Raw genomic sequence first — 144,179 nt, forward strand, 5'->3', positions numbered from 1 at the left:
AAACTTGCAAGCTGCTAATTGTGTTAGTACATTCTAAGACAGAGTCTGTTCTCAAAGCAATTCACAGAGAGAGAGACTCAAAGCAATACTCTAACAACAGAAACAGCACCCAGAAACTCCCCGCCCTTTTGTTGTATTAACAATTGTGATTAAAATAGAGATAGAGGATGTATGTGGATGGATGCTTGGTGTGGATAATAACTGAATGATCAGGGAGGTGCCAGCCTAAGAATCCAGTGTCCATTGGCTGAAGAAGTCATCAAGTGGAAATAACCAGAGGACCCCCAGAAAGCAGACTGGAATCCACCCAACAGCCTCAAGAATGGGAGAACCAAAGAACAAGGTAACATCTAGCAGCACGGAGCCATCAGGAATGTGCTATCTGATGATTGATTCAGCAACAGCATGATGAAGCAATTCCCATAGACTGGCATAGGAAGAAATTCCTATAAAAAGAGACTCTAAAAAGTGAGAACTTTGGGGTCTGATTCTGCAAACCAACTTCCAGGAGCATCAGATGAGCATCTGACAAGGCCCTGCTCCCTCCTCATGTCCAGGCCACCTGACCAGTGGCTTGGCATGAGCAACTCTAAGGCTGGTAACTATGATAACAACCTTGCAGAACCTGTGTGTGTGTGTGTTTGTATGAATGAATGTGTGAATAAATATGAGATTGAATGGAATGTTATAGCTATAATTAACTGCTTACTATGATTCTTTCTGTATTCACAATAAATGTGGTATTTTGCCTTTTTCCCTTTAAGATCCTGCTGGTTTTTATTTTATTGGTATAACATTAAAAGCAAATCTTTATTTTGAAGCTGCTGGGAACACACAAAATTTGTCTACATTTGGAAAAAATGATCCACTGGTGAAAATGGGCATCACCAATATGCTGAACACAATTTAGCTGCATGTTCAGACACGGACAAACTGTATTCAGCACTATTTCAGATCACTCAGAACCGTGTAACAAGGTGTCTGGGTTCAGATGCCCATATGTGCTTATTTTCTACTGATTGTTTCAGTGCATACAAAATCAAGTAACCATTCAGTATATGTGAATATGATCCTATGTACTGTACATACATACTGTATTTGGATGTGCAATTGCACAAACATTCTCTGGGTTTAACTGAATCTCAAATATTCAAATATTTTCACTTTAAATGTGCACTCGTGGCTCCTTATCAATTAAGGATATAAATGAAAAATAAGTTAATGAAATATTGTAGTGGAAATTTTAAATATACAGAAGTTATGAAATTTATTCATAGTGCCAGCAGCAGATTCATAGATTCTAAGGTCAAAAGGGAACCACTGTGATCATCTACTCTGACCTCCCGTACAGTACATAGACCTTTCCCAGAATAAAAGATGTAATTAAGCTACATTGAACATAGACAGTAAAGTGTAAAAGAAACTTAACAGCATATTAAGTGAGCTACCTATGTTCAAAGAAGCCAGTTATTGTTGGCATGGGAATTGTAAACAGAAAAGGCATATAGTGGTCTCCACAGAGGTAAATAAATCAGCATCACTTAAAATCAAGACTGAATGTCCTTCTAAAAAAGATACATTCTAATTCAACCACAAGTTACTGAACTTGCTGCAGGATTTACTAGGGGAAATTCTATGGTTTGTGCAATACAGGAGGGCAGACTAGATAATCACAATGGTTCCTTCTGGTCTTAGAATCTCTGAGTTTTAAAACCTTGATTTTCTGTGTGCAGGAGATTTTCTGTGTGCAGGAGACTGAAGTAGAGATTCATGTACAGGAGTGGTAGCACTGGATTATGAATTGACTGAACTGTGTATTTGGTTTTGTAATTTTAAATAACTGGTGGGGTGCTCAGAGCCTGAGTGTGGGTGCTCTTTATTGTTTTATGTCAAAACAAAACAAATACATTTGAAAAAGACCTAGCACTACTGGCACTATGCCAATAATAACAACAAAACAAAACAGTAACAGGCGTAACTGTGACAGATTCCTAGAATAAAGTACAAAGCACTGACCCATCTAATTCACGAAGAGGCCACGTGTTCCACAGGGCTCGGAACAGGCACCTGCGAAGCGTGCGAGCGCAGCTGCTGCCCCCTTGGTGGGGAGCCCGCTCCTGCCCTGGAGGCGCGTGTTCAACGGGAGGGCCCCGAGAGGCCGGGCAGGGGGGCTGGGTTCCCCAACGGGACCCAGGAGCCCGCAGCTCCCGCCTAGCTCCGCGGCTGGGCCGGGGACCCTGGAGCCCGCCACCGCCAGGCTGCCCGCGCAGGCCGGGGTGGGGCGGCTGGGGTCGCCCGCGGCGGCAGGGGGAGGCTGTTCCCGTGGCTGGGTGGGAGCGGCGCGGGAGGCCCTGGCCCGAGAAGCCCGCCCAGCGACGGCAGGAGGAGGCGGAGCTCGCCCGCTCAGCCCAGGAGGTACCGAGCCGCTGCTGACGTTGTTGGGGCGGGGGGGGGAGCGCTCCGGCCCAGCCGCAGCCGTTGTCACTGCGCTTCCCCCAGCGCTGTCGCCTCACCTGGCGGTCTCGGACCAGCGAGTGCTGCCGCCGTTAGCGGAGCATCGCACGGGCGTGGCCCGCGTCCTCGGTGGCCCGCCCTCTCCACCTTTGCCTTCTCTTCATTGGTCGAGCAGAACTCTCGTCTCCGCAATTGGTCTAGGTGCGCTGCCAATCTAGGCGAAGTGACGTTCCCCGGCTCCCTGCTCGGGGCGGCCATTTTGGTTGCGGGCGGGAGAGGCCCTGGGCGAAATGGTGCCAGTTAGGGGGTGGTGTGTGGAGTGCCCGGAACGGATCGGGGCTAGGCTGCCTCGGGGGTGCAGCGAGCCCACGACCTGCACTTGTGTCACCCTAGCCCCGTGGCCTGTCCCTGTACACTCGCACCCCGCCTTCACCGTAACTCCCTCCGGCCGGCGCCCGGGGCAGGCAGGGCGGCTCAGCGCTGGATGCAGCAGGTGTGGGCAGTGCCCTGTGCGGAGCCGTCCCTGCTGGTCCCGGCTCCTCCCCGCCGGGCTCTGGAGCTGGCGACGGGGGCCTTTGAGGGCTGCAGCAGTGGCTGGTGCTTACAACGAATTAGCTGCCTCTCTGCCAACGAGCCCCTTTGAGGAGTCACTTCACTTCCCCAAAACGTGCTAGGCCCTACGGGGCGGGAGGAGTTTGTTCCCAAAAGACGCTCCTTGGCAGACGCTGGGGTTGGCATGATTGCTTTTGATCTCGAATCAGCCCAATTTACCCTCCTAGGAGGACGTGGTTTGTGCCTACGTGGAGCTCTCAGAGATATAACACCGCCCCAGGTCAGTATCTTAAACATGAACACAAGGAAGATGAAGAACAAGGCTCGCTTTGGCAACTGATCATTCTGCTGGGAGTTATTCTGCATTTCTGGGAAATGGCCATTGTTCCCCTCTATCCTTGTTCCTTACCAAATATTCTCTTAGCATTTTGATTTATTAATGTGAGCCTGCTCAGTCGAAACAAGACCACTCAAAATTAGACTTTAAATAGTCTTAAATGACTATTTCGTTGCTGAAAACAGAAAACTTCAAAAATTTAAAGTGCTTTAAGGATATAGTGCTTTGAGACAGATTGTTTTTATTTAAATGGAGAATACTACTGAACCTGGTAATATATCTCCCAGTGAAAGTAAGTTTGTTTATTTTCATGGAGTTCAATATTAAATACTACTATCCATGAACTGCTTGTGATGGGAGCAGCCCAGGTGTCAAATCATGAATTCATTTATCACGTTTAATTTATTGTTTTTTAGCTGCTCCACAGCTCTGGTTGCAATACTGATGGTGGCAAATTGTAACTTGAAGCCAGATATATATCTTTATACAAAATCCTGAGTGAGTTTAGTGCTTATTGAAAATAAGGGACTAATAACATTAACTTGAGCTAGGATTGGGGCATGCATCATGCAAATTCCCAAATACTCCTCTGACAAATTATTTATATTCTGAACTGAAGCTCTTCGTCTTTCATTCTGGAGCTTCTCAAGCACAACATGCCAGATTGTTAGCTTTGTGATATGGAGGAGAAAGAGAGAATCAAAGTAATTGTTGATCCAAAGTAATTGTTGACACCCCCCCCCAAGTTTACACTGAATTGTGGTTAAAATCTTCCCTCTTCCCCAGAAAAGGAATTAGGAAGTTTTTTGGTTGTTTGTCTGGGATATCTTTTCATATTAACCACTCAAAAATATTTTACTATGCAACAGAAGTTCCTAATTATAGAGAATACGCTTTTTATAATAGGATATCTTGCAGTGCCTTTATGAACTATCCTCGAAGTTAGGATGGTGAATGTTTCAAAGAGTATTTCTAGGGAAAGTCTGATTATAATGGCGAGTACCATAGTGGACAGCCTTGGTTCCCTATTCTATCACAGATAAAATATCTGAATAAGTCATATAAAGAAAGTGGTGTGCAAATAGTGTAGGTCTCACCCATGCTGGCTATCTCTACTTCCCTTGCCCCCCCAAATCCTCCAGCAACCAACACAACAACAAAAACCAACGTACATAAACCACAGTACATATGTACTTCTGAGAAACAAGATTGTGTTTTCTGCTGGGAGACTACAGAAATGTATATGTTCTGGCACAATCCCTGTCTGAAAATGTTTTGGGTATTCTCTTGTAAATAATGTTTCATTTGCTAACTGGTTCCCTATTTTTACTAAATAAAAAAAATGAAGAGAATTATATAAAGGATACACGACCGATCATTTTTTAAAATAAAAAGTGCTTTTTAGTGCTATGGATACCTTCATTTCAAATGAAGTCTGCAATGATTAAATATTAAAATGATCAATGCTTTAAATTAATATAAAAAACTTTTCAGGAGATTATTACAAAGATTAACTTTTTTAATGTTTTAATACCTCCACACTTTATCAATCACAGACACTGAAACTATTTTCACATCACCATACTGATGATCTCATAAATCATTGCAGTATTATGCACTAACTGTATAAACAGCATGGTAATGTTGGTAGAGAAGATGAAGAAACACAGTTCATGTTATTGCTCTTTAATATGCAGTTTTGGTGTTGAAATATTCTTTGACATGTGAATGAGTGAGTAGTTATTTTTCTAATGCTGAAGATGAGACAGAAACCCAGTCTAAGGAATGAAATTAAATGTCATTTGCCATTCATAAAGGAACTTTGTTTCATGTAATGACAAACCTAGGTGGTCTGTGGCAAAGGCTGAAAGAAGAAGAAAAAGCCCTAGTATGTGTTTTCTTAGGAAGGACACACATGAATGCAGCCTTAGTATCCTAAAATTGTCTGCAACTGCCTATGATTAGAGATACATTTTTACTCTTTCAGTTTGAATTATGTTTGCAGGTCATGAGAAAATGTCATGGCACCCCAGGTGCTTTTGTTACACTAGCTGCATGTAGCCCTACCACTATAATTCAGAGGATTGACTAAACATTTACCCCAGGCGTTCTTAAAATAGAGGATGCTAATTTCTTTGTTTTACATTTCTTCTGGATTTCCTTAAGCAATAGGTTTAGCAATCAACTTTAGTATTATTTTGCTTGATTTCACCTAGCTAACCATCTATTCCAGTTGTACTGTGCAACTTTATTTTGTATAGCTTATATATCCCAGGACACTTTGCAGAGCTACATGCAGAACAGTATGTGAATAAATTTTTATTTATTTGAGTGTCAAAACTGTGCTTGGTACTATACAAAACAAAGAAGACGTGATCCCTGCTGTATTGTGCTTGCAATCTCAAACATAGAACAGTGATAGTATTATTAATTCATCACCATGCAGTGTCTAAGTCCAATAAAAGAGGTAAAGAGGAATAAGGACGCATAGTCAGAAAAGAAGTGATAACATTAAATTAGAAAATAGATGAAGAGCTGGCAAATTGAATAGATACAGTAAGATTGTTCCAGATGGCAGAAGCTACATCAGAGAAAGTTCTTGCACCAGAAGTGAAAAGTTTGAGAGAAGGGACAGATTAAAGGTGGATGCTAGATAAATATAGAGAATGGCAGTGGGAAGAGGAGGTCCATAAGGTAGACCAGAAAGGACAATATCTTAAACAAGGAAGACATTGTTATTCATATAGGCCAATTTGTTATCTGCTGTAGGGAGTGCTGTCTGTGGGTTAGTGTCTTCTAACTAATGGGCAAAATCCTGGTGTAATTCCATTGGAATCTATTTAAAAAAAACCTTTTACATTCTGAATTATACAAACATTGCTCTGTTAGTTCAATTTTTAATATAGTGGGAATACTGATCAGATGGAAAGTGTAAAATATTTCCAAGTTTCAATCATTATTTTCTCTCGGGTTGTGCTATTTGGTATAAATAAGGAAAAAAAGATAACTGGGCCCATGATAATTGCTTCTCACAGTTAACTTCCTGTATTGATTAGTCCCATTGACTTCACTCTGTCTCCACTACAATTTCAAGTGATTTTGTTATTCTTCACTTCCTGTTTTAAGTGCTGTTTGTTTTTAAACCGCTGCTGCATTTCTGTGTTCAGTATACCACATATCTACAGCTCTGTTCAAGTCTCACCTTAAAGTGCAGCTCTACTCTGAGAGGTGACTATGCAACAATGGTACCTACTTAGAAAACAGCATTGTTTCTTTCTTGCAATATGTATGACAGAAATTGGAAATCATATGCCCAGTATGCCCAACAGGCATATTTAATTTTCTGACTTTTGAAATCTCAACTTTAACATTAAATTCGTTATAGGTTGAATTGCTACTGCCACCTGTCATTAAGGTTGCCTGACTCTTTCCATTGGCAAAACCCTGTTTTCAGTTGCTTATAACTTTGCTAAACTTTACCTGTTTGGACTGAAATTTTCCATGTGTGATGTCTACTTCAGGCTGATTATTATTATTATTTTTTTTTTGTAAGACTTCAACATAAGGTTGAGCCATTTCTGAGAACAAAATTAGAGGAAAATATGTTGCTTTGCCCATGTTAAAAAAATTCTTATATCTGTTGTGATGAGAATCTCTAATGTCTCCATGCTTTGAACCCCACTGGCAAAGTGTGTCTCTCATCCCCCCTAGTGGCTGGTCTACATAGAGACTGACAATTTACTACTCCTGTCCGTTACGCTGTCTCAAGAGTTAGAGGTGCATACTGGATCTAAAAGTTCCAGCCCTGCTGATGATCCATGTGTGTATGAATATGATGCTACCTGATAGAATTTCTGTTTTTGAAGTTTGCTTCTTTAAAAACTTAGGAAATTACATCCAAAAGGCTGCATTAAAAGAATGTTAAGGTTGTAAAGTCAAGCACTCACAAAATTAGGAAATGTGAATTTTGACTAGTTATTCAACTATACTGACTTACACCAAGTGAGGACCTGCCTTCTAGAGAGTGGGTTTTGGTTGTGGTGCTGTGGTTGGACTGAAGTGGGGAAGAGAAGAGGGAGGCATAATCAGGGAGTGAGTAAAGAGGGGGAGATAGAATGGGAAAAGAAGTGGGTGAGGGGAAGGAGAAGGAGGGTAACACACATAATAAGCAGGGAGAGTAAGGTTGGGCAGATGGAGGTTTGCATAGTTAAGAGGGGGTGAAATGAAGAGGGTGTCAAGAGCCTATGGCAATTGAGGGGAAAAATAGACCTCTCAAGATTCAGAGTAGAGAGAATTACAAAGTCAGTGAACTGTGAAGCCTCTTCTGGGAGGGTAGGCTTAGAATTTGCTGGCTGTAAGGCCCTGATTTACTGTCTCTGCCTTCAGTTGCTGCTCTTGGGAGGGGGCCTGAGGGTCTTGGCATGTCCATATTCTACCCCATGAACTTGTTATGCCTGTTCGTGTGGTTCCCAATTGAACCGGATGAGAAGGCTGCCAGGCTGGTGGTTTCTTTCTAATGCTGTAGAGGCGCATGCATAGCAGGTCTCCTTACATTGTCTGTGAATGTGTAATGGAAGTTGCTGCTATAATGTGTATGTGCACTCTCCAACTTTTGTTTGATTAAAATCTGAGAGTCAGATCCTTGGCTGGTGTGAATTGGTGTGACTTCAACAGAGCTACTCAGATTTTCACCATCTGAGGGTCTGGCCCCCAGTTTTAATGTTGTATTCATATGGGTTTTTTTGCATATACTATTCAAATGTAACTATTATGAACATTATAAACAGATCTTTCTGTAATTTGCAGAGGGAAGAGTGAACACTGCACCCTCTGACTACTGTAATTAACTTACTTGTCACCTATTTATTGAGAAAGATAGGACAAGATGATTTGATATCTAATTAGGAAAGCAATGCAGAAAACCACCAGGCCAGATAGGTATAGGAATATCTGGAAAATCAGCATGTAGCTATTAGTTAAAGATGAAAATTTAATTTAAATTGGAAGTAGCTTTTTTTAAGTATTCCATGAGATTAAATAATATTAGTAGCCTCTTAAAATAACAAAGCATAATAATTTCGTACAAAAGGTCCCAGTGACTTGCTAATATCCTTTATGGCTTTAATAGAATAGACCTGAAATGATTTACAAAGCAAAACTGTTGGATGAATTCTTCCAGTTCTACATGTAAAGAGAAACTGTTTGTCTTTCTCTGAGTTTATATATATCCATGGAAATTATGATGTAAATGTGGGTAGAGTACTAAAACATAACCATATATGCAGAACAAAATAATAGTCAAGAATTCAGAGCACTTGCATTCTGCCACTTACTGTACACAGAAAATGTGTATTGTACAGACTGTTAAATTCTATGTCTTGACCATAGAAGGACTTTATAGAATTTGCACCATTTCCCTAAGTAATTTTCAAGGCTAAGGAACAGTATGTTTCTGTACTCCTACAGGAAAGAGCTCAGTGCATCCACAGTCTGCAGCAAATCTATCAGTCTGTTGTCAAGAGCTCAGACACCATCACTGCCATGAAATAGTTGGTAGCTAGAAGAACATTCTGTGTATTGACATACTGGTACAAATGAGCTCACTACTTTGCTTCACAGTTTTTCAAAAAAATTAGACTATCATTTGCATCTTACCTCTTCAGCCATTCCCTGGGCACCTGACTAGTGACTTTCCTCCCCCCTCCTTCCTCCCATTCTTTTAGTTCCTCACAGTCCTCTGTTCTAGCTGCTTTGTCTCTGAAGACCTCATGTCATTGTATAGCTTCAACTCCTGCTATATGTTGGTAATTCACAGGTCTACTTCTTCACTTTTGACTTACCCTCTCATAAAATTTGCATCTCCGACTCTCTCTCCAACACCTGGATTTTTCATGATAAACTTGCACTCAAAGTTGGCAACAGTGGAATGCCTCTTTCCTCCTATTACATTGATAACACCATCATTCTTCCTGTCTCTCAGTTTTATAATCACCTAGTCGTTTTGAATCTATTACCCACATAAATTCTGTCACTAAATCCTGCTGTTCATTTTTATATAACAGGTGAAAAGTCAATCATTACGTCCTGTCCCTACTGCCAAAATCCTTAACAAGCTTTGATTTTATTTTGCCTCATCTGTGGCAATCTCCTTTCTGGTTTTCTTGACAAGCCTTGCCCCTTTCAATCCATCCGAAATGTATAGACAATGTTGGCGAAATGTGGCCAGGGAGCAAAGTTGTTGATAGTTGTTGAGATCCCAGAGTATGAGGTGATCTTTAAGATATCCCTGGCCCAGCCCATTTACACCTTGACACAAAGGACCAAGGCCTTGAACTTGATGTCGTGTTCTCTGGGAAGTCAGTTGTTGGTGTTCTGGTTTCTTTTCTGTTTTCTTTGCAAAGAATAATTTTGGAAGGCTTTTCCACTTTTAGCTTGAGCACCTTCATTGTGTTTCTGAGCTGACAAAGTTTCATTTTAAAGATTTCCACTGTAGTATCTTAGTACAGTAACTCCTCACTTAATGACCTCTCGCTTAACGTTGTTTCGATGTTACGTCCCTGCTCCATTACAGAACATGCTCGTTTAAAGTTGTGCAATGCTCCCCTAAAATGTCATTTGGCTGCCTGCTTTGTCCACGGCTGGCAGCCCCGCATGAGCTCCCCTATGCCCTCCCACCAGCGCCTCCCGCCCGCCAGCGGATCAGCTCCCCCTGCCTCCTGCCTGTGGCAATCAGCTGTCTTGCGGCATTCAGGAGACTGGGGGGAGGAGCGAGATCCAGCGCACAGCCTTCCCCCTGTTCCCCCCACCTCCTGCCCACGGCAATCAGCTGTCTTGCAGCATTCAGGAGGCTGGAGGGAGGAGGGAAGAGCGAGGACACAGCATGCGGAGTAAAGGGGGAGGAGGTGGAGCGGGGAGGAGAGGAGGCAAGTTAAGAACACTCAGAAAAACCTGAGTGTCTCTGGATTAAGTTTAGAAGTGTGAGTAATAAGAGTGATGTAGTGGTGGGAGTCTGCTATAGACCACCGGACCAGGGGGATGAGGTGGATGAGGCTTTCTTCCGGCAACTCGCAGAAGCTACTAGATCGCACGCCCTGGTTCTCATGGGTGACTTTAATTTTCCTGATATTTGCTGGGAGAGCAATACAGCGGTGCATAGACAATCCAGGAAGTTTTTGGAAAGCGTAGGGGACAATTTCCTGGTGCAAGTGCTAGACGAGCCAACTAGGGGGGGAGCTTTTCTTGACCTGCTGCTCACAAACAGGGAAGAATTAGTGGGGGAAGCAAAAGTGGATGGGAATCTGGGAGGCAGTGACCATGAGATGGTCGAGTTCAGGATCCTGACACAGGGAAGAAAGGTAAGCAGCAGGATACGGACCCTGGACTTCAGGAAAGCAGACTTCGACTCCCTCAGGGAGCGGATGGGTAGGATCCCCTGGGGGACTAACATGAAGGGGAAAGGAGTCCAGGAGAGCTGGCTGTATTTCAAGGAATCCCTGTTGAGGTTACAGGGACAAACCATCCCGATGAGTCGAAAGAATAGTAAATATGGCAGGCGACCAGCTTGGCTTAATGGTGAAATCCTAGCGGATCTTAAACGTAAAAAAGAAGCTCACAAGAAGTGGAAGGTTGGACATATGACCAGGGAAGAGTATAAAAATATTGCTCGGGCATGTAGGAATGAAATCAGGAGGGCCAAATCGCACCTGGAGCTGCAGCTAGCAAGAGATGTCAAGAGTAACAAGAAGGGTTTCTTCAGGTATGTTGGCAACAAGAAGAAAGCCAAGGAAAGTGTGGGCCCCTTACTGAATGAGGGAGGCAACCTAGTGACAGAGGATGTGGAAAAAGCTAATGTGCTCAATGCTTTTTTTGCCTCTGTCTTCACTAACAAGGACAGCTCCCAGACTGCTGCGCTGGGCATCGCAACATGGGGAGTAGATGGCCAGCCCTCTGTGGAGAAAGAGGTGGTTAGGGACTATTTAGAAAAGCTGGACGTGCGCAAGTCCATGGGGCCGGACGAGTTGCATCCGAGAGTGCTAAAGGAATTGGCGGATGTGATTGCAGAGCCATTGGCCATTATCTTTGAAAACTCGTGGCGAACGGGGGAAGTCCCAGATGACTGGAAAAAGGCTAATGTAGTGCCAATCTTTAAAAAAGGGAAGAAGGAGGATCCTGGGAACTACAGGCCAGTCAGCCTCACCTCAGTCCCCGGAAAAATCATGGAGCAGGTCCTCAAGGAATCAATCCTGAAGCACTTACACGAGAGTAAAGTGATCAGGAACAGTCAGCATGGATTCACCAAGGGAAGGTCATGCCTGACTAATCTAATCGCCTTCTATGATGAGATTACTGATTCTGTGGATGAAGGGAAAGCAGTAGATGTATTGTTTCTTGACTTTAGCAAAGCTTTTGACACAGTCTCCCACAGTATTCTTGTCAGCAAGTTAAAGAAGTATGGGCTGGATGAATGTACTATAAGGTGGGTAGAAAGTTGGCTAGATTGTAGGGCTCAACGGGTAGTGATCAATTGCTCCATGTCTAGTTGGCAGCCGGTGTCAAGTGGAGTGCCCCAGGGGTCGGTCCTCGGGCCGGTTTTGTTCAATATCTTCATAAATGATCTGGAGGATGGTGTGGATTGCACTCTCAGCAAATTTGCGGATGATACTAAACTGGGAGGAGTGGTAGATACGTTGGAGGGCAGAGATAGGATACAGAGGGACCTAGACAAATTGGAGGATTGGGCCAAAAGAAACCTGATGAGGTTCAATAAGGATAAGTGCAGGGTCCTGCACTTAGGACGGAAGAACCCAATGCACGGCTACAGACTAGGGACCGAATGGCTAGGCAGCAGTTCTGCGGAAAAGGACCTAGGGGTGACAGTGGACGAGAAGCTGGATATGAGTCAGCAGTGTGCCCTTGTTGCCAAGAAGGCCAATGGCATTTTGGGATATATAAGTAGGGGCATAGCGAGCAGATCGAGGGACGTGATCGTTCCCCTCTATTCGACATTGGTGAGGCCTCATCTGGAGTACTGTGTCCAGTTTTGGGCCCCACACTACAAGAAGGATGTGGATAAATTGGAGAGAGTCCAGCGAAGGGCAACAAAAATGATTAGGGGTCTGGAACACATGACTTATGAGGAGAGGCTGAGGGAACTGGGATTGTTTAGTCTGCAGAAGAGAAGAATGAGGGGCTGAGCGGCAGCGAACCAGCTGAGCAGCGGGGACAGCAGAGCAGCTCACAGCAGGAGTTTGCCTGGGAGTTCGCCTGGAGTGAGCCCAGTGAGGCTTACATCTTGCAAACGTCTCTGAGGAAGCTCATAGTAGGTAGGTGATATGGAAGGGGGGGGTTCAGCTGTTGTGACCTGCACTGGATGTGCCATGTTTGTCTTTCTTCCACAGGACAGAAGCGGCTTTGTCTGTACAAAGTGCAAGCTGGTCTCCATATTGGAAGAGAAGATTGAAGGTCTGGAACAACAGATAACGACCCTGCGTTGCATACGAGAAACTGAGGATTTTCTGGACAAAACACAGGATAGGCTTCTAGGGGCACAAAGCTCTAAAGATATAGAGCAGGTTGCACAGAGGAGCCAAGAGGCCAGTGAAGAAGCTTGGCAACATGTGACCTCCAGAAGAGGTAAGCGGAATGTCCGGGTTCCAGTAACACAGACACAGGTAACTAACCGCTTTCATGTTCTCTCCACAGGTACCATTGCGGAGAGTGGACCAGATGATATGTCTGGGGGGAGAAAGCAGAAGGAGACTCCGCTGGTTGGAAGGCATGAGATGCGATGTCCTGAGGTTGGGGGTTCCACGACCACCACTCCCAAGAGGAGAAGGCGGGTGGTGGTGGTCGGGGACTCTCTCCTCCGGGGGACTGAGTCATCTATCTGCCGCCCTGACCGGGAAAACCGAGAAGTCTGCTGCTTGCCAGGGGCTAAGATTCGCGATGTGACAGAGAGACTGCCGAGACTCATCAAGCCCTCGGATCGCTACCCCTTCCTGCTTCTCCACGTGGGCACCAATGATACTGCCAAGAATGACCTTGAGCGGATCACCGCGGACTACGTGGCTCTGGGAAGAAGGATAAAGGAGTTGGAGGCGCAAGTGGTGTTCTCGTCCATCCTCCCCGTGGAAGGAAAAGGCCTGGGTAGGGACCGTCGAATCGTGGAAGTCAACGAATGGCTACGCAGGTGGTGTCGGAGAGAAGGCTTTGGATTCTTTGACCATGGGATGGTGTTCCATGAAGGAGGAGTGCTGGGCAGAGACGGGCTCCATCTTACGAAGAGAGGGAAGAGCATCTTTGCCAGCAGGCTGGCTAACCTAGTGAGGAGGGCTTTAAACTAGGTTCACCGGGGGAAGGAGACCAAAGCCCTGAGGTAAGTGGGAAAGCGGGATACCGGGAGGAAGCACAGGCAGGAATGTCTGTGAGGGGAGGGCTCCTGCCTCATACTGGGAATGAGGGGCGATCAACAGGTTATCTCAAGTGCTTATATACAAATGCACAAAGCCTTGGAAACAAGCAGGGAGAACTGGAGGTCCTGGTGATGTCAAGGAACTATGACGTGATTGGAATAACAGAGACTTGGTGGGATAACTCACATGACTGGAGTACAGTCATGGATGGTTATAAACTGTTCAGGAAGGACAGGCAGGGCAGAAAAGGTGGGGGAGTAGCACTGTATGTAAGGGAGCAGTATGACTGCTCAGAGCTCCGGTACGAAACTGTGGAAAAACCTGAGTGTCTCTGGATTAAGTTTAGAAGTGTGTGCAACAAGAGTGATGTAGTGGTGGGAGTCTGCTATAGACCACCGGACCAGGGGGATGAGGTGGATGAGGCTTTCTTCCGGCAACTCACGGAAGCTACTAGATCGCATGCCCTGATTCTCATGGGTGACTTTAATTTTCCTGATATCTGCTGGGAGAGCAATACAGCGGTGCATAGACAATCCAGGAAGTTTTTGGAAAGCGTAGGGGACAATTTCCTGGCGCAAGTGCTAGGGGAGCCAACTAGGGGGGGCGCTTTTCTTGACCTGCTGCTCACAAACCGGGTAGAATTAGTGGGGGAAGCAAAAGTGGATGGGAATCTGGGAGGCAGTGACCATGAGTTGGTTGAGTTCAGGATCCTGACGCAGGGAAGAAAGGTAAGCAGCAGGATACGGACCCTGGACTTCAGGAAAGCAGACTTCGACTCCCTCAGGGAACGGATGGGTAGGATCCCCTGGGGGACTATCATGAAGGGGAAGGGAGTCCAGGAGAGCTGGCTGTATTTCAAGGAATCCCTGTTGAGGTTACAGGGACAAACCATCCCGATGAGTCGAAAGAATAGTAAACATGGCAAGCGACCAGCTTGGCTTAATGGTGAAATCCTAGCGGATCTTAAACATAAAAAAGAAGCTTACAAGAAGTGGAAGGTTGGACATATGACCAGGGAAGAGTATAAAAATATTGCTCGGGCATGTAGGAAAGATATAAGGAGGGCCAAATCGCACCTGGAGCTGCAGCTAGCAAGAGATGTCAAGAGTAACAAGAAGGGTTTCTTCAGGTATGTTGGCAACAAGAAGAAAGCCAAGGAAAGTGTGGGCACCTTACTGAATGAGGGAGGCAACCTAGTGACAGAGGATGTGGAAAAAGCTAATGTACTCAATGCTTTTTTTGCCTCTGTTTTCACTAACAAGGTCAGCTCCCAGACTGCTGCGCTGGGCATCGCAACATGGGGAAGAGATGGCCAGCCCTCTGTGGAGATAGAGGTGGTTAGGGACTATTTAGAAAAGCTGGACGTGCACAAGTCCATGGGGCCGGACGAGTTACATCCGAGAGTGCTGAAGGAATTGGCGGCTGTGATTGCAGAGCCCTTGGCCATTATCTTTGAAAACTCGTGGCGAACGGGGGAAGTCCCGGATGACTGGAAAAAGGCTAATGTAGTGCCAATCTTTAAAAAAGGGAAGAAGGAGGATCCTGGGAACTACAGGCCAGTCAGCCTCACCTCAGTCCCTGGAAAAATCATGGAGCAGGTCCTCAAAGAATCAATCCTGAAGCACTTACATGAGAGGAAAGTGATCAGGAACAGTCAGCATGGATTCACCAAGGGAAGGTCATGCCTGACTAATCTAATCGCCTTTTATGATGAGATTACTGGTTCTGTGGATGAAGGGAAAGCAGTGGATGTATTGTTTCTTGACTTTAGCAAAGCTTTTGACACGGTCTCCCACAGTATTCTTGTCAGCAAGTTAAGGAAGTATGGGCTAGATGAATGCACTATAAGGTGGGTAGAAAGCTGGCTAGATTGTCGGGCTCAACGGGTAGTGATAAATGGCTCCATGTCTAGTTGGCAGCCGGTGTCAAGTGGAGTGCCCCAGGGGTCGGTCCTCGGGCCGGTTTTGTTCAATATCTTCATAAATGATCTGGAGGATGGTGTGGATTGCACTCTCAGCAAATTTGCAGATGATACTAAACTGGGAGGAGTGGTAGATACGCTGGAGGGGAGGGATAGGATACAGAAGGACCTAGACAAATTGGAGGATTGGGCCAAAAGAAATCTGATGAGGTTCAATAAGGATAAGTGCAGGGTCCTGCACTTAGGATGGAAGAATCCAATGCACGGCTACAGACTAGGGACCGAATGGCTAGGCAGCAGTTCTGCGGAAAAGGACCTAGGGGTGACAGTGGACGAGAAGCTGGATATGAGTCAACAGTGTGCCCTTGTTGCCAAGAAGGCCAATGGCATTTTGGGATATATAAGTAGGGGCATAGCGAGCAGATCGAGGGATGTGATCGTTCCCCTCTATTCGACACTGGTGAGGCCTCATCTGGAGTACTGTGTCCAGTTTTGGGCCCCACACTACAAGAAGGATGTGGATAAATTGGAGAGAGTCCAGCGAAGGGCAACAAAAATGATTAGGGGTCTAGAGCACATGACTTATGAAGAGAGGCTGAGGGAGCTGGGATTGTTTAGTCTGCAGAAGAGAAGAATGAGGGGGGATTTGATAGCTGCTTTCAACTACCTGAAAGGGGGTTCCAAAGAGGATGGCTCTAGACTGTTCTCAATGGTAGCAGATGACAGAACGAGGAGTAATGGTCTCAAGTTGCAATGGGGGAGGTTTAGATTGGATATTAGGAAAAACTTTTTCACTAAGAGGGTGGTGAAACACTGGAATGCGTTACCTAGGGAGGTGGTAGAATCTCCTTCCTTAGAGGTTTTTAAGGTCAGGCTTGACAAAGCCCTGGCTGGGATGATTTAACTGGGAATTCGTCCTGCTTCGAGCAGGGGGTTGGACTAGATGACCTTCTGGGGTCCCTTCCAACCCTGATATTCTATGATTCTATGATTCTATGATTTGATAGCTGCTTTCAACTACCTGAGAGGTGGTTCCAAAGAGGATGGCTCTAGACTCTTCTCAGTGATAGCAGATGACAGAACGAGGAGTAACGGTCTCAAGTTGCAGTGGGGGAGGTTTAGGTTGGATACTAGGAAAAACTTTTTCACTAGGAGGATTGGTGAAACACTGGAATGCGTTACCTAGGGAGGTGGTGGAATCTCCTTCCTTAGAAGTTTTTAAGGTCAGGCTTGACAAAGCCCTGGCTGGGATGATTTAGTTGGGGATTGGTCCTGCTTTGAGTAGGGGGTTGGACTAGATGACCTCCTGAGGTCCCTTCCAACCCTGATATTCTATGATTCTAAGTGTCGGGGCTTGGGGGAAGTGGCGGAGTGGGTGGGCCGATGGTTGAGACCCCCAGCCCCTGGCAAAGTTGGTGCCTGTGCTTGGGAAGCTGCTGCTACTGCTGCGCAAGGTGCTTCTGCTAGCCTACGGCACCTTCAGTCTCCTTGGCTGCCTCATTGCCTGCAGTGCCAGTAGGCTATGCCTGTGTGGGGTAAGGTGGGGGCACCTCCCAACTATAGTAGAGTACCTGTATTAAATTGCTTGTTTAAAATGTATATAATGCCTTTTGTCTGGCAAAAAACAATTTTCCCTGGAACCTAACCCCACCTATTTACATTAATTCTTCTGGGGAAATTGGATTCGCTTAACATCATTTTGCTTAAAGTCACATTTTTCAGGAACTTAACTACAACGTTAAGTGAGGAGTTACTGTATCAATTTTCATTAACACAGCCTGTATGAAAGCCCATCAGAGTAGTAAAGCTAAGGTCTCAGCAGAGGGGTGTGTGTGATTGTGGAGGGGTAGCATTACACACCCATAATCCTGCAATAAAATGGAAACAACTGTAATTAAACTCCTACACAAAATTGATATAGCTCTTCTCTGCTCTTCAAGCCTGCTTACAGGGTAATAGGACGTAGGGTGTAGTAGTGATGGAACAAAATGATAGTACTAGGAAGAGAGTAGCCTTTGTTAGATTTCTCATATTGGTATTGTATTTTATCTGTTCATTTATTTGCTCTGATGCAAGCTGGCCTAGATTTATATTATTGAATACCCTGGTATTCTTTGTTTTATGTAGAAACTGTAAGGATATATTTTGGACACTGTATTTTTCCCCCTCTCATAAAACTTTATGGTAATATTGAAGCACATGTTCTCCTTTTGACGCCAGCCAAGGGTGTGAGCTAACTTCTAATGTTTAGAGACGTGCACCCAGGATGTTAAAGTGGACTATTTTATTTTGGGCTATGGCTTCTGAAAAGATCTTCCTGTCCCTATAGCACCTCATTAAATGCTCGCATCGTAGAGACTGAAGGTTTCGCTTTCACAAATGTCCCAACTTTCCCACTGCTAACTGGTCTGAGGTCCAGAAATCAAATACAGAACTGCGTATTGGGTTGTGACTAGGGTCCTACCAATTTCACGGCCATGAAAAATGCGTCACAGATGGTGAAATCTGGTCTCCCCCTGTGAAATCTGGTATTTTGTGTGCTTTTACCCTATACTATACAGATTTCACAGTTTCTCAAATTGAGGGTCCTGACCAAAACGGGAGTTGCAGGGGGGTTGCAAGCTTATTTTAGGGGGGTCACAGCATTGCCACCATTCTGTGCTGCCTTCAGAGCTGGGCAGCCAGAGAGTGGCAGCTGTTGGCCAGGTGCCAAGCTCTGAAGGCAGCGCCCTGCCATCAGCAGCACAGAAGTAAGGGTAGCAATACCATACCATGCCATCCTTACTTCTGCACTGCTGCTGGCAGCAGCTCTGCCAGCAGCCGCTGCTCTCCAGCTGCCCAGCTCTGAAGGCAGCACAGCCGCCAGCGGCAGCGCAGAAGTAAGAGTAGCAGTAGCGCAACCCCCGCGTACAATAACTTTGTGACCACGCCACAATTCCTTTTTGGGTCAGGATTCCTACAATTACAATAATGTGACATTTCAGGTTTAAATAGCTGAAATCATGAAATCTATGATTTTTTAAATCCATGACCGTGAAATTGACCAAAATGTACTGTGAATTTGGTAGGACCCTAGTCATGACCCCAGCTATTATGCCTACAGAGTATTCTAATATATTTTAATTATTATAGCATTGACTAAAATGTTGGTGGAAGTTGGATATATATAACTGGGAAGGTAATACATGGTCATGGTTTTAAAAACAGAGTTAGACAGACCTTAATCCAGTTAGGAGATAGTCATGTTATACCAAATTTAGCTAAAAATTTCCTAGCTACATCTCGAAAACTTTGAAGTCCTGTCTCTCTGATCCATGGCACGAGGCAGTCCCCAGAGGGTGTACAGCTAAGATAGGTGACTCCTATGCTGCACCTCCCACTTTTTGACCTATTCAAAAATATCAGAAATACGTAGCATGACAGTTCAAACTAACAATGGTAAAGTTTAGCAATGTCTAGACCAATAGGCCGATAGTAAGTGCATGCACAGCTGCAATGCAGGATATAAGCAAAAAGCCTCCAGAATGCCACCTTTTTCTGCTGTTGGTTTTGAGCAAATGCAGTTGAAATTGTGCAGCACAAAATAGTGAAAACATGCAGCACTAAAGTGAGGCCAGGGCTTTTGTTGTTATAAAGTAAGCAGGTTGCTACTTTTTCTGCTAGTTACCAGCATTTGTATCTTCAGTGGACCATTGGTCCATGCAAAGGATTTGGTCCAATTTTGATATGTAACTTTAATTGAATTATCCTGGGATTATGACTGGAGCTTTGAGTGGAGGACCTAAGATCAGCTGAACATTTTAATTTTACATCTGGGAGGAGAATCCAGTAGAATTACAACTTCATTTTTCATAGCCAAAGTTAAAGAAAAAATTACAGAAGAATGTTGAATTAGGATATGTATGTTCATTTTGTCTTCTGATCTCCATTTGAGAACATTAAGGGTATGTCTACACAGCAGCTAGACACTTGTGGCTGGCCTGTGCCAGCCTACTCGAGCTCTTGGGGCTTGGGTTGTTTCATTGCTGAGTAGACTTCTGGGCTTGGGCTGGAGCCTGAGCTCTGGGATCCTGCGAGGTGGACTCTGCCTAGTTGCTGTATTGACATACCCTAACAGGTTATGGTGTTTTTAATCAGTTTTTTTTAAAAAAATCCAAATTAAAACTATTCGTGCACTTATTATTTCTTTTACTCTGACTAAAATATTTGTATAAGCTAATTCACTTTCCTGAATATCAAATACAACATGAGGCGCAACAAAGGAGCATGAAACATTTTTTCATTCATAAATCAAATTTAAATGATTCCCTAGTTCATCAAAGGAAATGAAAGGTGAAGGATCAAAGAGGGAATCAAAGTGCCTATATTCAACCATACTGCAGACTGTTTGCTGTTGATATTTTGAATCACTGAGGCAGAAGAAATAATTGATTCTAGTCATTCCTCTTGACTCAAGAAGCTTTCAACTTGCACAGTAAAAGGTGCATGCTTTATTTTCATGTTGTAGAAGAGTGACAAGTGCCTTTGCTCTCCTTATCTACCTTCAAATCACAATCAACATGGTACAGCTTCTGTGTTTGCTTTTAATGCTGCTTATATATATCACATACCGTATATAATAGGTCCCATTATTTTAAAAAAAAAAGTTAGCATTAAATATCACATGTACTCATATATATCATATAATTTTTCTTTCAGAGAGAACCCCCCACCAGTTCTTCATTTTTGTGTTGTGTGATGATGAAAACCATATATAATATTATCTGATTTTATATATTTTAATGGAAAACTACAGAATTTAAGGTAAATTTAAAATAAAGATCTTGAAAATGAGTAATATTAATATGTTAGCCATGTTGTCTTCATTCATTGGCATTCTTTCCATCTTCCAGTTCTGAGAGATGCTTCTGATCTGTATTCAAGTAGATAATTGCCCCTCTAGAGCAGGTATAAAAACAGTGTTTTGTTTGTAGTTTGTACATCGACAAGGCTAACTGCCACACAATGGGAGGCATTAAAACCCTCTGCAGTATGTTTACCTGAGAGAGTTTTCTTCTTTTAGTGTCAGAAGGGTAGAGACTCTTTTTTGATTGCAGACATTCAGTATTTTTAAGTGAATATAGTATATTACATTGAACAGAAGTCTGAATTTTTAAGACATAGGACAGCTTGTATTGAGAGCCCCAGCAGACCATATACTGAGAGCCCAGTAAGAGAAAGAATGTTGCTGTTGCTTTCTCTATCATATCAGACTTAGGCCCACATGCAGCAAAGCATTTAGATACATACTTAACTCGGGTAATGCTACTAACTCCAGCGGGACTACTGACATGCTTAAATTAAACACATGTTGAAGTTCTTTGCTGGATCTGGGGTATGTGTCTGACAATAACAAGCACTGGAACTTTATTCATGTAAGCTCAAATTCAAATGTTTATACATATAAATGAGATGGGATAGAATTCTCCTTTGTGTGATTGCAGAGTCCATATGTTTTGTGGGGCTTTGTGAGAAGAGATACAGAAACCCAGGTAGACTTCCCTTCTTCCACATGGAACCAAAGTCTATGACTACTTATATGCAAATGCCATGAAGTAACATATTTTTATTGGATATATTAAAGAATTACTATGAAAAAGGCATTTTAATATGCTACAATCAATACATTAATAAAACATTATATACACCCACACACACACATACATATATGGATAGGTAGATAGATATGATATATAATATACTATTACTCATGAAACAGATATGTCCTTTCTACATGGACTACATGAGTAGCTATTTCCCCACACCTAAAAATGGGTTATATTTTCTAGTGAAGGCATTAATATTTTCACAGTCTTGAATCTTAAAATTTTGTTCAGATGAAAGTCCATCTTTACATCAAAATATATGTAAATGCCAGAAAAAACAAAGCTTAATGAGGCCTTGATGTGGGTTGCAGCTCCCGGGTGCTATTAAATGGATGCACAGGGGCTCTGTGAGGGTTCTGGGTTCAGGAGGAATGGGATTCTGCAGGGGGATCCAGGTGAAGGTCGTTGGGGCTCATCGGTGGGGGGAGGTGTAGGTGTGGGAGGATGGGGCTTGGCAGGGAGGGTCTGGGTGTTGGGAGAGTGGGCCTTGATGGAGTTGGGGTCTGGGTGCAGCTGGTTGGGGCTCGGTGGGGTGAAGGTCCAGGTGTGGGAGGCTCATCAGGGTGGTCTGGGTGCAGGGGGGTAGGACTCATCCAGTTGGGGGTTCAATTGCGAGGGCTTAGCGGGGGATTATCTGAGTGGAGAGGCAGGGGTCCGAATGCAGGGGAGAGCAGCTAGGTGGGGTGGGGGGCTGCATGCAGGTTGTTGGGGCTTGGCAAGTGGGTCTGGGGAGGGTCCGGATGCACAGGGGTTGGGCGGACGGGGGAGCAGCTCCCTGTGCAGTGACCCCTCCCCCTGCGGCTGAGGAGCGATGTGGGCAGGAAGCGGCAGGGTGTGTGTGTGCAGAGCTTCCTGTAGCTGGGGGAGATTTCTGGGAGTGAGTCTGACCTGGCCCTGGCTGCTCCTTGCAGGGGAAGAGGAAGTCCTGTCCTTCCCCACCCCCATCCCAGCTGGGACTAGCAACTGAGCCCGGGTAAGAGCTACCAGCTGGGGCATCCCCAGCCCCTCTTTCCACGGTGATTTATCTCTCTGCTGGCTGCTCCAGGTGCATGAAACGATGTGGCTGGGGAGGGTCATCTGGCTGCTCTTGCAGTTTTCCTTTCCTTCTCCATCAGCAGTAATTTTTCTGTGGGGGACATGAATTCTGAATAAGCACAGTGGCGCAGAATTCCCCCTGGAGTAACGACTTGAGTGAGAGTGGAAACAAGCCATTTATTTTTGTACAGATGTCCCCTTTTTTATCAAATTTGACTGATGTGAATATCTTGATTTAAATCCTACCAGAACTGTATTTTAATTAAAATAATATTTTTTCTCACATGATCAAAATCAATCGTTATATTTTTAATCCTTATCTTTAGTATTCGGTGTCTAATAAAATATTTTAAACTCTTTTTGAAGAAGATACTTAATTTGTTTTTCATTTGTTGTGGATTTTGAAATGAACTAAGGAATATAGAATATTGAGTTAGGGTGCTGTGTATTTTTGCCATTCCTATTAGGTAAAATCAGAATTGCTCTATTGTGTGCCATAGGCACAATATTACTAACAGATAATGGAGTTTCTCCTTTGCCTAAAGTGGTAGGTGTCTGTCTGAAAGCAATAGGGTATGAGTTCTAGTTCTGTTGCTGCCAGGAAGTTCTGAGTTATCATGCACCATAGTGACGGCAGCTGTGACTTCTAGTTGGCCATGAGGTTTGTTTTAGCCCTTCGTTCTGTTGTCCTTATTTAATGTATTAGATTTTTTTGTCACTAGCAATGTTTTCCCACTGCACTTATGGATCATTATGGTCTCCCTCCTTTGGCTAATTTAACTCTATTAAAAAACTGTGTTTATTCAACTGACTATGCAACTTATTGACAAAAGACCTATTTAAAGTCCATTGAAGTCAGTGGAACTCTTTCTATTGACTTCTATAGATTTTTAAATCAGACTCGGAGTTATAGACTGAGTTAAGACTCAGCTGCCTTTATAGTTTGAAAACATAGGCCAACATTGAATAAATAAAAAAAGTGTGTTTGCCTGTTTGTGGCATCCATTTGTAGTACATGCAGATGGATAGCTACATGTATAGATATTCGGTTACTCATTATGAGTATATCCATATTGATGCGTGTGTAAATTAGACTTAGATGCTAGTGTCTGAAAATTTGGCCCATAACATTGGCATTCTGCAGGGAGTCCTTTCAGTCACAAATTCTTAATTTCTCTTCTGTCAAATTAATAATTACATTCCAAAATTAATTATCTTTAATGTTCAAAAATACTATATACTAATATTTAAAAAACTTTTATAGTTGAAGAATCAAAACACATTATTCAACACCAAGTCTCATTTTCATGGAATTTTGCATTCATGCAGCTCTTGGTATGTACAGTGGAACCTACTTAAGATTTTATTATTGTTATTAATCATTTATATAGCATCATAAATGTACAAAGCACAGTGCCATGTGCTTTATAGTCCCTATATTTATTTTTTATTAATTTTTTTTTAGTCATTCACAATATGTTTCTATTCCATTAATGAAAGGGACTGTATGATCCCTTAGATGGCCAGAATAATATTCTTTGAAATTCCCATGAACAGTAAAACAGAAGTGAATTTCAACAGTAGTGAGTTAAATTCTCCCATAGTCAGATCTTGAATGGACATTCAAACAGTTCTTTGTCTATAGCTCTCATTAATTGTCAAAATCAGAAATATATTATTGACAACGGAGTGTGATATCGGCAACTTCTTCATCTCAGATAGTGATCAAGATGTGATAGAACAGGAGAGAAAAAGATAAAGCACTCCTCTTGTGGTGCAAGGAAAGAGAAGGGAAAAAAAGACCAAAGAAAAAATTCCCCTTTAAAAACCTGAAAACAAACTAAAAAACAAAATATCATTCAAATCACTTGTACGTGATTTTTTAAAAAAAAGCATTTTTGTAGAAGCTGAGAGCTGGGAGAAAGCTCACATTGATTTCTAATGACCTGAAACTACTCCTTAAGTCTTTTTTAGCAATATCTGAAAGAACAGTGACAAACTCCTTTAGATGGTTTTTAAATGGTATGTAGTCATTAAAATTCCAGGAACCTGCACAGAGTTTAGAGTTTGTACAGCACTTTATGATTGTGTAGAATTCAGGTTAAATAAAGAAACACAAGAAAGGGGGCTCGATCCTGCACCAACTGACATTAATGAAATTTTGCTATTGAGTACAGTGGAAGCAGGACTGAGCCCATACTTTGTTAAATGGTGTGAATTATTTTGGGAAATAATAGATATATTTATGAGTGAAATATTTCTGTTTTAAACAGGGGTGACAATTTTCGCTTCAAAGTATTTCGTGAGTCAGAAAGGTTCCAGATCTTTTCTTTTTAGAAATCTGATCTGATGGTTACGTTTGAAACCATTCCTGCAGCAAGATTCATAAATAATAAATATTATCTCTTATTAATCCATATTTTAGCTTAACTCTGGCTCATAGCAAGCTACTTCCTCAGGGAATGCAGAATTCTTTACAAGGGAAGGTGATGAGCCACAGCTCCCAAGGAATTAAATTGTGAAAACAATCTTGGTTTCGTACATGCTAATATAGATCTGTTATTCCCCTTCCACATTTATCACAACACATTTTAAATTGTGGCTGATCTTTTATGCAAATAGCTGTCTTATTAGACATTGCGGCTGTATGTGCTAATGTCTCTATGGGTTTCTCGGGAGTTTGCTATCTAACCATCAAAGCTGTAGAAATGAATGATGATTACTGCATGGCTTTGAAGAACAAAGAAAAGTCACAGCATTTTAGAGGTTCTAGATGCCTGAGTCAGTGACAGCTTGAACCACACAGATGAACAGGAATGTCTCTGTGGCTCATATTAAGTAGGCCAAATATATATTTTAACTAATGGGAAGTAATTTTTCTGCACTCTTGTATTTTATTGGCAGTACAGTACTAAAACTGCAAGCATCTTTCACAGCTAACATTTTGTTACAAAACATTCCTAGGCTATTGAAAGTGCAAAAGGCAAGTCAAAGTTGTTTCTAACAGTGGAATAAAGTAAGCAAAAAACTAGATTTTGATGTATAAAATTTTGTATTATCTACTTTATTAGTTGAAATATTAACTTTATTTTCCATTACCGTTTCCATGGTATAAGCATTATGTGGGAATCAGTTGCCTTTCTTCCCAGCTGGGTTATGATTTTATGGGCAATGGGGGCGAGGGACTGAAAAAAACCAAATGCAATTCTTTTTCCTTAGTTTCATTCAGCTTAGTATATGCTATAGATACCTAAATGTGGGTTATTTACTGAGTTAAATGTACTTAGTGTATGAAAATCTTTAGTTAATGTTAATGGAGTTACTGTGTATTTGCACTGATATAATGGGTGCTGATTTCTGGCCAGTACTGTCAGCAAAAAGCAGAATTGGGCCCTAAATGACCAAATGGACAAACAGTGAAAATAACTGCTACATTGTTTGATGCATGAATAAGCCCTGGGGATAATTCCTGGGACTGTGCTTTGAACCTGGCTTGAAAACAGTTATGCCATTGACAATAGCTCATTTGACAAACTTGTCTTGGTGGTTTAATATGTATTTTTTGCACATGGATTTAAAGCCAGATTTTGGCGATTGGAATAGAGGGTGAAATTAATCCATTTCCAGCATCCCACTGCACCAGGTAAACCACGTGTTGTTACTTGGCGGGGAGAGAAACATACAGAGGGAGCAGCTGTATACAGCGTCTTAGTACCTCTTATATAACACTCAGCTGGTGTGTTTGGGGTCGGCTGGAAGGGTTATTGGAACCATGATTGTGTGGATCTAGTAGAAAAAAGTGATACCAAAGTGTGAAGAAGCTGTGATTATTAGTGGGAATAGCAGTCTCAGAGGGACTGTGTGCAGGTCCCTAGCCTGCCTGCAAGTTGGGAGGTAGATTCCAAACTGCTCTAGTCTATTTGGAGTTCTCTATACAAAAGGTTGATTAATTAGATTTTGGAAGGTGATGGGTAAATTTTATCCTTGCTGTTTTAATTTTAGAACATCTGTACGTTTTGATATATTACTCTGAAGGTTTTCAAAATAATGTTAATAGAGAGATAGTGGATTTAGACTCTGGAGACCTGAGTTAGGTTGTAAATTTGTAGTCCCCATTTGTACAATCCCAATTACTACACATGTATAATATAATCTGATTTGTCATCTCTGGTCAAGAGAAATCTGGAATTGGAATAGCAAGTGTGAGGACTAAGGTACCTCAGTTCTGTACTGAGCTGCAATCCAGTAAAATCCATGCGGTTCCCTTTTCAGAATTTTCTCTGAATTCATCTGTTTATTCCCTACAGTGGAAGAAAATGAGTCAGACCCACACTTCTTGCTGATTCCCAAACATGTGCATGGATCTTGGGTATCATCCTGGGATAGGGGGCCATCCATGTGGAGTCCCTGCATTTCTGCAGCAGCTCTGCATCCCCTGGTGCTGCCCTGTGGCTCTCTGACAGCATGGCACTGTCAAGGCTCCCCAGTTACTGTTCTTGAGACTCCCCTTTAAGAGCAAGGAGGGTTAATATAAGAAATAGAGGAAAGTTAATACAGGCTCTGACAGTATTTATTCTCCTCTGGTTTTGCTGCTAGGTGAGGTTGGAGGACAATCAAAGTGGCTCCACCTACTATCTACTCTTTCCTCACTTGGCGATATCTAAAACTATGGACAGGCTTCCCTGGGTGGCAGGAGAATGGGGCACTGCTGCTGTGAAGGCAAGCAGACTCCCCCTTCTACTTTGGATGGGGGAGGTAAGTGCATGGGAGGCCTCTTCATGTGGATCTCACAAGCACAGTCTGGCCCTATATCTGTATGAGCCTGCACATTGCATTCTCTCTTACTAGCTCATATTCTTGGGCACCCAGATTCTGTGGGGATGGGCATAGTAGAAGTCTGAATAATAGCAGACTTTAAGTTCAGTCAGTGATTTATCGAAGAAAAATAGTTATACTAAAAGTGATTTCAACTATACCAAGGTTCATATTGGATGGCAGCTTGTTTTGTTCAAAATTCTTAAGCTACGTTTATTGTTCAAACTAATGAATTCTATAATATTAATAAACCAAATTATAGAAAAAGAGTACTTTTAGAAATCATCTTATATTGTTTGTAATATAGATGATTAGTTCCAGTATTTCGTTGTTCTTCTTTGAACGACTGTACAAGAGCGTCGCGTGGTGCCCAAGGTACCAACACTCATTCCTTCACCTCTGCACCATCTGGGAACATGGGATGCAGCAGTTAGTGTTCCTTTCAAAATGGTACCTTCGAGGGGAAAGCAGCAAATGATCTCGGCAGCACCCCCTTCACAACAGAGTGGTAGGTTTTTAACATGGTGCAAGCGCAGTAATCCCTTCCCTGTCCCTTTTCAGGGACCTCTCATAAAGCCATGTTGATTTATAAAGCGAGACATTTTTCGGCCCATGTTAGATGAGCTTGGCTTGCTGATCAACATGGAGAAGTCCATCCTGTCTCAGGTTCAAAAAACAGATTTGTTGGAGCTACGTTTGAGAGAGCTATGGGGCTGGTTGTGCAGAGTGTATTTCATTGAGGAAGCATCATGGACATGATAGTTCACATTCCAAATTGAGTCTTATCCTCCCTAGATTGGTGGATAGGTCCCTGCTAACGTTTTCAAGGGAGTTCCCTTTGCCTGGCCTCAACAATCTCTCATCTTAGTCATGGATGCCTCGGACCAGCTTACTAGTTGAGGAGGGGTGGGACTCATTTGGGTCTGCTACAGTCACAAGAGCTCTGGTCTTCCCAAGATCTCAGTCTGCATATAAATGTCAGGGAGTTGCAAGCTATCTGGTTAGCTTGCATGGCATTTCTTCCACAAATCAAAGGAAGGGGTTTGTTGGTTATGACCAATGATACAGTGGCCATGTTTTATAAAAAAAACAAAACCAAGAGGAGCCTGGTCTTCACTGCTGTGTCATTTTAGCAGTTCTACTTTGGGCCTTCTGCATTGCCAATTTCATAATCCTGAAAGCAGCTTACCTTCCAGGGATCCACAGTACATTGGCAGATTGCCTAAGCAGGTTGTTCATCAACCACTGCAAGTGGCCCCTTCACTCAGATGTAGCAAGGTCCATTTTCCAGCTCTGGGGAACTCCCCAAGTGGATCAGTTTGCAACAAAAGACACGAGTTTTGCTCCACAGTGGGCTACAGTCCAGGTTCGTTGACTGATGTGTTCTACTGCCATGGTCAGATGAACTCCTGTATGCTTTTCTTCCCATTCCTCTCCTGCCCAAAGTTCTGTGCAAAGTTAAGCAGAACAAGGCTCATCTTATGCTGAGGGATGGCCCTGTCAGCACTGGTTTTTGGAGCTAGTAAACCTGTCAGTCCCCCATTGTCATTCCTACTACACATGAACTTGATTTCACAGAATCAGGGTCACCTCCTCCATCCCAATCTGCAGAACCTTCTCCTGATGACTCGGAGGCTTTGTGGCTAATGTCTGCAGAAAAGTCATGTTCTAGGGTTGTTCAGGAAGTGCTGCTAAATAGTAGAAAACCATCAACTAGGAGTATTTATTTGGCTAAATGGAAGAAGTTCTCTGTCTGGGTCAGAGTGAAGAGAACTTCCCTGGTCTTAGTCCTGTATGTGCTGAACAGAAACAATCTTCTGTTCCTAAAACACTAAGCATTGGCGATTAGTTCAATCAGAGTGCATTTATTGGCTATCTTAACCTTCCACCCACTTGTTGAAAACCATTCTCTTTTTTCAGCCTTATGTCTGTAAGATTTTTAAAGGGCCTGGATAGACTGTTTTCACAGGTGCAAAATCCTGTTCCCCCACGGAGCTTGAATCTAGTCTTAGAAAAACTGATGGGTCACCCCCTTTGAACCTCTAGCGACCTGCTCCCTGTTGCACCTTTCTATAAAGGTGGCATTTTTAGTGGCTATTATGTCAGCCGGGGGAATTGAGGGCATTGGTATTAGGTCCTCCGTATACAATTTTCTATACAGACAAAGTTTGCATTCGTCTCCACCCAAGGTTTCTTCTCAGGGTGGTTTCTAGTTTTCAGATTAACCAAGCAGTCTTCTTACCAACCTTCTTTCCAAAGCCTCATGATCATAAAGGTGAGGAGAGGCTTCATACTCTAAATATTAGAAAAGCTTTAGTTTTTTTTTTAAATCTAGAACGGACTAAACCTTTTAGATCTTCGACACAACTGTTCACAGCATGTGTGGACAGAATGAAGGTCTGTCCTGTATCCACCCAAAGGATCACATTTTGGATATCTATGTATGTTACCAGATGGCGAATGTGAAGCTTCTGGATAGAGTTTTGGGTCAGTTGACTAGATCCCAAATAGCTTCTGCGGCCTGTCTGGCCCATGTTCCCATATTAGACATTTGCAAAGTGACAACCTGGTCATCATGGCATATGTTTTCCTCTCACTGTGCTATGTCTTGATAGTCTAGAGACATTGCTAAGTTTGGACAAATTGTCCTGCAGTCTCTGTTCAAATAGGCTCTGAGCCACCACCAGATTGGAATGCTTTTGAGTCATCTGTGATATCACTTGAAGAAGAAGAAATGGTTACTAACTTTTCCATAATTGTTGTTCTTCAAGATGTGTAGCACATGTCCATTCCACGACCTGCCCTTCTTCCCCTCTCCATTGGAGTCTTTCCGATAGGAAGAAGCTGAGGGGGGTCAGTGGTGGCTCCGCGCTTTATGCCTGCATGAGGCAGCAGAGGGTGATCGTGCTGCCCCAATGGGTACTGCTAAGGGGAAAATTCTGACAACTGTGCATTGGGGTGGGGTACACATACATGTACAGCAGAGTGGACGTGTGCAACACATCTCAAAGAAAAACAGGTACAGAAGGGTTAGTAACCATTTCTACCATGTATAGGTTTATTCCTTTTGTATGGAATTTAGATAACTATTTTACTCGTTAAAGACTTTCTGTGATATGCATAGAATTCATTGGTTTGTTTAGATAATTCATTATTTTAAAATATGTGATTTTTCCCCCCCCCCCCCTTCCTTACTTAGTGGTTTTGGACTCAAAAAGGATGGGTAGAAAGGATGCCTCTGCCACAAGAACTCCTGTTGAGCAATACAGGAAACAAATAGGTAAGAAATACAGATTAATGTCTCCTTTTGGGATGCATCTTGTGTACAGTGTTAAGGGCCAGCGCATTCAGCAAAGACTTTAGACAGAAGAAAAAATGCATGATTTTAAAAGAAAACAACATTGTGATGTTTCACTCCATATTCTTTATGAAAATATGCTTGTGATATGAATATGACATAACTGAGATGTACTTTATGCAAGATGGGTTTTGTAAGATATCATTGGAAAGGTTATAATTTAATGGATGTGATTATCCAATTTGTATGTCTGTATCTGAAATTAGAAATATTGACTATGTATCTGTATTTCAACTATGCTATTTTGGGTGATGCCCACTGCTAGCACTTTAGGTACAACAGTGGAAAAGCCAGCCAGGGTTGATGACCCATCAACGAGGACAATGGACTATAAAAAGGCTTGGCCTTCTTGCAGACACTCCATACTGCCACTGACTCCTGGACGCTGTGATACTACAGAGTCAGGTGGTCTTGTCACCTGATACTAAACATTACCTGTAACTTTCCACTGGAAGGGAAAGGGGGGTCAAGTTTGGGAAACAAAGGATTCCCACCATATGTAAATCCTATTTAAGGGTGGGGAGGAAGGTATTGTCTCCTCTCCATGGTCTGTCTGCCCAAGAAGAAAGACTGCTAAAGCCACCTGAAGTGAAGGCGGGGAGGGGGAATCCAGACTGATGCAGGGGTCCAGTCTGAAAAGGAATATAACTGGGAACTCTGAACCACAGAAACTTTGCAACCTGCCTAAAATAACATTTAGGGTGAGAATTTACATTTGGTAATCTGTTTTTTTAATATATTGAGCTTAGCTTGCCTATTTTGCTTTATTTGGTCAGTAATCTGCTTTGTTCTGTCTGTTTATATCTTATATTCACTTAAAATTCACCTTTTATAGTTAAACTTATTTCTTCTTTATAATATAACCCAGTTTATGTAATTTCTAAATGGGGAGGGGGGAGGCAAGAAGTTGTGCATATCTCCGTCCACATTGAGGGAGAAGGCAAATTTCATAAAACCTTTGGGTATGTACCCCTTAAAAGGAGTGGGCATCAGAGTGTTGGGGCAAGCCCCTAAGGCTGAATCTTTCCAGAGCTGATCTCTGTCTCTCTGTGCAGCTGGGTGTGGCCCTGCCTGTGTGGTCAGCTGGAAGAGGCTTGTGAGCCTAACCCAGCAAGGCCAAGTTAAGGGAACCCAGGTTGGCAGAATGGGTGACTCAGTGGCATCCCACCACATCGGGTGACTCAGTGGCATCCCACCACATCAGATGACACCCCAACGGGCCCAAACCCATCACAAACATATTTTATGCTTGCAGATGCCAGTAAAATATTAAAAAGAAATAGTTAGATGATACTCCTTAACAGGTGAAGCTTTGTCTTATTCCATCTCTGTATGAATATATATGCCTGGCAAATTTAAATTTAAATGTGGTGGTCCAGGGCTATTTTTTAATATATATTGGGTGGTGTAAGACTTTATATGATATTACCAAATTCAATCAATAATTACTGAACACTTTAAAATAAAAACAGTAAATATAATATTTTCCCTTAACTTTTTTTTATGATGACTCATTTCCTATGTAGAGGTAGAAAATATGCAGATTACACCCCCCCCATATAACTGGTTCCCTAAATATGAATTTAGGTGCTTACCATTTGTACCCACTCTTAAAAATTCTCTACTTCTGAAATATTATATAATATTATAAGAGACAGACCCACATTTTCAAAAGTGGTTGCCTAACGTTAAATACATTTTATCCATAGTTAGTCATTTAAGTAAATAGCCTTATTTTACAGTTGCTGGGCAACCACAGCTGCCATTTAAATCTGCAGGAAAGATTGTATGTGATCGTATAAAAATATTGGGGCTTACTGGGGTGGGGGGTGTGACGTTCCCCTCTGGTGTTATCCTGACCGGTGATCTGCTTGGTCACGCCAATCCTTGACTCTGGGAGTCAGCTTTACCCTGCTCAGCTGTGAGAACCCCCAATAGCCAATATCTCCAGTCTCAGACACTAGCCAATATCTCCGTTCCCAGACACAACCCTAGGAACCTCTGTCTTGCAGTGTCCAGTTATGCCTGTTGGATGCTGCAAGCTTATATGAGTTTGTCAATTTAACAAATTGATATGTACCAGGCTTGTTATCCCAAGGGGAGCCTCTGACACGCTTCAAACCAAATGCAGTGTTTCAGGAAGAATAAACAAGCACATTTATTAACTATGAAAGATAGATTTTTAAGTGATTATAAGTCAAAGCATAACAAGTCAGATTTGGTCAAATGAAATAAAAGCAAAACACATTCTAAGCTGATCTTAACACTTTCAGTGCTCTTTCAAACTTAGATGCTTCTCACCACAGGCTGGCTGGTTGCTCTTTAGCCAGGCTCTCCCCTTCGATCAGCGCTTCAGTTGCCTGGTGTGGTGACTGTAGATATAGGTGGAAGAAAGCGGAAGAGCATGGCAAATGTCTCTCCCTTTTATCATGTTCTTTCTTCCCTCTTAGCTTTGCCCCCCCGACTCCCCCTTCAGATTCAGGTGAGCATTACCTCATCGCAGTCCCAAACTGGCCAAAGGAAGGGGGGTGACTCACTCGAGAGTCCAACAGATCCTTTTGTTGCTGTCTAGGCCAGTGTCCTTTGTTCCTGTGAGGCTGGGCTGGGTTTGTCCCATACCTGCCCTGATGAGGTGTGAACTGCCTCTCTGCTCTTGGAGAGTTTTTGCTTGGGCTTATTTTAAGCCATAAGGATACATTTTCAGCCTCATAACTGCATCATGAGCCTTCCGAAGACACCCGACATGACAAACTTTGCATTAGATTCCACACAATCATTTTACAAGGATGAACATGGGGGTGCTGGGGGTTCCCCAGAGGTACAGAGCATCACAGGGGGTGTGGGTGCAGGGGGCTCAGAGGGGTGGTCCAGGTACAGAGGTGGGGGACTTTGGTGGGGGAGTCTGGATGCAGGGGGTGGGCCTCATGGGTGGGAGGTCTGGTTGTGGGGGTGCGGAGCTTCTTGCAGCCAGGGGAGGTTCCTGGGGGTGGATCTGACCCAGCCCCAGCCTGTGCAGGGGAAGAGGAAGTCCTGCAGCCCAGCCCAGCCAGAACTAGCAGCTGGAGCCCGACACATGATAGGAGCCACTGGCCGGGGCATCCCCATCCCTGACCTTACCTAGTCCCACTCCACCCCCTCAGATGGTGATTTATGTCTCTGCCAGGTGCTCCCGACACCTGAACAAGATGTGCCCGCTCGAGACCGCTGCCTGGGAGGGCCGCGTGAATCAATTATTCTGTGGGGAAAGAGTAAAATCTGCGGGGGACATTAAATTCTGCGCTTATGCAGTGGTGCAGAATTCCCACAGGAGTAAACACTGAACTGTTGGAAATTACTGGTTAAGTACCTGAGAGCAGAGTTTGTTGAAGTGCTAAATCAGCTTTTGATAGCAGTAGCCTGTTTAGCAGGTGCAATGTATGTGTTTTCTTCATTTCAGCTAGTTCAGTTCAATGACCAGTTAATTCAAAATTAAGAAACCACTTGGGAGTTGAAAAAGCAGGGAAGCTTGTTTTACTTTTCCAATCTATGAATAAAAGCTAGGTGTGAAAGAATGAGTTCTTGTAGTTCTAAAATCTGGAAGGACAAGGTGACCATAAACAATTAGTTCAACTACAGATAATACTTTCTATGTTTATTAGACAGGTTTGCATTAAAAATTGATTTATTAAACTTTTTTTCTTATGGATCCAGCACAGTTAAGGCTTAGGAAAATAATGAAAAAGCAAAAACTCAAAACACAATTAAAGTAGATTTAAATCAAGGTTTCCTGCTTCTTGATTTAAATCATGATTAAAATCTGCTATTTAAATTGCATTGATTTAAATCAGTCCACCCTGAGCATTATGAAGTGAGGTTTGTGCATTCATTTCCCAGCGGAGAGGTGTTGAAAAACACCATTACTTGTTGGCAGTTGAATCAGAGAAGCCAGATTATAAACTGGCATGTGCAGCCAAACTGTCTCACCAGGGGGCATGGGACTTTCAATCAGGGTTTTGGCATGTTGGTGAGACAATGAGGCAGATTCACTGAAGCTGAAGAAGCGATGTGTAAGTTAATCCCCTCATAGTCAGATTCCTTCAGAATTTTGCACACATACACTACCTATGTCTAAGGGAGTTGGTGTGATTTATACATGGAGGAGCTGGAAAATTATGTAAATTAAAGTATTGTGGGGGCTAATTTGATTTACACATTCTTCTAGCTTCTCAGCAGGTAAATTATGTTTACATAGACTCCCTTGAGCATTGGTAGACCACATGTTAGTAGCTCTACAGGTGTCTGTTAGTGTGGAGGAATTCTAATTTAGGCAACACCTCTGAATTTGTAAATATGAGTCAAAGAGAATCTAAGTAACCCTAAAAGAAGTTCAAATTTGGCATAACAGACATATTGAAGGAAGAATGTGTAAGCAACACCAAGGTAGATTCCCACTTTTTCATACTCACTGAGGGTATGTCTGCATCGGGATGATAAACCCGCAACTGTCCTAGGTCACATGACTCGGGCTCATGGGGCTCTGTGTAGACGTTTGGGCTCGTGCTGGAGCCCATTTTTATCCCCATAGCCTGAGCCCCACAAGCACAAGTCAGCTGATCTGGGCCAGCTGTGGCTGCATCTCTGGTCTTTTATCCCTGCGTAGATATACCCTGAGACTCACCTGTGCTTTGGGCCATGAGTACTTGTAGATAAGGTCAGCTCTCTTTGTGGGGTGAAAGTAAAAACAGCAAGTATGATCATTTAAATCAGCACTTTTCAGAAGTATTTTATGCTATCCCCAGGCAATAGTATTTTGTTCCATATGTCTAACACGCACTACCAGACCAGAATGGGGTTCTTTTAACCCACAGCCTTTTTCATCTCCTCACTGAGAAGAAGAGTGTAACAGATGAGCAAGATAATATCAGAAGAAATCTTTTTCTAAAAAGAATGAACTACTATAATTTTTGCCCTCCCTGGAGTTGATAGAAACACTTAATGCTGGAGTGAATGCCACAGGGGGGAAAAGCTAGCAAGGTTGAATAAATTTCAAATCTAATAGAACTGGAGGTACAACCCTTAACATACTTTATCAGCAAACCAAGCTATTATTAAAAACAGTAACATATGGGAACGGTGAGTAGAGTTACTAGAAAATCAGACTTTTGTCTGCAATGTATGAGTTCAAGTTATCTTGGAAGGCAGGATGGGAAACTACAGACCCCATAGCATATACTTTATGGAAAGGTACTGCCGAAATGGCTTAATGGGAATACCAAATATAACCTGCTGAGTGGATAGAGAAAAGCTATTGAATTCCTATGAGGAATCAGGATGAAAGGAACAACTTGAAAGGTACTATTTTAGTACTCTACATGGAGAGAGACTGATCTTGGCTGTAGCAAAAAATAATAAAGGAGAAAAGACATTTATCTTCCCTGGCCTTAACTCTGCCACTGGGGTGGGGGAAAAATGGAGAGAAATTAAGGAGAATTTCATGGCATACCATATTAAGCACCTCTGCTTTTCCTAGGTAAGCTCAGGTAATTTTCAGTAAGAGTGGGTATGCTTCATAGGACTAGGAGAACTTGAGCTGACTACTGGAAAGAATTTATCTGAGAGGCCTGATTTTGCTCTCATGCTAGTTTGATGCTAGTGTAATTCCATTGGTTTCAGTGGTGTTTCTACAGATGTGCACTAGTGTAATTGAAAGAATCAGGCCTTACACATAAGGATTAAGAGTGAGGATGAATTACGTTCAGATACTTAAAAGCCTAATTATGTTGTTTTAGGTTTTGTTGATTGTTTTTCATGCCATGTTAGTAGTAGAAAGCTGTGTTCACTGATGTCTTTTTTTGTACTGGAGTTGGAGAATTAATTTCGGAAATGCAACCAGTACTAATACAGAATTGTAACAGTATAAAGTGACTGCAAATGGACAGGACACAAATAGATCTAAATATTGTGGGTCAAGTCCTGAGGCCATTTCTGTGGGCGCAAACGGCCCTAAAATAGAAGATACAATGCACTTCCATTATTTGGGAGGACAAAGCAGCAGTGTACTGGCACAAGAGATATCTGCACCTCCTTTTATGCCATTGATGTCACATCAGTGACGAGTCTTCACACAGGAATGCAGAAGTGATGGGAGTCAATACCTTACCCACAAAACCAAGGTATGGCATATGGTTCCACTCCGAGGACTGATCCATGAGGAGAAAATTCTATCGAGGGGAGCAGCTTTTGGAGAGACTTATATCAATAAAATATATTTAGAAGGCTTTCAAGAAATTACCTCACTGTAGTTGTACTTGAGAAAGCAGAACAATTTTGTTTCATAGTTGGATATTTGCACCAAAGCCAAGTATGGATTTCAAAATAATTGAAGAACATAATCATGAATTCAACAGGCTGTTTCCTTTTGCTGAAGTGAATAGGAAATTCATGCTGAGAGACTGGGAGGGAAAAAAGACAAATTCCTGTGCTAACTGTTAACCTTTGTCACTCAACCTTTATGCTTTCAGCACAAAATAGTAAAACTATTAAAGTAACAGAGATTAAAGAACCAGAAATGTGCTTATTGTCAAAAGGATCACTTTTAGCATTGTTTTATATATTTTTTTAAACTGCTGGATAAATTCCGATTTATTGTTGCTACTATATTTATAGAAATGTAACATTCATAGACCAGCTGACAGGTACAATATGTGTCCTCTTGGGATATCCCTAGTTGTACATTTTAGACTGGAATTTCCCATTTAACTTGGTCTCAGTTGTTCATAGAATCATAGAATATCGGGGTTGGAAGGGACCTCAGGAGGTCATCTAGTCCAACCCCCTACTCAAAGCAGGACCAATCCCCAACTAAATCATCCCAGCCAGGGCTTTGTCAAGCCTGACCTTAAAAACTTCTAAGGAAGGAGATTCCACCACCTCCCTAGGTAACGCATTCCAGTGTTTCACCAATCCTCCTAGTGAAAAAGTTTTTCCTAGTATCCAACCTAAACCTCCCCCACTGCAACTTGAGACCGTTACTCCTCGTTCTGTCATCTGCTATCACTGAGAAGAGTCTAGAGCCATCCTCTTTGGAACCCCCTTTCAGGTAGTTGAAAGCAGCTATCAAATCCCCCCTCATTCTTCTCTTCTGCAGACTAAACAATCCCAGTTCCCTCAGCCTCTCCTCATAAGTCATGTGTTCCAGTCCCCTAATCATTTTTGTTGCCCTCCGCTGGACTCCTTCCAATTTTTCCACATCCTTCTTGTAGTGTGGGGCCCAAAACTGGACACAGTACTCCAGATGAGGCCTCACCAATGTCGAATAGAGGGGAACGATCACGTCCCTCGATCTGCTGGCAATGCCCCTACGTGTACATCCCAAAATGCCATTTGCCTTCTTGGCAACAAGGGCACACTATTGACTCATATCCAGCTTCTCGTCCACTGTAACCCCTAGGTCCTTTTCTGCAGAACTGCTGCCTAGCCATTCGGTCCCCTAGTCTGTAGCGGTGCATGAGATTCTTCAGATGGGCACTACATTAGCCTTTTTCCAATCATCCGGGACTTCCCCCGATCGCCATGAGTTTTCAAAGATAATGGTCAATGGCTCTGCAATCACATCCGCCAACTCCTTTAGCACTGTCCTTCCTGAACAGTTTATATCCATCCATGACAGTACTCCAGTCATGTGAGTTATCCCACCAAGTCTCTGTTATTCCAATCACATCATAATTCCTTGACTGTGCCAGGACTTCCAGTTCCCCCTGCTTGTTTCCCAGGCCTCTTGCATTTGTGTATAGGCACTTGAGATAACTCGATGATCGTCCCTCTCTCTCAATATGAGGCAGGAGCCCTCTTGCACGCTTCTGCTCGTGCTTCCTCCCGGTATCCCACTTCTGCACTTATCTCAGGGCTTTGGTCTCCTTCCCCCAGTGAACCTAGTTTAAAGCCCTCCTCACTAGGTTAGCCAGCCTGCTTGCGAAGATGCTTTTCCCTCTCTTCGTTAGGTGGAGCCCGTGTCTGCCTAGCACTCCTCCTCCTTGGAACACCATCCCATGGTCAAAGAATCCAAAGCCTTGTCTCCGACACCACCTGCATAGCCATTCGTTGACTTCCACAATTCGACAGTCTCTACCCAGGCCTTTTCCTTCCACAGGGAGGATGGACGAAAACACCACTTGCACCTCAAACTCCTTTATCTTTCTTCCCAGAGCCACGTAGTCTACAGTGATCTGCTCAAGGTCATTCTTGGCAGTATCATTTGTGCCCACGTGGAGAAGCAGAAAGGGGTAGCGATCCGAGGGCTTGATGAGTCTCGGCAGTCTCTCCGTCACATCGTGAATCCTGGCAAGCAGCAGACTTCTCGGTTTTCCTGGTTGGGGCATCAGATAGATGACTCAGTCCCCCTGAGGAGAGAGTCCCCGACCACCACCACCCACCTCCTTCTCTTGGTCGTGGAACCCCCAATCCTAGGACAGTGCATCTCATGCCTTCCAATTGGCGGAGTCTCCTTCTGTTCCCTTCCCTCAGATGTATCATCTAGTCCACTCTCCGCATTAGTACCTGTGAAGAGAACATGAAAACGGTTACTTACCTGTATCTGCGTTGCTGGTACATGGACGCTCCCCTTTCTTCTTCTGGAGGTCACATGCTGCCAGATTTCTTCACCGTCGTCCTATCCCCGCAGTGCAGCCTGCTCTGAATCTTCAGAACATTGTGTCCGTAGGAGCATATCCTGATGTCTGTCCAGGAAATCTTCAGTTTCTCTTATGCAACGCAGGGTCGATACCTGTTGCTCCAGACCTTGGACCTTCTCGGCCAATATGGAAACCAGTTTGCACTTTGTACAGACAAAGTCGCTTCTGTCCTGTGGAAGAAAGACAAACATGGCACGTCCAGTGCAGGTCACAACAGCTGAACACTCCCCATCCATATTACCTTCCTTCTATGAGCTTCCTCAGGAGTTGTAGTAACTACTCAGAGAAGCTGACAAGATGTAAGCCTCAGTGGGCTCTCCCCAGGCAAACTCCATCTGTTAGCCTCTCTGCTGTTCGCTGCTCAGCTGGTGTGCAGCTGACTAGCTTTTTATAACAGTCAGGCCCACTCAAGGCTCACCTGGAACAAAGCACTCCCAATTCACACTTTTCAAACAACCAATCAAGCACACTGTCAGACTGTCCCCATAACAGACAGTCAGATACTCACCAACACAGCCTCCGTAATGCAGCCCTTAGCGTACCTCCTCTCAGGCAGATCCCAGGCAAACTCCCTCTGTTAGCCTCTCTGCTGTTCGCTGCTAGCCTCTCTGCTGTTCACTGTTACAGCATGTCCCGTTGCTAGCAATAGGATGTGACCCAGGTATTCCTGACATCATACGTTTAATGGTGACAGATGAAAATTTGGCGCATATTAAGTACTTTCAGTGGTTAGCAGTCTTAAACAGGACAGCAGAGAGAACAGTTTTGCAAGTCATAAGCTGTAAGGGAGCATAGATAGGCACCTATTTTAATAACCAAATAGGTTGCAGTTTGCGAATGGTAATTTGTAGTGAATACCAAAGGTTTCACAACTGGGTTATGTTAGTACTTTGTGAGCAAGGTTATTGGAACATTTTCAATTTCAGTCAAACACTGTTACTCTGAACTGAGCTCTCTAATGAAATGGGGAAATTTCCTTTGTATGGGATAGTTCTGTTATATCCCTCTCTAGTCAAAGGACAGAGCAAAAAAAGGGAGGGGAAAAAAGATAAGCTTCCAAAATATTTCTGCATTTTGGTATATGCTATGTTTTCTTAACCAGCATGTACAAAACCTGATATTTCTGAACACTGATTTTTGGAATGCACAAGCGTATTCGTCATCTTCTGTTGGCCCCTTGCCTCATTCACTATGCACCATACAACTTCTTCAGTGAATTACATCCGTCTTATTTATGATGCACCATGCAGCTGTGTAGTGTATGAGCAAGGGTGCTCAAGACTTTCAGTTCACTACATAACTCTGCTGTCTCCACTGTCTAATGTGTTTACTGAATGGGGCCAGGGCTTTGGCACAATAAATTGAATATTATCATGTAATGAAAATCTGTGTTATAATACAGACTTGAGGAGCAGAGTTAAGACTGTGCAACTTTTAACTGTCATTTCCTGACTTTTGAGTGCTTGTATTTGCAACTTTAATGTCCCTTGAATATATATATAGATAGATAGATAGATATGGAATTTCCTATTATTTTTATAAAGAAAAGTAAAGAGAGAGAAAGAAGTTTGATCATGCTACTGTTTGCTAGATAGCGGTGAAATACCCTCTATAGCACAGTATGTGCAATCAATGAGCCCTTGCCTCATTCCACAGACAGTTTTTAGCTCATAAGTAAAACAGCAGGATTCCTTCAAAGCCCTGCCTCTTTTCATACACACCTTTACAGGACAGAGTTGGCGGAGCTAAAGTTAGGTTTGTATTCTAGAGCCCCACAGTTTCTTAAACTTGAAATTCGACTATATTTTATTAACCACACATGCACTTCCAACTGATTCTGAGACATGGTCTATTCAATGTAAATTTCTACTCAGTTTATATGCTGCACAAATGTGAAATGCCAATGGAAGGACAGGTGATAAGTAATTTTAATAATTTAACATAATCCAGCATACACGTGCAAAGTCCTCTTTATAAACCTGTAAAACCTAGCCTAATCAGAGCCAATATTTATTGGATCCTTGGAAGACGTATCTAAATCCTTGGGACTGCATTCCTACCAAATTCTAATTTTCCATCTCTTTCTGCTTAGGTATTAGAACTGTTCAAAAACAGGTGCAACCATTTTTCTTGGGTAAGAAGAGGTTTTTTCCCCCAGTCCTATGCTTGAAATGAAACCGTCAGAAGAACAATTCTCCCAAAATTTATATATATCTATATATATCTTAGAAAAATTTATAAGCAGCTGAAAATGACTCTTTGTAATAGAAATGCTAAGACAATCTAGACTGCATGTGATGCGAATAATAGATATTTCCATCTGATTTACTATTAGTTTGTTCTCTTTGGTATTTTTTAAGGCAGAAAATGAGTCAGAGTGGGGGATGTTGAAAAGGAGACTAGTCCACTAGTTTATAAACAAGATCTCCCATCCATTTTTAACAGTGAGGATGATTAACCATTGGAACAACTACCAAGGGACGTAGCAAGAATTTATCCCTATCCTGATTTTTGCTTGCATATTTATACCTGGCTCTGGAAATTTCCACTACATACATCCGACGAAGTGGGTATTCGCCCACAAAAGCTTATGCTCCAATACATCTGTTAGTCTATAAGGTGCCACAGGACTCTTTGCCGCTTTTACTTCCTTATGTTAATGCAGCAGGGCCAGTGAAAGACCCAGGAATATGAATAAGTTCCATACTCTAATCCAGGAGTCGGCACCACCGTGTTGCGCAACAGACACTTGACAAAATTATTGTATTTAGTGACGGACATTGTGGGGAGGTTCTGTCATTCAGTCATTAAATTTTTTGAAAAATTAGCACGGACCGCAACATTTTTACCATGGACACTTGTGTATGGACACATTGCTGACCCCTGCTCTAATCACTTCACTGCAATGTTCTTTCAGGAGGAAAATTAGCTTCCTCACTACCCAGTCCTGATTCATTATATTGTTTGACAGAGGCAACAGTCTTAGCAGACTAAAAGTGCTTTGGAAGGAAGTTTAAGGAATGATGATAATGCTAGTTTTATTTGGAAAATGTCCCTGGCGCACACCTTGAACTGTACAAGTTATTTAAACTACATTAAGCTTTAAAAGAAGATTATTTTCTGAAACCAGTCACCAGGCTCCTAAAAAAGGAGAAGAGGTAAAAGGGGAAAATGCTAATTTCAGTGCCAGCAGTGGTCAAAGAAATAATGAAAACAAAAAAGGTTTCAAATATACCTATTGCCTGCATTCTGGTAGATGATTGTATGGTAGCAAGGCGATTAAATAAATTTTGCATGCAAATTAATTCATTTCTGTATGTATGAAGGGGGAGGTGTGTGGGAGCCCAACAATTTCCTACGTGTACCTTAAATGGCAATATTTGGCAAATTGCACATCAGATACACGAAACACTGTTTTTACCCAAAGCACCTAATTCAGACTTGGGATAAGTGGTGAAATTTCATTGATCTTAACAAACACGTCTTAATATGGACACAGAGATCCTTCTTATGGTGAGTTGCCAAAAGAAAAAATAATATGGAATAGTATGTCTGGGAAAATATGAAAATATAGACAAGTTTAACAGCCAATCTTCTTTATCTTTTCTTTATGCAGTAGCAGGTGTTAATACACCTCTACCCCGATATAATGCTACCTAATATAACACGAATTCGGATATAACATGGTAAAGCAGTGCTCTTGGGGGGTGGAGCTGCATGCTTCAGCGGGTCAGCGCATCAGCCTCCGACACGCTGCTCTGAGTGGCGTGTTAATGGTGCTGGGCCGTGGCCGAGGGGTTGAATAAGGGGCAGAGGATCTCGGGGCGGTCAGGGAGCGGGGGGGTTGGATGGTTTGGAGGTTCTGGGGGCAGGGCGGTCAGGGGACGGGGAGCAGGGATGTTGGATAGAGCATGGGAGTTTCGGGGGGTCTTTCAAGGGGCAAGGGTGTAGATAGGGGTCGGAGCAATCAGGGGACAGGGAGCAGGGAGGCTGTGTAGGGGGTGGGGTCCTGGGGGTGATTAGGGCTGGGGGGGGTCTCTGGAGGGGGTAGTCAGGGGACAAGGACCTGGCGGGGGGGTTGGATGGGTCAGGGGTTCTGAGGGGTCTGTCAGGGGGCGGGAAGTGACTTAATAATGAAAATGCTCGAGGCCAAAGCAAGTTCGATATAACGCAGTTTCACCTATAACGCGGTGATAGCTCCTGAGGACCGCGTTATATCGGGGTAGAGGTGTAGCACAAACATAGATCCCATCATTAGCTTTAGCCCAGTTTTGCTTTTGAAGGCAAAATTGTGCCTCCCAATATGTGTTCAAGACCTCACCTATATTTAGGAGGTCCATAAACCAAAACTCTAGGTCCTCATAAATATGCATTTCCTTTACTCTTTTAAGTAAGCTACTATTGCTGTCATTCACTTTTAGTTAAGACCTGTCAGGTGGTGTTTATGTTGAAGGAAAGGAGTTTAAATTACAAGTGAACTGAAGAACTGTATTTCATTTGAGTGCTAAAATTATGAGTGACTTGGGAAGATTATTCCTCACAAGTAATTTTAGGATCCCAGGAGATAATGGTGACGCATAAAAGAGATGTTCCTGTCCCTGTTAATTCCATTAAAACCATCTGATTTCTACATTGTTGGTGAATAGGTCTCCAAGAACTTGTTTTGATGTAAATTTTTCATCTTGTGGAATCACTTTCACAATATCATCTAACATATACTTCTGCTTAGAGTGTCTGCATTGACACCTGAAGTGACAGTGATATATAGATCTGACAAAGCATCCTTTGTAATATGCTTCATTGACGTGAAAATTGCAAATGCTGACAATATTACTGGAAACATCTTACTTGGACAGAATTAACAAATTGCACTGACACTATACAAAGGATCTTGGGATAGTCCTATAATGTGCAGCTGGTCCAGAGTAACATGATTCCTTTTACTGAGGAGTTGTAACACGTAGGCAGATGGCATCTAAGAATTTAGAGCCTCATCCTAAATTGAGAAGCAGCATGGTCTGCTGGGTGAGGCAGTTAAGATATTTGGGTTCTATTTCCAGCTCTGCCATTGGCCTGCTGTGTGGCCTTGAGTAATTCCTTTTTCTGCCTTTGTTTCCTCTCCCACTCTTTGTCTGTCTTTTCTATTTAGATCAAGAGTGGCCAGCCTGTGGCTCCAGAGCCACATGCAGCTCTTCAGAAGTTAATACGCGGCTCCTTCAGAAGTTGTATAGGCACCAACTCTGGGGCGCCAGGCTACAGGCGCCAACTTTCCAAAACCAAGTATTGTTTAATCTCAACAGTAGGAACACAGCATAACGAGAGAAAGGGTTTTAACACAACGAACAGTTTATGAACATCTATTTTATGTAAAGCTTAGGTAGGCATAGCTTCTCCAGACACCTCCACTTCTGGGACTGGGTTTCAATCTGCTTCCCTGCAATCTCTGTTTTCCTCTCCCATTGTGCTTCAGGGGGTCTTCTGTCAGTCTTTGCTCTGGGTCTCTTAAATTTGGAGAAACCAGTTTATATGACCCATTGGGGGAACATGGATAGACTTCATATTATCACAGTTTAGGGCCAGAAGAGACCACCAGTTCATCTACTCTGACCTGTATATCAGAGGCCACCAACACCACCCAGCTCTTGCAAGGGGTTGCGGAAACGTCCTTATAGTAGGGGAGGCACCATGGTCCCCACACACACTGCCCCGTCACCCCAAGGCCCCGCCCTCGCACCACCCCTTTTCCCCAAGCCCTCGCACCGCCCTTCCCCTCTACCTCTCCTCCCCCAGCCCCTTCCGGCACATCTGGCACTTGCATGCTAAACCCAAAAATCAAAATTAGACTGAATTTACAACCTACTTCAAAGCAGTTGGTTCTCAGCATTGTCTTTTATGTAGTGGCAAGTGTGGGTATCAGATGTGTTAGCCTTCCTGCCTACTTTCAGATCAACTGCTTCTGGAATTAACCCTTGGTAATCACTTAGCCAACAACATAACAAACAGACAGATGGAACACATAATATTCATAAAATGTTACAGACAGCTCCTTCATCCTTCACAGTAAGTTCGGGACAGGGCCTGTCTGTTGTTATGTGCTTGCGCAAACCCTAGCCCTAATCTCAGTTGTGTCCTCAAGGTGCTTCTGTAGTACAACTAGATGATCATAATTGTAGAGCTTATATGTAGAACATTCCCCAGAGCCCCTCTTGCTTGGCTTTCGGCTATAATTTTAATTGAACTGTACATGTATCCTCAAATAGAGCACAGTCAAAAAAGTTTATCTCCTCTGTGCTGCAGAGAGCATTCCATACACTTGTACAGTTGTAAAATGGTTGCCTAGCATACTGTGTCCATCTTGCCTCAGAGGCTTTGAGCTTGATTCTGTTTTCGCTTACTCTAGACTAAATCATGTCACTCTGTTTGAAGTCAACAGAGTTAGTAAAATTGGTGTAAGCAAAGTCAGAATCAGACCAATTCTGTCTTGCAAAAGCTCCAGGTATGCTTTTTGGCCTGTACATCTACCTCTTCTTCTCAGTAATGCACTGCCTCTGTATAGCATAATGATCTCACAATACTTAATGTTAAGAAACTAGTTACTATAGTTTATTTTGTCCCCCAAACAGTCTGACTAATTATTTAGCATAACTGTGGCTTGTAAATTATGATAATTGTCAGTACTTTACACTGGCTCCTAAACAGTAGTGATTTTGTTTTGCTTTAACCACTATTCTAGAACTTACTATGAAACCTGCTTGTTTACATGGCGGTAGAAATGCTTGTAGTTTTCCCTAGCAATGTATAAATGGGCCAGAGGGAGAGGCAATACACTCATGATGTGGCCTGGTTCAAATTCATTGTATTAATTTATTTTTAAAAGACTTAACATTGTCATTATCGTTCATTTTAATATAAAATGTTAAAATGATCGCTGGAAAGGTTAACTAATGCGTAACTGATATCTTCCTAGTATCCACAAGCTAGAAACTATTGTAACCATTAGACTTGTGTTAAGAAAGAAACTTTGAAATATATGATTATATGGAAAATCATATTCTTTGAACACAGTGCCTAATAAAGATCAACATTTGTGTGAGCGTTGTTTTAGATATCATTTATTTAAACTTTATACAATGCATCCTGCATATTCTATGAGTGTTGGAAGTATAATGAAAATCACATGATTTTTGATTTAGTTTATTTTAAATAGTAGTCTCATTGTGTAGTATTTTTTTTAAATTATTTGTATTCCGTTTTCTAAAATTCCTTTGTAAATTGTTTGTATGGACTTGTTAAAAAAGTTGCTTAAAATAAATGAGTGCAGGAAAGAAATTAAACAGTAGAAACATTTTTTTTATTTTCTATTATAATATGAGTCCGAATGCAGAGATTTTAAACAGAGAGTTCCTTTTTGTGAAATACTGCTTTCTGTAGCATAGAAGCTCTTTACAAGTTCTGCAAAGTGTAGGCTGTTTGCAGGTGTTTTTATTTCCAGCTTTAAAATTGTATTTAAAATGTGTCACAAGAGTTCTGAGCTGGAATCAGGAGAGGGCTGAAATAATTGGATGGGAAGATTTTGGTATATTTGAGGAAGCCTTATATTTACACACAATTTTTTTTTTGCAGATAGTACAAAAGAAGCTTATTTACTTTAATGCATCTTTCTTGTTGGCTTAAAGCTGAAATGTAGTTGTTCTAAAATTAATTTACCTTTCATGAACGACAGGTTGGATTATCTTTGTAACATTAAATGTCAAGATATGTCAACCCTGAGCTCCGAGCACGTTGTGTCTACTGTAAAAAAGTTGTCCCTGAGCACTTAATGTTGTATTAAATGATGATGTGTCCTTTGCAAATGTATTATTAGTGTCAAGCTGTTCCGTCTCTCGCGATTGAAAAATGGTCAGTGATTTGAGCTTCCATTAAACCTGAATAAAAAAGAGAGAGGCTGTAGGGAGTTTTCATGCTTTTTTTGAGCACATACAGTCTCTCATGAGTGTGTTTAATACGTATCAAAATGTTTCTCTTAGCCTAAGACTTCAAAACCATCTCTAATCACAGCAATCTTGCTTTGAAATTGTATTAAGGCATATCTCTCTTCTGCTTTTCGGGGAGAGATCACTGAAGATGTTAGGAGGGTAGTTTGAGAGGGCAAAAAGCAGCGCTAAACGTTTTAAGGCCAAATCCTACTCCTATCAAAGTCATTACGGGTTTTGTACATTTAACTTTCATGGCAGCTGGGATTGGGCCCTTAATTTTCCCTGGGGTTTTGTCTCTCTTAGATTCCATTAATATTCTAATAAATTGTTATTCCTAGTTAGATCTTCTGTTTAGATTAGTAATAATATGTGTTGAACCTTGGCATTTCATCTGTGCATTGTTTAAAATGTAGATATGATACCAGATGGCATTAGATTGGAATTTTATTGCTTATTGAATAAATAGTAAATGGCTTAGTACCTACTTGCCTGAGAGACACCTTTTCTCCACACATTACTAGAAGTTAAGATCAGCAGACACACCCAAGGAGAAGCCTCACTGTTATACAGCAGGAGGGGCTGCCAGCAGGGCATTCTCCAGGATGCTGCAAGGAAGATGAAAAAAAACAATTAGACATCTTGCTGATCTAGCTTCATGGGAAAAATATTTGTCTGATCCACAAAACTGGTGACCGGTCAGACCCACAGCATCTTGGAGACATAATTCAAACAGTGCCTTACTTATAGGTTAGGGAGGGCAGGGCAGCAAATAAAGTAGCGTGGCTGCACGCGTGGGTGGGTGGACTTTTCATTACAGTGAAGCAGGACACACTGGTCAGTCAGCTTTCCCCTCTTCCCCCCAGCCAGTCAGCAAAGGTGGGGGAAAACTGTCTTCCTCCCTTGCCACTGCATCTGGGCCAGGGGAATAGTAGAGGAACTGAGCTCTCGCCCTTCTTTTTCAGGACCCCAGGGATTGTCTTTCTGTTGCCAGTCAAATCAAACATTCTCCTCCCACCTGCTCTCCTGCCTCCCCGCATCTCTGCCTTCAGTTGGAGCAGGGGTAAGGGTGGGATGGAATGTATCCATTTGGAACCAGACTGTGGAAACCCGAATTACATTGGTGGGACTTTGAACTATTGGTTCCATTGACTTCAGCTGACTTAGTTATGTGAATAAGTATTTTCAGTGTAAGGGTTACTACAGTTTGCCCTAGATTTGTTAGTGTCTTTAATTGGCCACCTATACTTTTTAAACCTGATGTATATGGTAAAGCATAGATTGTTGTTACTTCTGGTACTTAAATGACTAGTATTTGCACTTTTGTTACAAGTAGGGTGACCAGACAGCAAATGTGAAAAATCAGGACGGGGTGGGGGTAGGGGGAGTGGGTAATAGGAGCCTATATAAGAAAAAGACCCAAAAATCGGGACTGTCCCTATAAAATCGGGATAGCTGGTCACCCTAGTTACAGGCGTAACTTAACTAATTTTAACATCTGAAATGGATTACTACAATGTGGAATAAATGTTATTACAGTTTTGATTATGATTGTAATACCAACACAAAAAGATTCAGGACATCAGTTTGTTGTGGTTACAAATTGGACTGAAAGCACTGAAAGGGATTTTAAATCTGTAATGTTGATTAGCAACTTTTACTATCTGTCAGTTTTTTGGCATTCTGTAAATAACTCATCTTCAAATAATTCATCTGAGTAATTAAATTTAGATTGCACATTTCTCATTTCAAATATTTTGACTCTCATCTGTTTGGTTTTCTATTGTGGCTTAATTGGTGTGGTCTATATAAACAGACAATAAATTTATATACCTTTTGTTATAAAGATCAGTCAGTGAATAGAACTTGGTATTCATCCCAGACAGAATTATGATTGAATGTATTTGCAAGATTAAAGCACTGAATTTACTTTTTTCTAATTAAAGGCAATTAAAGATTTACAGACACAAATAAAAGACAATGAATTGAGGAATAAGTGTAGGAGCAAGTCCATTTGCAGGTGAAAAGAAGTGCCTTTGAAGCAGAACCAGCTGTATTTTCATTGAAAGAATTACAGTTTAGGAAGCTTTTCTGCATGTGCTTGCTTGATAGCATAATGTACTCATAAGCAGCTTATGCAGTACAGTGTTCAGAAAATAGTGCATTAATTTTTAAAGAAGCAAATGCAGGCGAAGAGCAGCACTGCCACATGATGATAATGAGGGTGGATATTGTAAAGTCTACTGAGGGAAAAGAAAGCAGGGAGGTTCTGAAACGTGAACATTATAAAACAATAATCAGGTATTCATATGATAATGAGCTTGGACAGCAGTATCAACAAAGGGCAAAGATGCAGCCCCGTTTCTGTTTAAGCCTGATGAATTGAAAAGCAGTTAGATACTCTTCAATCTGTTACTCAATCCCGGTATTTAATAAACTATTGTTAAAATATTGGCTTATTTGAAACAGTAAATATTGGTGTCCCTTCCCTCTCCCTTAAATGAAGCTAATTCGTAGAGTTTGGCCAAGTTATATTTTAAATAGCAGGCTCCTCAAACAACCACACTCTTGTGTATAGTCAACGTCCTCAAAATATTGTTCTCAATGCAATACACTCTTAATCACAGCACAGTACAATGGTTGGGATGACGACAAAAATATGGTGGCATTCATGCCAGCAAAATAGTGATTTAGTGACAAAATATTCCTGATGCCTAAAGAAAAGTGGCCTCCGGAACTTACTGAACTTGTGCAGTTCATCTTTAGTGTTTAATTTAGGTTTTGTACTAACCATGTTCTTCTTGTTGTTGCATGAAACACTAAATTTGAAAAAAAAATAACCAAAATTCTGGGTCAGGTCATCTCTAATCTGTTATTAACATTATTAAATAAAAAGATGTACGGGGCCTTATTCCCACTCACTAATAGTGATATAAATCACATTGATTCCCATGAAATCAGTGTATTTTTAATACTGTTTATGTGAGAGGAGAAACAAGCACCTGTTGTGTTATGTGAAAACCTAACACTTGGTGTGGGGGAGGAACGTTGGCATTTTTCACTGTGAAACTGTTTCATGGCAGAAATGACAAACTGCCCTTGTCTTTACCCATGTCTAAATTTGCAAATACTACCAAAGGTCTCAGCTTCTGCCCATAAAAATTCTTAAAGCAGAATTTATGGTGATGCACACTTAGTAAAAGTGGCTATTATAGCTGCTGAACTAACAAAGGAGAAGAAGGAAGAGGATTGTGGGCAGACCAAGAAGCAAGGGATGAAGAGGACAGGTAGTGTTTTCATTTTGTGCTGAATGTTGAAGTTCTTCTTTGAGTGCTTGTTCATGTCAATTCCAATCAGATGTGTGCACGCAGCTGGAAGATTTTTCACCTAGCAGTATCCATCGGGTTGGTCCGAGCACCCCCGGAAGTGACGCCATCTTGGTGCTCAATATAGGGCCCTACCGACCCTCGACCACCTCAGTTCCCTATTACCACCAGTGACAGTTAGCTGGAACTTCCCCTTGCTCTTGTCGTGACAAGCGCATTTGACAGTCTGTATATAGTTCTCATTAGTTCTGTAAAAAGAACAGGAGTACTTGTGGCACCTTAGAGACTAACAAATTTATTAGAGCATAAGCTTTCGTGGGCTACAGCCCACTTCATCGGATGCATAGAATGGAACATATAGTAAGAAGATATATATATACACATACAGAGAAGGTGGAAGTTTCCATACAAACTGTAAGAGGCTAATTAGTTAAGATGAGCTATTATCAGCAGGAGAAAAAAACTTTTGTAGTGATAATCAAGATGGCCCATTTAGACAGTTGACAAGAAGGTGTGAGGATACTTAATTTAGGGAAATAGATTCAATATGTGTAATGACCCAGCCACTCCCAGTCTCTATTCAAACCCAAGTTAATGGTATCTGTTGCGGTCCAAATACAAGACAGAACAAGGCTTTAAGCAAGCAAGCAGGCTGGTCTCCCTTGTCAGCTTTCCACCCGCTCTCTTTTATTCTCCCCCTCCTCCTGCACATTACATACTCCAACAGATAAAAGGAATACACTGGCTTTGTTTAATATTCTTATTTACCAATTTCTATCTACCGCATTCCTTGCTCTCAGGCCTTGAACCCAGTCCTGGGAAGCTTCCCACGGTTCATGTCCTCTGGGTGAGTTTCCAAGGTTCATGCCCTTGAGAGGAGCCGTGTGTGCACTGCTCCTACACAACACTCAGGGTGTGCCCTGAATGTTGCCAAGTGCATGAACCCTGCATGAATCCTTCATCCCCTCCTTTTTTGTTTATTTGTTCTCGGCCATCTCATGGTAGCCATCAGTTTGCTTTTGCAAGCCATTAACTCCCAGACAGACAAGGTCATAACTCGTGGAGCCTGCCAGGGCGGGTCTTGACAAAGCCTTAACAAAAAGGAAATACATTGCACACAGCAACAGCAAAAAATAAGCCCAAGAAGGTAAAGTGTAGTTGGCCGGGCCCCAATTAGCCATGCTAGAGTACTGGGAAGAGAGGTTCGCGTAAGCAGCGAGCATCGTCTCATTCCCTATTTCCTCAGGGTGATGACATACTGGAATAAGGCACGTACCTAACAATTCTTCAGCTGCTACAAAATCAGATAAACAAAAGTGGGTAACATTTGCTATTAAAGCCAATCTTTCCCATAGGTTATATGTCATTCGGGCCCGTAACGGAGGAGGCACTCCCAAGTCAACCCCTACAGGAAATAGCAGGCACATAAGGTACACAATCAATACAGAATTAGCAGTGATTTGGGCGAGAATGGCCACAAACAGAGTCTCAGGAGTCTCCGGCTGTTGGTTTGCTGCCAGTCTTCGTTGATCCGCAGCGACCAATGCTTTCACTGCTCCCCATGTCACGGGCTGGCTTGGGACGCTACGTCTCCTCCGTCTCCGTCCCGCCATTGTCGACCCGGGAGGCACCGCGTTCTCCTCCAAGGTCAGCTGAAACTCCGGTATGGGGTTCGACAGCCCCTGGTGCCACGCCATGCTGTTTCAGTGCCGGTCGCACACACCGGGCCGGAACCCACAACGGTCCTGCAGGGAGAGACACAGCAGCATATCCCCGACCCCAAGTAATTAAAGGGACTGGGCCCAATCATTGCGAATCGGGCAGCTGATGGTAATAGACACGTGGTCTTTCCAGTACCTCGGACTTATGAAAATGCCAATCCGCGGGGGTCTGCTGATCTGTGTTCAGTGTTAAATTATTTAAAGTAAACAAAAGGACATGCAATTGTTGCTGAATGTCTCCTAAGGTTCGGAGACGCAGCTCCCCTTGTTTTAATTGTTTGTCAAGCAAGGTTTTTAGCATGTGATTTGCACGTTCAACAATAGCTTGGCCCGTGGAATTATAAGGGATCCCGTGTTTGAGATGGACGTCCCATTGGGCACAAAAGGTGGAGAGGGCTGTGGAACAATAGGCTGGGGCATTATCCGTTTTTATCTGGCTCGGGCGACCCATAACAGCAAAACAGGCTAGCAAATGGTGAATAACTTTGGGAGTGGCTTCCCCACGCTGTGGGGTCGCCCAGAGGAATCCCGAATAGGTATAAATGGAAACATGTAAAAACGAATAGGGGCGGAATTGTGGCACATGAGTGACATCCATTTGCCACAGCTGATTCGCTTGCGGTACCTCTGGGGTTAATGGCATAAGAAAAGGTAGGGGCAGCAGCGGCACAGTGGGGGCAGGAACGAACAATAGAACGTGCATGATCAGCAGGAATATGAAACTGTCGGGCCAAGACAGAGGCAGACTGATGAAAAAAGGAATGGCTTTCGATGGGGTCAGAAAAAAGGGAATTTACCTGACCACATAACGCGCGATCAGCGCGCGCATTGCCCTCAGTGAGTAGCCCTGGCAGAGGGGTATGACTGCGAATATGAGCAACAAGATAAGGGAAATTACGAGTGGTGAGGAGATACTGTAAGGACAAAAACAGGCGGAGGAGGTCCGCATCAATCTGAGGGGTAATGAGGGCAAGGGGTAAATGATCAATTACCTGATAAACATAATGCGTGTCCACGATTAAATTAAAGGGACAATCAGCAAAAAATTGAAAGGCCAAAATAACAGCAGCTAGTTCCAAGGACTAGTGAAGCTCTCCAAGCGCTGTGCATGCAAATGTTGTTGTACAAGTGAATGAAGCGCTTTCAGCTTTTCTAGGGGGAGGGGCCACTGGTCAATCCATACGGGCTCTAAGGATTGCCATACCAATGGTAATGCGGAGGGCAAGGTGGGTGAGGGCGGGTTTTGGGCCATTATATATTAATATCGAGGGTGGTGTCCAGCTTTACAAGTAAGTCACGGCCCCAAATATTGAGGTGGACAGGGAGCACAAAAGGACGGATCGTAGCAAGGGCACGGCCTCCTGGTTTAGAGACCGTGACCCAAGACAAACTTTGGCGCCTGGGTTTGCTACCCCCGTTCCCCCACAACTCTTTAGAAGGAACTGTTGGCCAACTGACCGGCCAGTCCTGATCACGAATCACCGTAACGTCAGCTCCAGTATCCACCAGCCCTGTAAAAGGAAAATTATTTAAAAGAAGTGTTAACTGAGGTTTCGAGGGGCGGAGCGACATTGTTAGAGCAACAAATTGAGAGGACGTGTCGTGAGGCGGCGACTGAGACAGCGTCGATCCAAAGCCGCCTCCGCCCCGGGCTCGATCCTCTGCGGCTGGCACCTGATAGGGGACTAAAATCAATTGTGCAATTGACCGTCCACACGGGAGCGACTGCAGAAGATGGGTCAACACCTGAACCTTAATAACGCCGGTGTAATCCACGTCAATGACCCCTGGGATGACAAAAAAACCTGTTTCGCAGCGTGTGAGCGAGGGAGAACCAGACCCACAAATCCGGCAGGGAGAGGTCCCGTCACCTGTGTAGGTATGGTGCAAACCTCCCCCGGCAACTGAAAATCAGCGTCCTCCTGCATAATCAAATCAAGCCCTGCACTTCCGGCAGTCGCCGCCCTCATGGAATCTATGGATTTTAAGGCAGAGGAACAGTTGTCTGCGTGGGGAACACCCCCGTTTGGCCCTGGGTTCGGGGGGGGACCCGTCGTGCGGTTTCCCGACCCGCTATGACACTGATTAGCCCAGTGATAGCCCTTCCAACACTTGGGGCACTTCTTTGAGGGGCGGGCGGGAGCCGTCGATGAGCGGCACTCCCGCTGAAAGTGACCCTCCTTACCACAGCGATAACAACGCTTCCCCTCCTTCCTGCTTTTCCGCAGGGCGGCGGCCAGAACCCCAGCTTTATGTGCTTGTGTGCCGATGTTTTGGCACGCCCGCAGCATGTCCGACAGCTCTAGAACGCCAGCGGCTTGTGCCGCCTGGAGAGCACGGCGGCAATCCTCGTTCGCATTTTCAACCGCCATTTTTAACAGAATCTCCTGAGCTGCCGCAGGGTTATCCACCTGTTGGAGGATAGCCTCCTGCAATCTGTTGGTAAAATCCATAAAGGACTCTGATGCACCCTGACGGATACTGGCAAAGCTTTTGGTAGGCTTGCCTGAATCCGGGACCTTCCGGAAAGCATGCTGGGCGCAGGCAGAAATAATGGGGAAGACAGCCTGCTGGAGTTGAGACTGCGTCTGAACGGTAGCAAACGGGCCCTCCCCTGCTAACTGCTCATAAGTGACACCTTGCGCTATATATACCTGGGCTTGGCGTTCCGCCATCTGCCGATACTCACTAAGTCAAATAACATACTGACTGGGCGTCAGCATCATGCGCAACAGCGCCTTCCAATCTTCAGGGACCAGGGTGTACCCAGTACTTAGCCCTTCAAGGAGACCACGTACATACGTGCTAGTGAGGCCGAACTCGCGAATCGCTTTCTTTACCTCTCTGATCACCGAGTAAGGCAAACTGACCCAGTTTGCAAGCTGGTTGCCTTGGCCATCATCCTGCCAGGTCACCGGGCAAACTGAGACCAGATCAGCTAATTCCTCTGCTGTAAGATCTGGGCGAGTCTTCGCTGCGTGAACCATTTGTTGCACCAGCGAAAGCCCCTGAGCAGACCCGGATGACCCCCCGGGGGGCCCCGGAGCATGGGGCCCCACGGGGGGACGGTGACCACTCACTGGCTCCAGAGGGGAAGACAAAGGAGGCGGCAGTAATTGAGGCACTGGGGGCGAAGCAGGGGGAGGGATGGCTGCAGGAGCGGACGGGGGTGACGAGATGGGCAGCCCCTCTACTGGCGCAGGAGAGGGTCTTTCCGAGGCGACACGCTGTGTCGCATCGCCAGGAGGGGGGATGGCTGCAGGAGCGGACAGGAGTGGCGAGATCACCAGCCTCTCTATTGGTGCGAGGGAGGGCCTTTCCGAGGCGACACGCTGTATCGCGTCACGGTAGAGGTGCCAGGCACGTAAAGCCTGCACGGGCGCCCGAGGCTCTTTGTGCAATGTCTGGCCCAACCGCTCCCAGTCCGCTAGCTTAAGGGTTCCGGCTTCAGGGTACCACAGGCATTGGGCACTCACCTCCTGTAGCAGGAGAGTGAGTTCTCGAGTGGGGCAATCATGCTGAGCCTTACGCAGCAAATATTGTAGCTCATTGCGGTGTTGCACTTGCAAAGCAGAGAGGGAGCGTCCCATACTTACCACGACGAAAAATACTCACCGGGATCCGCGAAGCGGATGAGTGACGCGTCTGAAACCCTTGCCGGGCGAGGTGAGTGCTGAGGGCCCCACGTTTGGGCGCCAGTTGTTGCGGTCCAAATACAAGACAGAACAAGGCTTTAAGCAAGCAAGCAGGCTGGTCTCCCTTGTCAGCTTTCCACCCGCTCTCTTTTATTCTCCCCCTCCTCCTGCACATTACATACTCCAACAGATAAAAGGAATACACTGGTTTTGTTTAATATTCTTATTTACCAATTTCTATCTACCGCATTCCTTGCTCTCAGGCCTTGAACCCAGTCCTGGGAAGCTTCCCACGGTTCATGTCCTCTGGGTGAGTTTCCAAGGTTCATGCCCTTGAGAGGAGCCGTGTGTGCACTGCTCCTACACAACACTCAGGGTGTGCCCTGAATGTTGCCAAGTGCATGAACCCTGCATGAATCCTTCAGGTATCTAGTTTGCATATTAATTCAAGATCAGCAGTTTCTCATTGGAGTCTGTTTTTGAAGCTTTTCTGTTGCAAAATTGCCACTCTTAAATCTTTTACTGAGTGACCAGAGAGGTTGAAGTGTTCTCCTACCGGTTTTTGAATGTTATGATTCCTGATGTCAGATTTGTGTCCATTTATTCTTTTGCGTAGAGACTGTCCGGTTTGGCCAGCGTACATGGCAGAGGGGCATTGCAGGCACATGATGGCATATATCACATTGGTAGATGTGCGGGTGAACGAGCCCCTGATGGAGTGGCTAATGTGATTAGGTCCTATGATGGTGTCACTTGAATAAATACGTGGATAGAGTTGGTATCGGGCTTTGTTGCAAGGGTAGGTTCCTGGGTTAGTGTTTTTGTTGTGTGGGGTGTGGTTGCTGGAGAGTATTTGCTTCAGATTGGGGGTCTGCCTGTAAGCGAGGACTGGTCTGTCTTCTAAGATCTGTGAGAGTGACGGATCATTTTTCAGGATAGGTTGTAAATCTTTGATGATGCTCTGGAGAGGTTTTAGTTGGGGGCTGAAGGTGACAGCTAGTGGCGTTCTGTTATTTTCTTTGTTGGGCCTGTCCTGTAGTAGGTGACTTCTGGGTACTCTTCTGGCTCTGTCAGTCTGTTTTTTCACTTTAGCAGGTGGGTATTGTAGTTTTAAGAATGCTTGATAGAGATCTTGTAGGTGTTTGTCTCTGTCTGAGGGATTGGAGCAAATGCAGTTGTATCTTAGAGCTTGGCTGTAGACAATGGATCATGTGGTGTGTCCTGGATGGAAGCTGGAGGCATGTAGGTAAGTATAGCGGTCAGTAGGTTTCCGGTATAGGGTGGTGTTTATGTGACCATCGCTTATTAGCACAGTAGTGTCCAGAAAATGGACCGCTTGTGTGGATTGGTCTAGGCTGAGGTTGATGGTTGGATGGTAATTGTTGAAATCATGGTGGAATTCCTCAAGGGCTTCTTTTCCATGGGTCCAGATGATGAAGATGTCATCAATGTAGTGCAAGTAGAGTAGGGGTGTAGTTAGTGTTAAGTAGTTAGTAGGTACTTTACTTAGTTCTTAAGTTTCCTTTGGAGGGTTTTCCCCTTCAGCGCTATCCCGGTGCTAGGGCATGCCGTGGTCTCCTGGCTTCAAAGCCTGTGAGGTCTGTGGCAAGTGTATGCCCAGAAGCGATTCTCACGCTTCGTGTTTGAAGTGTTTGAGGAGAGCCATCAAAAGGATCGCTGTAGGATCTGTAGGGGTTTTTTCCCCAGGACACTGTAAGATAGAGGTCAGCACCTGAAAATCCTACTAATAGAAGTGGCAATCCGTCCCCAGTCCGACCCTGGCTCAGCAGACCCGGTGCCACGTACCTCCTCCTCAGTACACAGTGCCCCGGCACCATCGGCATGGGGATCAGTGCCAAGTAAAGACAAGGACTTTCGGCATCATCATGGCTCCACTGGTGGCTCACATGTCGCAGGCTGGCACCGGTTTCAATCATCGGTGCTGCAGAAGAAGAGGAGGCCAGAGAGGGGCCAGAAGGACCCAGAATATCCACAGCTACTCGCTGAAATGGAACTTCAGTGATGGGGAGTGGCTGGAGAGGGGCTTTGACCTGGTCTTTGGGGTTTTCCCACAAGTCTGGACATAGGTAGAAACATCCTTGCTCATTCCCTCCCAGTGGAATGACCTCCCCAACCGGTCTTTGGTCCTGTTCACCCCGCATGGCCGCTAGGATGATCGTGGGCTAAGCTCAAGAGCTTGACCCGGTACTTAGTTGGAACTACCAACTGTCTCTGAGGATGCCAGTCTTCCTGGTGTCCACCAGAAAGAGTTTCCTTGTATAAAAGTCCTTTTTCTACAACAAACCTGGATCGATGAGAAGAGCTGAGAGGCAGTGGGTTGCTCCGTGCTGCCGTCCAAGCTCTCTGGAGGCTTTCATCTGCTTCCGGTTCGGTCTCAAACTGTTCCCTTGATGCTGGAGACATCAGTTCCCCATTGGATTGTGGACCTATGCTTGGTCCCTCTGGAAGCAATGTAGGGAATGGGGCTGTTTCCGTTGACTGTGAACCGCTCTCCGCTGGTGCACTATGTTGGGGTTCAGGCTTCAGCTGAGCCTCTTGTCTAGGGTTATCGGCTGCTGCCGGTTCAGGTTCGGGGGGGCCCTCTGGTGTTGGGGTTGAAAGTACTGGATTCAGTGCTGGCAATGGGTCTGGTGCTAGTTGTTCCGCCGGTTCCGGTTCTGGGACTGGCTCTGTCTGGGTCTCTGGGACTGGATCCACTACTGCTGCTGCAGACATTGGCCTGGGGTCTGGGTCCATCACCTCTGACCGGGTCCTGGTAGAAGTTTCCGAAACAGAGCTAGGCGTGACGGCTTGTTTAGCCTGGCTGCGAGTGACCATTCCCACCCTCTTGGCTCGCTTCACATGATTGGCCAAGTCTTCCCCCAACAGCATGGGGATGGGATAATCATCATAGACTGCAAAAGTCCACGTTCCTGACCAGCCCTTGTACTGGACAGGCAACTTGGCTGTAAGCAAATTGAAAGAGTTGGACTTGAAGGGTTGAATCATCACTTGGATCTCTGGGTTGATTAAATTGGGGTCCACTAAGGACGCATGGATAGCTGACACTTGTGCTCCGGTGTCCCTCCATGCGGTGACCTTCTTCCCGCCCACACTCACAGTTTCCTTCCGCTTCGAGGGTATCTGGGAGGTATCTGGGCCTGAGGACCTCTGGTGTGATTCCGGTGCAATGAACTGTAATCTGTTGGGGTTCTTGGGGCAGTTGGCCTTTACATGCCCCGGCTCGTTACATTTAAAATATTGTCCAGCTGACGGGTCACTGGGGCGAGGTGGGTTGCTGGAGAATGGTGTGGCGGGGCGATAAAAGGTGTCTGGAGGGATCCTTGGGGGGTAGTTGGGGCCTTGGGCTGCCCCCGGTAGTAGGGTATGGTCTGAGGTTGTTCCTTCTGGTATCCGCTCCAACTGCGACCAGTTTTTTTCTTTTCTGCCACCTTCACCCATTTGGCTCCAATCTCCCCCGCCTCGATTACAGTTTTGGGCTTCCCATCTAGGATGTATCTTTCTATTTCCTCAGGAACATCCTCTGAGAACTGCTCCATTTGCATTAGGAAGGGCAAATCTTCTGGAGATTTAACACTTGCTCCTGATATCCAGTCATCCCAATGTTTCCCAGTGTGGTAGGCATGTTGGGAAAATGACACGTCCGGTTTCCACCTTAGGGCTCTGAACCGCCAATGGGAATGCTCGGGTATCAGCACCATTCTGACTCTCGCCTTGGTTTTAAACAGTTCATACTGGTTCATTTGTTCCTTAGGCATTTCAGCCACCACCTCAGCTAAGGGTCCACTGAGCTGCGGCCTCAGCTCTACCATGTATTGGTCTGTAGAGATGCTGTACCCAAGGCAGGCCCTTTTGAAGTTTTCTAAGAAGGCCTCGGTATCATCGCCTGCCTTGTAGGTGGGGAACTTTCTGGGATGGGAAGTGGTACCTGGAGAAGGATTGCTAGGGTTTGTTGGTATATTCTGCTGAGCCTTTGCCTTCTCCATCTCCAGTGCATGCTTCCTCTCTTTTTCCTTCTCCTCCTCCACATGCTTCCTCTCTTTTTCCTTCTCCTCCAGTTCTTTGTCCCTTGCCTCCATTTCCCTCCTGTGGGTAGCCTCCATTTCTTTTTCTCTGGCCGCGTGTGCATCCATGTCCATCCGTATGAGTTCTGTCTGTCTTTCATGTTCCTTTTGTTTTTCCTCAGCCTCAAATCTGGCTAATTCCAGCTTTTGTTGAACCATGCAGTCTGTCATGCTAACCTCTCTGATTTTAACTAACTTTACACCCGAGAGTTAGAAAGAAAACAAAACAAAACAAAACAAAAACTTGGATTGTAAAATTTTGCTGTGCTGTCCGGATACCTGTGTTCTCTGATAGTGATTGTCAGCCTACAGAGAAATCCTTAAAAAAAAACCCCTAATACCTTTGTCTCCAGGCAAATAGGCAGAAAACCCCTCTAGTTGCTCTTAGGGGGGAAAAAAAAACTTCTTCAAGTCTGTGAAGACTTGTGAATTTCCCTGCAGGAGGTTAACTGCCCTGCCTTTAGGTAGAGAAAACTCCAGCTCACAAAAGACAATCCCCTTTTGTCTCTGCTCTGGCCCCAAAACAGAGAAAAAAAAAAACTCTAACTGCTTTCAGCTGAAAACCTGCTTTTAAGCAGCCCAAAGGAAAAAAAAATTTCCTTTTTAAGATCTGTGCTTCTTGTTCAAAAATCTCAAATTGATCTCAAAATGATTTCAAGTTAATCCCACCGATCTGCCACCATGTCAAGGTTCCTTCCCCACTCTAAACTTTAGGGTACAGATGTGGGGACCTGCATGAAAACCTCCAAAGCTTACTTTTACCAGCTTAGGTTAAAACTTCCCCAAGATACAAACTATTTTACCTTTTGCCCTTGGACTTTATCACTGCCACCACCAAACGTCTAACTGTTGAGAAAAGACACAAAAACAGGAATCTACATTCCATTCAGCACAGCTTATTTTCCCGATGGATACTGCTAGGGGGAAAATCTTCCACCTGCCATGCATGCACACGTGCACATACCTGATTGGAATGGACATGAACAACATATCTTGAAGAACAACAGTTACGAGAAGGTGAGTAACCATTTTTTGTTGTTGTTATTGCCAAATTTTTATTTCAGAATCCCGTTTTTTTAAAAATTCCTTTAGATAAGGTCACTTAGGTTTAAGATGTATCAGTGCTACAGGTAAATGTGTCCCTAGTCATCTTCCCATCAGAAGTGCTGCGGGAGATAGTCCAGGTACAAGTGGTGTTGACTGATATATATGTTCAGTGATTTTTGCAGAAATCTTTTTAAGTCTGCACTGTTCTCTCCATCTCCCTCTTCTGAGGGTAACATGGACTTATAATATGTTCAAAATCCTGTGTTAATACTAGGAATGGTTCAGTGGTAAATTGAGTCCTGTTGCCACATATGAAGACTTCAGGAACCACATGTCTTGCAAATATTAATTTTAGTTTCTGGATAACCTGTGAGTTTTGTGTGAGTATAGCCAAGTCAATGTAACTGGAGAAAAAATTGACTACAATAATATATGTACTTACCAGAAAAACAAATGTGTTACTACCCTCTGCCAAGGTCTGTCAGGTAGCTTTGTAGTGAGTAATGGTGTTTTTGTTTGTTTTTTCCTTGATACATACGTCGCAGCCCTTTACTAAGATCTGAATTTGCCTATTCAGTCTGGGCCACCATATGGATTGCTGTGCTCATGCCCCATACTTTTTTACATCTTGGTGTCCCTTATGGATTTTGGAGAGCATCTCTTTCTGAGGTACTATCGGGATAAAAACGTGCTGTCCTTTCAGAAGTAGGCCATGTGAAGGTCATTTTGGTCCTGCCAATATGGCAATAAATCTGTTGGAAGTTGACTCCTTCAACCCCACCCTCTTTGGCAGAGTTGAGTAAGTTTCTGGCAAATCTTGTACTTTAGTTGTTCATCTCTAATTGCTGAAGTTGGCTGGCAGATGCTGAAATTGCTGCCAGAATGTAAACTTTGACATCTTCACTAAAACCTTTAGTTCATGTCTGGGTGGTTGTGTAATTGGGGCTCTAGGTGGAGTGTCTGCTGCTATGAGTGCTGTCTCAGATATGTGTTCAGTGTTGAAGGAAAATTACATAAGCCGTATTTGAACTCTTTGAATCCTAGGTAGGTCATCCAGTGGTTTTGCACCCAATAATGCCAGTAAAGGCTTGTGGTTTGTTTCTGTGTTAAAATCCAAGCCGAATGGATAAACACTGAGCCATTCACAGGTCCAGGCAACTGTTAGAGCTAATGTCTGGTCAGCTGCAGGAAGCATATGTCTTTCTCTGCACACACTCTTTTCTTAAGTTTTGTAAGGTACACACAAATGTGGATTTTGTCATTGGTTTTCAGTCAGTGGGTTCTTTTATCTGGGAAATAACCCCCAAGTCGTACATTCTCTTTCATTATTCTTTGACTTTGCCCAGCAAGGGTATAGGGGTATGGCATGGGACTTTGAGAGCAAAAGGTAGTTGCTGATGGCACTAATTTTATTTTGTACTCCCCGGATAGCTCCCTAACTCAGTGAAGATGTGTGGATACATCTCCTGCATAGTTTGCTTTTTTCTATTATTTCAGTCCAGTTTCTCTATTAGTTGTAGTCCTTATATTGCTAGCAACCCTAGTTTTTAGTCCCTGTATTACATATATTTGTTGAAGAACTTCCCGTCTTTTCTCCAGTTTCCCACAGAACTATTCACAAACATCCAAGGTAGTGTAATAGCTCCATGTAGAATATTATTTGGTCTTTGCAGATCTCCATCCCAGGACTGATTATATCTCTTTTTGGCAGCGACTGCTGCCCCAGTATCAGTGTTAAATTTAAGGTTTCAATGCTTCACATTGATACTTGTATACCAAGGTGTAGTATGTTCTATTGAGAATATAGTCCCTAGAAATATGGATTAATTGTCATCCTGTTACCCGGGGTTCTTTCAACCCAAAGCTCTTGGTAACTTTTACTCTGTGCGAGGTGGTGTCAGGAAATAAATCAGGGGAGACACGGCCGTCCGACCGACAGATGGCTGGCACAAACAGGACAATACAAGAGTGCTTTCACTTACAGCTAAACTTTACTTAGTCTCAAGCACTCATCCACACCTCCACAACAGGTTAGTAAAGCACCCCCAACCCTTGGTAATTACCAAAGCTGAGTGTGGCTCTCGAGTGGCACAGCGGCAGGCTTCCGGTGGCCAAATCTTCTGTCTGCAGGTGGGGACTGCAAGATGTATCCAGAGGGAGAGTCCAGAAAGAGTCCAACTACCTCAAAACTTTCCCCCCTTATTTATACATTAGTAATAGAATGACATGTCCCTTAAAGAAAACTTGTTAAGTAAGCAGTTTCAATAGTCAAGCAAGAGGTTCCTTCTGATTATCGATTAACCAGATGTGGGTTTTTCCAGAGTTTGCAGCCTTGAGGCCCCAATAGACATTCCTGGGGCACATCCTGCTCTTCTAAGATGCATGTATCAGCAACTTCAACACAATTCTTATCAGGAAGGACGCGGGGTCAAGCTGCCCTTTCTGTGGCACCCAAAAAACCCCTTCCCCTCCTGCCTTGGTTAAGCTAAGCCTGCTGACTTGGCTAATTTACAGCCTGCTGACTTGGCTGCTTTTAGTAATAAGCCATAGTGGTTTCAGGCACTTTACTGGTTTGCCAAAGTCTCCCTGTACAATAACACTCCCTCGTGGATTGTTTCCATTACTCTTAGTGATCTGTGTGCTATTGAAAAATATCCCATTTTATGGCATTTCCTACATTCTTCCTCTTTTGCTGGTTGTTGTTGCCAGCTTTGACTTGGTGCTTGCCACAGCTTTTCCAGCCTTCCCTCTTACAGGGTTCTTTGATTTCTGACTCTCTAGTTATGCACTGTTCTTACATTGTAAATTTGCTCCAACTGCTCCTGATCACATTTGTGTTTTTTTTTCTTTACTGTGTTGGTCCTCTTTTCTTCCCATTACCACTTCTTTAAGGAGAGGGATGCACTTACTTTGACAACAAGTAGTTTGGAGACAGAGGGAGAAAGAGCCATGCCTTAAAAGCAGAAACTAGAGAACTTCCCGACCAGGAAGCTCCTCTCTTTATTATGCTCACTACTGCAACATATCGTGGTCTTCTGGTAACTGTGTTGGACCAGGGACTCTCCAACTCTAAGGGAGGATAGTGGAGAAGGGATGGAAGAGAAGAGGGTTTTGCTTAAACAATACACAAGGTCAAGATCAGATTTAGTCTGGAAGTTTTCCAGCTACATCCTCTGCTGCTTCTCTGCCTATGCTCCTTCAGGAACTCAGTGTCTGTCAAATAGATATTGGGTAAGAGACAAATGGGGCTTTGTCTGATGAGTCCATTTTAACTGGCTTTGACTGTCACTTGGTGGGAAGAAGAAACAGCTTAGACTAATGATGACTGACATTTGTACAGAGAGAGCTTGCAGTATGAGCATGATGAAACAGGAAGGAATTAGAAGTGTGCAAATGCATATTCCAACCTGTTGAATTTCTAGGCCCAAAGAACCTAATGAACCTGCATTATTTATCTGTGCAATGTGTTACAGGTGATAACTATCAGTTTTATGGGCCAGGGACTTTGCATTTCATAGTTCTTTACTGTCCTATAGTGCAGATGTCTTTCCTAGGGCTTTAGAAAGCGGTTTGTTTAGTACAATTGCAGAATCTAGTTTTCATTGCAAAAAAATGAAGAGATGCCCTTTAAAAACTTTTGCACTTGGTGGACTCAAGACTCTTCTCCAGTATAGAATCATAGAATATCAGGGTCATCTAGTCCAACCTCAGGAGGTCATCTAGTCCAACCCCCTGCTCAACGCAGGATGTCTTTTGGCTGTCGTATTTAGCAGGGAGTGGTAAATTAAATGACAGGTACATAGTTTTGGAGAATTAACTGCTTTAGAGTCATCATTAAAATATTTGTTATATAGATGATTTTAGTTGTTCATATCAACTTTAATATAAATCTGGAAGCATTCTTTATGTAACTGCAATCCAGCCTCTTCAATAACCACACTACTGGAGTAAGTAGTACCAGAGTGCTTTAAACTGATGGAAAGAGTAATGTGACAGGGTGGCACAATCCTTAAGGGCTGGTGGGCTGAAGCTCCTGATTACAGAATGAGCCAAACCTGGGAAAGATCAGGATGATTTTCCTATAAAGAACAGGTGTAGGCTGCAGTGGTTTGGGAAAGTGTAAGAAAGCTGGGAATGTAAAGGGCTCTTGCAGGGAATGCCCTGAGACCAATGGAGCAGGAGGCTCCTAAGGGAAAACCTGGGCTGAGTTTGGACCTAGAAGTTTGGGGGCCTAGAGGCCAGTGCCAAAAGACTGAGTTCCAGCCAGGAAGAGTTGGGCTGTGAGAACAGATTGGGACAGAAGAAGAGCTCTGGCTGTGAGAGAAGACACCAGAAATCATTATGGACTGTTGCGTGGTGATGGACTTTATTTTGGGACCCTGAGGATTGTTTTTGTTGTTAAACTATCCCCAAGCAGGTGGTGGTGGTATTCATGTGAAAGCCTGTGTGCAGTTCTTAAGTGGCCTGCAAGAAGGGGGCAAAAGGGACAGCGTTCCTGAAAAGCAACCCCTGGCCAGGATGGGGCATGCAGTAAATGGCCACCTTGCTACAAGCAATAATAGACTTTCTCCTTGTAGCAGTAGATTTGATCCTAACAAATGAACTTTAATCAAAGAGAGTACATACCCTGTATGAAATATTTACACCAACGTTGGTCACCTTTGCAGTTTACCCTTCGGAGGGAATATCAGTAAGTGGGGGGATTTCAGTTGTTGACGTCCAGTAGCTTCTGGTTCCCTGTGCTCTTTCAAGGCTGCATAGTTCTCATTATCTAATTCTGTTGCATCACTGGAAGAGCAGATATTTGGATGTAAGTCATTCTGTTGGTTGTTCTGCTTTGTTTACCATGGAAGGAATGACAGAGGATTTGAGTCATGAGAGCTGAAACTGGAGCTAGCACTTTTCAATTATCTTTTTTTTTAAGTTGAAGATATTTTTAGTGCTTAAAAATCCCAAATGGATAAATTTCTATAGTTTGTTCACAAGTAAGTTGGAACAGCTGCATCACTTTATTGAAAATTGGCTCAAAAATATTCCAAGCTGGGATAGTTCTGTGCCAAATTTCACCCTGGAGTGAATTTTTATGAGTTATAAATTCCTGCAATTTATAATGGAAATTCTGACAGCTCCTTAACCATTGCATAGCAAACAGTGCTATTATAATACTTGGAGGGTAGAAACCCCTGCTGGTTCTGTTTTCCCTCTTCTCATGAGGTAACCTTTGGGTTGTTTCTCTGATTGCTTTAGAAAATGACTGTTCTTCTGCTCTGTGGTGCCCGCCTATCTTAGGAGGTCAGCAGCTCCTGCGATATAAAGCTCCAGTGGCCCTGTACTCTAATGGTGGAAAACATTCATGATGCATTGACTGGATGAATTTGTTGGAGTTTAGGATACAAATTTTCATTCCCTAATTCTCTTCCCCTTCCTTCCCCTAAGAGACTCTGTTAGCTTTCCTCTGACAATACATTCTGGTGCTGTGCCTTTCCTTTTGGCATCAAATGCGTCATAATTATTCACATCCTTTATGCATGACTTTTGCTCAAGTACAGACGGTCTTCACAATATTTAATCCCTAACGTGGGGCTGTTTGGGGGAGGAGAACTTGTACAAGGGGAGCATCCCCTGTATGCCACAAAGGGGATCTCTTCACTGGATATGAATAGATGCTGAATAGACTGGTGCGGTGCGGGGGGACTCCTGCAGAAGGTTGATGTTTTCTACACACATGCTGTCTGTTGGCTACTGAACATTGCAGTTGCCATTTTAGTAAATAACGTACCATTGGAGGTGTATCATAATTTGCATTTTGTAGCTCACTGGACTCTCAGGCTCCAGGTTGATTTATTAACTACTGTTTTGGTTTTCTGGTTGTTATTTGTTTTAAAGACCATTGTTGACCCTGCTATTGGTCCCGTTCTTGGGGCACAACTCTTTCTTTCTATCACTGAACTCTTAAAAATTTTAGATCTGCCACTGAAGCTACAATTTATTGTAGATGTACCTTATCTTCAGTGCATCATTTACATTAACTCTTTTTTCTGCCTTAGGAAAACAAGATTACAAGAAAAGCAGGCCAGTGTTAAGAGCAACAAGATTAAAAGCAGAGGCCAAGAAAACTGCACTGGGCATAAAGGTAGATATCTATTTGATAGCTTACACCATGCTGAGTTTCTTTTCCCCATAGATGTACTGTGTGAATATTGATTTTTGAGAGATATTGTTTGACACTTCAAGACCTAAGTGGAATGCCACAATCTAAAATATTTATGAGGGATTGTTTTTAACCTTCAAATAACTGGAATAACTGAAACTCTAAAGGACTTTAAATGTTCCACATTCTTGATATGAAGCATACTTTTATTTAACAGTGCCAGTGGAATATTATATGTTTAGAAACAGGATTTTTTAGACAGGTACTGTATAAACAAAAATGCTTTAATGGTTTTAGATAGTTATTCAAAATAGCCATGAATTCCTGCCTTCTTCTAGTATGTTATATCCAGGATTTGTTTAAAAACAAATATTGGTATAGTCTCATCATTAATAAGTATAATATATTATGTGGCTACATCCATCCACTTTGACTCCAACATGGAAAATGATTGCCTTCACCACCAACAAAACAGCAAGGAGAGTCCTGAACTTCAAACTGCTTGGAAACTTCCTGTTTTCAAGTGAGTGTGAAGTATAATTATGACTAAATGGTCAGGGCAATAAATATTAACATGAAGGACAAATATTCTGTACTATTCACTATGCTATTATGATGGAATTTGGCTAAGCATGTCATTTATTTAAGTTGCATCCAATATTTATGCCCCAAATTTATTTTTGAATCAAAATAAAATAATATGAAATTAACTTGGCAGCCATGCTGAGAAACATGCAGAATAAAAATGGCTCAAAAATCTAACTGTTCTATTGAAAGAAACTCAGAAATGTTAAAAGGAGAACATATTCTTGTTTCTGGCAGATGAGAAATCAATTTTTTCAAGTTATAGTTTATAGCAAATGCCAAGGTATTACTACCAAGCTGTAACAGCTGTTGAGCTGCCAGATGATGTATTTGGTTGTCTTCCAGAATTTGCTATTATAATCATGAAACAGTACTTCCCTTTTGCTCCTGATTGCTGATCTCGATCAAGTACTGCCATGCGGTGCAGTATGTTTTCACAACATAATCTCCTCAGTTAGTGCTGCGTGTCAGTTTTTAATGAGAAAAAGTAGATAGATTACTAACCTCTGGAGTTCTGTGTTTTTTTCCTTTCTTTCTTAGGGTATATCTATACATACAGGGCTGCAGCGGTGCAACTGTACCAATACAGCTGCAGCACATCTGGTGAAGACACTCTACGCCAGTGGGAAAGACCTCTCCCATTGGCATTAAAAAAAAACCCCACCTCCGCGAGCAGTATAAGCGATGTCATCAGGAGAGTTTCTCCCACCGACGTAGTGCTCTGCACACAAACACTTATGTCGGTGCAATTTATGTCGCTCAGGGGGTGGAATATTCACACCCCTGAGCGACATACATTTTGCCAACATAGGCTGTAGTGTAGACATAGCCCTACTGCATTTTACTCTTATTTTTTTAATTCTGTGATATGACCTTCTAAAAGTGATGTTCCACCTGGTCATTTTTACTGTCCATTCAGCTCACAGTTAATTTCAAAAAAAAAAATCCCTCTCAATTAGTGTTTTTGGAGATTTTGCTAAATGTCTTTTACAAGTGAGGATATTGTGTTCCTGTGTTCTCAGAAACTAGATCACTCGCTATTTCCTTGTATTGCATAATTCTTACTTGAAAAGTACACAAAACTGAGAAGAATAAAGATACATAGAATCTTAAGTATAAATGTTAGTGACTGAGGAAAATAAGAGAGAATTTTATGTCGCGACATGTTTCTCCCTTAACATATTGTAGTCTAGCAGAGCATTAGCTCTGCTAAACGTAAAGTTGAGTGTTGCTGTTTAAGGGATGACTATTGTAAGTTCTCAAAATCTGCTTGCTTAGTTAGATTGTCTTTAAATTTGCTGTACCTTATGAGGGTGCTGGGGGTAGTGTTAGTGGTCTAAGTTTGTGGTCATTTTAGCAAGAGGTCTCCCCACCCCCATCACCTGGTTCATCTAACTATTTTCTCACCTGGGGTTCAGACTCTGGCTCTGGTCCTCCCCAAACTGATCTCAGTCACTGAGGATTTATTTTAGCTAATGCATGGGACCCACTGCCCCTCTGGGGAAGCAAGATTGAAAAAGTTATTAAGAGTAAAGTTTGTAACTACAGTTCAGTGCATGCCAAACTGATGTACCCAAAAGAGTGAAATGCACATCTGCAGCAAGGCTAGGGCTCTGTTGAAGCCAGAAGGTTGGGAGGCAGCCTGTTGTCAGAGTAACTGGGTTACATGCTGTGGTGACTGAACCTAAGCTGCACCCATGCAATGTGAATTTGAGCCCTACCATTAGCGGCTTTTAGAGAATGTGTTGTGTGTGTGTCCTTGATCTCTGACTGCATTCTTCAGGAAAGTTTTGCCCTGAAACCAACATTTCTAGTTTAAGAGTAATATTTTAATGAGATATGCTCTAAAATTCACATTCACATTCAGACTGATTTTACTTTTCAAATATTATCAAGGAAATTGGTATTAAATAAAGAGAAGATGAAAGAACACAAGTGGTTAGGATAGTGTACTCATGATTCATAATCTTCATCTGCTTCCATAGGATGGAACTAAGTAGGATCAAAAGGAAAGCAAGATGCTGAGTTGTTTGGTCAAGGGTTCCTGATACAGAGCCTTTCTGCCCCCCAACATCAACTGCTCGTAATACTTACAGCTTCTCATACTTTTTTTGGTGCAGAGCCAGGGGATATAGGGTGTCAGAACAGTGAAGGCAAATGTGGGGGCATGGGGGCAGTGCAGGGGATACGGAGACTGGAAGGATGCAGGATGGAGCTCTGGCCCTTTGCCAACTTAGAGCTGTGCCTCACACTCTTAGACAATGGTCCTTATTAGTGTAAAGAATCATCCAAATACTGTGTTTTTTGAAAACCCAGTTCAGTGACTAGAGTTTTGATGCTGCACTTGATTTCCAAATATGTAGTTTTTCTGTGATTCCCCCAGTGAATAAAGGTGCATCCTCAAAGGGACCTTTGCTCTCTGGCTTCTCAGAAGTGCTGACAGAGCAGAACCATGGGGAAGGGTAAGTTGGGCAACAGTGCTAGACTTGAGCAGGGAAGGGAGATGGAGTTTGCTCAGAGGCTTCCCTTCCCTCCACTGTCCCCCAATCAGAGGAAGAAACCCAGAAGTCCCATTCTTCCCCATGCTTACTCCAGCAGTGGGGAAGGGGTTCAAGGCTCCCTCTTCACTGGTTGCTGCTGCTACTTGGGAAAGAGGGAGGTCAGAGCAGTGCAGGAGAGTGTGGGGAGGAGAGAAGGGCGATCGGAGCATGCAGTGAGGGATTTGGGGAGCACTTCAGCTCTCCTCCTGTGAATATTCCCTCTTGCTCCCACCACTATTTCTGTCCCTCTTTCAAAATATGCCCCCATAGTGCTGAGAGTAGGAGGGGAACAAGAATGTTCAGTGCATGACACGGGCATACAATGTAGAGCAGGGGTGGGCAAATTTTTTGGCCCGAGGGCCACATCGGGGTTGCGAAACTTTATGGAGGGCCAGGTAGGGAAGGCTGTGCCTCCCCAAACAGCTTGGACCCCGCTCCCTATCTGCCCCCTGACTACCCCCCTCAGAACCCCCGACCCATCCAACGCGCCCCACCCCACTCCTTGTCCCCTGACCGCCCCCTCCTGGGATAACCGCCCCCCGGGACCCCACCCCCTATCCAACCCCCCTGCTCCCAGTCCCCTGACTGCCCGACCCCTATCCACACCCCCGTCCCTTGACGGGCCACCCCGGGACTCCCACACCTATCCAACCCCCCCCTGCTCCCTGTCCCCTGACTGCCCCGACCCCTATCCACACCTGCGCCCCTAACCACCCCCTGGGACCCCACCCCTTATCCAACCTCCCTGCTCCCCGTCCCCTGACCCCCCCCCCCGAACCTCTGCCCCATCCAACCGCCCCCTGTCCCCTGACTGGCCCCCAGGATCCCCTGCCCTTTATCCAACCCCTCCCCACCCCCTTACCACGTCACTCAGAGTGGCAGGAGCTTGAAGCCACGCTGCCTCCCTGCCCGGCAGGAGCGGTGGGCCAGAGCGCTGGCGGCGTGCTGAGGCTGCGGGGGGTGGGGGGGCGGGGCGGAGGACAGCCTCCCCGGCCGGGAGCTCAGGGGCCGGGCAGGACGGTCCCACGTGCCGGATGTGGCCTGCGGGCTGTAGTTTGCCCACCTCTGATGTAGAGACTGGGTGAGGAGTGGAATGGGCTTCAGAGGGAATGAACAGAACAGGTAATTATCAAGTAATCCATCCCCTGTAACAAACTCCTAGCGTCTGGCAGTCAGAGGCTAGGGAAACCCAGAGCATGAGTTGGCATCCCTGACCATCTTGGCTATAGCCACTGATGGACCTATCCTCCATGAACTTACGTAATTTTTTTTTAACCAAGTTTTAGTTTTGGCCTTCACAATATCCTCTGGCAACGAGTTTCACTGGTTGACTGTGTGTTGTGTGAAGAAGTACTTCCTTTTGTTCATTTTAAACCTGGTGCCTATTATTTCATTGGTGACCCTGGTTCTTGTGTTATATGAAGGAGTAAATAACACTTCCTTATTCACTTTCTCCACATCAGTCATGATTTTATAGACCTCTATTGTACCCCCCACTTGTCGTCTCCTTTCCTAGCTGCAAAGTCCTTGTCTTTTCAATCTCTCTCCATGTTCCATAATCTTAATCATTTTTGTTGCTCTTCTTTTGTAGTAGATCATATTTGGGAACTGACAACGAGTATGTTCAGTGCATGGAACAGGCATACAATACAGAGACTGGGATGAGGAGAGGAATGTTTGGAGCATGGTACATGCTGAGAAGCGACATGACCAGAGCATGCACCAAAGACAATGCTGAGACCAGGATGAGGAGCAGAGAACAGGATTGCTTAGTGCATGGTACAAACCCACAGATGCGATGAAATGAGAACACCCATTGAGATGAACAGAGCAGCTCTTCCCTCTCTGAGCCCTTTTCAGGCTGCATTCATCTTCATGGAGCGTTCTCATTCATTGGGGAGATCTCATTGAAATGAACCAGCCACTTCACACCTCTCTGAGGGCTTGTCTACACTACCCCTTAAGTTGATGTAACTTACGTCACTCAGGGGTGTGAACAAACCACCCCTCTAAGCAATGTAAGTTACCTCAACTTAAAGCGGTGTCTACACCATACTATGTTAGCTGGAGATGCTCTCCTGCCGACATAGTTTCTGCCTCTCCTTTTGGTGGAGTAATTACGTCGACAGAAAAGTGCTCTCTTGTCGACGTAGCACATCGGCACCCATGTAGCGCGGTAGTGAAGACGCCCTGAATGTCCTCCTCTGAGCTTGCGAACAGTCAGCTGTAGCTGTAGATACAGAGATGGGCAGGGGAGGGGGATCTGCAAATGTCAGCGGGGCAGCTATATGCTCTGGAAGGGGTGTATGCTATGGGGGATGGTGAGCTAAGGAGAGGGTGAGAAGAGACACACTAGTCTCCTCTCATATGCTTAAAGTTACTATAAACTACGTGGAATAATAATTTCAAAATATTGTGAAAACGTCTGTTTTCTCTCCCTATCCTGTCAGCACCTCCACACTCAAAAAATGTCATAACACGAGCATTATCACCATTTGACTGTAATGAAACACACAGGAAGGCGAAAGACCCCACAAACATGCCATGTGGTATCTTTAATCTGTCCTCAGTTCCACCTGCATACCATGTGATAGTGTTACGTTAAGAAGGTATAGTTGTCTCCTACAAATAATATCTCTTTTTCTGTTCAAAAAATTAGGAAATACAATGAGAAAACACTTCGTTAATGCAGAGTTAAGGTTGCCCAGTAGTGCCTCATGCCCTTCCAGAACATCAGATTCAGCTACACCAGAGGTAGGCAAACTACGGCCCGCAGGACCGTCCTGCCCGGCTCCTGAGTTCCCGGCCGGGGAGGCTAGCTCCTGGCCCCTTCCCCTCTGTCATCCTTCCCTCCCCCCCTCAGCCTCAGCACGCCGCCAGTGCTCTGACCCGCCACTCCTGGGGGGCGATTGGATGCAGGCATGTGGATAGGGGTCGGGGCAGTCAGGAGACAAGGAGCGGGGTGGGGTGGAGTTGGATGGGTCGGGAGCTCTGAGGGGGGCAGTGAGGGGGCGGATGGGGGCGGGGTCCAGGCTGTTTGGGGCGGCACAGCCTTCTCTACCTCCATAAAATTTTGCAACCCCGATGTGGCCCATGGGCCAAAAAGTTTGACCACCCCTGAGCTACACTGAAACCTCTGAAAAAGCAGGAAGTGAAGAGTTACGGAAAGCAAACTTAAGCCTTTGAAAACAGTTAAGGTACATGCAATCCCTACAATATGCCATCCCTGAAATGCAACCTTAGCTATGCCTTCATGGAGTGATGCCCCAATATGCCCATAACACACATTCTAGAACCCCTTGCAGATGCTGCAGAACCGTTGGGGAACAGCACAATAAACACTGTATGGCAAGGTATAATATCTTCTCTTTGCTAAAGCAAAACTTGGGTTTAGGTCAGACATAGCAAAGAAGCGATGTCTACACAAACATTGAGCCTATTCCACACAAACCACCCAGACTTGCTAAATGTCACAGCCTCTTCACCAAATTACTGTCATCATATCACAGTGACAGCTCTTCCAGCCTGCTCCACCTAATCTCTGAACCTTTCAATACAACTACATCTAGCACAGTGAATGAAGTTGGAGTGCATGTAGATAAATCTGAGTCTGAAATCCTTCTCCTTCTATCAAACATCACTTAGGGCACAAACAAGGCTCTGCCATCCCTGTCTATCCTGAGCTGCTGTGTATGTTCTCTGCATTTTTAAAGCACAGAAGTTTTCCCTCTCAGCACCTTCTATGTGTTCTTCAGCTGCCTGATGGCATGCTTGTTATGGCAAATGCTCTGGCTTCACTCTGAACATGTTCCAGATAGCTCCATCTTCTTTTCCGGATAACTTTGGAGATATGAAGTAGTTGAACTCTGTTTACTTATTATGGCACCTTCCTTACTCAACTATTCCCACTAACTGTTGCCAGTTCCTGGGGTCAGAGTTAAGGTTACCGTGCAGGAATGACATGTACTTTAACTGTGTATTTCTTGGTTTTCAGAGGCTTAAGTTTTCATTATCTCAGTGGATTGAGTAGCTGAGCTTGAGGTGCTGGCAGGGCGCAAGACACCACAACACAAATTTAACTCTGCATTAACAAAGTTTTTGTTGGTGAACTGTAATAAGCAACAGGGTTCATATGTGCGAAGGATAGGCTTTATTTTCTTTAAAGAATACAGACCCGGATCCTGTACCATTAAAATCAATGGGACTTGCAATTAACTTCAGTAAGGGTCAGATCAAGCCTGTAATATGTGTTTGAAAAGTAGCTGATATACAAAATTCTGTGGTAATTGCAATGGTAGCAAACAGTCTGGAGACAACATAATAAATAATCCTGGAAGTACCCAGTCTTGTTGCCAAATCTGTGAAAAACACATACTTACGTGTATTTTCCAAGGATTTTATTTACTCATAGTGCCTTCAACATGTGGTGCAGTATTCCTCCCTTCTAAAAATCTAAAAATTGCTAACTTGTAGATAACAGAAGTATTATAAGGGCAAATCCATCCTGGGCATAACTGCAGTTGTAATTATTATTTAATTAATATATTAAGATGTGCTGCAATAGTGTCTAGAGGCCCCTATCAAGCAACAGGACCCCATTACTCTATACTCTGTACAGACATATAATAGACAGCCCCTGCCCCAAAGAGCTGGCAGTCTAAACATATAAGGTGAGACAATAAGTGGATATAAACAAAGAAAGAGGGTAGAATGTGAGGAGACGGGAGAGAAGAGGATAAATTAACAGTGAAAAATCATCTCCCCATAACCAGGGAAATGAGTGGAGTTCCAGCAGGGGTGCATTTCACCCGAAGAGTTTACAAGATTTGTTTGAAAAAAAGGAAGAAACCACCCCCTGGAAATGACATGAAACTTTTTGGAATCAACTGCCCTGAAGGTGCTGTACATTTCAGAGCTAGCTTACTAATTAGCTTGTCTTGTCAAATTCTGATTGTTTTTCATTTTAATGCAGGATTTAAAGTAACAAAGTTTCTTTCAGTCATTGCCATTTAGTACTTTTTAATTTCTTCAATGAGCAATTTTATCCATGTTGATAATGTCAGAGTAGCAACTAAGGACTTATAAATATCAAAAATTTAGTTGAAACAGGGTGACCGTACTTGTTTTGAGCGTGCAGTATTTTGTCCTTTTAAAAATATTATCCAATATTGTCATTGTTCTGGCTTGGTTTGGGTGTGTGGCACATCCTCAGGCAGCCCCAAAGGATATAGGACCTCCCAGATGGGAAGGACCCCTGTCTGAGGACATAACTCTGAGACTACATCTGTACAATGAGGTAGGTGTGTGATTCCCCTGCTCATCTGCACATACTTGCACTAGCTCTCATTGAATTAGCACAAGTATAAATAGTAGAGTAGCTGCAGCAGCAGAAGTACAGCTGAGCCTTGCTGAGTACAAACCCACCTGAAACTGGTGAACATAAGAGTGGCCATACTGGGTGAGAACAATGGTCTAGCTAGCCCGGTACCGTGACTTCCGACAGCAGCCAGTACCAAATGAAGACAATTATAGGACTGGAAGGGACCTCAAGAGGTCATCTAGTCCAATCCCCTGCACTCATGGCAGGACTAAGTATTATCTAGACCATCCCTGACAGGTATTTGTCTAAACTGCTCTTAAAAATCTCCAATGATGGAGATTCCACAACCTCCCTAGGCAATTTATTCCAGTTCTTAAGCACCCTGACAGTTAGGAAGTTTTTTCTAATGTCCAACCTAAATCTCCCTTGCTGCAATTTAAGCCCATTGCTTCTTGTCCTATTCTCAAGGTTAAGAAGAACAGTTTTTTCCCCTCCTCCTTGTAACAACCTTTTAAGTACTTGAAAACTGTTTTCATGTCCCCTCTCAGTCTTCTCTTCTCCAGACTAAACAAACCCAGTTTTTTCAACCTTCCCTCATAGGTGATGTTTTCTAGACCTTTAATCATTTTTGTTGCTCTTCTCTGGACTTTCGCCAATTTGTCCACATCTTTCCTGAAATGTGGCACCCAGAACTGGACACAATACTCCAGTTGAGGCCTAATCAGTGCAGAGTAGAGAGGAAGAATTCTTATGTCTTGCTTACAATGCTCCTGCTAATACATCCCAGAATGATGTTCACTTTTTTTTGCAACAGTGTTACACTGTTGACTCATATTTAGCTAGTGGTCCACTATGACCACCAGATGTCCTTTCCACAGAACTCCTTCATAGGCAGTCATTTCCCATTTTGTATGCGTGCAACTGATTGTTCCTTCCTAAGTGGAGTACTTAGAATTTGTCCTTATTGAATTTCAACCTGTTTACTTCACACCATTTCTCCAGTTTGTCCAGATGATTTTGAATTATAATCCTATCCTCCAAAGCACTTGCAAACCCTCCCAGATTGGTATCGTCTGCAAACTTTATAAGTGTACTCTGTATGCCGTTATCTAAATCATTGAGGAAGATATTGAACAGAACCAGACCCAGAACTGATCCCCATGGGACCCCACTCGTTATGCCCTTTCAGCATGACTGTGAACCACTGATAGCTACTCTCTGGGAACGATTTTCCAACCAGTTGTGCATCCACCTTATAGTAGCTCCGTCTAAGTTGCATTTCCCTCGTTTGTTTATGAGAAGGTCATGTGAGAGAGTATCAAAAGCTTTGCTAAAGTCAAGATATACCACATTTACCGCTTCCCTCCATCCACAGGGCTTGTTACCCTGTCAAAGAAAGCTATCAGGTTGGTTTGACACAATTTGTTCTTGACAAATCCATGCTGACTATTACTTATCACCTTATTATCTTCTAGATGTTTGCAAATTGATTGCTTAATTATTTGCTCCATTATCTTTCTGGGTACAGAAGTTAAGCTGACTGGTCTGTAATTTCCCAGGTTGTCCTTATTTCCTTTTTTATAGATTGGCCCTGTAGTTGCAGTCTTCTGGAATCTCTCCATTCTTCTATGATGCTTATGGCTCAGATATCTCCTCAGTCAGCTCCTTGAGTATTATAGGATGCATTTAATCGGGCCCTGGTGATTTGAAGCTATCTAACTTCTCTAAGTAATTTTTAACATGTTCTTTCCCTATTTAAGCCTCTTATCCTAACTCATATTCACTGGCACTCACTATGTTAGACGTCCAGTCACCACCAACCTTCTGGGTGAAAACTGAAACAAAGAAGTCATTAAGCACCTCTGCCATTTCCACATTTTCTGTTATTGTCCCCCCCCCCTCCCCCCTCCCCCTCCCCCCCCCCCCCCCCGCTCACTGAGTAACAGGCCTCCCTGTCCTTGGTCTTCCTCTTGCTTCTAGAAGAAGAATTTGTAGAATGTTTTCTTATTACCCTTTATGTCTCTAGCTAGTTTGATCTCGTTTTGTGCCTTGGCATTTCTAGTTTTGTCCCTACATACTTGTATTATTTGTTTGTATTCATCCTTTGTAATTTGACCTAGTTTCCACTTTTTGTAGGACTCTTTTTTGATTTTTAGATCATTGAAGATCTCCTGGTTAAATCAGGGTGGTCTTTTGCCTTACTTTCTATCTTTCCTACGCAGAGGGATAGTTTGCACTTGTGCCATTAATAATGTCTCTTTGAAAAACTGCCAACTGTCTTCAGTTGTTTTTCCCCTTAGACTTGTTTCCTATGGGATCTTACCCAAAAACTCCCTGAGTTTGCTAAAGTCTGCCTTCTTGAAGTCCATTGTCTTTATTTTGTTGTTCTCCCTCCTATCATTCCTTAGAATCATGAACTCTATCATTTCATGATCACTTTCCCCCAAGCTGCCTTCCACTTTCAAATTCTCAACTAGTTCCTCCCTATTTGTTAAAATCAAATCTAGAATAGCCTCTCCCCTAGTAGCTTTCTTCACCTTCTGAAATAAAAAAATGTCTCCAGTCCAGTCCAAGAACTTGTTGGGTAATCTATGCCCTGCTGTGTTATTTTCCCAACAGATGTCTGGGTAGTTGAAGTCCCCCATCACCACCAAGTCTTGTGCTTTGGATGATTTTGTTAGTTGTTTAAAAAAAAAGCCGCATTGACCTCTTCTTCCTGGTTAGGTGGTCTGTAGTAGATCCCTACCATGATATCACCCTTGTTTTTTACCCCTTTTATACGGTACCCAGAGATTTCAACAAGTCTGTCTCCTATTTCCATCTCAACCTCAGTCCAAGTGTATACATTTTTAATATGTAAGGTAACACCTCCTCCCTTTTTTCCCTGCCTGTCCTTCCTGAGTGAGCTGTACCTTTCTGTACAAATATTCCAGTCATGAGTATTATCCCACCAAGTCAGATCTGTGATGTCAACTGTGTCATATTTACTAGCTGTGTTTATTTACTAGCATTTCGTAGAATCATAGAAGATTATGGTAGGAAGAGACATCAAGAGGTCATCTTGTCCAACCCCCTGCTCAAAGCAGGACCAACCCCAACTAAATCATCCCAGCCAGGGCTTTGTCAAGCTGGGCCTTAAAAACCTCTGATGATGGAGATTCCACCACCTCCCTAGGTAAATAGTGTTCTCTAATACCCAACGTAGACCTCCCACACTGCAACTTGAGACCATTGCTCCTTGTTCTGTCATCTGCCACCACTGGGAACAGCCTAGCTCCATCCTCCTTTGACCCTCACGCCCCTTTCAGGTAGTTGAAGGCTACTATCAAATCCCCCCTTATTCGTCTCTTCTGCAGACTAAATAAGCCCAGTTCCCTCAGCCTCTCCTCATAAGTCATGTGCCCCAAACCCCTAATCATTTTCGTTGCCCTCCACTGGACTCTCTCCAGTTTGTCCACGTCTTTCTGTAGTGGGGACCCCAAAACTCAATGCAGTACTCCAGATCTGGCCTCACAAGTGCCAAAAAGAGGGGAATAATCACTTCCCTCGATCTGCTGGCAATGCTCCTACTAATGCAGCCCAATATGCCATTAGCCTTCTTGGCAACAAGGGCACTCTGTTGACTCATATCCAGCTTCTCGTCCACTGCAATCCCTAGGTCCTTTTCTGCCGAACTGCCACTTAGCCCGTCGGTCCCCAGCCTGTAGCAGTGCATGGGACTCTTCCATCCTAAGTGCAGGACTCTTCACTTGTCCTTGTTGAACCTCATCAAATTTCTTTTGGCCCAATCCTCCAGTTTGTCTAGGTCACTCTGGACCCTGTCCCTATCCTCCAGCGTACCTACCTTTCCCCCCCAACTTAGTGTCATCCGCAGACTTGCTGAGGGTACAATCCATCCCATCATCCAGATCATTAATGAAGATGTTGAACAAAACTGGCCCCAGGACCGACCCCTGGAGCACTCCGCTTGATTCAGGCTGCCAATTAGACATGGAGCCATTGATCACTACCCATTGAGCCCAGCCATCTAGCCAGCTTTCTATCCACCTTTATAGTCCATTCATCCATCCATACTTTTTAAACTTACTGGCAAGAATACTGTGGGAGACCATGTCAAAAGCTTTGCTAAAGTCATGGTATATCACATCCACCACTTTCCCCATATCCACAGAACCACTTATCTCATCATAGAAGACAATCAGGTTTGTCAGGCATGACTTGCCCTTGGTGAATCCATGTTGACTGTACCTGATCACCTTGCTCTCCTCCAAGTGCTTCAAAATGGATTCCTTGAGGACCTGCTCCATGATTTTTCCAGGGACTGAGGTGAGGCTGACCGATCTATAGTTCCCTGGATTCTCCTTCCGTTTTTTAAAGATGGGCACTATATTTGTCTTTTTCCAGTCGTCCAGAACCTCTCCCAATTACCACGAGTTTTCAAAGATAATGGCCAATGGCTCTGCAATCACATCAGCCAGCTCCCTCAGCACCCTCAGATGCATTAGATCCGGCCCCATGGACTTGTTCATGGCCAGCTTTTCTAATTAGTCCTTAACCTGTTCTTTCACCACTGAGGGCTGCTCACCTCCTCCCCATACTGTACTGCCCTGTGCAGCAGTGTGGAAGCTGACCCTGTCTGTGAAGCATTGAGTACTTCAGCATTCAGCTTTTTCCACATCATCTGTCACTAGGTTGCCTCCCATAGGGTCCCACACTTTCCCTGACCACCTTCTTGTTGCTAACATACCTGGAGAAACTCTTCTTGTTACCCTTCACATCCCTTGCTAGCTGCAACCCCAATTGTGCTTTGGCCTTCCTGATTATACCCCTGCAGATCTGCTGGCATGCTCGAGCAATATTTTTATACTGCTCCCTGATCATCTGTCCAAGTTTCCACTGCTTGTAAGCTTCCTTTTTGTGTTTAAGCTCACTGAAGATTTCTCTGTTAAGCCAAGCTGGTCCCCTGCCATATTTGCTATTCGTTCTGCACATCGGGATGGTTTGTTCCTGTGCCTTCAATAAGGCTTCTTTAAAATACAGCCAGCTTTCCTGGACTCCTGGATTTCGAGTTCTTCCTGCTTATTCCCCATACTTCTTGGATTGGTATACAGACATCTAAGATACTGATTTGATTCCCCCCCCCCCCGGCAAGTTCTGTCTTGTCTCTCCCTTATCCCTGCTATAGCAGCCCATGCTCCCCCCAAATTCTGACCCTTCTCCCTGGTCTCCATGTTTTTGACTTACCTGTGGGCTTTGGTCACCTGCCCCCTTCAAACCTAGTTTAAAGCCCTCCTCGCTATGTTAGCCATTCTGTATCCAAATATGCTCTTCCCGTTCCTCCATAAGTGGTTCCCTTTTCTGCTTAGCAGTCCTTCTTCCTGGAACAGCATTCCGTGGTCAAGGAAGCCGGAGCCCTCCTGGCGACGCCATCCTTGCAGCCAGGCATTCACCTCCAGGATGCATCTGTGTCTGCGTGGGCCCCTACCCTTGATCGGAAGGATCAAAGAGAACACCACCTGCACTCCCAACTCCTTCACCCTTACTCCCAGAGCCCTGTAGTCACTTCTGATCTGCTGATGGTCATACTTCGCAGTATCATTACATGGATGACTAGCATGGGGTAGTAGTCAAACGCCGGATGATCCGCAACAATCCCTCCGTAACGTCTCAGATATGGCCCCCTGGCACTCGGCGTACCTCCCAGGATGCCATGTCAGGGTGACAGATGGGTGCGTCAGAGGAGTTGAAGAGTGTTTCCTGCATCAAGGAGAGAGGGAAGCTGTACCAGCAGCAGGAGAACTGCCTCTGTACCTCCTTCCAGTAATAAAAAGATGTTGTGTTGTTAAACTGAGTTCATCCAAGTGTCACTATTCCAGTATCGCTGCATGGCTGTGCTAAGTCACCAGTAAGGGGACTGCAAGGTCATGTAAAAAAAAATAACATGCCTGAGATTTCCTTTAAATGACCCTCTGTAGCATGTGCAAGTTTTCTATAATCAACCCTAGCCTTTGATACCCAAAATAGAAACCAAAAAATAAATATGGGTAATGTTTTGCACTGCCTGTGCCTCAGTATAGTCACTAATAAATATAACAAATTAACTGGAGAGGATAGGAATAAGGGCCTGGTTCTCCACTACCTAATCCCTTGTGCAGCCATGTACATCTGTGCAAAGGAAGTAAAAAATGCTACCAAATCAGAATGGTAGCATTTTATACCCACTTTGCTCAGATGCACATGACTGTGCAAGGGGCAAGTCAGTAGAGAATAAGGCTGATTAAATAAAGGGGACATTGATGGAACCAAGGAAAAACTAATTTCTGAATATGGGAAATGTACTATCCATCCATTCTTCTACATAGCTACCTCATCTATTTACCTATACAGCTAGCTCCCTACCAGGAATCTGTCTCATCTGGAGCTAGATGCATACAAATAGATGACATTCTTGATGCAGTTTGCCAAAGAGTGTCCTGTGATTTCATGCTGTTCATAATCTTCTGAGTTAATCCACTTTGCCAAGATATGTTAGGGATATCTTGTCACCAACACTTTTTCATGTTTTCCTCCCCAAAAAAAGAAATACCCAGTATCACTGTCACTTCCTTCTTTTCTCCCCTTTTCAAACATGCCTGAGTTTAAACTAACTAGAAGTAGCTTAGAATTGGAGGGACACACACCTGTGATGTTCAGTCACATTGAGTTTCAAAGTGATATCAGTTCAGAGATTATACTCATGGATTGGGAGGATTTAAAATAAATACATATGAATGTTTTTTTTCCTGTGAATACTGTAGTTCTCTATGTACAGTATGGGAGTTTGTCTTGTGTCCAAAATTGCCTGCACTGTATTTTTCTTCCTCGGTTAGGCCCCAACTCTGCAAATTGCTCAGTATGCATAGGCCTCAGGGCATTCTCAGAGCCCTACTGACTTCAGTGGGGCTTTGTGCTGGCATAGGGGTCTATCCATTTAGAGTAGTTTCAGGATAAGAGACTGAGGCTGGTGTAAATCATTGTAGTCAGTTGCAGTGAGTTACAATGATGTAAAATTGGCATAAATGAGAGGAGAGTCAGATTTATTATATACAGTAACTAAGTATGTTTCCTTTATGGAAAAGTCCTATAGAACTTAATAGAGGTGAAATCAGTAGGGTTCTACAGAAACAATTCTCAAAACTCTATAGAGATTTATAGAGGATGATATTCCTTCTAAAGACTTGTTTAACCAAGAATTCTATAGCAGGGATATTAGTCTCTTAAATTCTGTACTATGGTGAGAAAAAACTGATGATCATTTCCAGTTACTATCTGTAGGTCTTTTCCCATAAGAATTAATTATTCAGAGTGAAATTCTCTGAGTAAAATAACTTTTACGGAGGAGCAATCCGAAAGTTACCAATAGTAGGGAGCTAGATTTGTTTTAAGGCGTTGCCTTTATGTATGGCTCACAAATTGTAAAGGCTGATATGATATATAAAAATTAAAATGGCAACTTTTACTCATGTTGCAAAGAAAATATAGCAGTTTTGTAGTGGTTTTGGTACGATGTTCATTGCAGGGTTTTTATTTGAAAGTTTATAAATTAGATATGGTTCTAAAACATATTTAGGCTTGGAAGGATTCGATTTTTATCGGTAAATGTCAATTTCACCATGTGCACACAAACCAACAAAAAGATTACCTTTGATGATAATCATAATTTATAGATAGGCAAAGAAAGAAAAGTGTTGCTTGAGAACTTAGAGATTGATTTAAGGATATTTACTTTGTATATTTGTGATGTGTGATGTTGATAATTTTGTGTTTTAATGGTTATAAAGCTTTAACTTTTTGAATCTCATTAACAAATTATTGGCTGATCCCCAGTTGTCTGACACCCCCATTAATTGCCACAACTGAGAAAATTTAAATTGATAAAAATAGGAAAAATGTTTAAACCCATAATTTTACATAACTCTGAAAACTTAAATCAATAAAAATTGGAAAAATGCTAAAAACCCATCAATTTTATCTGTTAAAATTATTTTTAAAAATCAAATCCCTGCAACCGTAGACATACTAGACTGCATGCCTAACTGTGAACAATATATCATTCATTCTGTTAGATCGGTTTGTTACCTGACAACATTTGTCACTCAGATATTTGCAACCACAGCATGAGTTTTTTTTGTTCCACTGCGTTTCTCAATAACTCAAAGTTGAGGTTCTTGTATTATTCTTAAGCCTAGAATTTTAATACATTAGTTTCACTTCCCAAGTCTTTTCAGTACTAAGATCTCTTAATGGTTAACAAACATTAGGTCTCCCACCTCCTTCCTAATACTCCTGTGATTGTGGAAAGTAGCAGTATTATCCCCAATTTATAGATGGCAAAACTAAGGTGTAGAGAAAGATAAATTCCTAAAGTCATACAAATCATTAGATAATTTGGGAATAGAATCCAGATCTTCTGACTCCCAGTTTCTTCTTATAATCACTAGGAAATGCTTCTTCATTATAAAACATTGCCAACAAGTTTTTTACATACAGCGCACAATTTTCTAAGGGCGACTGTGCAAAGAAGAGGTGGAGAAGAAAAAAGGTTAACTTGCGATAAAGTGGAAAGCCGAGCATCCAAATGAGAGGGAGAAAAATAATACTGCTCTCAGTGTAAATGGTGGCTGCATTGTATGGTATCGTTGTCCACTCTTCTGAGCAGATGGAATTTGCAGTTGTGTGTCACTTGTTCATTACATCCTCTTAAAATTAGTAGCTGTGTGGCCAGATGGGTCTGGAGCACAGCTGTGGATACAAGAAAATAAATGAAACCTGTCTGATGCTGCCATGCCCTTTTGAGATACTGAAGTGTTGCAACTGCAACAAAGCAAAAATCACATTCATTTAATGTGTTAGTAAATTAGATGTAATTCTTTTTTTAATCAAATCATATAAAATGAGATGATAAGGTTCAAATTATAGTATAATATGAATAGGAAATTCTAGTTACAGCCCATAGCAAATGCCCTAAGCAAATTTATACAAACAATTTAAACATTTGTTTAGAAGAATAAAAATCACTTATAAATTAGAGCAACAAGGTAAGTGAGGTAATGTCTTTTACTGGACCAACTTCTGTTGGTGAAGAAGAGCTCTGTGTAAATTCAAAAGCTTGTCTCTCTCACCAACAGAAGTTGGTCCAATAAAAGATATTACCTCACCCACCTTGTCCCTTTAATATCCTGAGACCAATACTGCTACAGCAATGCTGCAAATGACTTAAAAATTAAACCGCCATCCCTGTAGAACATAAACCAAAGGGTTCTCATAGAACAAAGATTCGTACAGAGCATAAGTCAAATAAGCAGTAATATTTCAAAGTTTATTAGGTGACATATGTTTGAATTATTGATCCAACATTCTGATCAAATATAAAATGCATTCATGTAAATGCAAATGAAAGTGCTGTTCTAGAGAAGAATGCCAGATCATGCGCCTGATTTTAAAATGTGCAGCTAGTAAAAATTTTAACTCCTTCAGGTTTGGGGACACAATGAGGTATGGCTATTCTACACTTAAAACTCTACAGCCGTGCAGTGTAGACAGTAACTACACCATGGGAGGTAATCCACCTTCCCGAGAGGCAGTAGCTATGTCAACAGAAGAATTCTTCCATCAACCTAGCAGTGTCTGCTTGGGGACTTAAGTCAGATGAATTACACTGCTCAGGTGGGGTGTTTTTTCTGAGCAACATAGTTATACCAACCTAATTTTCTAGTAGACCACGCCCTAATCAGAAGGCTGAGGTCAGTGCCAGGTATAATAGCTCCTACTATAGTGCCCTTCCCACAGTGGCCCTATCTATGGACCTTTCTTGCTGACAATATCAATCTGACCCCCTCTCTGGCTGATTTCAAACCCTGTTGTCAGTCTTTCCTTTTCATATTAGTTACTACACACCTACTTAGCCCCTCTTTTCTCCTCCTATCCTTTTATGTATCTGAATGGGTGGTTTGATGCAGATGATTTATAGATGGACCATTGGACCACGTTTTTGGTTTATTTTTGGTGGGAGTGTTGGGGATTTGTTATAACAGAGTTCAGCTGTTTTTATTGAGGGGCCCCATACATGATTTAAAAATAAATCACGACATTAGGCATAATGTATAATCACCCTGGTCACCAGTGGAAGTGACAGTTTCCATTTATTGTGGCGATATAACAGTGCAGTATTCAAAGTCATACTCCATATTTCACTGCCTATGAAAATGGTAGTCAACACTATATAATATAGAGGAGTATGTTGCCCTCTCCAGTGAACTGAAAATATTTTTTTTAATAGAACATTGTCTTTTTGTGTTGTAAAGAAGTATTATTATAAAGAGGATAGTTATACTGCAATTTAATACATTTGGGAGCCTAAGTTAAGTAGCCCTAAGAAAAAGAGGATATGATAACAGACAGCCCTGTGGCATTTACTACAAAAGCATTTCTCAAATTCTGAAGCTTACTATAAATCAAGTACACTGTAGAAGATTCATTTATTATAATGAAGGCAGCTACAGAAGGGTTTTTCTTTGGAGAGGGGGAGTTAAGTGCAAATGCAAACTCTGGTGCTTTCTGCCAGCATTATTGAAGTGAAGAGCATGGAAAAGTTTTTTCCTGCACTGAGGGATTTTGCAGATTGGTACCATGGCACATTGTTTTCTGCTAGGTTGAGAGGTAGGAGTAGCATTTTTCATTGATATCCACTGTGGTGTGCACACCTCATTTATAATTTGCAATCTTGTTGCTAAAAGAAGAAAGAATGTAGGCCATACTTACAAAATGGAGGACTCTATCCTGGGAAGCAGTGACTCTAAACGATTTGGGAGTCGTGGTGGGTAATCAGGTGAACATGAGCTCCCAGTGTGATGCTGTGAACAAAAGTGCTAACGAGGTCCTGGGATGCATAAACGGGAATCTCAACTAGGACCAGAGAGGTTATTTTACCTCTGTATTTGGCATTGGTGCGACCTCTACTGGAATACTGTGTCCAGTTTAGACGCACACAATTCAAGAAGGATGTTGATAAAGTGGAAAAGATTCAGAGAAGAGCCACGAGAACGATTAAAGGATTAGAAAACATACTTCTAGTGATAGACTCAAGGAGCTCAATCTGTTTCGCTTAAGGAGGAGAAGGTTAAGAGGTGACTTGATTACAGTCTACATGGGGAATAAATATTTAATAATGGGCTCTTCAGTCTATCAGAGAGAGGTATAACACAATCTAATGGCTGGAAACTGAAGCTAGAGAAAATTCAGGCTGGCAATAAGGCGTAACTTTTTTTTACCATTGAGGGTAACTAACCTTTGGGACAACTTAACCAGTTTGTGCTGGATTCTCCACCACTGACCATTTTTAAAATTGGATGTTTTTCTGAAAGATATGTTCTGTGAATTATTTTGGGGAAGTTCTGTGATGTGTGTTATACAGGATGTCTGATTAGATAACCACAATGGTGCCTTCTGGTCTAGGAATCTCCAATTCTATGAAAAAAGTAATCATATTTCTAGAAAATGCAAAAATAGCCAAACACAATCTAACTTCATTGCTCACATTTGCATTCAAACCTACAAATTCTTTTATGAACGTTGTCTGTGTTGATTGCCAAAAAGGATATGTCTGGCCCACCAAAAAATTGATCATCTCGTCAAGTAAAATTTCTCCATACATGCTGAAATGGTGGCAGCAAAGAAGTGTTAATTAAAAAGCCACTTGGTTGTGCGAACTATATGGTCTGATGAAAACTTAACTTCTGCAGGCTTGATGCAGATGGAAGGTAACATTTGTTGCTGATTTATCTGAAATTATGATACTGTATCTAACATTTTATCGTTTTGAAAATTTTCTCTCGTTTGTACAGGAAGTTGCCCTTGTCCTTGCAGCTATACTGGTATTTCTGTTGGCTTTCTACGCTTTCTTTTATCTTAATCTATCAAGTGAAGTTGACCTTGATCTGGATCCAAATGAAAACTAGCAGATGCAATGTATCTATTCTATCATCAGATTCTCTTCAGGAAAAGCAACTACCTTGAACAACACAACTTGGGAACACGCAGTTCTAATGCATAATAATACTATGCAATATCTCATCGCTCTTAACATTCATATCTGCAGAACAGGCAAAGAAGACTCATGCAAAGCTATTCTACACTTAAGTTAAAACAGAAGCTGTACTATTATGAATTAAATGAATTGTTTACATTATTTGTTTCTCAGGCTGAGAACTCTGATGCCAAAAGACAGTTTTTTCATATTGTTGTTGGTATTGCAAACAATAGCTGCTGACTTCTGGGTAGGCTGTCCTGACTTAAATCCATGAATCCAAACTTTCCAATAGCGAAATGTAGGTTTTCTTTTTAAAAAAAATACAAAAGAAAACACAAGTCCCCAAATACAAGTTGCTTTACTGTATTTCCAGGGCATCTGCACCACCCTGAGTCTTGCACTCTCTCGCTCTTCACACACGGAGGAAGTCATAGGTAATTTCTCTTTTTAGAAACATTCTCCCACTTCCTGTAGGGCCTATTTTATATCCTAGATTCTATGTGCACATGTATCTACAGTAATCTTTCTTCATTCCTTGCCAACTGCTCAGTGCACATGTGCTCTGTCAGAAATGGCACCTGGATGACAGAAGCTCAAACATTAACATATGTCTCTGAAACAGAGTTCCTTGCCTTTTGGGCTGTCTGCACTGGTATATGTAGAAAGTTCAGTTGACGTTGATTTTAATTAGTATACTGCTCTATTATTAATATGAAGCTGAAATTCTGTTTTAATTATACTGTTCCTGCTAATTGCAATAGCAGCTTGCTTCTCTCATTAGGAGGCTGTGGTAAAAATTTGTTTTCCAGTTATACTATCTTTTTCCCATCAAACTAATGTAAGGGGTTGTACCAGCTAACAAATCTTTTTCATGCTTACTCCCCAAAACTGGAAGAGTCTTGACTCACTGACATCTTGTAGAAACTCTGTTGGCAAATTAACCCTAATTTCTCTTATATAACAGTCTCACAACTAAGGGATAAACCACTGAGTTCCCTTTGTTTAGTGACTGTTTTGGAAGTGTTCAAGTTAGACTTAGATTTGACATGAGGATATTGGAGGCAAAGAGAAACCAAAACTATACTAATAGTGTAGTATATAAGACTATATTTATTTTAAATTGACCCACAGCCCCATTATCACCACTTAAAACCTGGTTCAGGAATTTAGATCAATATGGTTGATGTTTAGACCATACAGTATTGATGCCTATATACACTATGAGTCTCTAAGGATACACTTTTTATGTTCCTTATTCGGTTTGTGTAATATAGGACACCTCATCTAGAAATGCGGAATACACCAGCATCTCCAACATATGTATGAAAAGGAAATATTATACTTATTTCTCATGCTCTAAATTGTGACTTTTTCAGTCACCAAATCCCCCAAATCATACATTCATAGTCCTTGTAGTCCAGTAATATTATATATGCTACCAAATGTGTAGCAAGATATAGCACTTGGAGTGAAGCATTTTATGACATGTGGCATTCCTTGCAGTGTAGTGAAAGGCAATCACAAGCTGGCATTTTGGATGTGACATGCCTTTCACTTCCCTGAGTGCCATACTACATGTCTCAAAATGCTGCAGTCCTCGCTTTCATTTTGCATGAGCATTTTCCACTAACTGACAGGATGCTGTAAGGATTCTGTAGCTAAAGTTGTACAGCGCTTTGTATGCGACATGCAGTAGAAGTGCTAAGTATTTTATATCGTTATACATACATTGTGTTCTGAAACAGTTAGAAATCTTCTTCTTTCCGTTTAACCTAAAATAGTAACTTGACGTTATTAGAACAAGAACATTTCCCATATTGTGTGAGTCACAAGTAAAAACCAAACTACACCTGTGGACGAATGAAATCTATTTATTGGTTTATGGACCAGAAGTCCCCTAGCCCAGAAAATATCACAAATCTCCATTATGTTCTCAAGTGCTGCATTTTGCGTTCGGCTATTTTTCATTCAGGTGACAGACATAGTAGCTAAGTCACATGTAACTAGAGAGTTGCCTATTGCTTAGAACATGAGAGGAGATTCATGCCCAGTGCACATGGGAATATATGGAGAATATTGCAGCAAATACATGGAAAATATTACACTTGTGCTTTCTGTAACTAGTGGACTGAAAGCACAAGTGCAATATTTTCCATGTATTTTTCAGTCCACTAGTTACAGACAGAGGTTTGTTAATAGCAGGTGTCCCAGCTTTAGTCAAACTATCCACCTGTTTTATTTTTTAATTTATAAACACAAATGCATTAAACATAAGGCCTGAGTTGGGTCTTGCTTACACCTATTTTCACTGTCTCCTTTGACTTCAGTGAAATTACTCCTGTTTACTCCTAATTACTCACACTAATGTGAGATCAAAATCTGGCCTGTGATTATGTCTCCCAGTATACCTTTTGGAGCACTGATATCTTTAAGTGAAGTTGCTTTTAGCTCCTCAAATGCATGCTAGGTGTGCACACTCTCTCTCTCTCTCTCTCTCTCTAATGATGATACCTATGTATGTATCTGAGATCAGAATCAATCCCATAATTTTTTAGGTCATTTGTCTTTGTAACTGTAGCTCAAGGACTATTTTAATAATAAAATGAATTTTTAAACTTTGAACTTTTTGAAAGCACTTATTAAAGTTGGATCTATTGCATTGCTATGAAACGTACATTTGAAAGAACATTAAATTACCTTAGATAACACAATATACAAGTTTGAGCAGTGCTACCAAAGAATGCACACTGTTTATAAGTTGTGGAGCAAAGCAAGTGATTTCTGCCCCTGGTTTAAATGTTGAAAATGTAACAAAGAGAGCTTCATTTCTGTTCTAGTCTCTTCAAATACAGTACATTTTACAAATTGAACTCCTCTGATCTGGTCCTAATCATATTAAACCAATAGAAAATACTGTAATAGTAATTGTATATGGCTTGCTACCACCTTGGACTTGACTCCACTCCATGGGGCAGCTACAAAATGAGGGAGTTCACCTCTGGGGATAGAGCAGGCTCCAGTATTGCTGCAGACCTCTGCTTAAGGAGTGCATCTTTAAACTCCAGCCCAGGCTCCTAGCCAGCAGAAGCTGCTTAGGAGATGCACTGACTCAGAGCAGCTCCAGCTGGTCTAGGCTTGGCTGGCCATGCCCTCTTTTTTGGGCAGTGGTGGATGGCTCTAGGTCCTGCAGAAGAGCGAGGGTTGCTGCTCTGTTTCACCTCCCCACGTAGGTAGATGTTTTGTCTTTGGAAGGACTGTAGCTGCTGGCAATGATGCTGAGTAATACAGCTTGGTTCAGTACCTGTTTTTTCTTTGTCAAGTAAAAGCAGAATTTGGAACAATTTTAGGAGTACAACAGAAGCCTACGAACTCCATAACGGTGGTTACAATGGTACAAATAGTAGAGGAGGTATACATTGCCACTTAGTTACTACCTGTATTTGTAGTCATCCATGAATGCGTTTTTATTGGAATTGAGGGTTGCACTGTAATTATAGGTGTATCTCTAACAGGGGCCCCAGAGATTTATTTAAAATTTTATTGAAGAGTGCTTTATTTAAAGATCACTGTAGCTTGTTAAATAGGCACCATGTGATCCTGTGTATATCATAGCCCCATCAACTTATCCCATTAGCTGTAGCAGTGATGACATATATGAGGTTATGCATTTACATCTAACTGAGAACATATGAGAGAGTTCTTTTGTTTGCTTAGGTTTCCAGGGTAGTCCTCAACTCTGGATAATAATTGACTTGTCCACTTGATCATAGATTATATTTAAAAATAAATAATAATTTAAATTATCCTTTCTCATGGGGGAGGGCAGAAACTGTATTAAAAAGGCCTATACTGGTTCAGTGACATTTACTACTATTGAAGGGGTTCATTACTTAATTTAGGGCTAGATTATGTGTGGTCCCTTTGCAAATGAGCAAGAAGCCTGTAGCGGCTCCCAACAGGCAAGTACTCCATACTGTTCCAACATGGGCTTGTGCCTATAAGGCACAATTGAGTCCTTATTTTTCAAGGTCAAGTGGATTGTGCTTAAAATCAATTTAGAATCCCAACAAACAGAATAATAAAGATTTTATGGCATTTAGAGTTTTATACAAACTAGCATAATAATCAGTGATTCCCATGACTAAGCAAATAACAATATGGGACAGCAATAAGTCTGCAGAAATATGGTGTTTGGACTGCTTCTGAGCTAGTAGATTATGCTTGCACTTGTAGAAATGAATCCATAAGATGAATAAACTGGCAAAGATTGTGTGTACAACACTGAGTTTGTTGACACCCTGCGAGGGGGGGGAGAGGGAAACAGACTTGCATTTTTTGCAGCACTGTGCTTCTTCCCTTCATCCTACTTACTGCTTAGCTTGCCTTACACACCGTGCTATATGTTTAGTACATATTTCCAAGAACAGGAAAGGGTTTTTATACAGTATGTCAATGCATTTAATTGACAGCATCCTCTCTTTTTTTTTTTTTTTAATGACAACCAAATCGGTGAAGAGACAGCCAAAATGTTAGGTACCAGTGTCTCTCAAACAGATGTCACGTCATTATTTTTTAGCTCGTTTAGATGAATAAACATGTTAAACTGTGAATTTTTACATTTTAGATTTTTTCATTAAAAATAGGGACAATCTGTTTACTGTCCCTAATTGAGACAACAATCTTGGTGGTTGCCAATTTTGACAGTTGTAACAATGAACTATAGATGTTGGGAGCCATCAAATAACTGGTGATAGTGAAGGATAATTCATGTGAAAGGCTCCTTTTTCATGGACACTTGTTTCATGGATGTATTTTTTCTCACTTCTGGAAATATAATCATGTTATATTGGTTTTGCATGATAAGCCCTCCACAAAAAATCATTCAAACAATAGATTTGTTTCTATGTCTTTTTATTAAATAACTCAAAATGTGAATTACACTTTATATATGTGCCCAAGTGACAAAGTCCATATTTTACTCCAAACACTTACAAAGGAATGTTTGTTCAGAACCATTATAAGATCGGCCAAGTTTGGATCTGCTGAAGTTCGGGAGAATTTTGGAGGGGAATTTGGATCTGGACGAGGTTTGATGATCACTGATAGAAGAATGTAGGGATTTTAGAGCATAGAGGCATGAGGAGAGAGGACAACAGAAAATGTGATGATTGGCTGATGTAACCCTGGTGTCACAATCCCACTGTGACGGAGAGAAGAAGAAAGGAGAACTGATGATCACTTTAAGTCTGTCAGAAATATTTTTGGGAGGATCTTGGGGGTTTGGATGAGAGAGAGTGTGTGTGTGTGTGATGCCCCTGACTTTGAAGCCTCATCTCTACAGAGCTTATCCCCCTGTCCTGAATTACAGCAGCCAGTGGGTTTCTCTCATGTATACCACCTGAAAACGGACTGAAACAACAGCTGAGCATTGACATGGCACGGGAGCCTCCTAGTCATGTTCCCTTTTCTCTGGATACACCTTTTTCCTTCTGTTACACTAACAGTAAAGAGGCGGAGTGGCATAAGAGCCCCTATGCTGGTTTACATCATCAGAGGATCACCTGTGCACAGAGTTGACCCTCCCTGCACCTATTGTGCTGGCTTTAGAGCCACATTCCACTGATTTATCTGGATTTTTTTGGAACGTAAAGAAGAGCAGAACACGGATCATACTACATGGAGAGAATCATCTACCACCCTTCATTTGTGATTTGTTATCACAAATAGTTGGATGCTCTGATATTTGGGATGTGTGTTCAGATGGGCAAGATGCTAGATGCTTTTCCTATTCAAATTTCAGCAGTCATGACCAGCGCTTGTGTCTGGTGTTGTTCTGCTTCAGTACCCGTGTGTGACAAGTGTAAAATCACTCCATCTTGTAAGGATAGGTTCATGCCTATCACAAGCCTCCTCTGGCGAGGGTTATGGAAGGGAAGGGAAAGCTGGAGCATGGATGCTATCCTGGGGAGGAATGTATCCTGTCTTCTCCCTGCCCAGCCAGTCGAAGCTGGAAAGGCCTCCGCTGGTTATACCCAGTAGTTTGAGATTATTTGTTCTGGATTTTGTTTGTGTTCTGGAACTAAAGAGAGTCCTGAAGAAAGGAAGGTGAAGAGATCTGTAGCTGGGACTTTATTTTTCCTTCCCTGACTGGTGAGTCTGCACATCAGTCTACTGTTGTGAGAAATGCAATTTATTAAGGTTCCTCTCAGGTTGTAATCTTAAAGGTCTCTAATTTGAACTAAGGTGCTACCATTTTTGACTTGAAGGAAGGCTGTTTGTAACAGTTGTCTCAAGAGTTCTCACCAGCTTAATGAGCTGGTAGCAGCTCATTTTAAAACAGCAGGCAATCATATGTGTCTTTATCTGTTCATTAATCATTGGTATTCTCAAGCTGCTCTGCTCCAGGAATTCTTTACCTTTGTGCCACTGTATCTGTCCTTCAAATGGTAGCAGTTTGTGATATACAAACAAAAGAACATGGGGGTTCCTCCAAATCTTTACTAAATTCAAGAATTAATTCAAACACAGGCAACTTTCTTAGGGCAGATTACTCAATTTACAAAATGATTTATTTTTATTTTAGAAGGCACAGCAATTTACAACCTGATCTATACATGTGAACATTTGACAATCTTGCTTTATTCTGAAAGACTTTGAGTACGATCTTAACTTTAAACACGAGTAACCTCATTGACTTCAAAATTTGGTTGTATTATTCATGAGAACACTTCACAAAATAACCATTGTCTGCTTTTAATTCATAGGAAATTTGCTTTGTTCTTAGATGGTAGAACTCGGTCACAGGCACCACTCCTCATAGTTTTGAGATATTACGGAGGAACAAATAACCTTTCTATAAGGATGCAGTCACCTTTCTATTGTAAACTCAGTTTTACCCCTCCCTTCTGCCAAATTCCTCAAAAAAAAATCCATTGCATCTGAAATTTGGCATTTATGATCTTTGCCAGAGGGGAATATTATGCTCAAATTCGAGGTTGGTCTTAGAAGAGATTTCTGAGATATGGCACTACCAAAAGAGAAGTTTTGTTCTCTTTTCAGAACTCTTTTTAATACTTTGCGTTAAGTATCCAAATTCTTCATAAGCAAGGTTTACCTTCTGCCTTCAGAGATTTTCAACCAGATAGCATGCGAGACTAGAAAGTCTGAAATACAACACAAAATAGAATTTGAATGTAGATTCTCTTTCTACTATACCACATCTGTGGCATATTCAGAATACATGGTGGGTGATATGTGATATAAAGGCCATGTCTACACATTTGAGAGAGTTTGTATGACTCATTCATGGCTGTCGCCATCTCAGACTCATGCTGATAAAAACATTCTTTATAATACCATGACATTAATATTCGTATTTATGTACACCCATGAGAGACAGCTGTCACTTTATATAAATAACCAAAGGTGTCAAATCTGAAGCAGAAGATAACTTCCCATCTATGCACTTTAAGATAAAAAACAAATGTATATAAGATATTGTCCTGGCCAAGGGTGTTGGGATGAAAGAGTAATTCTCCAAGGAAGAGGGGATTTGGACAGTGTGTAACATGTACAATTAAGAAAACAATATAAATATTAAGGGCAAGATCTTCCATGTTACATGCCTGCTAAGGGATGTAAAGAGGCATAAATGTCCCTCCTTTCCCTACGTGCTATATGTGCCCTATTGCTTACACTGCAAAGAGGGAGCGAGTAGCATCCATTCCCTTCCTGCACAGTTCAGTGGAGAGTGTGTGACCAGGGGTTGGGATGGAGCGTGGAACCTTTTGAATGGGCCAGTGCAGCTGAACCAGCATGGAATGGGAACTAATCTGCTACTGCATAGCCCAGTAGAAGATTAATTTCCTCTGGAGTTGGGGGGAACCAGGATATTAATTGTGACCTTCAGAACTATGGTTCGTGTCCTGGGCTGCTCTGGCACCAGCGCAGAAGCTCTGTCCCTCACGTGGCAGATTCATAAATCATATTCATAAATGACTCGGTTTTTCCGAGAAATTGCAAAAAAATAAAAGTTACTATTGCGTTATTTATTTAGATATTTAAAATGTGCATGTCAAAACTCAAAGCACACGTGCAATAATGTAAATACAAATGTTACAAAGCAATACAGACTAATGGAAAAAATTTGGCTGCTCTTCAATTGCTCAGTCAATCCACTCAATGAAGCTATCCACACTCAGCTGAACTATAGGCCAGACCTGTAGGTCCCGTTGTGCCCTTCACTCTCACCACTCTAAAAAGCCTGAAGGAACCGTTCTATCTAGACTATCAATCAGCATTTATATGGCACATATACCATAGCATTAGGTGGTGTACAAGGATTAAAAGTACAGTAATATCTGCCTAGGAAAGAATGGTCTCCAAGGCTTCATTTTACTCTACATATAAGCTGGGCTTCACAGTTTTCCTAGAAAGTGGCACTTTAAAAGTTTCTTCTATTTTTTGACAGTTTCTACCAGTTGGAGAGAGATCCCATACACTTAAAATGAGGAGTAGTGTGGAGAGTGATAAACGCTTCCAAGATGAAAACAAATCATTTAAAGTAAGATTGCTGTACATGAGCCCTGTTGAACAAGAGACAGAAGTACTGGCTCAGATTCTGTGGCAAGGGGTTTCCCGTGCCAGAGCAGAAGCCCAAGGCTTTTATGCTTACAAATCTTGATGGATCCGCAGGGGTTGGAGACAGATGTATTGCTAGATGGATGGTGGTGCTTCGACACAGGACTATGTGACATATCTCGTACAGTGTGTTGTGCCCACATATCTATTCAGGGGACACCATCACAGGGCCTAATAACATCAGCCACACTATCAGAGGCTCGTTCACCTGCACATCCACCAATGTGATATATGCCATCATGTGCCAGCAATGCCCCTCTGCCATGTACATTGGTCAAACTGGACAGTCTCTACGTAAAAGTATAAATGGACACAAATCAGATGTCAAGAATTATAACATTCATAAACCAGTCAGAGAACACTTCAATCTCTCTGGTCACGCGATTACAGACATCAAAGTTGTGATATTACAACAGAAAAACTTCAAATCCAGACTCCAGCGAGAGACTGTTGAATTGGAATTAATTTGCAAATTGGATACAATTAACTTAGGCTTGAATAGAGACTGGGAGTGGCTAAGTCTTTATGCAAGGTAACCTATTTCCCCTTGTTTTTTCCAACACCCCCCCCCCCAGACGTTCTTGTTAAACCCTGGATTTGTGCTGGAAATGGCCCACCTTGATTATCATATGCATTGTAAGGAGAGTGATCACTTTAAATAAGCTATTACCAGCAGGAGAGTGGGGTGGGGGGAGAGAAAACCTTTTGTAGTGGTAAACACCCATTTTTTCATGGTTTGTGTGTATAAAAAGATCTTCTCTACCTTCCACAGTATGCATCCGATGAAGTGAGCTGTAGCTCACAGAAGCTTATGCTCAAATAAATTGGTTAGTCTCTAAGGTGCCACAAGTACTCCTTTTCGTGTAGTGTGATTACCTTCTCCTTATTGCTTTGTTCCCAGCCACTAGGTAGCTTTGGCAAAAGGAAGGCAAATTTTGTGAATCCTTCTTGCTGGTACATAGCCTCTCCATTGTCAAGTCTCTCGCTCCCCGTGGCACCAGCTGGAAACTGACTGCGGCTTCAGGCTAAATGTGCAAGAGAGCTCAGAGCATCATGGGCCCCAGAGGTAGAGTGTGCAGGCCCCTGGGTGTGTGGATATGCCCCGGCACTCACCTACTATGCCCCAGCTATGGGTAAATAGTCCCAGCCATGGGTTAAATGGTGATGGTGGCTATCCTTCAGTGCGAAAATGTACAACTTCTCAAAGTGGCATATTAGCCCCTACCTATGGGTTAAATAGCTGCATCCTAACCAGCTGTTTTTTGCAGTTTTCTGTACCAATTGGGCATTTGTCTGGCCGGAATGAGAGAGTGGGATTGGCTGATGCACAACCCCTCCCACTTAGATCCACTTAATATGCAAGTAGTCAGTTTGTTTCACAAGTCTCAAGTCCTGAAGCAATGGAGTGGCAATGGGGGCAGACAGAGGATACTGTTGGGAGTGCCCGATCACAAACCTGCGCACATGGTGGTGTGGACATGATGGTTGCTTATCATAGCCACTGGAGAAGCTGCATCGTTTGTATCCTGCCCGTGCATCAGAGCAGCCCTTTTTAGGGACAGCCCTGCTCTCCCCAGTCTGAGGAAAGGGGAGAAAAGGATCCCTAAACAATGCCTGCTCTATTTCCTGACCTGACAGCTTACTGTGGCTGGTTGATCATCCAACTCTGCAATCAAAGTACAACGAATGTGAAGTATATAAAACGCACCATCAATACTGCCTCATGGAATGTCCAGACACTTCTGGACACTGATACCTGAGCATGGAGGAGGATTGCCATCATTCCCTGAGAACTGAACAAATATGAGATTGACATCACTGCTCTCAGTGAAACCTGCTTTGCTGATGAGTCTCAGCTTGAAGAGGTTGGTGCTGGATATATCTTCTGTTGGATCGGTTTGACTGCTGCCAAAAGGCACCAGTCAGGTGTTCGTTGTGCTGTTTGAACATCCATTTCACAGGAGCTGGATTCTCTACCAAAACGCATCACTGACTTATGGTTCTGCATATTGGTCTGTCCAGTGGAAGATGTTTTATGCTTGTTAGTGCACATGCTCTCATTTTCCCAACCCCATAGAAAAAAGGAAAAATTCTAAGATGATCTAAAAAGCATCACTGGAACAATTCCACTCAATGACAAACATAATCTTGGGAGATTTTAATGCCAGAGTCAGCCATAATTATACAGTCTGGAAGAACGTCATTGACGGCCATGGCATTGGCAGTGAAAATTCCAGTGGTACTTTTTTTCTTTCCACCTGTGCTGCCAATGGGTTGGTCATTACCAATACTGTATTCCAGGCAAACAAATTTAAAACACCATAGATACAGCCTCAATCCCGCCACCATCATTTGATAGATTTTGTCATAATGTGCCATTGTGATCTGCGGGAAGTGAACCTGACCAGGCTGATGAGCGGTACTGACTGTTGGTCTGACCATAGACTGGTGTGAAGCAAAAAGTAGCTAGCCATCTGTTCCAAGAAGCATCAGTAGCGAGCCAAAACCATAAATAAATGTAACGTCCAGAAGCTCCAGCTCTTAGATAAACAGAAAGAACTGCAGCAAATGTTTTCAGAGGCTTTATCCTCAGACAACCCTGTAATGGATGTTGAGGCTGAGTGAAGCCAGCTTCACGATATATCCCTCAGTTCTGCCAGTGACATGCTAGGATTTAGCACAAGGAAACATCAAGATTGGTTCAATGAAAATGCCTCAGAAATAATGCACATTCTTGACTTGCTGCATGTGACATATCGCTTCTTCAGCTATCCCTCAATGCGAACATGATGTCTGCCAAGGGGGTTCATTGGTGGGTTTTTAAGTGTCTGAGGAGCCCAATTCATGACCTGCAGATTTTCCCACAGATGTGACAGGTGTAATCTTGGAGGAAACATAGTTTTTGGGTGGACTGTTGTGCCGTTTCTTTCCTCCTTTGTCACTTCTGTCTTATGAGCACGTCTGTTCTCCTCAGAGTGAGCTGTAGCATGGTGTATGGTGTGGCACCACTGTGTTCTGTTCAGTGCCAAGTTCTCCCAGTTTGTTGGGTTGATGCCTCCCTTTTTAAGGTGTACTTTCAGTATGTCTTTGAAGTGCTTCTACTGCCCTCCGCGAGCCCTTTCCTGACTTAACTGAGAGAAGAGTACTTACTTTGGGTGGTAGGTGTCAGGCAAATGTACACAGTGGTCAGCCCAGCAGAATTGGTGTTTCATGACCTGCGCTTCTATACTGCTGAAGTTGGCTGCAGAGAGAATGCTGATGTTAGTGCATCATTTTTCGCAGCTGATCCTGAGAATCCTCCTGAGGCAGCGCTGCTGGAACCATTCCAGCTGCTTGAGATGTTGTCTGTAGGTTACCCAGGTCTCTCACTCATAGAGAAGAGTGGGGATGACAACTGCCTTGTAAACCAGGATCTTGGTAAAGACTCATTTGAGTAGTCTTCCAAAGGTTGTGCTGGCACAGCGGATCCTGTATTCAATTTCTGTGTCAATGCTGGCTGTTTGGGAGAGGTGGCTGCCAAGGTATGGAAAATAGTCCACATTTTCAAGGGGTTCTCCACTGATGGTGATTTGTGGAGTACGAAGAGTAGTTTGTGCAGGTGAGGGCTGGTAGAGTACCTTGTTTTTCCCAATGATGAGAGAGACACCCAGGCTGCGTTAGACATCTGCAAAAAGATTTAGAGTGCTTTGCAGGTTGGCCTCTCTGTGTGCGAGAATGACACAATCATCTGCATACTGAAAGTCAGTTATGCCAGTTCTGATGATCTTAGATTTTGTTCTGAGACGTTGGAGATTGAGGAGTTGACCATCCATATGATACTCAATCCAGATTCCATCAAGAAGGTGGTCGTGGATGAGAATCAGGATCACGACAAGGTAAATGGAGATGAGTGTTGGAGCAATGACACAGCCCTGCTTGACACCAGTGCGAATGATGAATGGTTCGGTCTCTGAGCCGTTACACAGAATGGTGGCAGTCATCCCATCATGTCTGATGATGGAAATGAATTTCTCTGGACAGCCAATCCTACACAGCACCTTCCATGGGGCATCATGATTGATAGAGTCAAAGGCCTTGGGTAGGTCGATGAATGCCATGAACAGTCCCAGGTGTTGCTCTCTGCACGTCTCTTGAATCTGTCATGCCATGAAGATCATGTCAGTTGTGCCTCAGGATGGCCTGAAGCCACACTGGGATTCGGGGAGGAGTTCCTTGGCAAGGGGGAGGAGGCAATTTAGTAGGATCTGGGCAAAGATCTTCCCTGCAATGGAGAGGGGGCAATACCTCTGTAGTTCCCGCAGAAAGATTTGTCCCCTTTCTTGAATATTGTAACAATGTTGGTGTTCTTGAAGTTAATTGGAATTTTTTTGTAGGTCCAGATTTTGTTGAGGAGTTGGCAAAATTTGAGCTGGAGCATTGTTCCACCAGCTTTAAAAACCGCAGCTGGGATGCCATCTGGACCTGGTGCCTTTTGATTTTTTTGTCTGGGTGATGGCATGCTGGACTTCTTCAGAAGATGGGGGATCAGCAAGGTGTTCCATTGCTGAGCATTGTGGAATAGACTCAATGGTGTCTTCAGAGACCATGGATTTGCAGTTTAGTAGGCTCTCAGCTCCTTCCACTGTTGTTTAATGTCTGCATTGTCCGTGAGGAGGGTGGAGCCATCCTGGAAACATAAAGGGATTGGGCCTTTGGAGATTGACCCATATGTAGATTTTTTTTCTTGAAAGAAGCTTCTCATGTCATCCTGGTCTACGAAACCCAGGATCTCAGAGGAATTCTGTTGCCACTACTTGTTTTTGATGGCACATAGCCTCCTTTGGCTTTCAGCTTTGAGCTGATAAGCCTCATGTTTTCATCAGTTAGAGGAATCATTTTGCCAGTTATGGAATGCATTTTTCTGTTGAATTAATGCTAGGTTTTCCTCACTGTTTTCATCAAACCAGTCTTGGTGCCAATGAGTGGAATATCCTATGGTTTCAGCACATGCACTGTGAATGGTATTTTTAAGTTGATCCCAGTGCTATTGAATGTTGATGTTATCAGGCAAGTTAGAGAGTTTCTCAGACAAGTGCTGACTGCTGGAACGTCTCGCAGCTGGCTTGGTCTTGAAGTGCACAAAGTTCCTCTCTGATGACTGCAACCTTGTCATGGTGAAGAGGCTTGCATGGGCTAACGACCCTCAGAGCTACATTATCTGGAGCTTTCATACTCCTGGTAGGGTCCCCCTTGGTGAGCAGGTCTAAGGCAAGGCTCCTGACTAACCATGGTCCAAACTTCACAAGTCCCCATGGTAGATAGGGCGCATATAGAAGACCTTCTAGTACTCTGCAGCTGAAAAGGTGGATGAGAGCTGCAGCAGGAGGGAGGTTCCTGGTTGTCTGGGATCTCCTTGCCACTGGGTCAGGGTTTTCCTCCTGTCAAGTATCATATGGTTACTGCCTGAGCACCGGTTTCCCCATTGTGATGTTGCACTCTATATGTTTTATGGAAATATGCCTATGAGTGTAAATATAATGTAACTGGAATATGCTTTATGGAAAAGGTCTTTTGGAAGGTATCATTACAAAGCTTATAATCTACTGAGTGTGTTCAACCTATTTGTATGAATGTATCATTCTTGTTTCTGAAGCTAGAAATATGAAGTATTACTCTGAAGTCCTATTGTAATTATGCAAAGTGTGGGACATTAATGATGGCTTGGAATCTTGATGGCTCCTATTGACTAGGACAATAGGTTTACTTGCAAACCTTCCTGGGGACGTGCAGGCCAGCCCTGGAAGAATGAAAGCTGGGGGTCTCACAGGACATGTGACCATGTCACGTGATACTGGAATCCATCTTAAACCTGGTGCTTTTCCATTTAGAAGGAGGGGTGGGGATCTAAAGAGACAAAGCTTTCCCGCCTTGGGCCTAAGCTATAAAATGGGGCGGAGCAGAACAAGGGGGCTGCCAGTCATGAGAAATCCCCTAGGTGCCACCTGAGCTGGAACTAACAAGGACGGTACCAGGGGAAAGGATTGGGCCCAGACTAGAAGGAGTCTAGTCTGTGAAAGAAGCTTATTGGAACATCTCTGAGGGTGAGATTTACCTGTATTCAGTTTCTTAATGTATTAGGCTTAGACTTGCGTGTTTTGTTTTACTTTGCTTGGTAACTTACTTTGTTCTGTCTGTTATTAGTTGAAACAACTTGAATCCTACTTTTTATACTTAATAAAATCACTTTTGTTTATTAACAAACCCAGAGTAAGTGATTAATACCTGGGGAAGCAAACAGCTGTGCATATCTCTTTATCAGTGTTATAGAGAGCAGACAATTCATGACTTTACCCTGTATAAGCTTTATGCAGAGTAAAATGGATTTATTTGGGGTTTGGATCCCATTGGGAACTGGGTGTCTCAGTGCTGGATATAGGTAAGCTGCTGAGTGGTTTTCAGTTAAAGCCTGCAGCTGTGGGGGCATGGTTCAGACCTGGGTCTGTGTTGCAGCAGGCTAGCAGTCTGGCTCAACAAGGAGGGTTCTGGAGTCCCAAACTGGCAGGGAAAACGGGCTCAGAGGTAATTTCAGCACATCAAGTAACAATCCGAAGGGGCTCTCTGTGACTGAACCCATCACACCCATGTTAAAAGATTTCACATGCAGGCCTCTGCCAAAGGGCTCACACGCACACAAAGCCTTGCAGAGATGGACGAGTGGTGATGAAGACAGGCACAGTGATCTCTGGGAGTCTTTAGTTACAAAACTGCACGCAGGTGGCAGCCACGTGAAGGACATCTTGTGCGTGAATGAGACAGAAGTGCATTTCAGCAGCAGCAGCTGTGACTGAGCAGGCCTTTTTAGGATTCTCTCTGCTCACCTTAAATGGGGAGAGGGCTAGAAAAGGTGCCCCTAACATAGGCTGTCTCACACTCTTCTGGCTGGATGGCCACATACGATGGGATCACTCAACTCTGCAGCCGAAACAAGAGATACAAGACAATGAATTTTTCCACCTGGAATGTCTGCACCCTTGTGGACTCTCAGCACAGTTAATGCCCAGAAAGAAGAATTGCCATAATTGCCAGAGAATTGGCAAGAGTCAACATTGACATTGCAGCTCTTAGTGAGAGCCGCCAGGCCAATGAGAGCCAATTAAAAGAGGATGGAGGTGGCTACATCTTCTTTTGGAAAGAAAAGTCACCTGAAGAGAGATGCATTCATGGGGTTGGCATTGCCATAAAAAATAAGATCGTCAGTCAGCTTTTGGAGCTTCCCATGGGGATCAATGAATGTCTCATGACTCTTCAGCTCAAGCACAGCAACAACCAATATGCCACAGTCATCAGTGCAAACGCCCCAACACTTGCTGGAGGATTCTCTGCTCCTTGAAGTCTTTGAAGTCTTTAAACCACGATTTGAGGACTTCAATAGCTCAGACATAGGTGAGAGGTTTTTCGCCGGAGTGGGTGGGTGAAATTCTGTGGCCTGCGTTGTGCAGGAGGTCAGACTAGATGATAATCTAGATCATAATGGTCCCTTCTGACCTTAGTATCTATGAGGAAGACAACAAGGAGCAGTTTTATAGTGCTCTCAATGCAGTCCTCACAGCCACACCTAAGGCAGACAAACTCATCTTCCACTGTATTTTCCACTGAATGCATCCGATGAAGTGAGCTGTAGCTCATGAAAGCTTATGCCCAAATAAATTTGTTAGTCTCTAAGGTGCCACAAGTCCTTCTTTTCTTTTTGCGGATACAGACTGACATGGCTGCTACTCTGAAACTCATCTTCCTGGGAGATTTCGATACCAGTGTCGGATGGGAGTCTGGAGTGGCACAATAGGCAAAGAAGGGGTGGGAAATGTAAACCCCAGTGGTATTCTTCTCCTCAGAAAATGTGTGGAGCATGACCTGCTCATCACAAATACCATCTTTAGGCAGAGTAACAAATTTAAGACCACCTGGAAACATCCTCGGTCCAAACACTGGCACCTCTTTGACTATGTTATAGTCAAAGCCCAAGATTACGCCAACATCCATATAACATGAGCCATGAGAGGTATAGATCACTGTTGGACAGACCATCGATTAGTAAGATCAGTCATGTATTTGCAGCTCACTCCACCACACCGCAAACACCCAAAGACTAAGCAAAAGTGGTACAATGTCAAAGCACTTCAAGACCATGTGGCATATTAAGTATGGTTATCTGACAAGACTTCGACCACCAATAAAACTGCCTATCACAGCTTTAAGCACTCTGACTATTCTAAGCTGTGTATAAAGAAAGATAATTGGTGGAAGCAATTTTTGGTCCTATATCTGTGTATCCAAAGTGTAGATGGCAATATACTACACACAGACAAGAAAGCCATCGTCAATTGTTGTACTGAATACATTAACAGTCTACTCAATCATCCATCTGCAGTTCTGGAAGCTACTATCGACTGTATACCACCGTTCTCAATACACAAAGAACTCATTAAAGCACCAATTATTGAGACAGAAGCCGCCATCAAACATTTGTCACAAGGAAAGGCACCTGGCTTAGATAGAATACCACCAGAAGTCTATAAGTATAGTGGTTATCACATGTTTTAAATGCTCACCTGGCTCTTCAGAATCATCTCAAAGCAGGAGATCATGCCTCAGCAAGGATGCTTCAGTTGTCCATATATACAAACGCAAAGGTGATTGAGCAGTCTGACAACCATTGTGGTATCTTGCTTCTTTCCACTGCTGGGAAGATTTTTGGCATGTCTTGCTCAATAGATTCTCCACCATCACTGATAACATCATTTCAGAGAGTTAGTGTGGCTTTCCTGTGGGATGTGGAACAGTGAATATAATTTTTGCTGCTCACTAAATACAGAAAAAGGGCTGGGAACACAACCATGACCTCTGTGTGGTGTTAGTAGACTTGACAAAGACCTTTGACACTGTTAGTTGCAAGGATGGATCTTGCACAAAGTTGGGTGCCTGCACAAATTCATCACCACTGTGCGCTCATTTCATGCTGGAATGGTGGAAAATGGAGCTTCATCAGAGCTTTTCTTTGTCATGAATGGCATTAAGCAGGGCTGTGTGCTTGCACCTACACTATTTACCATTCTCTTTGGTGCTACGCTGGTAGATTATTTCAAAAGACTGACTGGGGTGTTTACATGCAATTCCACACAGATGGCAGCATCTTCATGCTCACACTACAACAAACAACTTATTTGTCAGTCACTTCCTCTTCATTGTGGGTACCTCTGCAAGCTATAACGCACTTGTAGCATATACCATGAAAGACATGCGGCATCTAATTGATGGCTTTTCTAGACTGGCCAAAGCAATTTGGACTCTCAGTCTCAAGAAAAACAAAGTGCTTTCTCCCTCCAAAAATGTGTTCTCCCTCCAAAATTGTAATTGATGACACACTGCTTAATGCAGTAGAAAAATATTGCTGTCTTTGAAGCACACTGTCTAATAATGCCATGATTGATGATGAAATCACATAGCCCATTTCTAAAGGCAGTTCTGTCTATGGTCAACTTTGTCATGACCTGTGGAGTATGAGAGGCATTTGGCTTTACACCAAGATTAGTGTCTGTCATGAATCATGTTAAGCATTCTTCACTATGGCTGTGAAACATGGACACTCTGTAGTAGGCACTTTAAGCAGCTAGAGCATTTTTACCTGTGTTGTCTGCGTCTCCTCTGTAACATCAAATGGTCAGACAGGATACCAAACATCGAAGTCCTAGACTGGTGCTGCATGACTAGTGTTGAATCCATAATCATTCAAGTGCATCGTCACCAGGCTGGTAACCTTGTACATATGGCTAATGCATGACTCCCCAAAGCCGTATTTCATGGACAGTTGAAAATGGGAGCACATACGCTGGGAGGCCAATACAAACAATATAAGGAAACTCTCAAAGCTCACCTAAAAGCGGGTCAAGTCAACCCAAACACATGGGAAGCTGCTGCTGCTGCTGCTGATAGATCATGATGGTGGCAGACCTGTTGGTTTGCACTTAAAGGTATTGAGAATAGAAGAACAGAAAAAGCCAAAGAAAAATGTGAGTGAAGAAAGCAAGCTGTGGCAAAAACATGCGGCCACATCTGCCTGACATGAGGACACATCTGCTGGTCCCTCATTGGTCTACTGTAGTGAAGCGATGACTCTCCGGTGCAGCGCCTCCTGCTGGTCCCTCCTGGGAATTAGCTCTTCCAGCCCAGAGCACCCTCTGCAATCTGGTGTCTCTCCTGCCGCTGGCCCGTGTCCGTTCCAGACCCCAGTGCCCCTCTACCTCGCGCCCTCTGCAGTACCCCCTCAATCTCTGGGTCTCCCCTCTCCGGGGAACCCCAAACCCTCTATCCCCACCTTGCCTCAGTGGCTACTGCCAGTCACCATCTAGCCCCCGCTCGCTGGGGCAGACTGCAGTCTGTAAACCACTCATCATCGGCAAGGAGGGTTTGGACCTGCTGCCTTTGCCTAACCCTGGGCTGCCCCTCTGCAACCCCAGTACCTGCTTTGGGCTTTCTATCAGGCCACAGCCTGGGAGGTTGCCAGGCCTGAGCTCCCCAGCTCAGCCTGCCACTTCCCCAACACTGCTCCACCCTCTGTACCCGGAGCTCCCTGGCAGCCAGATCCATCTCCCTCCAAGGCTGGAGAGAGACTTACTTAGCTCCTGCCTAGCAGCCCCTTTATAGGGCCAGCTACGGCCTGACTGGAGGGTGGCCCCAGCTGTGGCTGCTTCCCCAATCAGCCTAGCCTATTGGCTCCCCCGGGGCGGCCCTTTCCCAGGGCTGTTTTAACCTCTTCTGGGACCGAGTGGGTGACCACCCTGCTACATCTACATTTGCACAAGAAGATGCACTGAAACAAACTGATTTTCATGCATCGACCACAACAGGAGACTCCAACAGCTGCTGGATACACCCCGTATGCACTCTCCCTGCAATGGAATGATGCCAGGAATATTCTGTAAGTGAATCCTCATGACATTTTCCTCTCCATGGCTACTCCTTAGATATGTTTTTACATGAAAAGGCAACCAGTCTCTGGTATTATGGGAACTGCATATGCTGAGCTACACCTACCATGATGTAACACTGAGAGTTCATTTATGAATGTTACCACGTCTTTGTAAAATATAATGGCATATGGTATACAGCCAAAAGGCTTAGAACATATAACAGGAAACTCCAGTTAGCTACATCTATCAGAACATGAGAGGTAAAACAACATTTCAACTAGAAACATTTTAATTCTGTTCAAGAACTAGTGGATGAACCAACTCTGATGGTGGTTGGGGATACTGTAATGTGTATTAATGATGTCTTCTTCCTTTCATTGTCTGTCAGTGGTAGAACAATACATTGTTCCACACAGCTAACTTGAACACTTTAATGAAACAAAACAGTAATGCAAAACTCTAGGCTTCCCTACTATCCCAGAGTTTAGGGCTGTAGAAACAGAGTTAGGTTAATTAAATTATAGCTTGCAGAGGTACCCCACTATTACGTTCCCTCCCAGACAAATATTAAACCAAGATCAATAAGCAGCACTTTCATGCACTGCCAAGATCTCCTGCATATCAGAACTCTCAAGGAATACAGGGAATCTCACATGTGTGGGACCTTTTGTCTTACATCTCTTCTCTTGCAAGGTAAAGGTTGAGCTTACTATTGGTTGACACCAAAGTCAGAAGGCCAATGAGAATAGTTACAGCATGCAGCAACTGAAAATGGAAATATTCAAAGTAAACAGAAACAGAGGAGGCAGATGGAGCCAGATTGCCCTAAAGAGCACATCCAGGCAAAACTTTCAAGATTAACACACTCATTGCATGTGTCGCACTTCACAATACTCCACACTTCTGTAGGAAGGAATTTGACAATATTCATGTTTGGTTGGTTGGTTTAAATATTACTACTTTTACTCCCATTTTTATCTGCCACCTATCAATGGCAGACACCATATCTTCCCTTGGATACAGAGTAAAACATCCCAGGCTACTGTGTAGGCTGCCTGAAAAAGATACTCTTGTGCCTTCTTCCCATGCCTGTGTCTCATTCTGACCCCATTGTTGCTTCTCTGTCAAGTGGTAGCAGAAGCTGGGACCTTGTACATCAGCTTCCCAGTGGAGGAGAAATCAATGATGTGAAGTCTGGGTATTAACTTGATTTATTAACACAAGCCCTGAAATGAGCTGGTCAAACAGCATGCCAGGTAATCCCTTTTCTCAGCCCTGCCCAATGCCACTGCCCAGTTACCAGGGAGTAACTCTGCCTCAAGAATTGACTCTAATCAGAGGCTAAGGCAGAGAGCAAACTCTCTTGCTGCTCACACCATGCCTTCTTTCCTGTTGCTGCATCTGCACAAAGCCCTGCATAACCAAAACCAAACAGTAACCTACCATGTAGTTCTAAGAGTCACAACTTGGTCACATGCTAAGAAAGAGAACTTGGAACATCACCACCTGGTGATGCCTGCTGTGGAATCCTTTGTGATATCTCGGGCGCCCATCCCTCTGAGCAACAAAGATGGTTTGACTACTACTATAGTGTTACAATAACTTGTTTTGGATGTGGGAGAGTTGTAATTTAAAAAGCCATACAGATTTTGGGCCTGAATAACTCCTTCTCACACAGGAGTAGTGCAACGTGCACCTGTCTTCATCAGAAAAGGAAGCATCTCCAGCTGGGGCATTTATGCTGGGAGAAAACAGGTACTGTTTCCGCTACTACTCTTTCCATGGGTTCTGCCAGCTTTAATATACAGCACCCTCCAGGTGCCCTTGTGAAACTCACTTCCTAGGTAGTGTTGCATGCTTTCTGGGTTACATTAGTTGGGGTTGTCCCTGGCAGAGCAAGGGCTAATGTTGCATCAGCCCTCCAAGAGATTTACTAGTCACAGGATTTATTTAAGAATTAGTGAGTAAGTAACACTTGAGGCAGAACCAAAAAAAGAATGCATGTGGGAGGACAAGGATGCAGGTGACACACTAAGCTAATCATAGAAATGTAGGACTGGAAGGATGTCAATGTCATCTGGTCCAATCCCCTGCACTCAGGCAGGGCTAAGTATTATAATGTGCTAAACTGGTTTTTAAATTTGGCTCAGGTCAGCAGTGAAGGCAATTTGGCAGCCTCATTATAATTCTGGACTGTTGTGTCGTGGGTATTTGTCCAGATCATAAACCATTGTAGAGCAGGACAGTTGGTTCTTCAGCTTCTTGACTCAAATGGAATTTCAAAAGTTTTGAGAGTAGTTTTGAAAAACATTTTATCGTTCTTCTGTTTGTGTTTTGAGGACAACATAAGACTATACAACACCACATTAGTAATTTACAAAGGAAGACAATTTGTTTGTGCTCAAGTAGGTGTCACAATACTGTTCTCCAGAGTGTAACCCTTGTGAGATTTACCCTGTGTTTGTGAGCCCTGACAGTCTTTCCCGGCAGAGCTGACAAGGTTCAGATGTAACTACAGCTCCCTTTTTAACAGTGACTCTAGGATTCAAGCCTTCTGATTGGAGCACAGTTTTTGGCTTCAATGGCTACAGTAACAAGAGCCCAGCTCATCAGAAAATAGACAGTGAAGACTGGGAAAGGTGACCAGAGACTTTCTGAACCAATCAGAAGCCAGGGACTTTTCCCTAAAAGAAAGGAGAATAAGGGTACATCTACACAGCTATTGGGAATGAGTCTCGCAGTCTGCATTAGCAGGGCTTGTGCTACTGTGCTAAAAATGACAATGTGGCCATTCAGGCTCTGGCTGGAGCTCAGGCTTGAAAGTCCCCCTCCCTCCTCACCTGCCTGGCTTCAGAGCCAAGCACCAGCCCAAATCTGAACGTTAAAGTGCTGTCTACCTGCTATTTTTAGTGTGCTAGCCCAAGCCCTGCTAGTGTGAGTCTGTCAACCCAGGCTGCGAGACTTGCTACCAGCAACTCTGTGGAGGTACTTGAAAAGGCTGAGGGAGAGAAGTCAGGGAGCTCTGAGGGGAATGGAAGGCTCAGCCAAAGTTCTTACATCATTCTCTGGAAGCTCCAAATAAAGTGGCACTAGCAGGTAGACCTTGCTGCTGACAAAATGCCTTCTCAGTCTGACAAAGACCTCAGATAGAACTCTAGGCAAGAGTACAGAACCTGAAGTGAGAGGGCAGAGACCGTTATCTGCAGAGGAAGAATGACAGAGCTGCCTGTGTTGGTACAGAAATTTCTGAGAAACCAGGTGTCATAAATATAAAGGAAAGGGTAAACACCTTTAAATCCCTCCTGGCCAGAGGAAAACCCCTTTCACCTGTAAAGGGTTAAGAAGCTAAGATAACCTCGCTGGCACCTGACCAAAATGACCAATGAGGAGACAAGATACTTTCAAAGCTGGAGGGGGCGGGGGAAACAAAGGGTTCTCTCTGTCTGTGTTGTCTTTTGCTGGGACCAGAGCAGGAATGCAGGTCAGAACTCCTGTAAAGAGTTAATAAGCAATCTACTTAGATATGCGTTAGATTCTGTTTTGTTTAAATGGCTGATAAAATAAGTTGTGCTGAATGGAATGTATATTCCTGTTTTTGTGTCTTTTTGTAACTTTAGGTTTTACCAAGAGGGATTCTCTATGTTTTGAATCTGATTACCCTGTAAGGTATTTACCATCCTGATTTTACAGAGGTGATTCTTTTACTTTTTCTTTAATTAAAATTCTTCTTTTAAGAACCTGATTGCTTTTCATTGTTCTTAAGATCCAAGGGTTTGGGTCTGTGTTCACCTATGCAAATTGGTGAGGATTGTTCTCAAGCCTTCCCCAGGAAAGGGGGTGTAGGGCTTGGGGGGATTCTGGGGGGAAAGACATTTCCAAGTGGGCTCTTTCCCGGTTATTTTTGTTAGGCACTTGGTGGTGGCAGCAATAAGGTCCAGGGACAAAAGGTTAAATAGTTTGTACCTTGGGGAAGTTTTAACCTAAGCTGGTAAAAATAAGCTTAGGGGGCTTTTCATGCAGGTCCCCACATCTGTACCCTAGAGTTCAGAGTGGGGAAGGAACTTTGACACCAGGACATAACTTATATGTGAAATCTGAATAAATGAGGCAGGACTAAAGGAAACGAAACAAAGGAAGTCTTGTAAAATAACTTTGGGGAATGGGGAGTTCTACCTCCAAGCACCAGGGAGATCTCAGCAGAACAATTATTTCTCTCTCACACATTCTCTCTCTCTGCACTAAGCAGGGTGGTTTCCATTAATTTATATTTTGCGTCATGTGAATATAAGAAAAGTGCAATGTTTGAATGGAAAAATAAAAATATTGAAAATAAAAAATGTAAAAGACCCAATATTTTGCTGTTGTATGGTAACTATGCGTAAAGGGCCTTCTGCCTATCCCCATCTGACCCTGAGCAACCAGCCATTAGCTCTCAAAAGCTAAGCATGGCTGGACTGGATCAGAGCTTGGAGAAGAGACCTGAAAAGAACACGTGGCCCAATCCTGTCAGGTGTCTGGAATCTTCAGCTCTCATTAATGTCAGTGACTGTGTAGGACTGAGCTCTGCTCTTCTATATGAATCTGCACAGAAGCAATGCACTGTGCAACTGGATGTTCTGTATTTAGGATGAAATGGAATGGAATGACCTAAGTGTGGTCATTAAACAACCTATGACACTTATTTCAAAGCTAAGTGTTTTAACCCTGATGTTCTACCAAAGTGCATCTCAAGTAATTCTCCTTCAGTGTCTTTTAGTTACAGTACCTTTATTTATTTCTGATCCTACTCTGTCATGCAGTGCTTCTGTGGTGTGCTGCTAATCAGCTGCCATGTTTCACCACAGAGGTGGCTGCATTTCAGTATCTGGGTAAATTGATTCCCTCAATATCATTTTGCTAAGTTTGTAAAATCCTTTTGGGTCGACAGGTGCTATTTAAATGTAAATTACTGTATTATTATCTAAGAGTAGGAGTAGAAAATAGAGATTTATCATTCCGTTGTGGCAGCAGAAACAAGCACACAAAGGTGTATCTGAGGGGTGTTTGTCTACTTGCTGCTTTTTGTGAATAGATTTACATTTGATTACCACTGCTGTGTTTATTACATTGGCTTAAATTGTGCTAAAGATAATAAAAGTGTTTTGAAGATATTTATGTGAATTCAATAAATAAGTGATCTTAAAACCGTTTAGAGCATGAATTTCACACTACAGCTTTATTATCTTGGCAGGTTTTAGCATTTATATGTAGGACATTGTAATATTGACTACATGAAACACTCAGAAGAAAAGTTACAGGTATGTCTCACCTTGTACTCTTTACTATTAGACTCTTATCATGAAGATAATGGTTGTAAAATGCCCTAGCTGGAAATCCGCTACTAGTTTAACTAAACATGACAGTGAACAACAGATTCCTTATGTAAACAGGATGTCTCTTCATTTACTAATAGGAGCTCCAGGAATAGGGGAAAATGTTGCCTTTTCCCCTCTGAGCCGCCTGGGCTAAGGAGAGTGAAGTCAATGGGAGAATGTCGCAGCCTCTCTCCCTATAAAGGGCAAAAGGGACTGGGAGGAATGTGGAGAGCTGTCCTGCTGCTGCTGTTCCAGAACGGAGTAACTGTTTGCTTCATCCACTGACTAATTCCCCTTGGGCCATGAAATGTCTTTGGACATATTTAGCCAGCACCTCAGTTTAGCATTCAAGGGAATACTAGGGCTCAGTTTCTTAAAGGTATTTAGGTGCCAAACTCCCATTGAAAGCCATGGAACTTACATGCCTAAATATCTTTGACTATCTTGGCCGAGGTGTACATCTTATTCTGGGCCTTTTCCAGATACCTACTCAACCTCCCACCTCCCCTGGACATAATCTCAGGGATGTACTTTGTCCTTAATTTCCATCTGCCATGTGCACCATTTTCAAATGACTGTAGCCTTCATGTTAGCAAGGGGAGGGCTGTGTTCCGGAGTTTTACCTTTCCTAAAGTAGCAGTGCAGAAATGAAAGAGGTTTCTATAACGATGCCGCAAAATCATAAATATCGCTGAGCCACTCTGCAATCTCCAAATGGGTATTTTTCCCTTTTAATTACAATCCACATTGCTGTCCAGTGTCAGGCTAATACAGCTGTGAAAGTATTTAATTAATATAGGAATGGAGTTTAACAATAGCATAAGGGTTCTGTACTTGCCCAGTGGCTGCTGGTAGTAGCTAAAATAGTAATAACAGGGTCATTGCCATTGTCACCTCATTAGAAAAATTAGCATTTAATTAATTGAGGAAGATATGGAGCAGTTTTTATATGAGACATATTTATACACATCATCCGTGTATACAGCAGGAGAGGAGGTGACTAGAATCAGGGGAGCTGGATTTTGTTATGGCTACTCTCTTTTGTCAACACTGGTTGAAGGGTCAGAGAGCTAATTTGAGTGCTTTTGTAGTTTAAAAGATCATCTTTACATTATGCTGTTGAAAAGTGGTCTTAACTCACACACTAGCAAACACAAAATGAGCAAATATGGGTCCTAGGGCACTTTGTTATTCTGACCAGTTATTTTATTTGTGTGCATGCAAAGCCAGAAAAAGAACTGGGCTAAGTGCTAGATTGCTCTTCGTGAGCTACAATAGACACCCACCTGCACCAATAGCCCCTCTGCATTTATGGGAGATTCATGCAAGTGAGGGTAAGTGATTGTATCGCCTCACATCCTCCCTTGGGGTTGGGAGCTGATCCTGCACACCCTTCTGCACATGCTTAACTTTACACATGTATGTAAAGCTAAGCATGTGACATGTTGTCATAAATATAAAGGAAAGGGTAAACACCTTTAAATCCCTCCTGGCCAGAGGAAAAACCCTTTCACATGTAAAGGGTTAAGAAGCTAAGACAATCTCGCTGGCACCTGACCAAAATGACCAATGAGAAGACAAGATACTTTCAAAGCTGGAGGGGGCGGGGGAAACAAAGGGTTCTCTCTGTCTGTGTTGTCTTTTGCTGGGACCAGAGCAGGAATGCAGGTCAGAACTCCTGTAAAGGGTTAATAAGCAATCTAGTTAGATATGCGTTAGATTCTGTTTTGTTTAGATGGCTGATAAAATAAGTTGTGCTGAATGGAATGTATATTTCTGTTTTTGTGTCTTTTTGTAACTTAAGATTTAGCCTAGAGGGATTCTCTATGTTTTGAATCTGATTACCCTGTAAGGTATTTACCATCCTGATTTTACAGAGGTGATCCTTTTACTTTTTCTTTAATTAAAATTCTTCTTTTAAGAACCTGATTGCTTTTTCATTGTTCTTAAGATCCAAGGGTTTGGGTCTGTGTTCACCTATGCAAATTGGTGAGGATTTTTATCAAGCCTTCCCCAGGAAAGGGGGTGTAGGGCTCGGGGGGATTTTGGGGGAAAAGACGTTTCCAATTGGGCTCTTTCCTGGTTATTTTTGTTGGACACTTGGTGGTGGCAGCAATAAGGTCCAGGGACAAAAGGTAAAATAGTTTGTACCTTGGGGAAGTTTTAACCTAAGCTGGTAAAAAATAAGCTTACGGGGTTTTTCATGCAGGTCCCCACATCTGTACCCTAGAGTTCAGAGTGGGGAAGGAACCTTGACACATGTAAACATGTGCATACATGTTTGCAGGCTTGGGGCCTTAGTTTTCAGAAAGCTGCATGACAGCTCTGCTGGTAGCAGCTGTGAATCAGGACATCCCAGGGCTTTTCTAGCCCCACTCCCTCACTCACCAGTGTACGCACATTTTGGGCTCTGCTGACTACATCAGCCTCCTCCAAAGAGGGGAGGCTGGGGTACCTGGAGTCAGCCCAACATCCCCCAAATGGATTTTCCACCACTGGAGGCCCTGCAGCTGGGGTTATGACAGCAGAAGCCACCTTAACCCTGAGCTGAACTAGCCATTCACATGAGCAAGTCTCTGTGGGCTGTAATCTCCTCTCTGCTAAAATGTGTAAAGGCTGTCATTGGCTTTGCCAGGAAAAATAGAATTTCCAGCTCTTCAAATAGCCCTTCCCCAGCCTGTGAAGTAGATTACCACTTGCTGGGAGATCAGCAGTGGGATATTATAGTCTCATTGAAAGGGATGGGTGGGCTGTGTTGTATAAGTCTGTCTCCCAAGAGGGGAACTCATTCCTGTCAATGCAACGAGCTGACAGGTAGAGAACGACAGCACGCATCAATCACACCTTTAACAGCCTGAAATGCTGCCATTTCTTTTCCAGAGCGCAGCAGCCAAGAAGACAGGCTGCACTGTACTGTCAATGAGGTAAAAGTCCTTGGTGACAGAACTTCTCCTGAGGGGATCTCCCACGATTGTGCATGTTTATCCAGAGCAGCTGCCCCCTGTTTTCCCTCCTAGCATGAGGCGAACAAATAAAGTGGCTGGAGAAAGGGATTAAGAGTAACTGCTGTGAACAGTCCAGATGCTTTTTAATGCACACACTGAACTGCTTGACACAGTACTGTACACCCTAGGACATGGAGTAAAGTGGGTAGCTAAAATGAAACTGCACCCATTCACATATACCTTCTAAGAGAAGCCAAACTGAATCCGACAGGGAAGGGCTGTGCACATCTTTATGCTACAATTTTTAATTGACAGCAGCTATTAAAAACTGTTTATGTAATTTACTGACGTGTGAAACAAGCAATGCAAATGAACATAAGTAGTGAGGCTTTTCCACTGATTATGAAGGACCCCATTCTTCTTTGTTCACAAAACACAGCAATATTTGATTGTTGCTGAAAAACTAACTGATGCTTTCAGAACAAGAAAATTAATTCACAAGGAAAAGGATTAGAAACAGCTCAGTTCAGACTCATCTGGGACATGGCAATGAGTAAACACCTGATTGGGGAAACAAATTGAGAAGCAGAACAAAAACAGTACATCCTTACCTGTGGAACAGGTTTCTACACCTTCGTATCACCATTCAGAACTCTGGCTGCTCCCGGGCCTCAGAATGATTCTCAGGAAGACTGTGGTAATAACTATATTTTGGGCCCACATGAAAAATTGCCTCGCTGTTTGGGCCAGTAGTTCTACAGTCATAATTAAAGATATTTAGTTCTTCAAATGGCTCTGCATGTTCCTATTTATGGGCACTTCGCCACCTGGTGGCACCTAACGGTAGAAACTTCTCCTAGCAGAGTCTGCTGGAGTGCACATGCCCCCTCTGACTCCTCCCCTCAGTGTCTCCAAACATTTGAAGGATGAGGCTCTATAAGGGGGCCCTGTGCCCTCTATCACCTCTGTTCCTTCCAACAGCCGTGGCAGAAGGAAGTGAACCACTGAGGTCCTTCAGATCTAGGGTATTCTTCATTATAAGTTCCTTGTTAAATTACAGCTTATAGTTGTTTCTTCTTAGAGTAGTCAGTATAGGCTAGTGTTTAGTACAGATAGAGTATATAATTGTTAAGGCTGGTTCATAACATTAGGTTCTGTGGCAGAACTGCAGAAGGAAAAGAATCTAGGCTTAAAAGGTATGCTTCATGCCCCGCTCTTTTCCCAGCATTGGATAATTACAAGTGTCAGGGAGAAGGACACTCTCCCTTTGGGTGCTTCATTTGTTGAACGTTCATTCCTATAGCACATAGGGATAGGCATACGAGTCTTCAGGTACTGTTGGGGAAAGAAGCTCTGGTTGTTAAACTGTGCCATTCTGGGAGTTCGTTGGAACAAAAAACCAAGAGCCTGGATTCTATTCTGGTAGCTTCCTTGAGTAAGAAGAATTTCAAATAATCAGATCTGAAGAAGAAAACAGTAGTGACTAATGTTCATCTTCTTCTGCCTGAGCATCCCTTGGTGTCACCTGACAGGAACTTGGCAATGGAGAAGAGACAATCTTCATCAGTTCCACAATCTGCTTCACCTGAAAAGAGGAGACAAGAGATAATTGTTAGTCTTTCTCTGGTCCCTTCTGTGCCTCCTCCCAAGACTCCTATGGGATCTCCAGGCAGATCTTTCTCACCCTTCACTTATCTTCATCCTCTGGTTCCTCTGAGCTCTCCAGTGAGGTCCATATGGGATCTGAGGTCTGATCAATCCCTAGAGGAGGATACAGGAAGAGTCAGAAGACCTGCTTCCTTCTCCATTATGCCATCTTTTCCTTTTTCTACTCCTCCCATGGGTATGTTCCAGATCCCAGCTTCTGAAGAGACTTTTTTTGTGGCCCTATTGGGTTCTCCACAACAGTTTTTGGATTATCCTTCTCATAGATAGAGAGATGAAATTGCCTCTTGTAAGCATCTGGTGGCCAATCAGTCCTTAGAGCTGGTTCCTTTGGACCAGTCAGTGGAGACAGTGGTGCTGGATATACTTTAAGAAAAACAGGAGGAGGAAATGGCTCCTCTTTTTAAACAAGAGCATCTGGATTCAGACCTTAGTCTGGATTTGTCACATGATGAGCACATGGGTGTGGCTTCAGCATCCTCCCCTTCTAAGGATGCTGTGCAGTTCCATGACCTTATGGGTTGGTAGCCACATTGAACTTACTTATTTGCAGACTCCTTGAGGAATCATGCTTGGTTAGAATCATCTTCTTTGGCTGTGGATACTGAAGTTAAGGTAGAGTGCCACCCCTTTGAAAGGGCTGAGATTTTCATTACCAAGACCAGTACAGACAAACACTTGGAAAAATAGAAGGAGACTAGTGTCAAGGTTCCTTCCCCACTCTGAACTCTAGGGTACAGATGTGGGGACCCGCATGAAAGACCCCCTAAACTTATTTCTACCAGCTTAGGTTAAAAACTTCCCCAAGGCACAAAGTCTTTGCCTTTGGATTAGGTAAAACGCTGCCACCACCAAGTGTTTTAGACAAAGAGCAGGGAAAGGACCACTTGGAATTCCTATTTCCCCAAAATATCCCCCCCAAACCCTTACACCCCCTTTCCTGGGGCGGCTTGAGAATAAAGAAGATGAGCACAAACCAGCCTTGGATTTTTAAGATCCAAAAAACCCAATCAGATTCTTAAAAATCAGAACTTTATTAGAAGAACAAAAAAAAAGATAAGAGAACAACTCTGTAAGATCAGAATGGAAGATAATCTTACAGGCAGTCAGATTCAAAACATAGAGAATCCCTCTAGGCAAAACCTTAAGTTACAAAAAGACACAAAAACAGGAATACACATTTCCTCCAGCACAGTGAATTTACAAGCCAAAACAAAGAAAAACCTAATGCATTTTCTACCTAGATTACTTACTAACTTTACAGCAGTTGAAGGGCTTGCATCCTTGATCTGTTCCTGGCAAAGGTATCACACAGACACACAAAAAACTCCCCTTCCCCCAGATTTGAAAGTATCTTGTCCCCTCATTGGTCATTTTGGGTCAGGTGCCAGCCAGGTTACCCGAACTTCTTAACCCTTTACAGGTAAAAGGACTTTGCCTCTGGCCAGGAGGGATTTTATAGCACTGTATACAGAAAGGTGGTTATCCTTCCCTTTATATTTATGACAACTAGATTTATTGCTTGCTCTCTTGGGCCAGGATCAGGAAGAGACCTTCTACTCCATTCTTTAGATACCAGAGACAATATTATCTTCAGCGAACACCAGACCTCTGATCTGATGTGAGGTTCAAGAGTTGTGGACCAATCATCTCTGTTAGTCAGAGACAGACTACCCTAATTTATCAATGAATGGAGTCTTATTACATTAGACTAGGTCAGTGGTTCTCAACTAGGGTGACCAAATAGCAAGTATGAAAAATCGGGACAGGGAGGGGGGGCAACAGGTACCTATATAAGACAAAGTCCCGAATATCAGGACTGCCCCTATAAAATCGGGACATATGGTCACCCGATTCTCAACCTATTTACCATTGTGGGCTGCATATGCAGCTCTCTGTGTGTTATGTGGTTTGCATCCACACAATATATATACTACCTGTACATCTACAAAAAAAAATTGTTATATGACAGCAATATGATTCAAATCGATATAGTACCTTTCATTTCAACACTGGCAAATGTCTACCAAGAACATTTCAAATTAGCAAAATACATCAAAACATTAATTGTTAAAATAAATTTACTGTAAGCATGGCATGCTGTATTGCCACCCTCACTTGTGTACTTCTGCTGGCAGCACGGTTGGGCTGAGTGCCCAGAAAGCACGGTTGAGGACCCTGCCTGCAAAGATGGGGAACCCTGCCTGGTGTGGGGTGCAGCCCCAGCCCTGGACTGCACCCCATACACTGAGCCCCCCCATGCAGGGACTGTCCCCCATGCACCAAGCCCCCGCATTCCAGGACTGCCCCCCAGACTGTTCCCCCAGCCAGGGACTGCTTCTCATCACGCAGCCCCACCCTGGGACCGTCCCCCAAGCATCCAGCCCCACCCCCAACACTGGGCTGTCACACTTGCCTGCCCTGCAGAGACAGGGTGCCCTGGCTGGGGCAGAATGCCCCACCTGGGGACTATCCCCCCGCAAACCCCAACAACTAACCTCAGCACCCAGCCACCCTAAGGACTGCCCCCCAGCACTCAACGTCCCCCATCCAGGGACTGTGCCCCAGTATCTAGCCTCGCATCAAGGGACTGCCCCCCCAGCCACCAGTTCCCCCACTTAGAGTCTGTCCCCCATACACTGGCTGCACCCCCTCCCCATGCCCCAGTCCTCTGCAACCTCCTCCCTGCACCCGCTGGTGGTCTACTTCGGCTGTATGTAGCTCAGGCATGCAGCCTGCCCTGACTCCCTGCCGCTGCGATCCTAGTGCTGGGAAGCCTGCTCCAGCCTGGGTCACCGTGGGGTGTGGGGGCACTGAGCACCCTGGCCTTTTGCTGACACTGCTGGGCCTGATCCGGGCAAGGAGGGGGCTGACAGCACTGGCCTGCTCCTGCTTGTGGGGCTGATGCTGGACCTGATCCTGTGCCTCCCCATTTTGCACCCCCGATGGTTCTGTTTCCCTCCCACCCCACCCTGAGGATGTCACATGGGCCACAGCTGTGTTCTTATTGGGCCGCAGGTTGAGAACCACTGAACTAGACACTAAAAAGTATAGAAAAGGACTATGCCATTCAATTTGAAAAACTGCCTTCTTTCAATTCCCCCTACCCTTCCCTTCTCAGGGACCATCTCACGAGGTGATTTTGCTTATGGATGTTCACAAGCTGCTCCAAATGGCACATTTACACACCAAGTTGAGACAATTTTCATATGTTTGGCACCATGCCTCAGGATGGTCTCCATTTATTGACATGGTAGATGAATAGGACAAATGTTCTCAGGGGTGTTTTCATCAGTTCCCCCTTCACTGTTGGTGAGGACAATGTCAGATATTTCCAAAACTGAATGGGGAGCCCATTTAGCTTAGTGAAATATCCAATGTCACTGGGCTTTTCAAGAAAAGAGCTTGCACATCAATGTATTGGAATTAAGGACCATTAATTTGTCTCTCAGCTAATTCCTCAGTATTCAAGGGAAGATGATTCAGGTAGCCACAGACCATACAACTGCTATGTATTATGAGAACAAACAAGGAGGAGTTCACTTATTCCAATTGTGCACCGAAAAGGTCAGGTTATGGGACTGGTGCATTCTTCATGATATCTGTCTAGTGGCCCTGCATCTAGCACAGGAAAGAAATGGGCTAGCCGATTGTCTCAGCAGGGACTGTTCTCAGATTCATGAGGCGTCTCTGAAGGATTGAGTAGTTCATGACATCTTTTGTAACTGGAGTTAGCCCGAGGTAGAACGCTCTGTGACAGAAATTAACAAAAAGTATCCCCTCCTCTGTTCAAGAGCGGGAAGCACCTTCAATTCCTTTTGAATCCCTTCCTTCTACATTGGGGAAAGGGCCTTCTGTATGCTTTCCCCACCTATCCATTGACTCAGAAAGTGGTCAAGAAGATTCATCTGGACAGGGCAACAATCATATTAATTGCTCCTGCTTCGCTGAGACAGCAGTGGTACACACACCAGCTTCAGCTGTCAGACAGATCGTAGATGCAGCTTACTCTGTCTCCAGATATTTATCACAACAAGGCAGGATTCTTCATCCAGATCTGTTGTTTCTTCATCTGCAGAAGTGGACCATCAGACATCCATATGCACAAAATCTATATGCAACAATTTGTGATAAGCAAAGTGAATACCATATATTATGACCTGATTCAACAAACATGGTTAAAATGGTCTCATCTGTTACAGAATATTTTTGGATGAGAAAGATAATTACAGCCCCAGTCTTGCAAAGACTAATGAATGTGTTCAATGTTATGCATGTTAGTAGTCCTGTTGGTCAGTGTCTCCTTAAAAACTACTTTATTCACATTGTGTTCATCACTCCTATTATTCTCTCTGCTCCCATTCTCATATGCATGGTAGTTCCTTTAACTGTCTGTACTGTATCTATCCTCATTTCTTTAGTTTGCTGCTTTTATCAGCAAATGTCTGGGAAGGCAAGGAAGATTTTTTTTTAATTTTGGTTTGCTATTTCTCCATAAATAGGGCATAAAAACATTAAGATCATTTTTGTACATGGCATCACAGTGGTGAGAAAAAGCTAGTTCCAGTGCCAGGTACTGCCTGGATAGTATCCCAGATTTCCTATTAAATGTGGTCCTGTGTAGGTAGTGATGGTAGTTAAGTGCTATAGAATAGCCCTGTCAGTTCAATGGAAGGACCTCACTTTTTCTTGGTACTTAAAACCTGTCAGGCTGCCTTGGGTGATGAAGAGTGGTAGCTAATCGTCCTATAACCAAGCTTTGGGTACAATGCACAGTACATGTGCAATTTTTATTACTAAAGTGGCTATAGAGAGCAAGTGAGAAAGAATGAAAATAACAAATGGGACAATAAGCCAGACTTTATATGTACAAAAAGAAAAATGGCTTTGATCAGAGAAACAGAGTTTCTCTAGCTTCTCCAAAAATGACTGCATTCTGAGCCAGAACTGTATATATGGGGTCCAAGGCCAATAGGTCCTTCCCAAAGGGGGGGCGGGGGGGGCTATATATAATTCTATTAATTGCCTTTCCTCCATCTTGGATGCCCTCTTCAAACAAAAACAGCCCATAATGAAGAGAAAACAGAAGCAGGTAAGATTTTGAGCAAAATAAAGGCGGGGGAGAGAGATGGGAAATGCTAGTATAGTGCATACACCCTCTGTCTTTTCTTTTCTCTCTCAAATTAGACAGGCAAGTAGGGGAGGGAACTGGGACAAAGTAAAATAGCCTTTACTCCCTAAAGTTCTTTGGGGAGTGGGCATTTGAGGTCTCTCTGCTCTAGGGAGGGTGGGACCTTTCGAGTCAAACCTTGTTAGAAGACTGCTACTGTTTGTTTCTGTTTATTGTCGCATCTGGACAGACTGGCAGTAGGTATAGAAAGATATCTACAAGGAGCCAGATCTTCAGCTGGTGCAAGTCAATGGAGCTATGGGGGCATGGATCATCATTCACTTTGCACTCCCCGTCAGTACCCGGCCAGGGGGAAGCTAATGATCCCACCAGCGGACCAAATTCAGTTATATAAATCCTATATGATTTCCATACACTGGTTGCTGAAGCATACAAGAGAGAGAACTGGCACAGGTCAGTTCTAGCATCATTACATTGACTCCATACTCAGAACTGCATAGGCTGTGGCTGTGGATAAAATTAACAAGACGTGGTTCTGTTAACAGATCTGGTTGAAACTGTGTATGATTACGTATTCTGCATATGTTTATGTTCAGCGTTATATTTATGTGAGTGCATCTATACAGATGCTTCAGATAGCTGTTACTTTGAAGAAATAAACAGAGGTGCTGGTCCAGTCACCTTCAGCTGTTGGTAGCTAATAATGTGTTAATTGAAGCACCAGCAAATAGCAGCAGATTAGCACTTGGTTGACACCTGAATTTTAAAACAGACAGAGTGTAAATAGACAGTGTTTGCAGTGAAAATTAAAAAAGGAAAATAACAAAAAACACTCTAGTTGTGGATCAGTTTGAGGGCATATCTACACTTAAAATGTGGTATTGGGAGAGCTTGCATCGTCTTTAATGAAGATGCTCTACACCAACAGGAGAGAGCTCTCGCATCGGCATAGTTAGCCCACCTCGCCGAGAGGCAGTAGCTATGTGGACAGAAGAAGCTCTCCCGCTGATATAGCGCTGTCTCCAGGGGGGTTCGGTTGGTATAACTATGTCGCTCAGGGGTGTGAATTTATACTGATATAAGTCTGTAGTATAGACCAGACCTTATTCAGGAAACACTTGATCACTACACATTAGGGATAGTAACTCTCAGTCTGTAGTCACTATCTGCGAAATAGTTTATGTTAGCAGAGATTTGACACTTCCAGTTCCATCTTTACATATTGCACCTTTGTGACACCCTCTCTTTGTTTCGAGCCAAATTGTGATAGGCTCTTATGTGAGTGCACAAGGGCCAAGGAGTATCCCCATGTCCCTTTGCATGTTCTGTGCAAAGGTTGTCACAATTACACACCAGGCACTCAGGAGAGCAAAAGGAGTGGCAGTAGCTCACTTACTCTCTCTGCACTGAGAGGAAGGGGCCACACTCTCCTAATTGATGGTGCATCTTGCACAGTCTCCCTGCACAACAGGCCACTCTATGCTTTCCTGAGGAACAATCCATCCCTAAGAGTCTCCATGCTACTGCCTAGTCCGGCAAATGCCAGTTTGGCCCATAGGGAGTAAGGCATTTATGGCTCCCTCCCCTGTGTGAGGTTTAAGAGTGAAAATTACAGGAAATTGGTGGGGAAACACATTGGAAGTGCACTATACAGACAGGGAAGATGGCTACGTAATCATGCCAGGAGACCAAGAAGAGGACAGAGTCATGGAAGCACATGGAAGAGACGACAAGGAGGAGAAAAAGATCAGTGATATTAAAGGAAGGAAGCAAAGGAGCAGGATAGACCTTCAGATTTAACCAGGAAGATGTCATTAGCAGCTTTGCTTGAGAATGGTCCCTAGGGAATGGAAAGGGTGGAAGCTTGCCTGCAGTGGATGCTGGTATAGTAGTAAAGGTGTGTTTCTTACTTGTATTATGCAAAAATAAGACTTCTGCATTTTACACACAAACACACACACTGTCACACACACACACACACACACACACACACACACACAAAATACTAGAGTGCAGTTGTTGACAGTTTATCCAGGAAAATCTTTGAGCCATCATTTTTTGAATAATTACTGGAGAACTGTTTATACTGTAGTTGAACAGCCTGTTGGTGAAGTTGGTTTGCTAGTTATGAGAGTCTGTGGTAGGTGAGTGCAATTCAGATTCTAACAGAGAGACTATTGAGCCTAGAGTTGGAAGGATTTTAGTTGTATAAAATGTTATATATTAGTAACTTGATTCATTTGATTTTTTTTATTTTCCTTCTCCTGTGTCACATTCATTCATAGCAAACCTTCATGTAATGTATCTCACTGGCATAATAAATCTCCTTTGGCACCCATACAGTATAATGATCTCTTACAGTACATTACAATTGCAAATTAAAGTTAGCTTTAATTTAAATTGTAAAAAATTCATTTTCATTATATAAGTACTGTCAGCATAAAACCTGTGGGTGTAATACACCCATGGGTAACCACACTTCTGAAATGCTGAGTGAATGAAAGACACAAAGCCTTTATTTTCACATAGAGTAAATAATGCCGCACATAAATATTGAGGCATTGAACATAAAACACTCTATGCAAAAATATAGACTTTGTTTGTTTGATTCTTCTAATGCTTTAAAAAAAGCTTTCACCCAAGGGTACTGTAAGTGCTGTATTTAAAATGAATTCAATTTAAGGATTTCATGTTGTCTATAAATTTCTCTATTGAATTACTGCCTTATTTTCAATTCAAGGCAATATATTGTTTGTTTATGAAGAACATAGCATGATGTGTAGCTATCTATATCAATATATAGTGAGATACACATCTTGCTAGGTACTTGACAGACATTGAGAAATACATACCTTGTGTTAGAGACTTCAACACAATAATATATTATTATTATTTTATATATTATTATATATTATTATATATTAATTAAAGCAGCTTTTGAAAAATTGATTAATCCTTAGTGATAGACTGACTGTTTTCCAATTAGACACAGAACAATTCTGTTTTGACATTAATTAATACAATTAGTATAGTTTGCATCTTATAAGTAAGCTTAGAAGGATTAGATTTTTCTTGGTAAATATCAATAAAAATCTGTTTCTTTCTAGACACACAAACCCCTGAAAAAAATATGTCCACTGATGATCATAGAAATTTACAGATAGGCAAAATAAGAAAAATGTTCCTGAGAACTTATTAGTGTTTGGAAGGCTGTTTATGTTGTATATTTTGACATATGATGTTGACAATTTGAGTTTGAACAGTTATAAAGATTTAACTTTTTGAATCTCAACATCTACTTGCATTAAATAATTATTGTCTGACCCGCCCATTGTCTGATATTATAAGAAAAGAAATACTGAATTCTACCAAGCCTAGACATAAAGATTGCACATGAATTCACAGCCATTTGCAGCCACTCTTGGCAAGCACAAGTAATATGTGTGCAGTAGGTTAGAATATAGGCTCTCCCATCATAGTAACTGAGAAATCTAGCACTAGAACATTTTACATCTTTGACCTGAATCTGATCATTTTCTGTCAGTTTAGCTTTTTAGCTGTCCTGTTTAAGGAATCCATGGTCATTTTACTTCAGACCCCAGAAGGAACAGCTCTAGTAGTAGAGGGGTGTCTGTGGCCGCTTGTAAAAGGAGTCATGAGACACAATCAAAGCAGGAGAGAGAGAAGATCATGAGGAAAAGGTAGAAGAGCAGCTTCAGTTTAGTGAAAAGAAGGCAGAAGTAAGAGTAGAAGGAACAGATGAGGAAGCAATACTAGCAGGGATGACTAAGTGAAAAAAAATCTGACTTTCCCAAGATGTTTTAAAGAAAGGCTGGCAGAAATGGCAAACACTTTGCGTTATTTCCTCTTGGCATTCAAGGATTTGGGAGTATTTTGTTGATTCTTGGACCTTGTGGCTGGATTTGAATGTGGATTGCAAGCATCAATCATGGGCACTTACCCCCATTTGGATGCTATTCAGTCATTGGTCCTGTGAGCTGGTTTGACACAGTGAACTTTCAATGTCTTGCACAGCTTCAGGCTCTCCATATCTAAAGCCTTACCTCACGTGAAGAAAGGAAGGAGGACTCTAGCTATGCAGGCCAAGTGGCAGTCAAAGGAGGAGGTGTTGGGGAAGACCCTTTTGCTTTCTGGTTGCTAATATATCTTTAGTTACTGTGGCCAATTTAAAATTCACTGGAACTTTTCTGCCAGGTTGCTGTTGGGATGCTGTTACCTCAAATTAACAGCTAAACTGAATAAAGTCGCAGTCTCTGTGTGCAGCCCATCCTTCTGTGTCCATGTCTCAATGTGTCTGTATCCAGATCAGAACTTATTCTGTTATGAAGCAGCAGCATGACCGCTCCACAAACAGATGAATAATTTTTAATTAGGTCTTCCCATGAAGATTATTTTCCCGGCAGACAAAAACCAAAATTAGCTTGTGTATTGTTTGGCTCCTGGCACTCTGCATCGGTTTCATTTAATTTGTCAGCAGCGCAGAGATTGGAGATAGGAGTAATTTGTTAGTAGATATTTATCTGGAGGGAAGAAGGTGGTACATTTTTACACAGGTCTGCGAAGTGCAGGTGTGCACGAGGTGCACTCTGACATAAATCCTTTCCTTTTGCTTTTGTTTCTTCTGTTTGCTCGCTATATCCTGTTTTATTCAGGAATGGTTGGCCATTACACAGCTTGGATATCAATTTGTGGTCACTAAGGTAAGATAGATATGTCATAAGTTTACTGAAGCTCATTAAACACTTCAGAGAGATTTTATATGCTTGTGAGCACTATTTTAAGAGCTTTGAACCCTAGAAACCCATTCAATTGTATCAAAATGAATGAAATCCTATTATTTAACCCTCTTTTATATGACTTTTTAAAAAATCTTGTTGCATTTCTAATTTACGTAACCATTAGAATTTCACATGGAATTTCAGCAGGCCCATATCTCTATAATGGACCAAACCAAACCCCTGGCTCTGAAATACACCAGTCTTTAGGGTGCTTGAAACTTCGCCTAGAACTTTGTCCTGGTTTAAAATATTTGTTATGTAAGAGACTTGCTTTTCACCTTTTTTGCTCATTCAGGGTGAAACTCAGCCTTATGTAGAGGGCCTAGCATGAGGCTTTTACACCACTTATGTCCTTAGAATAGGCTATGGTGGAAAACTTTTTCAAATCAAAGAGGGTCTTGCAACATGACACTCAGGACTCTAGATTAGTCTGCTCTCTTCTGGAAATTTGCTCCATAGCCTCATCCCCTTAACACAGAACAGTTGCTCTGCAGATATCATCCACTTCCGTCATGTGTTCGAGCCGCATTATCCCAGGGGAATGCAGCTATGTTGATGGGTGATGGGTGGAGCTGCAGTCACTGATGTAGTAGGGACCTGACCCGTGGATGTCTTTGAATGTTAGATTCAAGATCTTAACTTGGCACTAGAAGCAGATGGGAACACAAAGTCATGTTGTCTTGGGTTTCATATCTCATTTCTGGTTATCAAAGTTAAAATTCCAGTTTTTCTGTAATACTTAAGCTACTCCCATTTGTTCATTTGTAATATTTTATTTGTTTGTTAAACAGCAAAGATATTGGCTACCAGAAAGCTACTTTGCAATTTCATTAAGGCTGGGTCACTTACAACACACACGCACCAACAAAAGCCAAATACTTCAAGCTGATGGCTCAAGCCATTGCTCCCTCTCCACCCTCCGATTTTTCACAAAGGTGTTATTCAGTGACTGAGCAATGATATTAATTCTTAATCTTTTGGTGTTAATCCACAAGAGAATAGTCATGGTGCTATTTAAATGTACTTCTTTGTATTTAAATTGATCTGTCTGTGATGAAACAGTCATTTGAATAGCCTGAGAATGGAAAGGAATGAGTGGAGGGTTCTCCAAGGAGTCAGAAGTAAACACATACATAGGTTGGGTAGGTGGAGGAGGGAAGACTTCTCAATATGAGTGGTGGATTCAAATTCACCTGAACAAGTGGGAAGGGATTTGATGCTCAGGCTCTGTGAGCATCCAAAGAAAAGTATTTGATAGAGAAATCTGTTGGGCAGGGGATCCTAAGCGAAGGAATAGAGGCAGTAAGCATCAGAAACAATGGCTGCCCTTCCCCAATAGATGATGTTATGATGCCTAAATGAGGTTGGCAAGGAGCACAGAGAAAGCTTGGTGACCGTGAGGGTGATAGCTATACAGAACCAAGGGTGATAGGTGGGGTGTTCACTGATCACACAGTGCTAAAAGTGCTTGCAAGAGCTCTGCATGCTGTGCATAACAACAACAACTCTTTGTCTGAGAAGCTCAGCCCTTACAGCACAGGCCTCAGTACCACAATAGGGTCTCCCAAACTATCCTTAAAATAGGATCTTTTGAGGTCTGGGACCCTCGTGGAGAGAGAGAAATCCCCTTAACCTGTGCATCTTTGAGATTCCTATTACAGCTATTGTCTTTTCAGCTGCGGAGTCCCAGATAGTTATGTCTCAAGTGAAAGTATGCATCCAATGAAGTGAGCTGTAGCTCACGAAAGCTTATGCTCAAATAAATTTGTTAGTCTCTAAGGTGCCACAAGTCCTCCTTTTCTTTATGTGATGTTATGTATTTGATTTCTTTTTCCTATACCCAACAATATTCTCAACTATGACTCATTGTTAAATTAATTTAGAGGTGAAACTTAGTTGGGCAGTAAACAGACAGTAGAAATGAATATTTGTCATTTAGATATGCAAATAATTCACTTTCAGCACATGTTGCATTCCAGCAGGGAATAGCAGGCTGTGTGTATGGGGATGAATGCATAAACCATTCAGTAACTTTTTGAAAATAATTAAGGAAATAAGATACCTACTGTATGTAAAGTGTTTTTTTTTTTAAATTACGACAGAAAAGAAATTCTTCAGAAATCATCTGTAAGATAGCTTATTGATCAAGTGCATTATGGCAAGATTTCAAATAATATATTAGATAATGATCAAATCTTGTGTATCAGGATTATAACTAGCCCAATAAATTATATGGGCCTAGTACTGCAGACCAGCATCCATTGAAATTTACTGTAAAGCAAGAGAAGCACAGAGTGTCTGTTGGAAGAAATGATACGTGTTCAAATATTAGGGCACAATCCATTCCATTTTAGAAGTAAACAGTATAAAGATGATAACATGGAGGGCCATAATGTTATAATGGGGGTTGAGTGAAACCTGGGTGAAGCTGATGGCAATGATACCCATCCTTCATTCAGGATCAAGGTAAGCTCCTTTTAGGAGTAAGACAGCTGAAACAGTAGGGGGCTGCTACCCATAACACAGGTGGTGGGGTGGGAGGGGGGGTGGGTTTCACAGGGTCCTGGGAATTGCTTGGTGGAGGTGCGTGTGTCTGAGCAGAAGCAGTCAGAAGGACAAGGATACAGAAGAAAATCCACAATTCTAAGGTCCTGTAGAAAAAATAGTATGTGATCATGCAATTAAAGACTGTAGCATAATACATATGTATGGGGTGGAGGGTTGAATGGCAATTAAGGTTGCACAAGTACCTGTATGGAGACATTCCTATCTTTTGAGTGCTTAACGTTGCAATCTTAACATTCTTTTAACATCATTTTTGGATGTAACAGAAATGTAATCCTGTGGAATCATATTGATTCCCAGTTTGGGTCATCACCAAGGTTTGGACCATTAGAGCCACAACACAGATTTCTACCACCTGAGCTAACAGAGTAATGGATAGCAGTAGTAGGCTGTTATATGGGATGGGACACACATTTTGGTGACAGCAGAAGAATGTCGAGACTGAGGACTCCATGTTCAGTATTCTGTAGTGGTTAGAGGTGCTGCTGCCCCTGTGCCTGCATCCTGTCTCTTTCTCACTCTGCTCCCTCTATCCCCACATCCCAGCTCCTTCCCCTCTACTCCTGTCTTTGCTCTGCCCTCCCTCCTCCTCTGTTCCTATCTTGCCTTCCTCTCCGCCCTCCCTCTGCTCTTATCCAATTCAACATCCCCTGGCTCTTGAAACCCCCATCTCCATTTTTCATGCTTCTGCATTTTCGTCCATGTTGCTTGGGTGTCAGCAGGGAAAGCTGTGAGAGCACAGGATAGATGGTCTCCCTGCTCTCAGATCTGGTGGCACAGTGACCCCAGGAGTTGGGAGCTAAGGTTGCCAGCTGGCCAGGTTTCCCCAGGACCATCCTCTTTTTGAGGTAGCTGTCCCGGGAAATCTGCAAGGGTGCTCAGTACACTGCCAGTTGTCCAGTTTTGTGGGCTCAGGATCATCCCAGAAGTCCCCTTTATTTTTTAACCTCAGAGGTAGCAACCCTGCTGGTAGCAGCAAGTGCAGGGAAAGTCCTGCTCACCCCCTGCAGCCCCAGGATGAAATGTGCTCAGTCACTCTGCAGGGATGGCTCATGCACAGTCTAGGCAGCACGTAGGAGCTGCTATGGGATGAAGCATGTTCAGTGGAGATGGACTTCTCAGAGAATTTAGCTGCCAAACTCTAACAAGAGTCTACTTAGCATGCACAAACTGAGTTTTTTGGGGCTTAAAACATGGCTAAATTTAAGCAAATTTTCACAGGAATGGCAAAAGGCACATCCCTGACAACAGAGTGACCTTCCTGCCAAATTTCAAATTTCTGTCCCAAATCATGGAGGTGCTAGAGCTTCTCAACAAAACAGCTGTAAGAATTTTTTTAACATGGGCAAACAACGCATTTTTCCTAACCTCATTCTAAGGAGCAATGAACCTGTTTAGCTGAAACTTCCCCACAAAAAATTCAGCATGAGACAGACACCCAGCATGGAAAGTTTTAGACCAAACTGTTAATTTGGCAAAGTTTTAAGCAACTGAAAACAAGGTCTTATAATGGAAAGTGACAGGCACATTAGAAATAGGGCATAAATTTGTAACAGTGAGGGTAATTAATCATTGGAACAAACTACCAAGGAAGCGATAGAGTCTCCATCGCTTGATGTTTTCAGATCAAGACTGGATGCATCTCTGGAAGATACACTTTAGTCCATTACAAGCTACTGGTTTCAATTCAGGGATAACTGGGTGAAATTCTATGGCCTGTGCTTTACAGGAGGTCAGACAAGATGATCGAATGATCCCTTCTTGCATTAAAATCTATGAAACCTTAACTATAGGTGGTGCCACAAACTCTGATTATAATAAAACCCAAAGAAATAAAATCTTTAAATAAATGCACCTTTACTTTTTCCATTTTAATGTAATGTATTATGCTCTTCCCTGCTCCAGACTTGTATGCAGTTTCCATAGTTTTATGTTTGTTTTTCTAACTAATCCAAGATCCTGTGCTTATGTGAATTGTCTTCTGCAGAATACTTCCTTTCTTCACAAACCACATGCCATATACAAAGCCAAGGATATAGCTTACATCCTGCATTAAATAGCATTTGATTAGGTGGTAATAATATAATTACCACTCAGAATACAGTTAACCCTAGTTGATCTGAAGCGCTAATGTGCTTGGACTGCTAAAATTCTGTTTTAAGTAGGGCTGTCGATTAATCGCAGTTAGCTCATGCGATTAACTCAAAAAATTAATCGCTATTAAGCACAGTTTTAATTGCACCATTAAACAATAATTACCAATTAAAGTTTATTACATATTTTGGATATTTTTCTACATTTTCATATTATTATTATTTGCATGTTATTTTTATTACAAATATTTGCACTGTAAAAATGATAAAAGAAATAGTATTTTTCAATTCACATCATACCAGTACTGTAGTTCAATCTCTTTATCATGAAAGGTTTCAGAGTAGCATCAGTGTTAGTCTGTATTCGCAAAAAGAAAAGGAGTACATGTGGCACCTTAAAGACTAACAAATTTATTTGAGCACAAGCTTTCGTGAGCTACAGCTCACTTCATCGGATGCATTCAATGGAAAATACAATGGGGAGCTTTATATACATAGAGAACATGAAACAATGGGTGTTACCATACACACTGTAACGAGAGTGATCACTTAAGGTGAGCTATTACCAGCAGTAGAGCCGGGGAGGGAGGGAACCTTTTGTAGTGCTACATGCCACAAGGGGCTACAACAGTGGTTCCCTTAACCCAGCCAGCAATATTGTTAATCTATCCAGCTCAGCAGAAGAATCTGTCCTATCTCGGGCCTCTCCTTCTGCCCCTCCACCCCCACGAACATGATACAGTTCTGTGGTGACCTAGAATCCTATTTTCGACATCTCCGACTCAAGGAATATTTGCAACACACCTCTGAACAACATACTAACCCACAGAGACCTTCCTACCAAGACTACAAAAAGAAGGATTCTGGGTGGACTCCTCCTGAAGGTCGAAACAACAGACTGGACTTCTACATAGAGTGCTTCCGCCGATGTGCACGGGCTGAAATTGTGGAAAAGCAGCATCACTTGCCCCATAACCTCAGCCGTGCAGAACACAATGCCATCCACAGCCTCAGAAACAACTCTGACATCATAATCAAAAAGGCTGATAAAAGATGTGCTGTCGTCATCATGAATAGGTCGGAATACGAACAAGAGGCTGCTAGGCAGCTCTCCAACACCACTTTCTACAAGCCATTACCCTCTGATCCCACTGAGGGTTACCAAAAGAAACTACAGCATTTGCTCAAGAAACTCCCTGAAAAAGCACAAGAACAAATCCACACAGACACACCCCTGGAACCCCAACCTGGGGTATTCTATCTACTACCCAAGATCCATAAACCTGGAAATCCTGGACGCCCCATCATCTCAGGCATTGGCACCCTGACAGCAGGATTGTCTGGCTATGTAGACTCCCTCCTCAGGCCCTACGCTACCAGCACTCCCAACTATCTTCAAGACACCACTGACTTCCTGAGGAAACTACAATCCAACGGTGATCTTCCTGAAAACACCATCCTGGCCACTATGGATGTAGAAGCCCTCTACACCAACATTCCACACAAAGATGGACTACAAGCCGCCAGGAACAGTATCCCCGATAATGTCATGAAAAACCTGGTGGCTGAACTTTGTGACTTTGTCCTCACCCATAACTATTTCACATTTGGGGACAATGTATACCTTCAAATCAGCGGCACTGCTATGGGTACCCGCATGGCCCCACAGTATGCCAACATTTTTATGGCTGACTTAGAACACACACTTCTTCAGCTCTCGTCCCCTAATGCCCCCACTCTACTTGCTCTACATTGATGACATCTTCATCATCTGGACCCATGGAAAAGAGGCCCTGGATGAATTCCACCATGATTTCAACAATTTCCATCCCACCATCAACCTCAACCTGGACCAGTCCACACAACAGATCCACTTCCTGGACACTATGGTGCTAATAAGCAATGGTCACATAAACACCACTCTATACCGGAAACCTACTGACCGCTATTCCTACCTACATGCCTCCAGCTTTCACCCAGACCACACCACACAATCCATTGTCTACAGCCAAGCTCTATGATACAACCGTATTTGCTCCAACCCCTCAGACAGAGACAAACACCTACAAGATCTCTATCAAGCATTCTTACAACTACAATACCCACCTGCTGAAGTGAAGAAACAGATTGACAGAGCCAGGAGAGTACCCAGAAGTCACCAACTGCAGGACAGGCCCAACAAAGAAAATAACAGAATGCCACTAGCCATCACCTTCAGCCCCCAACTAAAACCTCTCCAACGCATCATCAAGGACCTACAACCTATCCTGAAGGATGGCCCATCACTCTCACAGATTTTGGGAGACAGGCCAGTCCTTGCTTACAGACAGCCCCCCAACCTGAAGCAAATACTCACCAGCAACCACACACCATACAACAGAACCACTAACCCAGGAACCTATCCTTGCAACAAAGCCTGTTGCCAACTGTGTCCACATATCTATTCGGGGACACCATCATAGGACCTAATCACATGAGCCACACTATCAGAGGCTCATTCACCTGCACATCTACCAATGTGATATATGCCATCATGTGCCAGCAATGCCCCTCTGCCATGTACATTGGTCAAACTGGACAGTCTCTACGTAAAAGAATAAATGGACACAAATCAGACGTCAAGAATTATAACATTCAAAAACCAGTCGGAGAACACTTCAATCTCTCTGGTCACTCGATTACAGACCTAAAAGTTGCAATGCTTCAACAAAAAAACTTCAAAAACAGACTCCAACGAGAGACTGCTGAATTGGAATTAATTTGCAAACTGGATACATAGAATCATAGAATCATAGAATCATAGAATATCAGGGTTGGAAGGGACCCCAGAAGGTCATCTAGTCCAACCCCCTGCTCGAAGCAGGACCAATTCCCAGTTAAATCATCCCAGCCAGGGCTTTGTCAAGCCTGACCTTAAAAACCTCTAAGGAAGGAGATTCTACCACCTCCCTAGGTAACGCATTCCAGTGTTTCACCACCCTCTTAGTGAAAAAGTTTTTCCTAATATCCAATCTAAACCTCCCCCATTGCAACTTGATACAATTAACTTAGGCTTGAATAGAGACTCGGAGTGGATGTGTCATTACACAAAGTAAAACTATTTCCCCATGTTTATTTCCGCCCCCCCCCAAACCCTCACTGTTCCTCAAATGTTCTTGTCAACTGCTGGAAATGGCCCACCTTGATTATCACTACAAAAGGTCCCCACCCCCACCCCGGCTCTCCTGCTGGTAATAGCTCACCTTAAGTGATTACGCTCATTCCAGTGTGTATGGTAACACCCGTTGTTTCATGTTCTTTATGTATATAAATCTCCCCACTGTATTTTCCACTGAATGCATACAATGAAGTGAGCTGTAGCTCATGAAAGCTTATGCTCAAATAAATTTATTAGTCTCTAAGGTGCCACAAGTACTCCTTTTCTTTTTGTGAATACAGACTAACACGACTGCTACTCTGAAACCTGTTTCCTGTTTGAGTCACTGTTTAATAAACCAGTTTGCTTTATAGTTAATCCTGTTCTTAGTTTTCTCTGTGGTGATAGATGCGGTTTGGGGGAACAAGTCTGCTGGGTGGGGACTCTGAGGTGTGGAACCTAGAGCACATCCAGTTAACCGTAGGCAAGATCTGAGTTCCTGGTTAACACTACAGGGACTGCAGTGACAGGCTGGGAGACTGAAGGATGGGGCACTGGCTAAGGGAAGCTGGAGGAGAAAGGAGGCTGAGAAAAAAATCAATCACCTTAAAAAGAGTGTGAGGAGTTTCATGGGAAGGGAGGCGAGGCCTCAAGAAAGTGTCTGGGATTTTAAAAGCATAGGGGAGTGCACACTCTGGGAGGGCTTGAGTTTGTACAATGTTAATGATGAACGTGCTTGTGTATGTTGTTTTTAAAGTTAAGCCTCAGTTGTAGTGAGTAGTGGTTAAATTTACTTTAATGTTTATAAAAAGAAAAGGAGGACTTGTGGCACCTTAGAGACTAACAAATTTATTTGAGCATAAGCTTTCGATGAAGTGAGCTGTAGCTCACGAAAGCTTATGCTCAAATAAATGTGTTAGTCTCTAAGGTGCCACAAGTACTCCTTTTCTTTTTGCGGATACAGACTAACATGGCTGCTACTCTGAAACCTGTCTTTAATGTTTATAACTCTCTACCATTAGCTGAACTGTCGCAATGCCACCTATTGATTTGTCACATTACAATAGGTATTCTAATTTATTCTATTGCATCGTCATTGTATTTTGGTACATGACTTCTAAGTAATGCTGTTCCTGGCTCATGTTTGTGTATTTAATGCTTTCCATAGAGCAATAAATATCATTTGCCCTTATCTGCTGGGCCTATTGCATGGTTTAGGCCACAGTTGTTCCTGGAAGCTACTAAGGTACCCTAATGGAGGTATACAGTACATATCCATATGGAGGCACTGCCATCCGTCATTCTTCTGATGAGTAGACAGCTGCTGCAGATGGGTGGACAGACGATTCCCACCTATCCAACACCACTGCTGGGACCTCCCCAGGATCTCTATTATCCTCAAGACATCAGGTGCCCAGATATAAGGTGAGCGCTTGCCTGTTCCTCGGTGATCCGGGAAGGAAGAGAGGGTTACACTTATAAAGATGGTGGAATATACATAGTTGTGGCAGGTAGAGTAGGGAAAGTGAAGGACTGATGGAAATGCAGTTGTTCCCCACTTCCCACAGATCTTCTGCAAACAAAAGCCTGATTCTCCTTTTACAACCCTTTTACACTAGGGTAACTCTAGCGATTTCAGTGGAGTTACTACTGAATTGGAGTAGTGTTGTGAAGGGGTGAACTAGATCCAGATGCTCCCTGCTGGAGGCCACACAGCCCTGCCCCACACCCCGCCCAGGAAAACGGCAGAGGAGAGAATCCTCCAATCAGGAAGGGGCTTCGGGGAGTAGCCAATCAAGGCCCAGCAGGCCCGTATAAGAAGTGCTGCAGGACCAGAGTAAGTTCAGTTCCTTGTTGGTGCTGGAGAAATGTGGATGGTGTGTGGCTGGCTGAGGGAGCTGCAGGACCTTGGACAGGGCAGTGCTGCTAGAAGCTGGGGAGAATGAGAAGAAGGTCTGGGCTGGTTGCTGGGACTCCATCAGGACAAGGCCCTGAGGTAAGGGTGTAAGGCCATGGGGAAGTGGTCCAGGGAATTAGAGCAGCGGTGCAGCTTAGATAAAGGGACACACTGGATGGCCTCTATCTATAGGGTCCCTGGGCTGGGACCTGGAATAGTGGGTGGGGCTGGGTCCCACCCCTATCAGCCATTGGGAAAGTGGCCTGGACTTTGAGTCACCCCAGAAGGGGAACTGAACTGTAGTGGCCCAGCTGGAGAGCTGGGGCTAAAAGGCCCTGAGAGGGCAAAGACATTGCCTCCAGGGAGGAAGTCCTAGGGCATTGCTCTATATGGAGCAAGGACAGCTTGAGAGAGACATTACAGGGGGTACTGAGAGGGGCCCCTGTGGGACTTGTACCCTGGAAGGGGTTTGCCTTGCTTTTATCAGACAGATGGTGTGTGTGTTACTTGGCTGGGGGGCTGTGTCACTGAAGACCCACCACAAACACATAGAGAGTGAGTGTGCAGGCACATGCACTTGACTAAGGTGTGCTTGTGAGAGGTGAGTGTGACCCTGTTACAAGTGTAAAATCAGGCTTTGTATACATTTCCTGTGTGCTGAGGGGAGAAATAGGGGGTGAAGATCAGGCTGGAAGAGGGCAGATGGGTGGAAAACAATTATGGATTATGTTTCCAAGCTACAGAAATGTATTTTTCCCCTCTGGCCAACTTCTCTCTACAAAAACTATCTTAGCATGTTTTGTTTTGAAGTAGGGCTTTGACTCACACCCTGGTTTTGCACAGGTGTAACTCTATTCTTATCAACCAGTCTACACTGGTATAAAGCTGGAATTGTTCAGTGGTGAATTATGTCCTAGACTCGGTACTTAATAAGATCTTCAACAAATAACAAAGATTTCATACATACAAACTGCATTATAGAACTACAACATGAGCCCAAATTCTGGCTCCAGGTGATGGATAGGTGCATGCCCAGGGCTGATGGGAGGTGTATTTTGCAGAGGTCCTGAGTTGTATGCTCACAAATTGTGGCCAGGAGATGAATTGTAGGGTGTTGTTGTTACATCCCAAACTGGGCTTCTGCAGAGTTCACAATCTGTAATGAGCTGAGTCAGTGTTGGGTTAGAGGCTAGAGCTTTAGTCTGCAGGTTTTAACACGTTCCTCCCCGCCACCTATCTCCTCTCAGTGGTCCCTTCATAGCTTCCTGTGGTAAAATGACTGTGCTCCTGGTATAAGTTAGCTGTATGGGCAGTTGTTGTGTGGGCATCCCTTAGGCAAGCCAGAATTCCTCTGTGCCCATTTTGTGGAGAAAAAGTGAAAACGGTGATGTAGTGGGGCGGCTGCCCCACTCTGATAGGCAGGGGTTAAAAGCAGCCCTGGAGACGGCTGTGGCTGGGAAAAGCAGTGAGAGCAGCTGAGTGAGTAGCTGACCACAGGTGTGACCAGTTCAGTTAGGGCCCAGCTGGGGGCCAGAAGCTGGAGAAGACTCTCCCTAGCTGTGGAGAGAGAAGGACCTAGCTTCCTGGGAATAGGGTACCTGGAGCAGAGCAGTGCTGGGGAAGGGCAAGAGGAGATGGGGCGCTCCAGCCTGGCAACTCCACAGGCTGAGGCCTTGATAAAGGCCTATGCGGGTAGTGGGGCTGGGAGGTGCAGCCCGGGGTTAGGCAGAGGCAGCTGGTCCAACCTCTTTGCCAATGATGAGTGGCCATGGCAGACTGCAGTTTGCCCAGTGAGCAAGGGCTAGATGATGACTGGCAGTAGCCACTGAGGCAAGGTGGGCTTAGAGGGTTGGGGGTTCCCCTGAGAGGGGAAACCCAGAGTAAGGGGTACTGCTGGGGGCAGAACCCTGAGGTAAAGGGGCACTGGGGTCCGGGAGGGACATGGGGCCTGAGGCAGGCTTGCAGAGGGTGCTCCGTACACTGGAAAAGAGCTAATTCCCAGGCAGCCAGCAGGAGGCACCAAACCAGTGAGTCTTCGCTTTGCTACAGGTAAAAATTGGCTCTTTGGGATCTAAGATTACTTTCTTCTTTTTTTAAATGATGAAGAACAAACACGATATAACACATAAGATCATGTGCATCAAATATAACAGTTTGAAGATCACTGCATAAAACACCACTCAAGAAATACTATTCTACATGTTTGCCATGTTACTCGAATTCCCATGCAGTAGCTACAGGCAAATCAGTATATATATCCCCAAGGAGACTGTGTGCTATAAACACAACAAAGATCTAATTATTTTTTCAAACTTTGTTACATAGTTCACCTAGGTTGATATTTCTGAACAACAAAGAAGGGGTTTCTTGTCATTTGAAGAACAATGTATATTGCTCCAGGCATGAGAAAGAAGAGCCCTGTTAGAAAAGGATTGCACTTATAATGGAAGTAGATTACTAAGTGGATAATTAATGGTGTTAAAGATACAGGATCTTCCCTCCTCATTGGGCTCATTCTCACTCTGATGTAACTTATAGCCTTGAGGAAGTTTCTTTAGTTTAAAGGCTCTCCTTTGGGTACTTTTGGTCTTTCAGTAGTTTATTGGGTTGGTCATGGAGGTTCAAGGGGGTCAAACCAGAAGAATCCACTCCAAAGGATTAAATGGACTTTAAAGGAACAAAGCAAGTTTGAAGAGTTTTCACAGAGGTCGTCCTCAAGATTTTAATCTACAAACGTTCTCCTGCCCCACTTTCCCAAGGGCTCTAGCATTCTTAATTTATACCATTCTCTCTTTCAGAAAGAGATAGAAACTGATCAAGTTAGACTATATAAATCAAAATTAACTATGCAACATGCCAAGAAAGTAGAAAGAGCATTTTAAAAAGTGTCTGTGCTTGGCTGATTACTCCTAATGGTAAAATCACCATAATTGTTAATTGACCAACATAGGGATCACTCCCTAGTTTTTATGAATAGCAGAGATTCATTTATTTAATGGTATAATATTTTCCCACTGGAGTTTCCTTCACTTTCCTTTAAGTGCTATACACTTAAAATCAGATTCTGGACTATTACGTTTCATTTTAAAAAACTAGCAAGGATGATAGTTTCACTAACATTTTAGCAAATCATTCCGGACCCAAGAACAGTAAAGCAAGATCCAGATATTTTCTATGGGGCTTTTTCCACATCTACTCTAAGAGAATTGTAGTACAGAATTATTTATAAGTATATAAATGTGAGCAAAGTGCATATTGAAGTCAAAATAACTTTCCCTTAGATTCTGAATCACTGAGTCAATTAGTAAATATATAAACAAAAAGCAAGAGGCATGAGTTAGTGAATTCTTCATACTGCCTGACACAAAATAATATTCCTTTAATTCCTGATCCACAAGAAGAAATCTTCCAATTGATATGCTAAATACACATGAGAACAAGGGAGCACTTGTGAGCAGAATGCAACTTCACCTTGAAGTGCTTCAAAGTTATTCAGAGTAATCAAAACAGTAACTCAAAGCACCATCAAAGCAGTAAATGTTATAGCATTTCACAGCAGTGTGTAAATAATCAGAGCAGCCCATAATGCATTATGATCTCTCACACTCTGTATCAACCTATCAACACACACACATGTATTTTTATGTGCTGAGGTAATATATGCTGTGTATGTCCCAAACCTATTCCAAAAACTGACCCCTGGATTGTTTTTTAATGTCTTATGTTTAAATATTTTCTTTTCAATAATAGCGTTAAATATGAAATGTTACCAGTTAACATATGTTCCAATTCACAGTCAAATGTTTTTCTGGGAGGTCGGGGCAATGGTGGTTCATTCATAGATTCATGGATTTTTAGGGCTAGAAGGGACCTGATTATCTAGTCTGACCTCGTGCACGACACAGGCCATATAATGTCACCAAGTGCAGTATCATTTACAGAATGAGGTTGATTATGTAGCTTAATACAAAAGTATAAAACATTATTAATGGTAAAAATATGTCCACAGATTTTCCTCTTAGGCTAATCAATATCTGTAATTAACGTATTGTACTTATTTCGCAAAAGGGGTTTCTGAAGAGTTTATATTTTGAGATTATTGGTGAAATAATAGTTTATTTTGGGTCATATTTAAGTTTGCTGTGTTGTGATGAAATATGCATTTTAATACTTCAGCAAACATAATATTCTTATCACATGAACAGTGTAAGATCTGTCATTAACTACTAATTTCTTCACTAACTATATTGCTGTTTAGCAACTTTAAAAGGGTTTTTTAAAACATTTTTTGTTTTATAGAATTTTCCAATTCAGATTCCTTTTTTACACTTTTCACCTTTTTACTTTTCTTTATGTAGATTAATGAAGACAGTTGTGGGGGGGGGAATACATGTAGTGGGTCTTCAGATTATTAAAGTCAAGAATGATTTATCCCATCTTAAAAAAATGTGACTAGTGTGACTTCACAGTTATGCTATGGTTTTTCATCTGTAGATCTCATTGTTATCCCCATTTTAGAATTTGCATGACTAAGATTTGAACCGATGTGTTTGGAGTGGTGTTGATTACTGGATAAGATATTGATCTACCAAATCAGAGCTCTGTCCTGGGTCCTGCTACAAACTTCTTTTGGCAAATCTCTTAAACTTCCTCATCTGGAAAATGGACTCATTTTCCCCATAGTTACGGGGGCATTTTGCTGGAGAATATAGCAGAAGATGCAGCTCTACCATATCCTGAAGTTTCCTTTTCCTTTTGAAAAATATCCCTGGCCTATTCTATTTTATGTCACCATGCTTTTTCTCCATCACTGAGATACAGTAATGTTTAATTTTCAAATAACTTCTTAAACATTTTACTATTCCTAACCTTGAAAACTGCCTATTATATGAGCCACAAAGTATATCCCTATTTCAAATATGTAATGTGATCCCATTGGGCAGACTGGTGGACACACAAAATAGTGCCAAAAGGGACTATCATGAGTGTCTAGTGGGGGACATTAGATTCTTTGCAAAAATTTCAAAAGTACTCGGACAGAAAGTTCTGAAAACATCTATTGAGACTTAACCTGAAAAATTTGAAAGCCCAGGAAATTTTTCTTTTTGTTTTCTTTGAATTATAAAAGGGATTGAAATAATCCTGCTGATGAGACTACGGTTTCAATCTTAACTATAGAGATACTATTCCCTCTCAATTCCCTTGATCCTGTAGCTCCAAAAACACTATCCTCTACTGCTTGTTGTAAAGGAAGATTTCTGTCAGCTGCTACCTACAGAAATATCCTTTCGTTCTTTCAGATCCTTAGCCTAGCTCACGAAAGCTTATGCTCAAATAAATTTGTTAGTATCTAAGGTGCCACAAGTACTCCTTTTCTTTTTAATAGAAGGAGAGATGTTCACACACACATAAAGGGATGAATCACGGAGTCCAACCTTTCAGCTATTGCAGATTGAGGGTATGAAGTGCAAAGGTGACCATAAGTCATTTTGCTCTTCCCCAATTCTTGGTGCAACTGGGTTGCTGGTAGGGTTGCCAACTTCCTAATCACACAACCAAACACCTCTGCCCTGCCCCTCCCCCTGCCCATTCTCCGAGGCCCCATCCCCACTTGCTCCATCCCCCCATTCCATCCCTAACTGTTCCCCACTCACTCACTTTCACCGGGCTGGAGCAGCGGTTGGGGTGCAGGAGGGGGTATGGGCTCTGGGGTGGGGCTGGAGATGAGGGGTTCAGGAGGGGGGGTCCATGCTGGGCCAGAGGGTTGGGGTGCAGGAGGGAGTGTGGGGTCCTGGCAGCACTTTCCACAGCTCCGAGGAAGCAGCCACCAGGTCCCTTCAGCCTCTAGGTGCATGGACGGCCAGATGGCTCTGCATGGTGCTTGCTGCCTTTGCGCCTGCAGGTGCTGCCCTCCATCTCCCGCTGGTCACAGTTCCTGGCCAATGGGAGCTGCGGAGCTGGTATTCAGGGCAGGGCAGCGCACGGAGCCTCCCGGTCCCTGGCTGCCCCAGTGCTTAGGGGCCGCAGGGGCCTGGCAGCTGCTTCTGAGAGCCAGGTGGAGCTAGGGCAGTCAGGGAGCCTGCCTTAGCCCTGGACTCCCGCTGCACCACCAACCAGACTTTTAACCGCCCAGTTGGTGGTGCCAACCAGAGCCGCCAGGGTCCCCTTTCAATTGGGCATTTTGGTCAAAAACCAGACACCTGGCAATCCTAGTTTCTTGTCCTAGCCACTGGCATAGACAATCACCTGTCACCTAGCAGCTAATACTTAATCCTGCCTTGAGCACAGGGGACTGAACTTAAGACCTCTCAAGGTCCTTCTAGTTCTATGATTCTGTAATGTAATCTGTGCTGACTGTCAGCAGTTTTGTGGGGGCATTCCAGAAGCTAGAGATTGGGTTCAGACCTGTCCTGCGTATGCCATGTGTTTCCTTTGTTGGGGGCTGAGAGAAGGTGATATACAGGGCCATCCTTACCCATATGCAAAGCATGCAGCTGTGTAGGGTACCAGGAAATTTGGTGCCCCAAATTTCCTGATGCCCTGCGCAGCTGCTCCAGCCCTGGCTCCGGCTCTTCCCCGCCCCTGCTCTGCCCCTGCCCCAGCCCCACCCCCACTCCCCGGAGCTCTGCAGCAGGGCCGGGCCTGCACTCACCAGTGGTGGGAAGTGCAGCGACCCAGCCCCAGCTGTGCCACCGGTGAGTGTTGCGGGGTGGTTCCCCTCTGCCCCCAAGGCCTCCCTCCCCCCCCCCCAGAGGCCTGGGGCCAGTCCCCCCACTCCTCCTGCAGAGGCCTGCCCCTCCCCCCAACAGGGGGCCTGCGTAGGGCCCCAGAATAGCTAGGGGCGGCCCTGGTGGTATGAACTTGCTAGAGTGGCTGTCTGCAACCAGAGGATTATCTTCAACCAGGGAAAGCCTCCAGAGGCTCTTTAAACTGGGTTTGTGGCAGCTTTTTCACTAGCGCATTGGCTTACTGTGGCCTGATTTTGCTCCCATGGAGGAGGTCAGTGGCCAAAACTGCCATGGACATTAACGGAGACAGGGTTGGGTCCATCCATCTCATTGAAATCAATGGACCAAAACCTATCAACAACAAAAATTGTTAGTAAACTTTGATTTATTACAACTGATTTTCTTCAGCTATAATCTCTGTGTGAGGTCAAAGATTTAACTACATGGAAGGGTTGAAAACAGTATTTTTCAGTTGGATGGAGACAAAGAAATATTGTACACAATTTCAAACAGGGTGAACTTCTTAGTGTGCTGCATTTTAATGAACACTTGACAAACTTTCTTCAAGCTTTGCAGATATGGTTTGCTTTGGTTTCTGACCAAGTCTGGAAATTTTGAGGCCAAACAGATTT

The 144,179-nt window shown here is 43.2% G+C and overlaps 1 protein-coding gene across 2 annotated transcripts; it reads left to right on the forward strand.

Annotated features, from left to right (window-relative positions):
* The first annotated feature begins 2,804 nt into the window (after positions 1–2,804).
* TRIQK (triple QxxK/R motif containing) lies at positions 2,805–90,253 on the forward strand. 2 transcript variants are annotated; one of them, XM_074944106.1, is made up of 4 exons: positions 2,805–3,286; positions 30,371–30,451; positions 67,033–67,118; positions 71,853–72,199. In XM_074944106.1, the coding sequence occupies exons 2-4, from the start codon at positions 30,391–30,393 to the stop codon at positions 71,853–71,855; spliced, it is 150 nt and encodes a 49-aa protein (XP_074800207.1). In that variant the 5' UTR covers positions 2,805–3,286; positions 30,371–30,390; the 3' UTR covers positions 71,856–72,199. The 2 variants fall into 2 exon arrangements, with proteins under 2 accessions (XP_074800207.1, XP_074800206.1); XM_074944105.1 differs by lacking the exon at positions 71,853–72,199 and adding an exon at positions 87,464–90,253 and having other exon boundaries at positions 2,816–3,286.
* Positions 90,254–144,179: the final 53,926 nt, after the last annotated feature.

This window comes from Natator depressus, chromosome 2 (genome assembly GCF_965152275.1).
Source record: "Natator depressus isolate rNatDep1 chromosome 2, rNatDep2.hap1, whole genome shotgun sequence".
Classification (NCBI taxonomy): domain Eukaryota; kingdom Metazoa; phylum Chordata; order Testudines; family Cheloniidae; genus Natator; species Natator depressus.

Excerpts from the sequence above, each read along its gene's own strand:
- TRIQK (XM_074944105.1), top strand. The coding sequence starts at position 30,391 with ATGGGTAGAAAGGATGCCTCTGCCACAAGAACTCCTGTTGAGCAATAC. Across the intron at positions 30,452-67,032 it reads GCAATACAGGAAACAAATAG|GAAAACAAGATTACAAGAAA; the intron begins GTAAGAAATACA and ends TTTCTGCCTTAG. Across the intron at positions 67,119-87,463 it reads AAACTGCACTGGGCATAAAG|GAAGTTGCCCTTGTCCTTGC; the intron begins GTAGATATCTAT and ends TCGTTTGTACAG.